The sequence below is a fragment of the Hesperophylax consimilis genome, chromosome 12, assembly GCF_061612785.1.
Source record: "Hesperophylax consimilis isolate HC1 chromosome 12, BYU_Hcon_1.0, whole genome shotgun sequence".
NCBI classification, from domain to species: domain Eukaryota; kingdom Metazoa; phylum Arthropoda; class Insecta; order Trichoptera; family Limnephilidae; genus Hesperophylax; species Hesperophylax consimilis.
Genome location: NC_142847.1, coordinates 17,943,006 through 18,064,901, shown reverse-complemented (window position 1 = coordinate 18,064,901; position 121,896 = coordinate 17,943,006). Strand labels below are relative to the sequence as shown.

At 33.5% G+C, this 121,896-nt stretch overlaps 4 protein-coding genes across 5 annotated transcripts; 3 read left to right on the top strand and 1 right to left on the bottom strand.

Annotated features, from left to right (window-relative positions):
• The first annotated feature begins 3,465 nt into the window (after positions 1-3,465).
• On the top strand, positions 3,466-64,104 carry LOC149419263 (uncharacterized). The gene is made up of 13 exons (XM_089637759.1): positions 3,466-3,824; positions 3,990-4,115; positions 4,515-4,773; positions 5,436-5,618; positions 5,993-6,077; positions 7,321-7,632; positions 9,890-10,092; positions 11,487-11,624; positions 12,890-13,046; positions 26,747-26,903; positions 51,793-51,927; positions 60,817-60,947; positions 63,917-64,104. Exons 1-13 carry the CDS (start codon positions 3,558-3,560, stop codon positions 64,083-64,085), a joined length of 2,322 nt encoding a protein of 773 aa, XP_089493885.1. The 5' UTR covers positions 3,466-3,557; the 3' UTR covers positions 64,086-64,104.
• A 9,723-nt stretch (positions 64,105-73,827) lies between these two features.
• On the top strand, positions 73,828-84,233 carry LOC149419262 (mitochondrial glycine transporter-like). Of its 2 annotated transcripts, XM_089638178.1 has the most exons (7): positions 73,828-73,966; positions 74,109-74,209; positions 79,391-79,521; positions 79,876-79,963; positions 81,461-81,642; positions 81,831-82,006; positions 82,356-84,233. In XM_089638178.1, the coding sequence occupies exons 2-7, from the start codon at positions 74,123-74,125 to the stop codon at positions 82,643-82,645; spliced, it is 954 nt and encodes a 317-aa protein (XP_089494304.1). In that variant the 5' UTR covers positions 73,828-73,966; positions 74,109-74,122; the 3' UTR covers positions 82,646-84,233. The 2 variants fall into 2 exon arrangements, with proteins under 2 accessions (XP_089494304.1, XP_089494305.1); XM_089638179.1 differs by lacking the exons at positions 73,828-73,966; positions 74,109-74,209 and adding an exon at positions 78,570-79,302 and having other exon boundaries at positions 82,356-84,231.
• A 9,520-nt stretch (positions 84,234-93,753) lies between these two features.
• LOC149419261 (integrator complex assembly factor Brat1) lies at positions 93,754-112,419 on the bottom strand. Its single transcript, XM_089638177.1, has 5 exons — positions 112,063-112,419; positions 110,135-111,564; positions 101,908-102,112; positions 98,919-99,091; positions 93,754-96,923 (listed from the first exon to the last, which is right to left on the bottom strand). Exons 1-5 carry the CDS (start codon positions 112,190-112,192, stop codon positions 95,964-95,966), a joined length of 2,898 nt encoding a protein of 965 aa, XP_089494303.1. The 5' UTR covers positions 112,193-112,419; the 3' UTR covers positions 93,754-95,963.
• Positions 112,420-116,663: 4,244 nt separating this feature from the next.
• LOC149419260 (SUN domain-containing protein 2-like) lies at positions 116,664-119,531 on the top strand. The gene is made up of 4 exons (XM_089637758.1): positions 116,664-116,851; positions 117,376-117,506; positions 118,115-118,282; positions 118,878-119,531. The coding sequence occupies exons 1-4, from the start codon at positions 116,701-116,703 to the stop codon at positions 119,109-119,111; spliced, it is 684 nt and encodes a 227-aa protein (XP_089493884.1). The 5' UTR covers positions 116,664-116,700; the 3' UTR covers positions 119,112-119,531.
• Positions 119,532-121,896: the final 2,365 nt, after the last annotated feature.

The window sequence follows — 121,896 nt, the reverse complement described above, 5'->3', positions numbered from 1 at the left end:
ATTTATTTTTTATTGTGACGATCACTTATTTCGCTATGGAAAAATAATAATATACCCAGTAAAATGTTATTTATTTATTTTTATTATATATATATTTATATAAATTACAAACAATACAAAACAAAATGAACCTTTGTTTGTCCAACTGGGAAGGATTCCCGTTTCAGGACAGCCAAATTGTGTATTTAGTAAATAATATTCTTACAATGGAATGGCGATGCTATCAAAACAAATTTTGAGAACATTGTTGATTGCATTCGAAGTGACAGGATAGTTTCTTTATCCTTGAAAGAATCGCAAAGATGTAATTTATTACCAGGGTTAATTTGGATAACATGAGTAATTGCATTCAGAACAGATGAATGGTTTCTTTCGGGACATCACAAGTCTGAGATTCTTTCCAGGGCATTTTGGAGAACATTTACAATTGTATAGTTAGAATTTCAACATTTATAAATCAGTATAAGACATATGAATCCTATAGTACTATATTTTTAGAATTTCTTAGGTGATAGAAATTACACATTACTAGACCAGAATATATGCCGTATGACATATGGATTTCCAATTTAAAAATTTTGAATCTTTATTTATTAAATGGCTGGTCTTTATTATACAGTAATCGAAATAAAACCGCGCAAAAGATTCGCAAATTTAAATAATAACAACAATGAAGATCAAGTATTAGGAACAAAAATAACCATTTTTAAACTTGAAATAAAAACTGACTTTAGATCCTTATCTCTATTAAGTATAAAATAGCCTTTTGGGGGATAAAAAATAAAATTTAACATAATATTATCAACGCTATTATATATATTTTTTCTATCTAAGTACCTACTTAAAACGGTACTGAAAAAAAAAATTATTCGTAGTTATGCTTTACATCTTTTTTATCACATTAAAGAAAATAAAAACAATTCTTTGAATGCAAGTAACTATCCTGGGGAAAATAGGACAAATAAATTATACATTTTTTTAATATACTAGAGGACCCCGCAACGTTTCGTAATTGCTAATATTTTTTTCGAGTGTCTCTGATTTCTCCCACCATTCACTACTATATACTACAATGTAACTGTTTAAAAAAAACATTACATTGAATTTAATTCGTCTCTGTATCTCATTCCAGTGCAGATATATTGCGTTAAGTATTCCTCAGGCGTCCTCAACTTCTTCTACCATTCAAACCTTTATACACTCCTGGCACTAATAAGAACAAACTCTGAAATTTTTAGCGATATCGGTCGACTACTTTTCGAGTTTTGCAAGCACAAACATACGCAGGCTGAATTTTTAAATACTAAAATGAAAAAATTATCTGGCAAGACAAAACAATTTACAAAAACATAATTTTGCAAAAAACAAGTAAGTTGTTAAGAAAATAGTGTCAGCCAAAGTTGATAACCACCTCCAGAAGGTTCGTGCCTGTGGTAAGGCTAAACTGGTCAGTTTCAACATCTAAAAAACCCGAGCTTGCCTGATTTTGCAAAGGGGGAGTTCAATAACTGTCTGGTGCAATTTGAGGGAGGCACTCTCCCCATTAAATACTCCATTGAAATGCTTGTGGTAAATATATCAGACCGGCTCCAGTATCGGGGCCCCACAGAAACCAGAGTTACTTCCAAGAAACTGGGCGTCTTGTACAGGGCGCCCAGATTCTTCAATAGTGACCAGCTGCTAACTCTGGACAAATCTCCTACCTACGCCCAAAACGCCTAAAGTACCTACGCCCAAACATTGAATTTGGGATCCACCTCTGGGGAGCCCCACAATACTTCGAAAGTATATTTTATTTAGTTTAGAAATTTACATTGTATATCTAATATATTCTTTTCTAGGACTAATATAATATTATTTACTACTTACATAACTTCACAACATTGAGACATAATCCACGAAAAACTGGAAAAAATTAGCTTGTTACTTGTTGGTCAAAGTCTTTCGGGTATTTGCTGATTGATACACACTGTATGCTCTCCCGACTTTTCTTTCTCCGTCGACCCGCTATACATGTCCATACCATGTAGTCGTCCCTTTCTAATTATGATTATTACTATGTTACTCTTGCATATTATCACGTCAAATAAAATTATGTCAAAAATAAATTATATTCGAAACTTGGATAAATAATCTTCACGGTAGTTGTATGAAACGGCCACAGCACCGCCATCTTATTAATAAAAGCCGTGCTACAGAAAATGAACTGACAGTTAAAGAGACTTGTATTCGGACTTTTGCAGTTTAGCAGGGTTTGGTACTAATCTCGGCTACTAACCTGTACAAACTATACTACTATATATACCTATACTAATCCAGTGCGAAAGTCCAAAAATCGGTCTCTAACTGTCAGCTTATTTTCTACGCAGCGCGGGCCTGTACTTAAAATATGGCGGTGGCCACAGCGATTCCATGTTTTAAAATCGTCTGAAAAAAGTGATTGACGAAACTGACGGTGTAATATTTCCATAACTTAAAGCAATAAGGATTATGGATGGTGTGGAATAAAGTTTTGAGTTCAATACTAGGGTGTTTTAAGGTGGAAATAAAACTATTTAAAATAATTAGGCCTTTAGGTGATTTTGCACAAAAACGGCGCGATACAAATCAGCCAAATATTATTATTAATATACGTTGTTCTGAGAAAATGGGTATAACATTTGTCTCGTTAAAATCGTCTGAAAAAAAAATTATGAATGCTGAACTGCGACTGCTATCTCTAATGTACAGACATAATGTAGGTATGCTGAGTTTGTTTTATATGCATTTTATTGGAGCCTGCTCTAAGGCACTAGCATCATTGATCTCCTGTGTACCGGTGCACATGCGTGAAATTCAACTGGAACCAGCGCAAAACCCATTCACAGTAGACATTGGCTTTATGAGAATGTGTTATTTTTCGACTCGTATGAATGTGGAACGAACTAGCGAACGAACGAACGAACGAACTAGGCATTTGTTTTTCCTCCTTCTCCTGCCCAACTGTATCGCAACATAGTTTCACTGTCTTTACACTAGGCGCAGGGACAGAGACGCTCTTGTGAAGTATCTCATAAAAAAATATGAAAAAAAAGACAGCGCACAGCGGGCGATTGGTATTTCACCTCTAGCCCCCCTAGCCTAGCACGTTAAAATAATTCAAAGTCACAGGAGGTCGGCATTCTAAGGGAAAGTTGGAAATTATTAAAGTATTTAAATTTAAAAGTAATTTGCATTTGCATTTTTTTAGCCAAATAAAAATAACACTCTCCGAAGTTTTGGGTGTTTTAGTGGGCTAGAAAAATAATCTAGCTAGAATCTGAGATAGGTACTTTTTGTCGCTTTTGCCCATGGACCTTTTGCCTTGGCCTCCCCGTACAAACGTGCCATAAAATGGTTCGAAACCACAGATGCACAGATAGATAAACCATAGATATGCCATAGATTGAAAATGGATTGAAACAAAACAATTAAACGTCAGACGTCAGGTGGTTTAATTATGAGCAGAGCAATCTCGTAAAATATTATTGATAAAACAACCGAAAATTTGAATACAAAATATATTTTTTACAATTAAAATGGATGCAATAGAAAAAGACAACAATGATGGTAGCTTTCTCGGTAACTTCAATGGAGAATGTAAAGTTGGTAATCGGATAAACACAACTTTAGAGGTTAAGGTCCCTAGGAAAACATCGGAAATAAGAATGTCGTTGAATTGCAAAGAAATTTGTCGTTTCTGCTTGTTGGAAGATTCCAACATGTCACAGTTATCGACAATAGAAGAGATAGAAGGCCAATCAAGGACTATTAGTGAGATTCTGATGTCAATTTCGAATGTCCAGGTAGATTGTTTTTAATACAATTGTGCTAAATACCTAAGAGCCAGTGGAACTATGGCATCTCCAGTTGCCACTGGCTCTTGGCAAGACTATTGTGCAAAATTCACATTTAAAAAATAAATAATTATTTTACTCTTCCAAGATACTTGATTTCTAATTTTATTCCAGATAGCAGAGGATGACGGACTCTCTAATTTTATTTGTGCCGACTGTCTCAAGAGCGCCAGATTCGCAAACTGTTTCAAAGTCCAGTGTGAACAAGCGGAGATTGTTTTCAAGAAATTCTTCGGAATGGTAAACTTGTATTCATATTGATTTACCCTATACAAACTATTAGGTCTCCGTTTTTCTTGAATCGTGTTGCAAATTTATTATTCATAATATGAGGAAATTGAGTGACTCGTCATTCTGCATCGCAGTGTGGTCATCTCCACAAATGCTCTCCGCTGGCTGCGGTCCCTCACCATTCACCGCCAGTCCTCCGTCCTTTACACCCTACACCAATCCTCTTCTTCCGTACAGTCAATCCACCTCTTCCTCGGTCTGCCCCTGTCTGCACTAGCTTCACTTTATCATACTTTTTTGTGTCCTGTCATCTGGAATTATTTCTACTTGTCTCACCCATCGGTCTTTAGGTCCCACAGGAACTACAGCAGTAAAGTATAAAGTAGTATACTCTTTTTTTCTTTACAGATTGATGACAAAAAAATAATGGTTGAGCCAAAAGTTGAAAAAGAAAAAATTGAATTTATACTTTCTGATGTCGATGATGATATTACATTAGCGTATTACAACGATATGAAGCTGGATGAACTCCCAACATCTGCAAATAAAGGCGAAAACAGTATAGATTTTGAAAAAACTGGATGTCAATTCCAAGAAGAGAGTAAAATTCTTAGAGAAGAGAATGAAAATATAATTGGACTACAAAGTTTGGTCTCTGAAATGACACGTAATAAAATTTTTTTTACCTGGTACTATTTACTTATTTATTGTATTAACTAATTGACCATTTCACTGCAGGGGTAGGCGGAGAGGATGAACCGCCACAAGACCATATTGGCACATACTCCTTGTTTTATTCACATTCATACATACTCTTCTTTTATTCTGACTCTTGACATGACTTAACTCAAGTATTTGTTCCGGTAATAATTACCCTATATCCTCCTTGGGCTTCCCCGACTTCTACCATTCACTTTAGTATTGTAATAATAATATATTCTCATAACACTCCTTTCTCTGATGGTTCATCCACTTTACATATCCAAACCATCAAGTCTAGCATTCTTTCCGAATCTCCCCATTTGTAATACGGTCATACATTTACAAACTTACTACACGTACATACTTGTAATGCCACACGGCATTTCTACAGCATTCTGTCTACTTTCCTCCCTCTGCCAGTTCCATATCTCACTGCCGTACACCAGGGTTGGTTTCATCACTCCATTGTGGACTGCAAGCCTCTCTTCTATTAACAGCTTTTAATTATTAACTGTAATGTTATGTATGTACCATGCTCTGTAATTTCTACAAAAACTCCTATTTTACCAATTTAATAAGAACCAATGTATGAAATGTAAGTATTACAAAACAATTTTTTTTGTTCAGGTGGCGAGTGTGCAATATGTGGTAAGACCGTCCGAAACATGAAACAACACCTGAAGCGTCACACTGGTCGTCACTTCACCTGTGACATGTGCGGCAAATCGTACGCAAGCCACTACGATCTCAATAACCATCTCAAAACACACTCCAAAGAGAGGCCCTTCAAATGCAAGGTTTGCTTCAAAGGTTGGTTGAAATTACTTTAGCCATGTTTCGTGACCAGATCTTAATAGTCAGGTACTTCCCCACCTTTCTCTTACCCCTTCCTCAATTCCTTCAGTCTCACAACTGAAAGCTGTAGTTCCACTGGCTGCTTCGAACATTCGGGAACTGGTGGAATTCTTGTTCACTATTCGCATAAAAAAAGATTACTTACCTACACATATTTATGTATTTGTATTTCCAAAAACACTTTAAAAAAAAAATTTCTCCCTCAATTTTTACCTTTAATTTGTTGTGATTGATACGCCACTTATATGATGGCAGGTGTTACCTAAGTTCCTGAGTAAGATGTCCACTCCTTGCAGACATAATAATATGTAAAGTGTTTAAATTCACAGGTTTCTGCCATGTCTACAGGCTAAAGGAACACATGCTGGGCCATGCTAATAAGAGAGAATATATATGTGAACTTTGCGGAAAGAGGTAAGCTACCTTTTTCTTTAAATAACAATGTACAATAACCATTTAACAAAAAAAAAAAAATTTAAAATCCCAACTTACACTTATATAAGAAAATTTAACCAATACACATAAATACATGTATGTACCATTTAATCGTAACCACGTAAACACCTCAGCACAGGTTCTCCCAGTGAGGTGTTCACGAAACATATAACATTATCCACCACAGTGTCACCTACTCAAACCTACCTCACACCCAGCATAAAACATCATATTAACAACAGTTCTAAATTTATGTATTATATACAAAAAATGTAAATATTTGGTAGACACTGTAATGTATGTATAGAAATAAATAAATAAACTAGTAACATTGTGTTGTTGTTTTTGAGAATACCGGTATATCGACTATGGACCATCAAACGGCATTTCAGGATGTGAAGGGGTGTTAAATTCGCCGCCACATTGGTATCTGCAATATTCTACAATATAATTTATCCATTGTAAATTATATTATTTCAGCTTGAATTTGATTTCACCAAAGGTCTCATTAAAAACTCTATTTTATTTGTATCTATTAAAACAATATTCTCATAAAACAACCAATACCCTTCAACATACATATAGACATGATAACCAGAGGTATTTTAACTCAAATAAAATGTTACTCTGAAGTGTTTTCTAGCTGAAAAAAGAGAAAGAATCTTCTATCTAGTAAATGTAAAACTGTGTAATCGGTAACAAAGTTTTAGATAATGGATGACACCTGTTCATGAAATTGGAAACTATAAATCTGATATAAATTACATTAATGTGAGTAAGAATTGGTTTGAAACTTGACTGTTTTACTCTGACATTTTTAACAATCTTGTAAGTTATTTTTTGGAGAGGATGCTTCCATTAAAGTGTCATTGATCTTCATTTTTGTCAAGATCGGACATGCTTGAGTTTTTGAGAAGTTGAAGTTGACCAGCTGGTGTTCAACTTTTTTTCTCATCATTTAACCTTTATAACGCTGTGATTTTCAATGCAATCTCTTCCATAATGTAACACATTTTGAGAAAATGTATGGATCACAAATGCTACATTCGCAGAAAGGGATAGCCGCTGATGGATCACATATGATATAGCAATGTAGATCAGATTAAAGCCCATAAGTCGTTGAAAACTTGTAAATTGGAGGCTTCGAAATCTAATCAAAATGAGATGTGAGTAAATCAGTTTAAAACATGGCTGTTTTACAATGGACTTTTTTCTATTTCAGGTTTAACGTGTCCAAACGCCTGATAGTCCACATGCGCGTCCATTCGGGCTGCAAGCCCTATGCCTGCTCCGTGTGTCCGAAGGTCTACTCCAGCTCCGAGAAGCTGAAGATTCACATCCTTGGACACACGGGCGAGAAGAGGTTTGTGTGCGACTACTGCTCTAAGGCTTTTGTGTCCAAGGAGCTGCTGAAGACACATCTCAGGATCCACACGGGGGAGCGACCCTACTCGTGCGACGTGGCCGGCTGTGACAGGAGATTCTCCACGCAGCATGGGTTGCTGATGCATAAGCCGGTGCACAGTGATGAAAGGTGAACGCTTTATAGGGATTTGTAGTATAGACTTATACCATGTCGTATGAGGAATGTTTTTAATAATAACTTAATTATTCGGAAGTTGGTTTATTATACGTATATATGTATACATATACATATGTATTACATTTAACAATTAACCTGATCCATGTGGCTGTCGTACATGTGATCCGTGTGCGACAGCCAGTGTGAAGTTCAACTAAAACACAACACATGCATTATGACAAAATATGCTGCATAGTGGGATGGATTGTGTTGAAAAGGTCAGCATTGAAAAGGTTAAGATCAAGATATTGGTTAAACGATGCAGAGGCAAGTAAATGAGGTGAAGAGATTTGGCACATCTATGTTGAGTTGTATAAAGCATCTGGGACGTTTTCCGCTAGTGTATTGTAAGTTGTTAAATGTTTTTGTTTGTATGGCCAGTAGCTTGTGGCAACAACTTCATTTAACACGAACACCTCTCAACAAATCAGGTCAGAAATCACACACATAATAATAATAATAATAACATGGAATTTATATAGCGCAGTTTAGTGTCATTTCACTTCAAGTGCGCTTAACTACTCGTATAACAAACTTTAAAAAAATGGTAATTCAGTGTTAATAGTTCTTAAAATTATTCCTACAGTGTGCCTTACCCAATACAGATCTAATATTATAACACTAAATACACTGTTTATACAACATGTGACTGACATTCAGGTCTTGGCTTTCCAAATCACATATGTGAGCGTCAAACACAGTTAAACGATTAAGAACGGCAGAAAAGTTTTCTTATATCATAAAGGAAACCAGACAAACATTGAAATTTACAAACTCTTTGTCATTATTTGAAGACTTTACACGTGGCCAGAGAGTTAGTTTTGAGATATGCACTGTAAATATTTTTAATCCATTATCATTTCAGACAAACTCAATGCGTAGTTTGTGTACTGATAACTCGGTAATTAGAGGTCAAAATGGTACAAATTGGATTTCGAATAGGAAAATATTTTGTACATTATATATTTTTGAATGATTTAAATGATTTGATTCTAACTGCAGTTAGAAATCGAAATAGTGAAATTTCTTAGAATTTCAGAATGCATCAAAGGTATTTTTAAGTTGCTATATATTTCTTATTTTTGAAGTTGTCCTATAAAGAAATACCGTTTTAGAATGTAAAATTATATTTTAGTTCAAACATTTAGAAACGCATTCCTTTTCTGTAATGAATCAATAAGAAAGTTGAAATATTTTTTTGTCTTTCAACTCTCCATGAAAAAATCTCGCCATAATAAAATCATACTCTTGTATTGTTTTTTGGATATCCATGGAATTAAGTATAAATGTTTGAGAAAAAGTGAGAAGAATAACTATTTCTCTTTCTAACTATGAAAAATCACATTACATCTCCGCATTATAGAAAAAAGATAAAAAATACTCTTATAATTGATGGACGCCCTGGTCAGATCTGTCCTTCAGAGGTTATAATGGAATATGATGTTTGTGGCTAGTAATGTCCTTCCGTGGCTTGAGGGGTTAATGATTCAATAATTGACTTAATTAAGGGTCAACTTATGAATATGTAACTTAATGGCTCAACTTAACTTACTTACACATAAACATTTGGTAAATGATAGCCCAGAGGGTAAGACACTGACTAGTAACTGGACGTTAGTTCAACGAGTATGTACAATACTCACAGTAAGTAAGCAACTTATTCCCTTTTCAGCATTTATGCTTGTGAAAAGTTCTGCACTCAAGGTTTTATAAAACAAAACAAACAAAAAGAGTCTGCTTAAAACCAATTATTTGAAGTGCCTTCAAAGTGTTAATTTATATTATTATGTATTTCAAGGAACAGAGTTGAAATCGTGTTTGGGTCCCACCCAGGAATAGTGTGTTCAATTCCTCGGCTGGCTAAGTCCTCCATCACAACATAAGCAACATTCTCCGCTTACTGTGGTGGTGGTAGGAGATTTTCAAATATTCTCAGGTTATTCGTAACCCGGAGATGTTTGTCTTTCTTTTAAATTTTTTTTTAAAAAAGTGCTAAAATCTTACGGATATAACAGAAAAATGACAAAATGGATATGATAAAACAATAGGTTAGTTTAGGTTAGGTGACAAGAGTTCTAATAATAGAAGAATATGTATTAATGTAAAAAAACCGCTTCGGTTAGGTTTGTTGTTGTTTATGTGTTATTTTTCTTAGCCTCTTCAGCTTTCCTACAATATTGTATTTTGTTTTGTCATGGAACCATTTCAGACCATTCCCTTGTCTGACATGCGGTAAGAGATTTGCGCGGGCGTCAGACTGGCGCAAGCACGAGGCCATCCACCTCTCCTCCGAGGCCAGCAGGCTGCCGTGCCCTCAGCCGGGCTGCCAGCGCACCTACACCAACTCCTGCCGCCTCAAGGAGCACCTCACCTGGCACCTGGCAGACAAGAGAGCGCTGTGCACATCTTGTGGTGAGATATATTTTATCTTCTGATAGATTTTGACCTTCTAGTAATTTATTTTATCCTCACAATTTGTGATCTAACTAACATCACGCCGTTTCTATGCAAGGGTAGGCAGAATTTAAACTGCCACACAACTCCGTATCTTGGATATCTTGCACACACCCCTTGCTTCGTTCACATTCGTACTGTTATTCTGACTCTTGCCATCATTAGCATACAACAGGCGACCTACTTTCAGATTGTTTATTTCGCACTCTAACCCACATTTGTGATCTCCTGAAAATTTGTGTTGTCCTGTTAATTTTATTGTCCTTTGATGTTTTCCGCTCTGTTTGTATTGTATATCGGAGATCTTGTTGATTCTGTATATACAGGGTGTATCGGCAAGTACCCGACAAACTTTAACCAGCTATTCCTCAGCACATTTGGAGTAAAAAATGTTATCGGCGCTTTGCTGTCCGGTAACATTTTTTTTCCATTAAAAACAAAAAATAAATAAAAAATCCACACTCCGTCACTGTCATTTGCATTGTATCTCGTGTTCAGCAGCTGTTATTAGCAAGTGTGTCATAAAGTGTCCTCGCTCTTTCGTACACACTAAATAATAATAGTTAAAAATGAGACGAATGGTGCCGTGCCATTTCGTTGTGATTGTAAAAGCGCGCCAACGTAGGTACGTACGTACATTATTCAACAAAACTCGAACAAAATATTGCCAGACGGGTTTTCAAACTTTGACAAAGGATAAAACATTGGTGACATGTGGTGAAAATATGAATAATAAATTTTTTATTAAAAAAAAATGTTACCGGACAGCAAAGTGCCCATAACATTTTTTACTCCAAATGTGCAAAGGAATAGCTGGTTAAAGTTTGTCGGGTACGTGCCGATACACCCAGTATTCGCTTTTACGAGGATGACAGAACTATCCATGAGAAATATATATTTTTTATGTTTCCCCCTTCTAGGTTATACATTTACAGTTTAAGAATCTCCCTGAGAAGGTTCTCCCCGGAATTGGGTCAACCTTGTCCACTTCAACGTCTCAAAATCTCAAGCATGTCTAATAATAGTCAAAAGGCCGATCAATAACTGTCTAGTATACTTTCGTGGGAATCAATAACTGTCTAGTGTACTTTCTCTATAGAAGTGTGTATCGCAAGTACCGGGACTCCATCCAAGCCCTAGTAAATCTAGTTACTATAAAGCTATAGGTATCGGTACAATCTATTACAGGACTCATAGATTCTTCAATCTTTGGAATGGAGCCACTAAGTACTTGATTAACCTGGTTGACTGTGCAGAGGAAGGAGATTTATCTGATTAACAATCTTAACAGGTCAGCAAAAATCTTTCTAAAAAGATAATGATGTTGAGTTTTTTTGTTTTTTGGTTTTCAGGTAAGTCTTTCACAAGGAAATCAGATCTGACACGTCACGCACGCACCCACACCCAGGAGCGCCCTTTCAAGTGCGTGGAATGTGGCTTGGGATTCAACCAGCAGTTTGGGCTCACACAGCATCTTAGAAAGCACACAGGTAAGCAACTAAAAATGTACTTAAAATGCCATGCAAAACTTTATACTCATCTGTCAGTTCAATACAGTGAGTTATAACTCGAAAATCGAAATTGGAACTGAAATATTGTGACGTCATATGATTGCCTAACTATATACCATAAATAAACCACTCTCTAGATCGATATCATAAATCAATCTATAGATTGATAACTCGATCCTCTTTCCATACGATTGGTTTGGTCAAGTTTTAACGTTAGATCTGGCAAATTTTAAGACACCACGCTTCGGTGACGTCACACCACACCATCGACAAAGGATAGAGGAAATTTAAAAAAAGGCGCAACAATAGACAATATAATTCTGCTTCGGAACCTACCGAAAACCCAATTCAGTAGCCTAAATCATAAGTAAAATGTCACCCAAGACCACAAGGTCCCATCTGACATAGCGCTTTCCTAAGGAAGAAAATGAGCTTTAAAGTATCTTTCTTAACAGCTTATTTTCTCAGGACAGCGTTTTGTCAGAAGCTGAAAAACAAACTCGTAATTACGTCTACAATAATTTTATTTTTAAATATAAACATGAAATACAATAATATAAGCACAAAACACATTTAGAAGGTGAACCAAGAAGTACTGTATCAATATATAACTAGCTGTTGGAAATAATAGTTATATTCTTTCAACATCCAACGCTATTGAAAAAATAGTGTCAATAATGCAAACAACGATTCAACCTACTGTTTTAGCTGTATTGGCGTCTAATTACTTTATTATTTTACCGAAATGAGACCCACAAACTGATGGATATTGAGTTATGATTGGAAAATCAATGAATTCAAATTTTCCTAATATCTCCCGCCATTCCCGAAATCGATTCTCAGAGGTTATGGTTGGAAACTCGTATCGAATAGAGTCTCTGTCAGTATATCCTTTTAAACAACACGTTTTAAGAACTTTATCAGTAGGCATTGTTAGTTTCTCTAGTTGCTAGACTTTTTGTATGAAAAAAAATTGGTCCTAAAAAACCATAGACAAATACCATAAAAAACCATAGACCAATATATAGACAGTACAATTCTCATTCGGAGCCTACTTTAATCAATATAAATACAAGTATGAATTTTGAAATAGTTTCCAACTGTTGTCGGGACTAATCTCGCTCTTCTGCGGGTGCCCTTAGATTATGAAAAATTTCACAGAAAAGAGATTTTAGATTGTGTGTATTTTTAAAATTCATTATGCTGTTTTGTTTTCGTATATTTATTTAGATAATTATTTTCAGGAGAATGCCATTTTGTATGTGATCTTTGTGGTAAGGGCTTCAACCGAAAATGCTCTCTGGAGAAGCATAAGATGGTCCATTCCGGTATCAAAAACTACAAGTGCGGAGAGTGCGAAAAGAAATTCACAGATAGCTCTCAACTGTTGCGCCATAAAAGGTTAGTCTACAATTCCTGTTTTCCTGCTGCAACAAAATTTTTAATAGTTTTACAGGTAAGATGTATTGTTTTATCATTTGGTTAGGTCAGAGATTTCCAATTATGTAGTGGGTCAAATGTCGATAATTGGTGCATCACAGAAAGTTTCTGAATTTAATTGTTTTAACACGTTTTGTCATTGAAATTTTGGCCAATAAATGATGTTGAAAATTCTTAAGCCATAGTATTAGATTCCTGGTTTACGAATCCACTTCTCGACAACATGATATTTTTTCTTCAGCACATGCCTTATTCATAAATCTTACACAAAATGGGCACTAACCCTTACCACTCCATTATTTTTTGCCAGCCAACTCTAATTTAAATAATGGCAAAATATTTATTTATTGATAGGCAGTTACAAAAAAAATCGTTAAAAATTCATTCGTTATGATTTATTCTTCAAATAAAAAACAGTTTACAGAAAACATTATGGACTACTTATATTTTTGCATAGAATAGTACTTTTTAAAACATTCTCCAGGATGGAACCAGGTTTTCTGGAACAGGTCTCACAAAACCACACTGTTTCGCGTCTTCCCCCTGGAATCTTTCTGTTACTGCACACAGTACAGTCTTTAGAACCTTTGTACAGTTTTTCAATAAAGTGTTGCTTGTTTTCTAATCGCTCCTCTGCATCTAGCGTACTTAAGTGTCCCCTTTTTCTGGATTCCCGACCAACCCTTTTATCTCCTACTAATTGAGTAATAAGCTCCTTTCGTCACAATTTGATACATCAAATCTTCTATAAAAAATAATTGGAAGAATCCTAAAGCAGTGTTTGTTCTAAGATTGTCTGGAATTCTAATTCCGGAAGTCGTAGGAGAATATGGAAACTCGGGATCACAAAAGTTTCATTTCGTTCCAATTATTTGGCTCACTATGACTTTCGACATTTGTTGTACTGTCATCATTATAATTGTTATTTTCTGTACTGTTATTAACACTATCATCATCAAGATCTTCAAAATCACAAGCAACAGGCTCGTACTCACTGTCACTTTCATAAGATTCATCTTCCGAAAACATTTGGTATTCAGATGCCATATCACGCCAAGTTCCCGCCATTTTAGGTTATGTGAATTTGCAAAGGTTATTTTACAGTAAAATAAAAACGTAAAACAGTTAAAATCTTATGAAAACGTGAATTTAATTGTTTTTTTATCGAAGAAACAACGTCACGTGTCAAGTTTTGCGCACGAAAATACACCGCACGCGCACATCTTATCTTGTCGGCCGCCAGCCGACAACTGAGTTGTAGCGTACAAATAGTGATGTCGGCTGGTACCCGACAAATGAGTGGTAAGGGTTAAGATGTTTCTAGATATGGCTTTAGTTTTTTTAGTGACAAGATTTGAATATTTTTCGATCACCCTACTCTCTTAAATTCCTTGAAATCCATGAAACAGAATATTACCTCAAACAAACTTCTATTTCTTAAGGCGATGCACTACGTCATGTAATATTTCAAATTGAGTCGCTATCAATAACAACCCTTACGTAGATGGCGATAAGGTTTCAATTCCCGCTTAACATCATCCGCCTGTTTTGATTTATGCAAGAAAAAAACATGGCCAAAAAGTGCCTTTTATTTTATTTTGTGGATGTTCAGGCATAAATATTTAATTTTTTTCCAATCATTTTATAAATAATTTAATTTGCCACATTATACAATAAAATCATAACCAAAAATATGTTCGCAAGTAGGAGATTTTGAACTTTAAAGCAGTTTTCATAGGCCTATACATTATTTTTTCTGGGCTTATAAAAAGACTCATACAAAAAATACTTGATTATTTCAAAGGTCAAGATGTATTCTACTCGCAGTATTTAAATAAAGCATCTGAAAAATTTCTAGGCGACCAAATTTTCAAACCAAAAACACATGATTTTAAATTACTACGTATGGCATCGCCTTAAATAAATAATTTGTTTACCTGATTATACTTACTCCAATTAAATATTTGGCAAACATGATCATTAAAAGTTAGGTGGGTCGCTAAAGGTTGTAATTTTAAAAATGTGGGTCAAATTACTACGCAGCTTGTAGCTTAGACTACACTGTTTATTATTTAATCGTCAGACTTCCACATTTTGACAATTTATAATGCAACAAAGGAGCTTGTTTGATAACATCAAATTAATTATTCTGACAGGCGCTTACTTAATCTTTTTAGGCTAACTAATAAATTATGTTTGTGAAACACGTACTCTTATCGATATAAACATTAATTTCCTTGATACCCTACTTTAAGATAATTCTATATTTATTGTTCAAGTCATATGTGCAATTTTTGTCTGATACATATTTTGTAGGTACTTAATCAAAATTCAATGACTTGCATTTTGTATTTTGGGTTTGAGATATCTGTCCGTTCTACAGTAATTTACTTGCCTGATTATACATATTACCTATTTTCTGCTACATAATTGATTCCATCCGCTCAAGTTTTAACACTGAACATTATGGTGAACAATTCAACTCTTTATAAACCAATAGTAAATTTATCTTTTAACGATTTACATATATATAACGATTTACCAGATACAATAAAAAGTGAGAAAAATTATTTTAAATTTAAAAAAAAACTTTTGTTGTATTTTTACAGAGAAGATTGACTTACTTTTATCGATGATTTTCAAATATATTCTGTTGCTTATTTCTGTTGCTTATATTGTTGCTTATATTTTTGTTGATTTTTCGTTGATTTTTGTTGATATTCTGTTTCTATAATTATATGTAATTTTCTTATTGTACAATATTTTGTAGTATTTTACAGTATTTTTGAAAATATTATTTTTCCATTTTTGTAAATATACATATTATTATCTATTTATATAAGCACATAGACTAGCTCTTCAGTTTGACCCGAGAATATTTCTCTACAAATTGGGTAAACAAAAAAAAGTGATGTCTGATATGAAATGTAATATATTTTTATCTCTTGTGAATATTTACTTTTTTCTAAATAAATAATAAAAAAAATATAAAAATCTTATTGGCAGTTGAATGGATGTTTCAATAGCTCATGAGGGAATTGAAGTTATGAGATCAAAATAGTTTTCGTTTAGAAATTTTTAAATGGAAAATTGTGTGCAAATTGCATGATGCCAGAATCACCATTTGAGAGTTTTTGCAGTTTCAGTCAGATTTCTGCTTAAACATTTGACTAATCTTCATTTTGAAAAATGTAAACTGTAAAGCTGAAGCAGATGAACACAGATATATATAAATATGGATAATTATGTCATCGTTTGATACGATTTAAGAAAACATGAATAATAATAATAATCAATCTTGCTTCAAAGGTTGAACACTATTTTATCACCAATGCACCTACGTTTGTCTCGGTTTTTTGGTGATTAGTTCAGGGTTGTAAAAAAATGTTTTATGATTTGAACTTTAACCTAAAAAAAGAATTATCAACATATGTATCATTATCAACACTGGAAAAAGAAGTTGGTGACGTCACAGGAAAACATTAACATGAAACGAACAAGTGATCAGAATATGACTTCAAAGTCTGAATGATAGATGAGTATGTATGAATGTGGATGAATAAAAGAGTATGTATTAACTCTTTGCACGCGGCCGTATCAACTGTTGTTACGGCAAAAAGTCTATACTCACACGCGGCTGTATCAACAGTTGATACGGCAACTTTGACGGCCGATATTCCTGCTCTCTTTCGTCATAAATGTATTTCTTGCTCACTTGGACATTTGTAGAACTATCACGATGCTGACATCTACAAGAATTTCTCAAAAATAAAATTTTATTTCATAAAAAAAGATCGATAACCAAGTGCGCCTCTTCGCGCCTTTTAGTCCTTAAGTTTACATTTTTGTCAACGGATGGCGTTAGTACTAGTTTTTCATTCACAACTTTTCATAACTAAGAATGATAAGTGATCATGGTGTCCCACTTGTGTCTATAAACACAGTGGCCTAAGTACACACACACCGAGAGTGGTTTATTTATGACGCCGAGTGAATGGCGGGACCACATTCAAAAGATACGGTACGTCTTTGTATGAAATTTTATGTTTTTGTTTTTATAAACATCTAAGAGTGTTGACACACGAGGATTTGTTTTCATATTTTTTTTTTAAACGTCAAAAACATATCCTCCTACTATAAATTCAAACATACGAAAAAAAATATTTTTGAATCGACCCATAATACAAGATATTCCAACAAATCGAATTATACTATTCCCCCAATAAAAACCTCAATGGCACAAAGACAATTTAACTTTCTTGCTCCAAAAATATTCAATAATTTAACGTTAGAAATAAAATCAATAGCCAAATACGACAGTTTCAGGAAAGCGCTCGGGGATTTTTTGATGTGTGATTGTTATAGTGTTAGTAGCCTATTCCAAGTACTCAGATAGAGGTGTATATATTGTTTATATGCGTGAGGATGCGTCATATGGGTGTATGTATACATGTGCTGTTATATGTATATAGGTATGTCTGCTGCTATATACACATGTGTGCTTGCATGCACACATATTAAAAATTATATATATAATTATGTACATTTTTACAATCTAATGCTAATTTACTTCTTTCTCCTTTCTAATTTCTATCTTCTACTTTTTATTACAATTTTTCAAAAATTTTAGCTTCATCTATAGTTACTAATTTCATATGTTTACACTAGATTTCATATTTCATACAAATTAATTACACTCAATTGGTCACCAAGAAACAGGCAGCCGCCTAGTATGGTGATTCATTATATCTACTTTATGTAAATTTCATAATAATGTAACATGTATTAAATAAATAAAAAATAAATAAATAATGTGGAGAATAATCTGTTCTGTCTATATAGTCCAATAAATCATGCCAGAATGCTATAATTTGACATTTAATTGCATGCATAGGTATTTGAAAATATGTACCGCGTACGGGTATAGATAAAACGGAGCATATTAACGCGTTCAAAAGGTTAATGCGGATGATTAATGGAGTATGTATGAATGTGGGTAAATAAAGGAATATGCACGAATGTAGATGAAGAGATTAGGCTGTATGAATGTGGATGAATAAATGATTATGTATGAATGTGAATTAATAAAGGAGTATGTATGAATGTGGATGAATAAAGGAGTATGTATGAATGTCGATGAATAAAGGAGTAGGCATGAATGTCCAGAGATATAAAAATGTATGCATGAATGTGGATGAATAAAGGCTTATGTACGAATGTGGTTGAATAAATAATAATAAATGGTAGTTAGTTTCATAATGATAACCCTCCATACTTTGGACCACTAACTAACTAACTAACTAACCATCAAGCCGTTTCTCCGCAGGGGTAGGTAGAGAGGACGGACCGCCAAACAACTCGGTCTTGGCACACACTCCTTGCCTCATTCACATTCATACATCGTCTCATACATACTCTTCTATTATTCTGACTCTTGACATGGCCCGACTCGAGTATCTGATTCACTTGATCGTGCCATGTCTTCCTCGGGCGTCCCCGACTTCTGGCACAATTCTCATTCGCATCATATATTTTCCTTACTCTCCTTTCTTCGCTCATTCGCTCTACATGCCCAAACCATCTAAGCGTCCCTTTCTTAATCTTACTCATTACGCTTACATCAGCCTTGCACTCTTTGCGGATCTCCACATTCCTCACACGATAATACATGGTTTTACCACACATACAATACTTTCAAACATTTTCGGGGTGGTAGACAGTATGCAAATTGGTCTATAATTTAAAACACAATTTTTATCACCTGATTTAAATACAGGTGTCAAGTGATTAAGTTTCCAAGGATCAGGATATATTCCAGTTTGAAGTGACAGATTGAATATGTGTTGAAGTGGAGCTGCTATAAACTGAGCGCATTCCTTTATGAATACCGGTGGAATTTTGTCAGAACCTGACCCCTTCTTACAATCTAGAGATCTGATCTTGTATTAACATCATCCAGAGATATGTGGCATGTTGATATGTCAGTTACATTGGTGTATTTAAATTCAGGTATAGTTACATTATCATTTTTCTGTTCATAAACACTTGAGAAATGATCAGCAAAGAGGTCAACTATTTCTTGATCACTGTCAGCATGTTTTCGCCCTGAATACATTGTTCTAGGACAGCCGTTGTTGTCTTTAAGAGAATTCACATAATTCCAAAAATACCTACGTACTTATTAGAAATTAATTTGTGTAATCTAAGGACGGGTTGTTTCGGAGAATTTGAACAATTCATCAAATTTCAACGTTCATTTACGGGTTCTGTGAAAGTCCTATTCAAATTCTGTTATTATATCATTATAGGCTAGTTGCTTGACAGAACTGAAATAAAAACCGAACTTAAAAATATCTTTCACAGAACTTGAAAATTAACTTTGAAATTTGAAGAATTGTTCAAGTTCTCCGAAACAACCCGTCCTAAGTGACTGAGACTAAACACTCTCAAACACAATTATACTATAACTTTCCACAGCACAATACAGGGTATCCGGGGGTTAAGTGCACACACTTCGGAATGTGATTCTACAAGATGGTAGAAGCAAAAAAGACAAATTCCATTACAAATTACATTTTTTAAATCTTCTATCTATCTTTTCTACCTTAAAATGTTGGAATTTTGAAAAAAAAACTCACCTTTTTTACTTATATTATCATATTATAGAATCACCTACTTGGACACCTTATATACTACAAATAAAAAAACTTAATTTGAAATTATCTGATTCTGGAATTTTTTTTCCTTTATCTAATTATTTTTTATCTTTCGGCTAACTTTCTGATTCTCAAATTGTCGTACATACACAATTTAATCAATTCGTCATTTGAATAAATGATAAATAATTGTGAATGGATATGTCAAAATAATTCAATAGGCTGAAACGTTTGAAAAAAATCTTTTGTCTAATTTTTTAGTTCATAATCTCTTTTGCGAAAACTTTTCAAATGATATCAAATCTGAAATCATTTGATGAGATATAAATGCAGGCGTCACTCAATGTGTTTAAGATATTTATTATCCGTTCTAAATAAATATGACATTATCTTTTGAGATAAAGTAGGCATTATGCATTGTGAAAATTATTTTCTGCTACATATTAAAAGAGAGAGTACGAAAACAGTGTGCAATATAGTTGTGAATGAGGAATTCTTGGAGCATGTGGATGAGTTTGTATTTAGGAAGTATGTTTACGAGAGATGGGAAGGCTGACAGAGATATTGAAAGAAGGGTAAATGCAGGCAACTCCATTGATGGAGGACTGAACGCAGCTGGCGCTAACAAAAAATTGTCCAAAGAAGCGATGTTAGCCATCCACAATGGAGTGCTTGTACCTACCCTGATGTATGGAAGTGAGGCATGGAACTGGCAAAGAAAGGATGAAAGTAGACTGAATGCTGTTGAAATGAGATCCCTGAAGAGTATGTGTCATAAAACCATGTATGATCCTGTGAGGAATTTGTAGATCCGCAAAGAGTGCAAGGCTGATGTAAGCGTAATGAGTAAGATTAAAAAAGGGTCACTTAGATGATTTGGGCATGTAAAGCGAATGAGCGAAGAAAGAAGTGTAAGGAGAATATATTACGCAAATGCGAATGGTAGCAGAAGTCGGGGACACCCGAGGAAGACATGGCACGATCAAGTGAATCAGAATAATACAAGAGTATGTGCCAAGACCGAGTTGTTTTGCGGTCCATCCTCTTTGCCTACCCCTGCGGAGAAACGGCGTGATGGTTAGTTAGTTAGTTTATTGAAAATCACCTGATCTATTTGGGGTTATCAGAATATAAGCTACGCTATTTATGATTTGGAAAGTAATTTCATACATTATGCATTCATTATGCTTATATTTATCAGATGTTGCACAAAGATAGACAGTTATAGGCAAATATAAAGAGGACATGTTTGAATTGTTTGTATACACCGATAGTATCGAAATAAACTATATAGTTTAGAACACTCTACAAAATGTATTCTAAATAAATTTATTCAGAATAAATTCATTCTAGGCTTTCAATAAATTCATTCCATATAAGTTTATTCAGTTTTTTTTTGTTTTTTTTTAATGAGTTTTATTAATCACAATGTACATTTGTTACTTATAAATTTTATTAATTAGCGACCGGTTTCGACACGTTCGTGTCATTAACTAGCTATTTTAAAACTAAATTTTTAAGTGCAGAAATATGGGGTTTTATTTAGTTTGATTCTTTGATAGGAGGGGATTTGAGGGACAGTAAATTAGTGTCCTTTGACGTTGTTAATCTCTTCCCAAGCATTCCCACTAATTAATGTAAAAACCTAATTGTAAACATTTTAAATAATTCCCATTTAGATCGAACCATTGTGAAGAAAATGTCCACTTTCTTAGAAATTTGTACCAATCAAAACTATTTCACCTTTAATGATAAATTATATAAACAGCATAATGGTCTCCCAATAGGAAATCCCGCTTCTCCTTTGTTTGCTGAAATATTTATGGATTCCTTTGAAAACAAACTTTTCGAATGTGGACTCTCCCTTTTAGCTAATTTATTTGTTTGGTATAGATATGTTGATGACATTTTTGTTATTTGGACAGGTAGCAACAGACAATTAGACAATTTTCTCACTTTTATTAATAACATTCACCAAAATATAAAATTTACGCTGGAACATAACGATAATAACAATTTAAATTTTTTATACTTAAAAATCAGTTTAGATAATAATAAGTGTGTTTTTAACATCTATAGAAAACCTACACACACTGACTGTGTTATACCTTCTACTTCACTTCATCCTTTGTCCCATAAACTCGCCTCCTTCAACTCAATGATACATCGAGCCATTAATGTCCCTTTGAATATTGAATTTTCAATAATGAAATTAACATTATAAAACAGATAGCTCTAAACAACAGATACAAACCTAACATAATTAACCGTTTAGTTAATAAGAAACAAACCAAAATATTTTCTAAAAAGTACATTTATAGTGGAGATAATAACAATCAATCTAGTAAAAATCTAATATATAAAAAACTTCTTTATACAGGCGACTTATCCTTAAAAATATCCCGCGTGTTACCAATTAATATTTCGACAGCTTTTTACACTAACTCTAAAATAAAAAACTTAATTAATAACAAGGATGTTTCAAATAAATTAGATAAAAATGGGATATACACTTTAGAGTGTAATGATTGTAACTCACAGTATGTAGGTATGACTACTAGAAATTTCAAAACCAGAATTAGGGAACACGAACTATGTTTAAAAAATAATAATTTCTCCGAGTTCGCTAATCATTTGATAGAGACAAGCCATAGCTTCAACCGGGATAAAACTAAGTTTAAACATTCTAACATTAATAAATATTTTAATTTGTGCGCATTAGAAACATTAGAAATCAACAAAAAAATTAATTCAAACATTAATATAGTTAATAAAATAATCGCACCTTGCAAATCACCTCTATTGACAATGTTCCCCGTTATGTTGACTCCTCCCTCCGTTTCCTTCTCAACCCCCTCCCCCTCCCTCAAATCCCCTACCACCAAAGAATCAAACTAAATAAAACCCCATATTTCTGCACTTAAAAATTTAGTTTTAAAATAGCTAGTTAATGACACGAACGTGTCGAAACCGGTCGCTAATTAATAAAATTTATAAGTAACAAATGTACATTGTGATTAATAAAACTCATTAAAAAAAAAACAAAAAATGTCTAGAAATTGTTACATAGTGAATGCCAAAGAAATACAAAAAAAAGTTTATTCAGAATAAATTCATTCTACTCTTTCAATAAATTCATTCCAAATAAATTTATTCAGAATAAATTCATTCTAGGCTTTCAATAAATTCATTCCAAAGTGAAATTCAAAAGTCGAAAGGGGCAACGCTTGAGACCCTAGAACAGAGGTTCCCAAACTTTATTGCCCCGTAGACCACTTGCCAAATATATTTTTTTCCGTAGACCCCCTGCCTGCCGAATATTGAATTTTCCTAAAACTATTACCGTCCCATGTGATAATCATTTATTTTTTAAGTAAAAATATTCCCTTCCCTTGCCTGCCCAACAACCGGGTGGCGGTATAGTTGCTCTGTCTTTACATTGTGCAGTCAGGGGCGCCCTTGTGAGGTATTACACCAAATGAAAATGAAGCAGGATAAGCAACGGGAATTTATTTCTGTAGCTAGCCCTACAGAACTGCCCCTTAAGTTCTTTGTCAGTGCTTATTCCGGTCAGTTCTTCTTGTCACCTGATATCTGATTCTTCAACGTTGCATTTCCATAGTCCAAATGTCCTCAAACTTAGTTTTGAAGTCTGTGTGAAGTGCATTTAAATGTTGAACGTCATTACATATTACCCTGGACGTTTTTCAAAAACAAGTTGGGGAACTAGGAAAATTCGCGGCTTCCAATGTGCAATGTTTTGCTTGAATATATTAATTCTGACGAGAAAAGGAACGTAGACTCTATTTATATACCTCAATTAACAACTTTACGAAATATAAAAATACAAATATCAAATAAAGTAATATCAAAAGATTAAAACATCTGTAACGGATCATTTTGCATGTATATTTAAATATGACTACAAACATCAAAACCTCTCATTACCAACCACAACGGCCGTTAATAATACTGATAAATACAACTATAGTATTAATATAAATTCTCTCACTAAAATATTAAGTAACGAAAAAGAATGGCAAGAAATATATCAATGTAACGATGTAGAAGAATGCTGCAAAATATTTGATAAAAAACTGAGTTTTCACATAAATGCTTGTAGAAATATTAAATCTAACAAAACATCTTCAAAACTAAAGCCAATCAAACCATGGATAACTCACGGATTAATCATCTCAATTAGACACAAAGAAACACTCTACAAACAATATACAAAACAACCGGAAAATATAACATTACAAAAACATTTCAAAGCTTATAAACAAAAACTTACATATCTAATAAAAAACACAAAGGATGACTACTACAAACAAAAACTTGAATTATCTGGAAATGACAGTAAAAGGATTTGGTCCATCATAAATGAAATTGTCGATAAAAAACATTTAAAAAATAAAACAATCAACAATGTAAATCATAATGATTCAAAAATCTGCTGTAAAGATAAACCTCTAGAAGCCGCAAATGTATTTAACAATTTTTTTGCTAATGTAGGAAAAAACCTCGCTAAAAAAATCCAACAAGGCCTTACCCCAAATGACCCAAATACTACAGTAAATAATGAGCATAAATTTGAATTATTTCAACCAACAACACCAGAAGAAATTGAACAAATTATTACAGGTATGAAAGGAGGTTCTGCCCCTGGTTTTGATGGGGTCACAATACAAACACTGAAATGTATAAAATCACAAGTATCAAAACCATTAACTCATATAATCAATACAAGTTTTCAAAGCGGAGTTTTTCCATCCATGTACAAACAATCTGTAATTATACCAATATTTAAAACCGGCAATCCGGAAGAACCAACCAATTACCGCCCTATTTCTTTACTATCAAACATTGCAAAAATATTTGAAAAAATTGCCAAAAAAAGAATAACTCAGTTCATAAAGATTAATAATATAATTCACGAAAATCAGTTTGGATTCATGGAAAACAAAAGCACAAAAGACGCCATTGCTAAATTATCTAGTACCATACAAGACGCTTTAGACAAATCATTAAAATGTGTTGGTATTTTTGTTGATCTCCAAAAAGCCTTCGACAGCATATCTCATGTCAAACTAATACAAAAATTAAAGATCGTAGGTTTTAATGACACAGCATTAAGTTGGCTAAAAAGTTATCTTCACCAAAGAACACAAGTTGTAAAAATTAATCACGCATCTAGTCTACCACTCACAAGTGATTTTGGGATACCACAAGGTACTGTTTTGGGTCCTTTACTTTTTATCATGTACGTAAACGATATTTTCAAACAAAACCTCAGTGGAACAGTTATATCTTACACAGATGATACAATTATCATAATTAAGGGTAATGACTGGAAAATTGTAAATGAAAATGCAAATAATGACATCCAAATCCTAAAAAACTGGTTCGATACAAATCTACTTACAATTAACGCAAAAAAAACAGTTTATATACCATTCACAATAAATAAATTCAAAACTAACCCCAACATTCATATAATAATACACAACAAAAAATGTAACAAAGATGTTTGTAATGAATCATGTACCATACTAAACCAAACAACTGAAATAAAATACCTCGGTGTAATTGTAGACCAACATATGAAATGGAACAGACACATATGTGAACTTGTTAAACGCATTAGAAAATGTATCTATATATTCATTAGATTAAGAAATGTTCTCAAGATAAACAACCTGAAAAAAGTCTATTACGCACTAGTCCAATCATTACTTCAGTATGGAATCATTGGGTGGGGAGGTGCATATGAAAAATTTTTAAGCTCTGTTAAAGTGGTACAAAAACTAATTATCAAAGTAATTTTGAAAAAAAAACCAACTTTCTCTTCAGCATCATTGTTCAAAATTTTCGAAGTACCAAAAATTGAAGACCTCTATAAAAAAGATGCAATATTACAAATATATAAAGAAACTGTAGTAAAAAAACTTAAATTTAACTCATCCTTAAGGCATAATTTTAACATCCAAATTCCTCTATTTTCAACACAACAAATGCACAATAACTACATTTACAAAGGCATAATATATTTTAATAGTCTTCCCGAAGAAGTGAAAAAAATACCAGATTTTATTTTATTCAAAAAGAAGGTCAAATTTATCTTTAAAAAAAATTAATATCACCTATCAAATGTTATAACTTCAATTCATGTTTCAACCAAAATTAACGTCACAATCCTCTTTTAAGTTTATATTTATTGTACTGTAATAATGTTAATTACTGATATAAACATGAAATAATTGTCAAATAACTCCTACGCCAAGCTCAAGAGCTAGCACTCTTCATTGGAGTAGAAATTCAACAACATATATTTTTTACACTATTACTTATTTTTAACTTATTTTATGTACAATGTAACAATGTTATAAGTTAAACAATAAAAAAAAATAAAAAAATAAAAAAAATTTCTCAGTCTATTATATTTGTGTTAGGTCTATTGTGTCATTTACGGAACTCCTAAATGTTGACTTGAGGTAAATGGGAGTCCGCTCGTATGTACCCCCATTTGAATCTCGTGGACCCCCAAATTTTTTTCTAGCTGACATTTATTTATTTATTTATATTTTAAATGCATATTTACAGAATAAAAAAATCCAATAACAAAGATACATTATACAAATACACAATCATAATTGCCTAATTAGCGATTTAAATTTATTAATGATCAGGTGGAAAATGTCGATGTCAGAGGCTAGTGAGTTTAGAAGGACTATCATTCTTCCGAGAGGCATTGCTAATGGTAAGTTAGTCCTACATCTCGGAAGAATGAATGGTTTGTGTCTACGCGCTGTTGCGAAGTTATCAGGGACGTAAAATAAAATTTTATTCAAATTTTAGACATAGACCCCAGCATGCCGATATGGACCCCTGGGGGTCCATATAGACCACTTTGGGAACCTCTGCCCTAGAACAAGCCAATCATAATATAAAAGAAGATATTATATCCATCAACATTTATTAAAATGTCAATTATCTGATTGCCAGGAGCCACTCTGGCGAGCGCCCCTACAAATGCGAGCTGTGTGACAAGGCCTTCTCCACGCGCTCCGGCTACGTGGTGCACCTGCGGGCTCACACGGGCGAGAAACCCTACCAGTGCCACTTCTGCGATAAGGCCTGCGCTACTTCCACAGCACTCAAGGTATAAAGTCAATTTCAAAAATTGTTTTCATTAATCAAACATATTTTTATTAACTGGCGGTTACTCTAAATTGCTAAGCTTTAAACAATCTATTGGCTGTATTAATGCTTGTAGAGATGTAACATTACGGAAATGTCATCTGACCTTACCACCAAAGAAAAAAATGCCTTCAAAAACTTCCCATCTGCTCTGTCTGGAGCTTGTGTACTATGGCTGCTCCACTTGGGCTATGTTATAAGAAAAAGATAAAGAAGTGGAAGGTTGGGAATTACGTGACTAGTCAGATATGGTCACCAAACAAGACTAAAGCCATTTCAATCAAGTTTATTTATTCGTTTTTGGGAAATCGACAGTTTACATTTAATCAGTTTGTACATAAGTATTATGTAGTAAAATAAAACCAATTATGGATTTCCTCCTTGTGACTTTACCTCTACTGAGACAGCATAATATGGAATAAGTAAATTAAATTTGTGAAAAGGAATATGAATTAAAAAAATTATACAAAACAAAAGATTATATAAAACGAAAAATTTACAAAACAATACATTTATAGCCATGGAGAGAGGTTGTAGATATAAATCAAATCATACTAGAGATATAAACAATAGAGACATAAACATCATTCACAAACCATCGGAGAAATATTCTTTTATGGACCTCTTGTATTTGGTAAGTGTGCAACTGAAAATATCAACCTTGGATAATACGCTATTGTAATTATTGCACAGTCTGTTCAGGCAAGAATTCTGTTTAGATTGTAAATGGTGGTCTTTCACCAGGGCGATAATTAAACCTTTTTAAATACGAGGCGTATCCAGAAAGTAAGTGTACTGAGGCTCTCACGACCGAATGAATTTTATTTTCGATATGTTAGCTACACTTACATGTAGCCTGACTCTTCCCCTCCGCAACGAGACCGGTTCAAGGTCAGTACGTTGAGAAGTGTCGACGCGACAACACGTTTCGTGAAAAATGTCAATACAATCTCCCGCCAAGTGCGAAATACGCGGCATCATCCGTTATCACGTTTGGAAGGGAAAACCTCCGTTTGAGGTTTATAATTTGGTGAAAACTGCATATGGTGATAAAGCTATGAATCGTACGAGTATGTGCAAGTGGTATCGTGAGTTTAAAAATGGTTCTCACCTCTTCACCCTCCGCCAAAAAGTTCAAAACCACAATTTCAGCCAAGAAAATTATGGCATCCGTGTTTTGGGACTGTCAAGGCATAATTTTGATTGAATATCTGCCTCAAGGGGAGACCATCAACTCTGCAAGATACTGTGAGACCCTAAAAAAGTTGCGGAAGGCGATTCAAAACAAGAGGAGAGGCATACTGACAAAGGGAGTCAGCATGCTGCACGACAATGCCAGACCACACACGGCCAACGCAACGAAGGAACTGCTTGCTTCGTTTAAATGGGATGTCCTAAACCACCCCGCGCATTCCCCTGACCTAGCACCTTCAGATTTTTATCTATTTACCTCCCTGAAGCTGTACATGGGTGGAAAAAGGTTTTCAACAGACGAGGAGGTAAAGGGGGAGGTGGAGAAGTGGACGAAGGGGTTGGCGGGAAACTACTTCGAGGAAGGCATCAAAAATTTGATACCCCGCTTCACCACCTGCATTGAGAGGAATGGCGACTATGTCGAAAAATAGCTTACATATGTACTTCGGTAACCATGTAATTTTTATGTTTCAATAAAGAAAATTGTAACCTACAAAAATTCAGTACACTTACTTTCTGGATATGCCTCGTACATCTATTTGAATTTCGATTTTGTTTTCAATGAATAAATAAATTAATGAAATGGAATCAACCCACTTCCCGACATCCAATCAAGTTGAAACTTTGCAAATAGACTTGTTGTCGATGACAATGCATTCTATCAACTTTTGATGGCACTCACACACACAAATTTCTCTGAAATTGAATGACATTATAAAAATTTACAGCAGTTAAAATACAAACTAAATCTCGGTACCATCCAATTAGGATTTAGAATTAAACTGATAGCACGGTTTTTAGTCACTCCTTGGGGAGGAAGGTTTAATCCTCAGTCAAACCAAAACCACAATTAAATATTTTTTTATCCATCTATTACTAAAAATACAGTCAAACTTGGTTATAACGATCACGGAAATAGCGAGGTCATGGTTATAATGAGCAATTATAAAATGATATTTTAATTCGTGCTTGTTTTCATACAATCGTATGCTGTTATAACGAGGTTTCATAATTGATGTAACGTCCAAATATTTTTGTCAACACGATTTCTAAATAGGTAAATACATTATTTGCGTTTGAAAAAAAAACCCGATTCTCGAAACCAGTCATAAACAAGACAAAAGGATGCCGCCCGGCGGCTCGGACTTCCCTTAAAATACCATTAGGGACGGATTATCCCAAGCTTTTATGACATTTAGCCTGAGTTGCCGCTCTACGAAACATTTCTATTCGGTACATTTCTATTTTAAATGTAATAACGGTTGGCTTGATCGTTTTAAAAATCGGCATAACATTGTTTATGCAAAAATTAACGGTGAAGCTTATTTTATTTATTTATTTATTTATTGTTTGTTTGTAAATATTACATAATACAATTAATGAACTTAAAATGTCCAACTAGGCGATTGCCCGTTTTAGGACATTCCAATATGATAAGTTTTTACATGTAATATATGGTACATTATAGTGTTGACTATTCTGTTGTTAAAAAAAAAAAATACATATGTATATTCGTATTCTAGAATGCTTCCAGTTATATCACGACATATTTTACTATTATTTAGCTGACATAATAACTGAATTAACATAACATAAGCTGAATTAATAGATAAAAACAAGAAAATGAATTTGAAAATGAAACTGAATTGAAGAAATTCTGTTGGTAAGGTAATACAAATGTATATTCATTTTTTTTTTTTTTTTTACTATTGTTTAGCTGATATATTAAACTAAAGAAATATTAATATATAAAACAAGGAAATGAAAAATAACAAAAAATAAAAAATGAAAGTAAAGAAGGAACTTTTCCTTTAAGGAAAAATATCACGAAGAATTGAACAATTTTCGAACTTTCTTTATGTAAAAATACAGTTCCTGTAATGCTAATATAATACCAATATAAGTTAAAATGTAAAGAAGAATGTAAAGAAAACAAAATTTACAATTTAATTACTGTTTTTTAGCATATTCTCGCATTCAACTCTCCCCAAGTCCAGAAGCCAATTGTTTACCTGCATACGCAGAATATTAGTACTCTTTGCCTTCCATGCATCAGGTATGAGATTGAGCAGTTTAGGGCCTAAGTAAGAGAATTGTCTCTGTGCTAAAGATGAGGAAGTGGTGGGCGGAACTGTTGGGTTTTTTTTTGCATGTCTTGTATTATGACAGTGGTTTACGGAAGCTAAGTAGTGCCTCTGTTTTTGAGTATGTAAAATGATTTTCCTTATGTATAATTGTCTTACATCAAGAACACGAAACTCTGCGAATAATGAATCGCTGGGGTACCTGAAAGGTTTTTTCAGTATGACTCTTATAAGCGATTTCTGGGATTTAGCTAAGGGATCGAGTATGGTTTTGGCACAACCTCCCCAACCTAATGAAGCATAGTCTAGTATGGAATTGCACATTGCAAAGTAAATTCGTTTCAAATCATTTAGACATAGAATATTTCTTATTGCTATAAACAGATGTGTAAGTTTCCTGACCTTTGTGGAAGTAAAGGCTATGTGTTTGTCCCATCTCAGAAATTTATCAATGATAATTCCTAGGTATCTTATATTGTCCACACATTCTAAGGTATTGCATTTACATGTAATAGTGTCGTAACAATGGTGTATTCTAATGTTAATAATTTCTTGTGGTTGACCCGCTTGAGTTGAACTGAAGCAGATGAATTTCGTTTTATCCGAGTTTAGAGTGAGGAGATTACTATCTAGCCACTGTTTAACTTTGTTTATGCCAAATTCAGCTTTAATGCAAGACTCATTCCAGGTTTTGCCTTCGAATAAAAGTACTGTATCGTCAGCAAATGTAATAATGTGGTCTGCAAATGAAGTATTACATAAGTCATTTATATAAACATTAAACAATAAGGGACCTAGTGTACTTCCTTGCGGTACGCCATAATTAATATTGGCTGGATCACTTAGAGTACCGTTAATATCCACTCTTTGGCTCCTGTTTTCTAGGTAACTAACAAACCACTTGAAAATTTGACCCTGTATCCCAATTCGCTGTAGTTTATTCAGCAGAATTTTGTGCGAGATAGTGTCGAACGCTTTAGCTAGATCTAAAAAAAGTGCAATGCATTTACTACCTTTATCTAGATTATTAGAGATGATTTTTGTCAAATTAGCGATGGCGTTTTCAGTGCTTAAACCTTTGCGAAAGCCGAATTGTCTACTAGAAAGGATGTTGTTATTTTCGAGATAAAGGATGAGACGGTTCTTTACAATTTTCTCCATAATTTTAGAGACAGAGTTGAGCAAGGAAACAGGCCGGTAATTATGTATCAGTGATTTGTCCCCACTTTTATGCAGTAAAATGACGATTGACTGTTTTAAATGGTTAGGGAATTTCCCTGAATTAAAGCTTAGATTCGCAATGAACGCAATCGGTATGGCTATGTATACTTTAATGATTTTTAGAAGATTTGATGAAATCTTATCGGGACCACATGCTTTTGATGATTTAAGGTCGTCAATTATCTTCATGACTTCGTTAGTTGAAGTTGTGATTGAGTCTATTTTGTGACCGATCCTAGGGATAGTTAAATTGGCGAGAGCGGTTTCTGATTTCTTACACTTATCGAGATTTTTTTTCGCAAGTGTGTCACCCACAGATGAAAAGTAACTGTTTGCAAAGTTTGCCATATCTTTGGGGACTTCAGAGTTTGATGTGTTAATGTATAGCGATTTTATTTCCGAAGATTTATTGATTTTGGATTTGGTTATGTTGCGAAAGGTATCCCAAAAACGTTTTGGATTGCAGTTGTTTTCGTAAATGAGTTTTTTATAATAGTTTTCTTTCGCCGATGTAATTAATTTCTTACACAAATTCCTATATTTTTTATAATAACATTGTAAAACCAAATTCTCAGGATATATTTTTGCCTTTTCATGAAGATGATTTCTTCTGTGAATCGATTTAACTAGCCCCAGGGTGATCCATGGTGTGAATTTAATTTGTTTATTAGAAACGGTTATATTACTTGTGTGTTTTGATATATACTCGTGTAGTTTGATAATAAATTCTTTCATTGCTAAGTCAGTATCTGATTTATCTAGAACATTTAGCCAGTTTTCTGCGCTCAAGTCCTCAATTAACTTGTTGAAATTAGTTTTAGCAACGTATTTAATTTTCGAAGAAGTGGGAGGCTTGTTTTTAAGACAAAGAGATGTTGTATAGTGGTCTGAAATAGTTGAGTGTATAACAAAAGTGTCAATAAAGTTAATATTTTTTACATTGATGTGATCAAGACAGGATTTACTCGAGCCCTGTTCACGAGTAAAGCTGTTAATAGTCTGTGTGAAACCATTTTCCGCGAGTAGACATAGATAATCGATTGATTGACGGTGGTAGTCAGGGATAGTGTTAATGTTTAAATCTCCCATTATAATTTGCTGTTCAAATTTTTTCGCATTGTTTAAAATTTCTTGCAATGAAGAAAGGAAGGGGTCAATATTGATGAAGGAAGGAGATCTGTAAATGGCAAATATGCATATGTTATTATTCAATACTATTTTCATACAGTTTGATTGTGCTAAAGTAATTTCCTCTACATGAGCTTTAATTCCGTCCTTGATGTAGATAACAATTCCACTGGATTTGTTGAGGTTGTTTGTGGTGTGATATTCAGAGTAATTGTGGATTGATTTTACGGTGTAGTATTTATTTAACCAGCATTCGGTTAATATTATAACATCGAAAGATGAATTAAATTGATCAAGAAAAATTGTAAAGTCATCTAGATTTGATATGCTTCTAATATTCTGGTGTATGATTTTTAGACTATATGAGTCCCAGTTATAGTTGTTTAAATTCTCCAGATCTCGAATTATATTCATATTAATGCTAATTACAGAATCATTGTAATTATCCGAAGGTAACTGAAACATAATTATGATTAAATTTACTATGATGTGTTGTGGTGACCCCGTAGTTCTTTTGCGAAAAGTCTGCAAACAAAAAGTTAAAAACGAAAGTGTAAATGACTGTGTTGTTAATCGGTGTTTTATTAATATATTGTATAGTAGAATGTGAGTTCTGATTATTCGAGTATGATGCGTATTTTACTTCGAGCTGAAAGTTGAATCCACTAATTATATTAGATGTAAAAGATGTTATAAAAGATGCTGGTGTTGGTATGTTTCGTATAGAGCAATCTAAGCAGTTGATGATTATGTAGATATCTGTCATGAAGGCTGCAAATACAAAAAATATGAAAACAATAAAATCAATAAAATGGCCAAATGCAAAGTATGTGCTGATTCTGTAGAGGAGTTGATGCGAAAAAAAATGCCAAAAAACAATAATTAAATACCATAACATGCGAAAAATGCAAAGAAGAACCAATACTAGGACATATTTATGTAAATTAAGATTTTTTCCAGATTTACACAGATTTGTTGGGAACATAATCTTACAAAGACTCTCGCTGCTTGTGATACGTACATATGGGTTTGCTTGAAGAACAGAGAGAGGGAATAGAGAAAGTGCATTATTATGAGATAATGAGAGAACATTATATAACATGAATGATAATGTTGATACATAGTATTCCCACTTAAAATATATTTTAACTGTAAAGTGCATACTATAGTGTATAATGCTTCTGATTGTAATTGTTAGGTGTGATAAAGGACAATAATTAAATTTAGTAACATGAGAAAAATGCAAAAGTATGATTAAAAATGTGCGAATAAAATATGTAAATAAAACAGTAGTAAAGGTTTTTGAGAAATACAAAAACATTATTTTGACAGAGCTCGAGCATTTGTAGTTAATGTAAATTCTGTAAATACAAGTGAATATAATAAAAGTTAGCCAAAATAAAAAGATTATTGAAGAAAATAAGAGCATCATATAGTGAGTAAATAAGATATTACTACTCTGATTCCCACGAGAACATGAAGGAAGAATAATATTTACCCAGTAAACAGATATTTTAAAGAATACTAAAACAGCGTGGTTTTTGTTGCTTAGAGGAAGAGTATGGTTAGAATTTTTAATAGTAAGATTCGCAATTTTTATAGTAATTTTGATGTTACTAGGGAAAGCTACTAATGAAAGTAAGAATGAATTATTTTGATAAAAATTGGGTATTATGCTTAGGGTGTGTGAAAAGTATATAGCGGTAATATTCAAATAAAAACTTGTAGTGAAAGTATTATTTATGGAGATATATAATTTTTTTTTAGAGAGAGCTAACGAAACGTGAGATACAGTCAAAGGAGGTAAAGTATAATAAAAATAGTGAATACTGATATAAACAATTTTCACACTGATAATGTTGCTACATGAAAGAGCTCCTAAAAAGAGTAGGAATGCATTATTTTCAATTAAAACATTATTATTTATAAAGACAAAGAAATAACTCATGAGAAAACTTGCGATGAATATGATATTATCCGGATTATTTTTGTTTAGCAGTGCAGTAAATGTTGAGGTACTTTTTATCATCTGTCATAGTTGTTGGCGTTTTTCTCGATCAAGATCAGTGATGTTTTTAATCGTAATAATTTTAGATGTATCCGTATGTCTTAGCAGAATGCGCCCCAAAGATGACCAAGAGTATTTATAGTTATTTTCTCTGGCGAATTTTTTAGTTTGGGAGAGTAAGAATTTTCCTTTTTGAGTTAGATGATCTGACACGTAAATCCGTTTTGATTCTTGAGATAGCCCTAGATCTGCTGTATTGAGTTTGCTTGAACTGGAGGTAGAGGATTTTTTATAGTCTTTGATTTTGAGTAGGAAGTCATCTCGAGATTTAATACTATTGAACGACACTATTACAGATCTGGGATTTTTATCGGACAGTTTTGGTCCTAGTCTGTACATTTTATTGATTTCAGATTGTAAAGGTATCGAGGTATCTCCGTAATTTATGATTTTTGATATCTTTTTAAGAGTTTCCATAATATTTTCATTGTTTGCTTCAGGGATGCCTCTGATGTCGATATTGCACATCTGTGTAATGTACTCCAGCCGGTCAATTTTGTCGTCCTGATGAGAAGTAGTATTTTCTAATACAGCGTTTTGTTTTTTTAATTCTAGCATATCAGTAATGAACCTTTCTTGCGAGGATTCAATGACAGTTAAACGTTTTTTTAGAAGGTCTTGCTGATCCGCTAAAAATTTAAATGAATCGAGAATTTCTTTGTTTTGTGCGATAATCGAATCATATTTTTGTTCCACAAAATCCATTATTGTTTTTTTGAAATTGTTTAATTCCAAAATAAACTTTTCTGACGTAAGAATGCCGCTTGCGCCATCTATGGTTGATGAAGGAAATTTCTCTGCGTCTGTTGACTGTTGATTTAGATGTTTGGTAGGTTTGCCGGTAGATGGTTCTTGATCGATTTTTTCATCATAATAATTCATATTTCTGGTCTTTTTTTTAGAAAAAGCTTTAGAGCATTTTTTACATTTCCACTGAGAATTACGAGCACCACGTATGTTTTCGCCAATCTCTGCACAAACAAGATGATAGCCATTATCACAAACAACACAAGATATGAATTCGGATGGACTGTCAATATTTTTGACAGTCCATCCGAAGCAAGTTAGTCAAGCTGCATCTGTGGATCCTGTAATATCAAGTGCGTGGGTTCAGAGTGTTTGGCCAGAGTTGAGAAAGGATTTCCGTGACCAGGACATTTATAATGCGGATGAGACAGGATTTTTTATAACTTAACACCCACTAACACCTTTAAATTTAAAGGTGATAAATGCATTGGCGGGAAAAAGTGATAATATGAGTACAGAACCGGAACAAATTACAATAGGGGAAGCTAGTGATATGATGGACAAATTAGTGAGTTTTTTCGGTAGCAGTGAACCAGATGATGAAACTTTTAATGCGTTAAGTGTTTTGAGGGGGAAAATAAGAAACATTAAAGTGAAAACATTAAAACAATCCTCTATAGTGAATTTTTTTAGTACAAATGATTTAGAGTAAAATAAAAACTTTTGTTTAATGTTAAGTGTTTGTACAATTTATTACATATAATAATTAGTGTAGTTGTAAGTTTAATCGTTGTATATTAGGTTAAGTACCTATATTACATATATTTAAAAAAAATTAACGTGTTTGATTTATAATGCATATGTATGTTTTGTGAGAGCTTTATACTATGTAGGTTTAGGTATATAAATTCTTATAAACCTATTTTGGATATAACGAGTAATGGCTATAAGGAGCAAATTTAGTCGGTCCCCTCGTGCTCGTTATAACCAAGTTTGACTGTAGATGTATTATAGTAAAAAAATGTTGATTTTTTTATGTCAATTCACTCAGTTGTCCAGTTCATTTTCAAAATTTTTGGTAAGTTCTTAAATTCTAATGTTATGTTGTTACATTTTTGGCAGTTATAGCAGTATCATTTTCCTGTTAAGAAATGTTGTAAGAAAGTTTGACTCTATAAAAATTAAATACAAAGATTATCCTTCTGAATCATTTCCCACTAAAACATAGTTAGCAAAGTAATACTTAGAACAGGTTGTTTTGCAGGATTAGAAAAATTCATCAAATTTCACGGTTAAAATTCAAGTTTTGTGAATGTTCTATTCAAGTGTAAAATGGCAGACCGAACGCCCTCGATTTAACAGGCCACGATAACCAGTCAAACGCTCTATATTTTGTTAACAATACCGCCAATAATTATTTCGTTAACTTTCTAATTCAAAGGCCTTATACACTATGTGTCTTATGATATCATGTTACTGCCACTACCTAGTATGTACATATAAACTTCACATTTTTTTTTAACTGATTTACGTTTGTATACCTTAGGAGTAGGCATATTCTTATTTTTGTACAACAGGTTTATACCTACAAATAATTTTTTTTTTTTTAACTTCCGATTTAGTTGTCCGCGTTAAATCTTCCCCAAAGGAAAAACTTAACCCTTCCACTCACTTTTCCACAAATGATCATCTAGTCAATCAACATTATGTAAGTGCATTATATAAGCAAAATAAATACAAAACAATACAAGAACAACACATCAACTCACCAGAGATCAAATGGGAAAATAATAGATCAAATGGGTAGAAGCACTCAGGATGCAATTGCAAAATTAACTAGTCTTGTTCATAATTCATTAGATAAATCATTAAAATGCATTGGAATCTTCATAGATCTTAAAAAAGCTTTTGATAGCATATCACACGACAAACTTATAAGTAAATTAAGAAACATTGGATTAAGTGGTACAGCTATAGAATGGATAAAAAGCTACCTTTTCAAACGCCCTCAAGTCGTAAAAATCAACGATGTACTTAGTCAACAAAAAACAAGTCACTTCGGCATACCTCAAGGTACAGTCCTGGGACCGTTACTGTTTATTATTTATGTAAATGACATATTCAATCAAAGATTAAATGGAAAAATAATATCTTATGCTGATGACACTGTCATAATAATTGAAGGTACTGATTGGAATAATGTTAATAACTTAGCAAATACTGATATTAATATACTGAAAAATTGGTTCGATAAAAACCTCCTCTCATTAAATACTGAAAAAACAAAATGTATCCCATTCTCTATCAACAAATTTAAATCAATACCAGAATTAAAAATTATAATACATCAACTTAAATGTAACAGAACTAATTGCAATCAAGAACGTTCTATACTTAGTCTAACTTCTGAAATTAAATATCTTGGTATATATATAGATCAACATTTTAAATGGAAAAAACAAATTTGTGAACTTGTAAAAAGAATTAGAAAATGTATTTATATATTTATAAGACTTAGAAATATTCTTAGACTAGAAAACCTAAAAAGAGTGTACTATGCAATTGTACAATCTATATTACAATATGGTATTATTGGCTGGGGAGGAACTTATAACAATATATTAAATCCACTTAAAATAGTTCAAAGATTGATAATTAAAGTAATATTGAAAAAACCATCCAAATTTTCTACTGAGATTCTCTTTTCAATATTCAATGTTCCCACAATAGACAATATATATAAAAAATATTCAATTCTACAAATTTATAAAGAAATACAGTTAAATAACTTACAATTCAATTCATCAGCAAGATATCAAAAAACTATCAAAATCCCAAAACTTAATACAAAACACACACAAAATACCTATCTCTATCTAGGTATAACATATTTTAACATCCTTCCATTATATCTAAAAAATATTGAAGATATTCAGGAATTTAAAATAAAATTAAAAAATTACCTAAAACTACTATAAAAGTCCATATCTTACTCTTATTATTATTTCCTTCAAATCTTGAAACTGTATGATTGATAAATCTTGCCTATTTCTTACTTATCCCTTTGGTTTTGCAAATATATTATTTACTTACTTACATGATTCCATATAATTGAGCTAGGATTCACTCACCAAACACAAGAGCCTCGTCTCTTTATGGTGAGGAAAAGCTATTATTATTTACCTTGATAACACTGTATAATATGTATAATTGTATATTTATTGTAAAAAACATACAAATATTAAATAAAAAAAAAAAATTAAAAAAAAATAAAAAATAAATAAAAAATTCACCGACTCCAGATATTTTCATATCAGAGGGTTCGGCTCGGTAGAACTTCTAACAGGGCCTATAAATCCTACTGATCCCTCAACATAAATATTTAAAAAATCTTTTGTTATCCTACATGTATTCAAAATGACCGACTTTTGCATCTTTATATATAATTTTTTTGATAGATCTAATACGCCTAAATTTTTAATTAGAGAGCTAGGTATAATGCCAGTAGCCGAAATAACGAATGGTAATATTTTTATAGTCTGAAAATGCCAAATTCTTTTTATTTCATTTCCTAAATCTGTGTATTTTCTTATTTTTTCACTAACAGATTTTTGAATATTACAGGAATTTGGAATAGCGACATCAATGATATAAGTTATTTTTTTAATTTTGTCATGTAAAACTATATCGGGTCTATTATGACTAATCGCTCGGTCTGTTAGTATAGTTTTATCATAATATATTTTATAAAATTCGTTTTCTAAAAATGAATTTGGTTCGTATTCATAATATGGTACTACATTACGGCAGTCAATCAAGTTATGTTTAATTACCAAATTTTGGTGAATTATTTTTAAAACTTGATTGTGCCTAAATGTATACTCGGACGGTGCTAATATAGAACATCCCGATATAATATGTTCTATAGTTTCCGGAAAAGCCAAACATTTTCTACACAAATCATCAATTTGATTTGTATCTTTGATTATATGCTTTCTATAATTTTTAGTATTAATGACTCTATCCTGAATGGCAAGCATAAATCTTTCTATTTCTGCGCTCAACTCTCCAATACTCAACCATTTGTTTGACGAAATTTTGTCAACATACGTTTGGTTGAGATAATTGAAGTGTTTTGCGTGTAAAATTTTATTTGACCAGGAATCTAATAATTTCTGGTTGGGATTAATAAAAATGTTGGCATTCTCATCGTATAAATTTAAAGGTGTAATATTTATATCTGCCTTGCAAATTATTTTGTGCATTTCTGAGCTATGAGCTTTCCTATGGAAAAAAGTTCTTAACATTTCTACCTGATTATGTTTCAAAGAAGTTATTTTGACTATACCTCTACCTCCTAAATTTCTAGGTAAATTAACTCGTTCTATAGCTGAATTTGGATGATGGCAATTAAACTTTGTTAGCATAGTTCTAATTAATCTTTCTAAGTTATCTAAATCTGTATTAGACCATTTAATTATGCCAAATGAGTACGTTAATAGAGGTATTGCCCAAGTATTTATTGCTTTTACTAAATCTTTAGCAGATAGATTGCATTTTAAAATTTTCCTGATCCTAGTTTGAAATTTAATCCTAATATCATTTTTAATACTACTATGGTCTAATCTATTTGATTGTGGGTATCCTAAATACTTATAAACCTCATCCCTTTTCATACTAGTAATTTGGAAATTTCTAAATATACTCTCGTCCCCATCTACAATTTTGCCTTTCTCTATATGGATCGTTCTACATTTATCTAAACCAAAAGTCATTTTGATATCATCTGAAAAGTTTTTAACTACCTCGATCATTTTCTCTAAATTTTGTTCAGAATTCGAAAATAATTTTATGTCATCCATATATAATAAATGCGAAATTATACTACTCTCCCTTGTATTACCCTTAACTTTTATTCCAAACTTGCTTTTAATTAACATTTTAGATAGAGGATTCAATGCTAAACAAAACCAAAGAGGACTCAATGAGTCTCCTTGAAAAATTCCTCTTTTAATTGAAATGCCCGGTATTACTATTTTCTTACCTTTTAAATTGATAAGTAAATTGGTATTCCAAAAGGACATAATATTTTCCAAAAAGCTAATAATAATGGGGTTAATTTTATATATCGTCACCTTAAAGCAATAGTGGGATATCTTGAAAAATGCTGTTCTGAGATAATAGGACTTTTAGGTTTGCGTGAGCTCTAGCAGCATCAAATTAACTAATCTTGCAGATTAATGATATAGTATAAGAGAGGTAAATTATTTAACATCAACACAAAATTGTAATAATAGAAAAATAATTAATTTTTTCATACTAATTTTGACAAAGTATACGTAAATCTGGAAATATCTCACTGTTGCGTGGAGTGTTTGGTAATCATCTCAAATTATCTCAGTGTAGCATAGTAATAATATTACGAGCTTAGATGGATAAATGAATTAATAATTGTTCCTCGGGAGATTTTTTCAATGTGTACGACTGTTTCAGGCTAATAATTGCTTTAAATAATTAATAATTGCTTAAAATAATTAATAATTCTTATTGCTGCATGTTTTTCCATGATGTTTATAATCATAAATACATTTTCAACAGTACACACCCACTCACTCCTATAGTTTGTCAATACGACAATTGACGATAGTAAGGTGGAATAAAAATGAAAAACATATATATTTGTGCTTATAAATTTATTTATGAGAAGCGTGATATAATGTATGTAACAAAAATAACAGAAAAACAAGAATAAAAAGTAGGTATGTATCAAAAATAACAGAAAACTTTTAGAATAAAAAGTATGTAATTTTTTTTTACAGAAAACTATAAGAACAAAAAAATAAAACAAATATGTGTTGATTCCCTGGAAACCTACAATGAACCTTCATCGTTATTTTCTTCTTGTACATCGCAGTCTGTATTAGCAGTATTAATTAATTCAAAACAAATTATGAGGTTTTTTTGGTATAACACCACTTTGGCAAACAAATAAGAAATCACGATTTTTATTCGGTGGAATTGTAGGTGGAACTGTATAGTGTATAAGCTGGTCCTAGAATTATACTATTCTCATTCCGAACATTCTTTAGTCGCTCTCACATTAATGCTCTGATTAAATGGATCCTCGGTGTAGGTGCTTTTGTATTTGATAACTAACGATTCGTCTTTAGTGATCTGTAAAATCTTAACTTTATTCCAAATACATTTATTTTTGTCCATGTTTATTGAGAAATTTTTTCCAGTCTTCTCACATACCTTCTTCCAGTCAATGAAGTCCGTTGTTTCCATTTCCGTTAACTTATAACGAGGTTCATTCTTCTTGGAACACTTTATGATCATCGCTTACTCCGTTGGAATAAATATTAGGCCTTGTTTTAAAACCCTGACCTTTTCTCTGTCGATGCAATAATGAATGGAGTCTCCTTTGTTCTCTGAGTGCCCAACAATTAGGTATATATGGGTAATGATTTGAATATCAAGTGTTCATAGTGCATGTATGTACATAGAAAATAAATAAAATTGTTTTTATTCTGTGCCACACAGTTATCAGAATAAAAGATCACTTCCCGTTTCCCTTGGCAAAGGTCTTTTAAAAATGTGTACACGCAGGTAGATATTTAATTGCGCATATTTTAGCTACACCCCCATGCCGCATGTAACAATGGCCCTGTCGTGTTTGGTATTGTAAATACAGAAGTTATAACGTTTAACTTGCTCTTATAAAAAAATCGATATATTGCCATTTGGCAACGGCATAACAGTTTGAAAGTCATAAATGGCAACTACAGTATCATCAGTGGTCTTGGTAATTTTTTATCTTTTTCTTGTCGAGATAGCTTTACATTCTGAATGTGTTCAGAATATTATTATTTTTTCTCATATCTCATTTGCAGTACTATAGTTGTATTATACACAAAATCCACAAAGGTTCTTTTTTGGTTAAAAAAAATATATATTGAATTTGGTATTGAATTGTATGCAGAGTGTGTAACATAGAGATTACCTACCGAGACACACTTCTATTTGTACAAATTGTACATGACAATATATATGACAATAATACTGCACGACAATAGTGCGATTCCACTCTACTAAAGCTGTTGATGTGATTCATAACACCATCAACTAAATCATCCTTTTGCAGGAAGCTGTCTGTTTTCTTTTTTAATGCAGTGCTTATGGTATTATTGCTTATATCTAAGGTTGCCATAAAAAAATCTTACACATACGTATGTTATGTCCATCTCTCTCAAAATAATAACCACTATTAGCTAGCATTCATGGAATCATAAATTTTAAAATATTTTAATCGATCAACTTCCAAAACAGATTCAGAACATTTGTATTTACAATTAGTACATAGTACAGGCTTAATTTGTTTTGCTCTGCGTATTTTTCCTGATTTTGCTACATACTCCTGACCAGTATTCACCTTCAGTTTCTTTATGTTTCTCTTCCAAGATCACCCAACTTGTTGAAAACTATAGAGCTACAATGAGACAATAAATTTATTTCAGTATTTTAAACGACCCTTTGAAAGCAACAGTGGGACAACATCAATATCTCAGTGTTGCTCTGAGTGACCGGACATTTCAAAACTGAGATTTTACTTGTAACACTGGCAATTTTTTTTTTACAAAATATCCCAGTAATGCATCATGTAGAGCTCAAAATTTTACATCGAACTGCATACTTATCTCAAAAGTGTATTTTTCGAAGATATCCCACTATTGCTTTAAGGTGACGATATATTTAATACTTTGATCAGCCACGAGTGCGGGACACTATCGAAAGCCTTTTGGTAGTCTATATAGCAAGTATGTAAATTACGTTTTCGAGTTTGAATCTGTTTTAGAATTACAGAATCAATAACTAATTGTTCTTTACATCCCATATGTTTTCTGCGACAACCTTTTTGTTGTTCAGATAAAATATTTTTTTCATCTAAATGAGTATATATTAAATCTGTCAAGCAAGAGGTTAATATTTTGTATATTGTCGGTAAACATGTAATGGGTCTGTACTGAGAAGGATTATTAATATTTTCGCTTTTGGGCAACATATAAGTAATGCCCTTAGTTAGAAAATTTGGAAAATTTTGTGGTTGACTGACAAATTTTGAAAGATTTTTTGCCAAAAGAGGATGTAAAGTAGTTAGATGTTTGTACCAAAAATTATGTATCCAATCGCAACCCGTGGCTTTCCAATTATGAGTATTTTTAATCATTTTGGTTAACAATTCAACCGATATATTAGAAAAACTCATTTGTTCAATGCCTGAAAAATTGAGTTCTTCATTTTCTATCCAGGGACTTGACTCGTTATGTTTTATATCTTTACTCCAAATTTTAGTCCAAAAATCGCGCATATCTGATTCAGATGGCAACGGAATATTATTATTCGAAATAATATTTTGTTTATCGTCAAGTTTGGAATAAAATATTTTTTCATTTTTATGGAATAATCTGTTATTATTTTTTTTATTATACGTATAATTATATCTTTTTAATCTACTAGCTTTTACGCCTAATTTTTGTTTTAATAAATCCAATAAATCATTGATTATATTTTCATTACTATGACTATCTATATTATAACTAAATTTTCTCCCAATTTCATCTACATGTCTCAAAATTTTCCTACTTCTATTCCCATTTTTATATTCTATTATTCTAGCTATGTTACTTCTTAAAAATACTACATCATTTTCTAATCTGATCTGCCATTCTGGTTTATTATGACTATATGATCTATCATCAGAGGATGATAATTTGATTCCTAACTTATTACAAACAGTAATAGCAGTAGCATATACTATTGTATGAAGATCTAAAAAACTAATTTCGTCAAATATGATTTTTGGTAAAATTATGTTATTTAATTCAAAAATTAATTTAGATAATTTCTTTGACGTATGTAATTTTGGTAATTTTGGTCTAACTGTTGGCTCTACATCTATATATCTGTTTATATTATTATGAAGTAAGTTAGCTAATTCTACTACATTATCATCAACAAAGTTTAAATTTGCAATGTTGATTTCCCTAAGATTATAAATAAGGTCTAAGTTATTTGAATCTACTGTAATATCATTGGACATTTCGACTAGAATATTATCCAAACTATCTATATTCAATGCATCTGATATGACATTACTTGTGTTAATTTGTTCTAAATTATTTACCATTTGCAATCTATCTGCTACTTCTCTTTTAATCTGTTCTAATGTGACTACAGGAATTAAATTATTTTTGAAAATTGCTCGCTTTTGGTCTGCTAATCTTTGTTCGTTTACCTGGGCAATCGGATAATTTTGTGAGAAAAGTGAATGTAATTTTTTCCTATATAACAACATATCTGTTTCTAGTTTGGTTACATAAAAATATGAACGAACAATGAACATATTGACATCGTTCGTCCATTTCATACGTTGTCTAGGAATACCTGCTTGGTTTTTTGGGGTCTTAGACTATCCATGTTCATCTGTACAGATGACATAATAATCCCCTGTTCACCTACGTTGGTTGCAAATGACATTGTTGTCATTTTGCAAAACAACTAGGAGATGATTGTATCGTTACTGCTACATTCCAGTAACCAAATCAACAAATGATTTTCAATATGACCAAATTAAATATTCTAATCAAACTACCTTTCGACATAACAAATCTATAATTTCCAATTCAACTACCTTTCAACATTACAAATCTATGAAATATTATGTTCCAGAAAAAACGATAGCATAAAAATATACCTATAATTTTTTTTTTTTCAAATGAATGTCAAATATTGTTGTTTACCTTGGTTACTGGGGTCCTCAAATAAAATATTTTTTTAAAATCCTATTTTTTTACCTAAATATCCTATGGCTTACTGGGAGTTTATTTATTGCGCTATCTGATATACTCTTCTTTAAATATTTATATGTTTTGGGATCAAAGCTAATTCTTTTCTATATGATATTACAAAAAATAATCAGAGAGCAAATGCAAAGCATATGCCTTAACTAGCGTTGCTAAGCAATTTGTATGCATTTACTATTTACTTGCTTTTATTATTTTTATAGTCTTTTCCGATTTTATGTCCGGGTTAAATCTTCCCCATAGGAAAAACTAAACCCTTCCACACACTTTTCCACAAATGATCATCTAGTCAATCAACATTATGCAAGTGCATTATATAACCAAAATAAATACAAAACAATACAAGAACAGCACGTCAACTCACCAGAGATCAAATGGGAAAATAATTCACCGACTCCAGATATTTTCATATCAGAGGGTTAGGCTCGGTAGAACTCCTAACAGGGCCTATAAATTCTACTGATCCCTCAACATAAATATTTTAAAAATCTTTTTTTTGTTTTTTTTTTGTTTTTGGGGTGTTATGCCGTGTTGCGCTAACTCCTTTAGCCGACGTTTCGGACAGCGTTGCAGTGTCCATCATCAGGGCAGATCCGGTAGATCCGAAGATGTGTAAATTTTGGTTGTCGAGTTTGTGCTTATTTATTTGTGGCCTGGGCCCGTCCAAGTGCGAAATGCCAACGGAAGTGGCGACATCTTGTGGCGAATTCTTAAAGCACAGTATTTTATGATAGCCTGGGGCCCATCCAAGTGCGACATGCCAACGGAAGTGGCGCCATCTTGTGGTGAATTTTAGACATGTTATTTGCGTTTAGCTTTGGTGTAGCCGTCAATTACCGGATACCAAGAGCTGTTGAGCTTAGCTCCGTCGTCTCTATTGATATTAAATGGATTTTTGTAGATTTCAATTGCCTCCATAATCAGGCGTGATCTATAAGTTTTGGGTCTTCCCAGGACCTCGGGAGCAAATCCAAAGTAATGGCCGGTTTCAATTAAGTGTTCGGCGATTGCCGATTTATCAGGGTGGCCAAGTTTACAAGCACGAAAATGTTCTGCTATCCTTTTGGAAATCGTCCGCTCTGTCTGGCCTATATAAACTTTGTCACAACCAGAGCAGCTGAGTTTGTACACTCCATCTGCTTCCAGAGGAAACTTAGTCTTTGCAGACCTCAGTAGGTCTTGGATTTTGGTGGTGGTTCCGAAGACAGTTTTGATGTTTTATCATAAAATACTGTGCTTTCAGAATTCGCCACAAGATGTCGCCACTTCCGTTGGCATTTCGCACTTGGACGGGCCCAGGCCACAAATAAATAAGCACAAACTCGACAACCAAAATTTACACATCTTCGGATCTACCGGATCTGCCCTGATGATGGACACTGCAACGCTGTCCGAAACGTCGGCTAAAGGAGTTAGCGCAACACGGCATAACACCCCAAAAACAAACAACAAAAATGCTTTTGGCCGTGAGAATCTAAAAACTTACCATTTTAAAAATCTTTCGTTATCCTGCATGTATTTAAAATGACTGATTTTTTAATTTTTACATATAAATTTTTGATAGATCTAATACGCCTAAATTTTTAATGAGAGAGCTAGGTATAATGCCAGTAGCCGAAATAACGAATGGTAATATTTTTATAGTCTGAGAATGCCAAATTCTTTTTATCTCATTTAAATTAACTATACTTATTATTATACTTGCATTTACTATTATTACTGTTACTATTGTGAACTTACAATCTTCAGAATATTTTTTTTTTATGAACTATTTACGTAAAAGCCCAATGGGCATATAAATAAATAAGTTCCGTTATTATTTCATCACGGGCCGGTTGTTTCACATTACCAATATTTAAGCCCTAAACCAATGGAGAAAACGCTTATACACGAGCATATAACCAAAACTTTTTGAATTATGTATTCCTCACAATGATATTTTCCATTTTCAAACTTGTAAGTAGTGTCAACAGATGGCAGCAATATAGTTTTTTTTCTAATAATTTTATGCAAAAGCTTTGCCATGAAAATGTGGCCTCGACTAGTTATATTGTTTGTATTTTAAATATAGAAGTTGAATGATATCGACATAATGTTTAATATTTATCTCTCCTTTCAAGATGTGATAATTATGTTAGATTTTCTAGGCCATTTGAATATTTTTATCACCCAATCAATAATAAAATTACTTTTTGGCGCTAACTGCAATCTTTATTAACCAATCTAATAAGATTTTTACAAGGTTATTGATGATATCCGATACAAGATTACATAAGGCAATTAGATTTGTATCGCCCACAAAATAATTATTTATTTTGGCACGATTCAAGATACTTCTATCTTACAAAAATATTACTTCAGGTGTCAATCTATCAAAAATATCTTTCAATAAACAACAATTAAAAGGTATCATTTTTATTACTTTCTTCAACAAAATAACTTTTTACGCAATATGTAAATATTTTTTTGTAAGAGGAGATAAGAAAATGATTGTCACTGCGAATATTAGATAGCAACGAAATACATGATATTTACTGCAATAATTTTTGGTTATTCAATTAAAATGAAGATCAATGATTAGGTATTTATTAAATCCATTGTACTTATGCGATTATTTTCACGCATTGTTCATAGTTAATTGCATTTTTATATTGAAACCTGCAAAGATACGTAGTAAGATTGTGTGCTAAGATTAATAATAATATTTGGCTAATTTATATAGCGCCATTTTCTTGAAAAATCACCTCAAGGGCGCTGTATAAATATATTTTTGGGGTAGTAAATTGCAATTAAATCGAGGCCACTCGCTCGGTCTGGCCCTTTCCCAAAGTTTCGGCGGCACGGCAATTATGCCTAGGCGGTAGACTCGAACCTTCCGGCGAGTTCTCGTAATGTGAAAGACGGACTTGCGATATTATTGACGTCGATAGGCAAGTAGGTGCTTGTAGTACGTAGGTTGCTCTGTTTTGATTTCGACTGCGAGTACGTACCTAAGTAGGTCGAGTGGTTTATTATTAATTATTCAATGGATTATTCTCGACGCCACATATTTATTGAATAATAAATACAGCAGACTTATAACTAGGATTCATAATAACTAGTGACTTGCACCTAAGACTTATATCTTGTGATTTACCACTAAGGACTATATCTATGTACTGTCTTAATGACATATTTATTTACATATTTAGAAACCTATAACTAACGTACTTGCATTTAAAAATACATTGATTGAATGCTAAGATATGTAATTTAAAACATTGTCTGGTTCTGTCTAGGAACAAGCAGTATTGGTAAAACCCAGGGTATAAAGTTTCTCAACTGGCTCTTAATAATAATAATAATAATAATAATTGGATAATTTGTAGAGCGCCGTTTTTGTGAAAAATCACCTCAAGGGCGCTGTACAATTTATTTCCTAGGATCTACATTTGTTATTTAGAAATGATACCAAAACATACTTACCTGGCAAGTCACTTCCAACAAACACACTTATATTAAAAAGTTTATGCTTATAAAAGATAGAACTGCACGCAGAGGACACTATATCAAAAAACACTGGTCGTCGCATGATCTTAAGTCTGCTATAGTTTTTATTTTAATTTAAATGTATTTTAACTGTCTTAAAAGCCTACAAATTGTTAGTTGTTATCATTTTTATTTATTTATTTTTAATTATTATTTTTATTTATTTTATTTTATTTTTAGTATTTTTTACATTTTGTTAATTTAAATTTAAATTTAAATTGCCGTCAACTGTGAAAGTGGAGGTTTCTGAAATTATGGATACGACTGTCTGAAAAGGTGCGTTTTAAGTTTAGACCTAAATTCTGTCGAGTCTGCGATCATTCTCAAATCATGTGGCAGTCCATTCCAGGCTTTAGGTCCTGACACGGCAAAAGCACGCTCACCGAACTTAGTATCTGGTGTGCGCTTTGGTTCCTTCAACCTTCCGATAGCTGATGACGTTGCTGACCTAAGGGTTGACTGTCGGGAGTTGGAATCTTCTGGAATACACAATTCTGATAAATAAGCCGGAGCCATTCCGTTAAGTGACTTAAATACCATCCAGCATACCTTGAACTGGATTCTTTCAGGACATTTGAGCCAGTGCAGATTTTTGAGATGCTCTGAAATGTGGGAGTATTTAGATACTCCGGTGATAAGCCTTGCTGCGGCGTTGAAAACGGATTGTAATTTGTTGATTTGACATTTAGGGAGACTTGCATATATTCCGTTGCAATAATCTAGACGTGAAACAACATAGGAATTGACTAGCAATTTAGTCGCCTCTGTTGGCAGGTTTCTCCGCACTGCTTTAATTTGCCTTAATTGAAAGAACCCCGTGCTTACAGTTCTGTTCACCTGAGTTTTAAGGGAAAAATTAGCATCCAGATTGACACCCAGTAATTTGATGCACGTTTTTGGAGTGATGTCACTTCCGGAAATGGTTATTGGGGAGTTTTCAATGTTATGCTGACGTCTGCTTGTAGCAGTCCACAGAAACTCAGTCTTTGTGGGATTCAGTTTCAATCTATTTGAGGTCATCCAGCGAGTAATTGCTTCTATACACTCAGTTATACGAATTTTTAGACTGTTTATTTCTTCTGGTAAGCAGTAAAAATAAACTTGCTGGTCATCAGCGTAGCAGTGAGATAGAAGGCCGAATGATTCTATTATTTTAGCGACATCATTTGTGAAGAGGATGAAGAGTAGTGGACCCAGAACGGACCCTTGGGGTACTCCAGATGAAAGGGTTGCATAATTTGATTGGTTTTTTCCTACTTTTACGGCTTGTAAACGGTTGGCCAGGTACGATGTCAGCCAGGTCTTAACATCACAGTTTAAACCAAATGATTCATCTAATCGTTTAATAAGAAAGTCATGGTCAATCGTGTCAAATGCAGCACTCATGTCCAAGACTGAAAGAAGTGCCAGTTTACCCGACTCAATGGCAGTAGTTATGTCCGACAAAACACGTAGTAACCCGGTTTCTGTGGAGTGGAACCGTCTGTATGCAGATTGGTATTTAGTTAATAATTCATTTGAATTTAAGTGACATATGACCTGTGAGGCAGCGATTTTTTCTAATATTTTTGATATAAAAGGCAGATTTGAAACGGGTCGGTAATTTGAAAGATCTTCAGCGTCCAGTTGTGGTTTTTTTAATAATGGAGTTACGATAGCTGATTTAAGGGATTTTGGAAAGTCACCCGTGCTAAGTGACTTATTGAAAAGATGAACTAAAAAGGGAGCAATTTCATTGCAACACTTTTTCTTAATTTCCTTTCAATCATTATTATCAGTTGTTATCTTGCTGTTAAAGCTGGCAATCAGCAATTCTTTCTTTTCATTGGTGACACGCTTCAGTCACTCAATTTGCTTGTTTGTATCATCCTTGATATCATAGTTATGTATCCAAAAATTTTCTTCAAAGAAGTCGACAAATACTCCTTCAGTATCTTGATTTATCATAGTAGGGGACAGATACAAGATTTATCAGGAATTGTATTCATATTCCACCTTTTGTAGGGTGTCTTAAAAAGCTGTACATCATCGTAATGAAAGCTTTATACAGGGTTTTAAGGTCCCGCATTCCGAATTTCTACCGATTTATAACATATTTCACTTGAACAGTTGTTAAGTTTTTAAGCTTTTAAAAATATGTTATTTTTAAGATAATCTCTACATTTGCAGAGTCGAAAAAGTAATTACATGAAATTCCCTGGAAAGATGGAATATCAGAAAGTGTGTTCTGAAAATTATAAAAAACACATATGGTTCTGTTATTTAACATGTTTTAGGTATGAAATAAATTCACAGTGTTTCTTTAAATGCTACATAAGACTTCTGTCTAAAGATTTTTGCTCTGTTTTAAATAAGTCACGCTTTATTAAATATTTTCGCTTAGGCCTATTAATTTTAATCGTTTTTACTTTTTATACTAAGCACACTCTCTCTAACATTCGTATTTACATATCTCCCTTTAAAATCATCTTCTTCTTCTTTTTGATACCTTAACTTGATTGCCGATGCCAAATTTCTATTTTCATATAAAATTACTCTTTTTTGCTAAATCATGTTTTTGTATCTAATATGTGTTTACAAAGTTTTTTATTTAAAATATATACAAAAAAAATGTCACAGGAGGCCAAAATTTCATTTACATATTTAACTCCAAATAATGTCTATTTTCATATAAAATTACTCTTTTTTGCTAAATCATGTTTTTGTATCTAATATGTATTTACAATTTTTTTTATTTAAAATATATACAAAAAAAATGTCACAGGAGGCCAAAATTTCATTTACATATTTAACTCCAAATAATGTCAGGAATCACTGGTTAAAGTAAGTCAAGTACGTCCCCTAACACCCTGTATAGTCATACCACTGATAGCTCTGTTGGGATCTCTCCCTCTCCCTCATAAACAATGCAAGTAACAGAAAGAAAGATTAGAACAGTGCTCTCAGCGGCAGGGCCATATTTAATATTCAACTAAAATAAATAAAATCATTTTCATTAAAAATTATTTGTTATTCCAGATCCACATGAGATACCATACCGGTGAGAAGCCATACTTGTGCCCTCAATGCGGAACTTCCTTCACCAGATCTGATCTGCGCAATATCCACATGAAGGTATGCTGTCCTGATACTGTGGCAGAACCTATAAATCAGGTTAGTGCAATTATTATTATTAACAACATAATTACCTTTATAAGTACCTCTGTCCGTCCGTCCGTAAAGTTCGAAAAATTCAAGCTCGTAGGAGCGTGAACTTTTCGAAATTGGAACAAGTGTCTTGAAAAAATTACATTCAATTTAAAAATATTATTTTTATAATCCAGACCAGTGATTAAGTAGGTACCTACCTATAATACATCATATTTTAGCAAACAATTATTATTATTTTAATTCTATATTTGAAAGTGTGTACTTTCAAAGGCGAACTTTTGCTTGCCATCTTTTAAGGCGATGCACTACGTCGTGTAATATTTTAAATTGAGCCGCTATCAATAACAACCCTTACGTAGATGGCGATAAGGTTTAAATTCCCGCTTAACACCATCCGCCCGTTTTGATTTATGCCAGAAAAAAACATGACCAAAAGTGCCTTTTATTTTATTTTGTGTATGTTCAGGCATAAATATTTAATTTTTTTCCGATCATTTTATAAATAACTTAATTTGCCACATTATACAATAAAATCATAACCGAAAATGGGTTCGTAAGTAGGAGATTTTGAACTTTAAAGCAGTTTTCATAGGCCTTTACATTATTTTTTTCTGGGCTTGTAAAAAGACTTATCTAAAAAATACTCGATTATTTCAAAGGCCAAGATGTATTCTACTCGCAGTATTTAATTAAAGCATCTGAAACATTTCTATGCGACCAAATTTTCAAACCAAAAACACATGATTTTGCATTACTACGTATGGCATCGCCTTAAAGTGGAACTATGCAATTCGGGTTACATTCTATTTGTAAATTTTGCATTAGAATTTGATGATCAGAAATCAATCATCCCCCTGTGTATTTTTGGATTTTGAAAATGAGAGTTTGTTCTTCCTTCAACCTAATTATGTTCTTAATCAACTGCTGTGTACGTGTTAAGAAAAAGAGGTGCCTGCCTTTAGTATCTTGTGTAAGTATGTATTTACTAATGGCAAACATTGTGCTGTTTGTGGAAAATAGGATTGAATTTCGATTTAGTGTCATGGTGATTATATTGTTTAAAAAGTAAAATATTTTTTTTATTTAAAACTAGCTGTAACCCGCCACGCGTTGCTGTACCTCAGTCTGTCTGTGCAGATAGAGAAACAATAGCGCGTGTTGCTTTTACGTCCAAATAATATAAGTATATTAGAATGCAAAATTGTCTCAAAATTAGATTTTATTTTAAAAACATACACAAATAGAGAGTGCAGTGCTTCACAGTATCACCTTGGTGAAAGGTCATTATTCAGAATCAAAAAGTTGCTTGAAATGACGTCTGTATAGCCAGTTACTTCCCAACCTTCCTCGTCCCTTACTCACTTTCTTCGACACCACAACATAAAATGCCATAGTCCCACTGGCTCTGCACTATTGGAAGTTGTCCAGAGGTCACATAATACTTATTTTTAAATCCATGAGTGGTCCAGAGAATCAGGTTCACATACAGGCATTTTGAGTTCAATCCGCAAACTAGTTCCTTCATCATTGTGCAAGCAATTTTTTTTACACTAACCGTACACAGGAGGCCTTGAGGATAATAATTTCCCTCAGTGTCATCATACCATAATGTCATCTTTGTGGATGCTGTGTGGAGGACTTTTGTAAGGAAAGGAAGGAGAAGAAGTTCTGGGAAGGAAAAACGTATGAGATGTGGGTAGGAATCTAGGGAATATATGCCTCCCGCTTAGGGTGTCCCAAAAAAATTAAAGTTGTTATTTTTTAACGCATACCCTCTAATTTTGTTTTAATAATGACAAAACACTTATAAAAAAAAATCGTTTTTTTTGAACAACTGCAACCCGTGCCGACTTGCATCGAAAGATTTCAGTACTTGTACATTAAGACGCCAGCGAGCAAACGTGTTGATGTGCTTGTAGTAACTTGCTATTTTGTTAGTAAACGAAAATCACTCGTTCAGGCAAGATGTTGTTAGATTTAAGCACTTCTAAAAAGAGTATATTTTTAATAGGAGTCGTAAAACACCAAATATCGGGTTCTAAACTGCTATCTAATGGGCAAGTTCTTGAAGTTTTGTTCTACAATATCCGGAAAGTGAATTTAACTGTCAATATATACCAAATATAGCCATAGTTGGTATTAAAAGCTGTGTTTTAAGTAAAAATCAGTCAAGTGACTACAAGCTCTGACATACCACTCTTCAAAAAGTTTCTAGATAACTGTAAAAATGTTGATCCCGATAAAATTCAGTGCTACAGAGAAAATCTCACATTGCACCTAACCGCTTCCGAAATCGATGATTTCCTTGACTTTTACCGTACTGCACTGACAACAAAAATACTTGGAGATGACTATTGAGAGTTTTTAGAGCTCTGTGTGATAGTTTTGGGAGGAGTTACAGCGAGAAAATTTAAGATTCGGCCTCCAGGTGCTCGATGGATGACAAAGGCGCTTTATTCTTTGAAAATATCATTAATTTGTGCGCAATATAAAATTACCGGTAAGGATAAGGCGGCACTTTTAGACGTTTGCCTGTTCATAGTAACATCCTATGTCAAGCCAAGCCATGGTTACAATATATTATAGCAGTTAAAGCACCTTACCAGGACTTGTGCTTTTTGAAATCGATGAAGGCTTAAGAAAAAATTGATGAAAACATCTCAATGGCAGCTTTATTTCTGTTCAGTAAGCAGTTATGGTATTTGACCGATGAAGGATCTATTTTATCGCTGTTTGACGACGCTGTGGATCAAAAAACTAAAATAAAAATGCTCGAAATATCAAAAAAAAATAATTTATCAACCCATGATAAACGTTACATCCCTTCGAAGGAAGATCTTGATGGTAAATTGTATGGTAAGTTTATTAAGTAGTTTAAATTATGTTTTGTATTGAGGTTTTTGTTCATATCATAATTTAGTGACTTTTGTTTCAGAGAAAAATATTTACGACTTCATTTCAGTCAAGAGCAAGTATTTGTTTGATCGTCTGAGAACAGATGCCAGTTTTCTTAACGAATTCCCTACGATGTGGTCAAATAATGCTTCGTATCAAGAAATCAGAAAGAAGGTGTCGCCGCTGAGGGTAGTGAATGATACAGCTGAAATAACTGTTAAGTTAATGCAAGATTTTCATGGCTTAATCTCGCGGTCAAAGAGGAAACAAAAATAATTTTTGTTTCCTCGTTTTCAGGAACACCGGAAGATTTATCCTGACTTTAAAAAACGAACTATGAAGAAATAATTTAATAAAGCACCCATTTTTAAATATAAAATACTACATAATTGAACATTTGTGCATTTTAAAATTTTATTTATCCGACAAAAATGAAAGTTGAAAATCCATCCATATTAACTCTGTACCATATGTTTGGTATCAAGTCGGCACGGGTTGCCGGTGTTTAATCAAAATAATATTTATTATATGAGTTATTGGGATCAAATGGAATAAAATAAGAGGGTATGCATATTTAAATTCATGAAAAAAAAATTCTTCCTTATGTCCTGGGACACCCTACTCCCGCTACAGCGCAAGGCGATGGGTCAAGAGACCAGTTGGAGATGTCAAAGGATCACCCCAAACTAGCCTCTCCCGATCTGGTATGCCACGCAGCTGAACAAACCTCGTGAACCCGGGCACCCCTACTAAATCACCAAATGTAGCGAACCACTTGGGGTGACCTATGGCGGAGATGTTGGTTATCCAATTAATGGTACCCAAACCCGCCTCCCATTCAATAATTTCAGCATTTTATGACTATAGGAAGAGTTACAATATTGTCTGGTTAGGTTAGGTTAGGTTAGGCATTGCCTTTAAAAACATATTATATTATGTAGATTAAATTTTGAAGGCACTGATTTTTCTCTGATCGTAATATTATGATATTGTTAGCGGCAAATTGGCTAGATCTTCAGATTTGAATCCCTTTCTTTTAAAATCTCAAAATAGATGATAAATTCAACAAATATTTGTAGTATGATAAAAATTCTCTTTCCAAGAAAGAAGAGATATCAACTACCTTATCATTTTTATTGATAAGATTTTATAAATTCCTTTTTCCTCTGTGAAAAACATCTTTTGATAAATAATTTCCACGGAGGTGTGTCCATTTTTTACTGATAAACAAGTTTGCAGTTATCTTATCATTTTTATTTATCGGAGCACACAATCTTAATACTGTCATATTTATTAGACTATTTGTGTGACTCCGCATTGCAGAGGATAATAAATGATTTTTCTTCAGCCTGATGTAACCCAACCATTATTTTCAATTTCGTCATCAATTTCATCATCGACAATAACAGTAATTAAAAATCAGGTGTTTTTTAATGACTTGATAAATATCACAACTGCAATTAGCCATGTTATTTTTTAACAAATTATTATCTATGTATAAAAATATTAGTTTTAGACTCAAAAATTACTGGACCGATTGGACAAATTTTATTATTATTGCCAACAGTGTTTAGAGAGTGATTTTAATGGTAGAAAAAGCCAGGGACCCCCGGGGAAGACTTCTCATTATCTCTGCACTGGAATGAGACAGGAGTCAAATAAAACTCGATATATTGTAGTTTTTTAATAGTAAAAATGTGATGTACAGTAGTCAATGGTGGAAGTCGGGCACGTCCGAGGAAGACTCGGCATGATCAAGTGAAACAAAAACTTATGAAAGTAAGTTTTTTCAATTCTTTAGAACAAGGCTGCCCAACCCCAGGCCCGAATTATAAGTGGCCCGCGTGAAACATTTTCAAAAAACCCGCCAATCCGCCAATTTGAAAAAGTGTCGCGGGCCCGCGGTAAAACAAACAATGCAGCTTGCGCGCGGTCACCAGTGTTGCCAACGACGGCGATTTATCGCTATTTAGGCTACTCAGGACGAGAATCAGCGACGAAAAAATCTAACCTGTTGAACTTACTTTTGAAACAAAAATACACCGGTTTTCGACATAATATTTTTTGCGTCGAAATGGAATCCTGTAGCCACCCCCCCCCCCATGGAATTCGAAAAATTGCTGTGGGGTATCACATATGATGTTCGGGTGTGCGGAATTTTTTCTCAGCGAAGTTCCGTAACAACCCACCCCCTATGGATTTCAAATACTTTGTGGGGAGCACTCATTTAGATTTTTTTTTTGTGGGGAATTATCTTTCATAGAAATTCTCTAACAACCCCCCCCCCCCATGGAAATAGGAACCGTCAGGTATTCAGTGGCCCGCCAGTGATTCAAAATCGTCAATTTTGCCCAACTGCTAAAAAGGTTGGGCAGCCTTGCTTTAGAACAATATTATCTCCACCTTAAAAATAACGACAGTTTTCAAGTACACTAAAATTCATAACCTCAAAACTTTACTCCAAACCATTCATAACCCCGAGCAAAGCCGAGAACACGTCATCTAGTAAGTAATAATTATTATCTAAAACACCCATACAAATTGTAAAAATCTCCCGAGAAAAAATAAATGCCGCCAACGGGAATTGAAGCTGTAGCCTTCTGATAGCTGGTCAGCTGCATTTCGGCTGCGTCAGTTGCGATCGGCGGCATTTTTTTATCTCGGGGGGGGGGTTTTTTCAATTAGTGTGCGTGTTTCAGAATAATAATTATTGCTTATAATAATTTGTTAGCCTTTGTGCTATGCATTAAAACCAAGTCTTAAAAACATTAGTTTATCATTAAAGATAATTTTTTTGTTTTATAATATTACTAGTGGGCCCGGGCAGACGTTGTCCTGGCCCAGACTGCCTTCTATATAGGGAAGTTAAAATTTGTGTTTGTATTAATTTTTGGATGAGAGATTTATTTATTTATTTATTTATTCATTTATTCATTTTTTGGAAATCAACAGTTTACATTTTTACAGATTGTACATAAGTAAAATAGCCAAAATAAAACCAATTACGGATTTCCTCCTTGTGACTTTACGTAAGACAGCATTAGAAGAAATAATTAAATTTATGAGAAATGTGAAGTTATAATTATATAAAATAAAAGAATTGTATAAAATAATAGAACAAAATAATACAACAAAAATATAAAAAATAAAGGAGAAAAAAAAACTAAAATTTATATAAAATAAAAGATTATCGATACATTGGTAACCATAAGAATACAAACAATATTGTGCATATAAATCATATCATAACCATAACCATAAGAAGACAATTGTGCATGTAAATCATACCATAACAGGATTATAAATATATAAATACTAGAAATATAAACATCAGAAACATCAATTCAAGAAACATCAGTGAAATACTCTTTTAAGGTCATTTTATATTTACTAAATAAATATGGTACCGTGGATCATTAAAGATTGAATTGTTAAGCCATGTTTCACTGAGACATATAATGTCATAGTTGTTTAATAATACATTTTGAAGAAAAATATGTGTCTTGGTTCTGAGACCTCTTAAGTTTTGATAGTATAATTCTAAAGATTCCATTGTATTAAGTATATAGTGCAGTTAATATAAAGTTGCTGGAAAGTTAGTTGATGGAAATATTGTATGTTTTTAGTTTTTCTAGATCATTATAATTATTTATGCAATGGTGATTTGTGTTTTCATTAAGTCTTACATAAATTTTACAATTTTTGATCCAACAGAATTTGAATTTATTAATTTTGGTAAACTCTCTGACCTTTTTGTAGAGTACTTTGTTTTTATGAGTTAAATGTTCATTTATATAGATCCGTTGTTTTCCATTAAAGTTAATATCCTCTGCTGTTAGGCCCCTTCTTGTCCGGATTGCTGCTATGATTTCGTCTTTCTGTTTCCTGCCCTTTAGTTTTACTATAATATTCCGCGGTCTTCCTTCAATCTTCTCCTTGGGGGTGACTCGGGTGGCGTATTCAATGTCGTCGCTTACTATATTTAATTCTGAATAGATCCTTTTGATAATCTCCGTCAGGTTCTCTTGTTTTTTTTCTGGTATCCCAATGATCTCTATGTTATTAATGCGTGCGTGTTGTTCGTTAGCATCTAATTGTTTTTGTAATTCTTTAAATTCACTTTGTATTACGGCGTTTTGTTCCAGAGTTTTTTCAAGGTTGTTGTTTTTTTTCGTATCAATTTTTTTTTCTAGAGTTAATATTTTATTTTTTAATTCCTCGATTTCTTCTTTATACTCGTTTCTGATGATTTCCAGAAATTGTACCTTAAATTCTTCAAACTTTTTGTCAAGAAGTTGGAGGAGTTGGGTGTCCGTAGTATTTAGTGTTTTTGCAGTTGCTCGTGTAGTCATTTTGGCACGAAATATTAATTAGTATAACTTCACTTCACTATTAAAGCTATTAAAATATAGATATTTAGATTTTAGCTAGAATTTTTATTTTATTTTGAGATATTTCAAGAGTGAAATAAAAACACGACAGCTGTCATTGAATGTTATTGTTGTATTTATCTGAATTTTTTTTAAATTTTTCATCTCAACAACAATGCCACCTATCGGGTTCAAAACTATCCTATATTTTAAGCTGGAACCAACCATACATATTCACAAAATTTCATTGAAATCGGTTGGGCGGTTTAGGAGATTAGCGTGTACAACACAGTGACACGTGAATTTATATAATGTTTTTTAGCTTACTAGATATGTATCAGTAAATTATTATTTTGTCAGCTTGCTTTTGTAATTTAAAAAGTCCGAGACAACTAAAAATGTGTACTTTTTAGATCGACATTTAAGATTTTAGCAATGAAGAATCGGAATTGTGTAATTAATATATTTGATTATTGGTTATTTTTATAATGTTTAAAATGATTTGTAATTATTTTGGTAGCTTTGGTGAAAACAATACCAGATAATATACCTACATGGTTGAGGGTTTCTCGACTAGCAACCTGGATGTCGCGTATTCAAATCCCGTTGTGCGCATATAAATTTTGTATTATTTCACAATTAAAATATAAAATAATACTATGCATTATATTTGTAATACTTTCCAGAGTGGAAGATTCTTTCAGTACCACTCTGGTGAAAGACCACATTCAAAATAGAAACGTTGCTTGAAATGGCTTTGGCCGTGTCTGGTGACCAGATCTCCTTCCTCTCCTCATTACCTTCAACCTCGCAACATAACCCAATTGGGGATTCCATAGTCTCATTGGCTCCAAATGGTTGGGAGCAATTGGGACTCTTGTGCGCTCCCATAAAAATAAAAATAAATTGTTTTAGCCAGCCATAGAATAAAGAACAAGAAATGCCATATGGACGTGTTTCGTGATCAAAACATTTATCCAATCAGGTCTTAAATTTCCAATACAAAACTGTGTCACCGTGATTGCGAAAATCAAATTGGATAGAGATCTACAATTTCAGGCGAGTGTAAGTGAGACAGAGCGCGTGCTAAATGGAATAAATGGTACATTTTTTTCCATTCAAATTTGTATGGAAGGCACTTCTAGTTTTCTTCTTTATTGTATGTCGCAAGCACACTCCCTATGATTTCAAATTATACAAATTATTTCTATTAAAAAAAACAGCGGGAGCAGTTAGCAATCAAAACACATTTAATTTAACTGATATTTTAATTTACATCCCTGACATGTTTTGAAACCTGCATTCACCTGGTTATGATACGTAATAATATCTAGTTTACCAATATCTCCGTGATAAGATATATAGATATCTCTGCCAAACCTTTTTTTTTATCAACATATTTTTTTATTTACATAAGACGTTATTATACGTACATCAGATATTACGCAGTTGTCTTTATTGTTATGAACTTGAGACAATTCTCACATGTCACATTATTTATGTGTGTGGGAATTTTTATGTCATCATATTATAATTACATAATACATACATGTACATGTTGTAAGTCCTCGTTGTTATAATTATGAAATGTAAGTCATGTTATCTCGTACTATTTTATAACTTTCAGGCCCCCCTGAAGTATTTGTTGCACCAGAAAAACAGCGGAGCTAACTTTCTTCAAGTGATCCCACAGATGTCCTTGGAGAATGATACGCACGGTGAAGTTGATCTTCACCACTTGCAAGCTTCTAATATGAGGTTTGTATTGCATTACGTATTTGTACAAAATGGTGACTGTGTGGGTGCCGCAGTGGATGTGACTGTTGAACAGACTGCGTGGAAGAGGATTGAAGCAGAAAGGGAAGGATTGAATACTGAAGGTGAATAGAATTTATGAAGGAAGCCAAATCCCCACCTTCGGGCGTAACACAGTGATGATGATTTTATTACATATATATATATATATATTCTTATTGCATTGTTCTCCCAAGAGTTAATAAATTTGTATAATACTAGTTGACCTTTACCTGGGGGTTATTCTTATATTCCATCGCAGACTTTCTGTAGGCCTTTTTAAGGTATACAATTCCGTAGTACATTATTTTGATGTATCACTTTTTTACGACTTACTTACATAACATCGACTTTTCTCTGCTTTGTATAAATATAATATGCATGTACTATATATTTATATATATAAACCTTCCGGGAGAAATTCTCTAAATGATAGTGAAAACCCTATCAAAATTTATTGCGTAGTTTAGAAGACGTAAGCGCACAAACAGACAGACGCTTTTATAACGACTTTATTTTATAATCTTTTGAGATATTGTTTACCTCTTCAAAAATTGAACATCTTCAGAGGTCAAAGATATAAATAACAACAATATTGTCCTCAAATAATAAGGAAAACTATCTATTTATAAATTTTTCATAATATTTTTTTATTTATTTTTATTTGCTTTTGCTTAGTAATGATGTTGGATTGTAAGAAAGCAGATTAAATGAGAATTTAAATACTTGCCGTGTTAAACCGAGTCAACAAGAAAATAATTTTAAACCTATAATGAAATCCTGTCATAAAGATACTTAAGATTGCTTGATGAATAAGCGTGTGTTGTTGAGTCGGTTTCTCATAACTGACGATTGTGACCCTGGCTCCAGTTTCCCTGGTGAACAAGATTTCTCCACTCCTCACAGTCTTGCGCTGCGTGGAGAAGTTAAAATTATTAAACAAACGCATTATTATTGAATTCTAATCAATTTTTTAGTAAACACATTGAATTCTTTCTAATTATTTACCAATTTGTGTTTTTTTCATAGCATTCATGTATATCTTTCCATAAAGATAAAATAACATTAAAACAATTTCATAATTTTCAAATCATATTAGAAAAATACATAAGACCAGGATTTTAACTCGTAACTTTCTATTCTCCTGTTGCCTGCTCTAACCACTGAGCTACTCAATAGATTTTTATTGCTAATTAGTGGATATTCACAGATTAAAATCCTTAACGCCACAATAATTTTTCTATTTTAATACTGATAATTCTTGTAAATTCCATTATATTGATATATTAAAACAATTTTACCCCATCGACATACCCGCTGCCAAGATTGGGTGGCTGCACTTCTTTCGCATCGGCCTATTGGGGCCCCCATTGGGGCGACTAAAACTTTTCCCACATACTTGGGTAGTTTACAATAAAATTATAATCTATATAAAAGGTAATATGGGGTCCAATATTGCACAGTAAGAATCCTCCTCAAGTATGCACAAATGATGCCACAAATAAAAATTAGTACGCTGATGGGTTAACCTTTTCCAACGTATTTTGCATTGAACATAAGTGTAAAAAAGTTTTAAATTATTTCAATATGTATAATAAACATATGACGTTATTACCAGTTCCAGCTCGTGAATTTTGGGTGTACTAGAATATTAATATTACAAAAAACATTATTGATGTAGCAAAATGACTTTTTTTTTCGAAAATTCGGTTTTTTACATACAGATTTTCGAAATGAAAAACTGAAATTTCCTGAAAACCTTAAAAAAAATAATAATCGTTTTGGACTAAACCACATCAAAAGTGTCGAATTTTTAAAAATTTTATCAAACTCAAAAGTCACGAGCCGCCACTGGTTATTACTTGTATATGTTTTCTAATCCATATTATGTAGTTATTTAACATTGATAAATTATTGTTGATTGTTGGTGCATTGGCACCTTTTGACATCAGAGACAAAAATACCATTCAATATGCGTTGCTGTTTATTTATAAGTACATCGCTTGATACATAGCTTTATTAGTATATTCCCAACAAAAAATACTCTGATAAAGTCATTAAATGTTGCTATCAGTTACGAACGTTTTTAGTTGACGAGCTGTGTATTGTTTGCTTGAGTATTCCGTAGTTACGGGCCAAGGACTGCTGGGGGTCTCCGATACAAGCAAACAAGCAGTTATTTCATTATTGATACCAACCTTATCGATAAACTATTGTGCGACTAATTAAAAATGTCATGACTCGTAATATTATTAGGTGTTATTATGCACGCGTTATCATAGAGAGTGTGTTTTTCTACGTGGGAAATCCTTATCTTATTGCCTATATTGATTGATGGTGATGAAATTTCGATATAAATTTTCAGTTAATCATTAGGTAATTAATTATTTCTACTTATTGTTGAAGAAGTTGTCTATCAGATAGGGTTAAACCAACTTATAATACACAAGAAGATTAAGTTTTCTTTTTTCAGTTCCTAGAACACCCTCAACAAAAGTTTTGTTTTCTAAATTTTATAAACAGTTGAACGATGGCTACCCTTAGGTCTCAAATTGAATATTTTCAAATATTCAATGCACAATAATATTCATATCTGAACTTAAAAAAACTACACACCTTACCTTTGGTCGTAGAGCAATACATGTCACTAATTATATACATAGATAGTCAATTACTAGATTTTATTTAAGAATACGTTGTTATTATAAGGACAGGTTGTTTTGGAGAATTTGAACAATTCTTCAAATTTCAAAGTTAATTTTCAAGTTATGTGAAAGATTTTTTACTATTAAAGTTCTGTTATTATTTCAGTTCTGTCAAGCAACTAGCCTATAATGATATAATAACAGAAATTGGATGAATTGTTCAAATTCTGCGAAACAACCCATCCTGAATGTTGTTTATTTTAATATAATTTTCATATTTTATTTCAGCCTTGAATGCTCACTCAACAGAGATGTATTGGAACCGAACCTCCTGCCTTCCCATAACAATTCCTTGATGGTTTCTCAACATCCCTCCATAAACCATAATAACATGATGAATCTTGTACAATCATCTTGTGAACAGGGTATCATGTCAATGGAATATGGCAAACAATAAATGCAGCATTTCTCTGAAGATTCCTCTTATTATTGTAATAAGATACATATTTATAATAAAAGTATTAACTTACGTCTCCATTTATTACTTCTGTTACTGGCGAAGGAAAAGTATTTACATATTGAAATAAATGTTGGAGAAAAATAAGAGGATCTAAAAAAATTTTTGAGCATCGGCACAAAAATATATATATGTACTCACTCATAATGATGCAGACTCAGATATCAGCAAACCAGATATGAATTATTAACAGAAAATTTTTGACTGCGTATTCTAAAGGCAATTTGGAAAGCTCGAAGCAAATGGCGCTAGTATGGTCGGCGGTCATTTACATGACATGACAGCTATGTGATACGGTTGTTGCCAATTGGCTTGTGCGTCGATATAACTTTCAATGCTCAATGTAAATCTGGCAACTGTCGCGACATGTTGTTTTATTGCAGGCCCAATGAATCAAAAATTGTTGTCTCCGCCCAGTTTTTGATTACTTAATCTAATTTAAAAGTTATAGCGTGTTGAATATTGGTGACATGGCTCTACATATCGGAGTCTTCCAAGCCTTCACTGTCCATAGTTGGCAGTGAACCTGTTAAACAGTGTTGTTTTAAGAATTTTAGGATATTTTTTTTAAATGGTTGATAAATATGGTGGTTGGAGTGTCAAAGAGTTAAAAAATAATCGATAAATAGAAATGCAAAAGTATTTGCGAAAAAAGAAGATATAGTTAGATGTTTATAACCTCAACTTATTTCAGATTATTTTCCTATTAAGGGTGAACGTAACTTACTTTATAATCTAACTATTCCTAGATGGCGTTAATTTAATTATTTTATGAAAATACACTTTTTGTAAGTTATACTTTAAAATATTAAAATTATTTTTTTATTTGCGCCCGTACATACGTAAGATGAATATGCATGAATAAATAGTTTTGTCTGTATAAAAACTCATTTTTTTCAAGAAAGGCATACAATATAATATTGTTTCGGTGATCCAATCCAATATTGTATTTGTATGCCTTCCTTGAAAGAATAGAGTTTTATACGAACAAAACTATTTATTCTTATTCATATTGTGCATATATGTGTAGTGTATTTCCATAGAATAATTAAATTAACGCCATCTATGAATGCGTAGATTATAACGTATGTTAAAGAATGTATCTTCACATCCTTCAAACCGATAAGATGAGAATAATTTCAGATTGGCAGCAAAGAACAGAAACAACAATTTTCAGAAGATCTTCTCGTTGGCAAAAAGTTGTCATCACTTGAAACATATGTCCAGACTTTCACAAAAAGCACAGAGGGGACATTTATCCCCTCCCAACTAAAAGAATCCTAAAAACCTTCATACAAAAGGTAATTTAAAAAAATCATCTTCAGCTACAACCAGTAAAATTGTATTTTTCAATCTTAGCACTCTAGCCACGAGCCACCACTGCATGATAGTCACTCCAGGACAAGACTTCTGACTGGGAGATAAAACTGGTTTGTATCTTATCATCTTATCATGAATATTATCACCTGTTAAAATGATTAAAGCTTATCCATATCGTGTACAATTTTGGGTAATTCCAAGTGACATAATATTTTTTTTAGATATTAACTGACAAAATATTTCCAATTTTTGCATCAAAGATTTGGGTGTTTCAATCATACTATCATTAACGCCTGGATGCGCCCTGTCGAAGCGTCCCCACCTGAAAATAACAAGGGGAATAAGCACTTCGCAGCTATGCCTTAAGTGTTAAGAGTCTTGCATATCTTCAAACTAGCTGAATTCCCTGGTGTTGCCCAGGCTTCACGCAGATTTTTAGCAAATTTGTAGATAGTGACCCTCCTCTTGTTTTGAAAATCAAGTGAGCAAAATTTCATCAGTTTCGAAATCAAACTGTAGATTTGTATACAAATCAAATAAATGCAGTCCGCTATGGTATCCGTTATCATGGAGCCGCCCACCTGCTCGTTAATTAGATGTTACATTTATTTCGCTGTTTGATTCTTGATCTGATATTTCTGAGAAATCAAGACGCACGCAGTTATTGAAAAATAACATTAGTCAGATGAAATCATAACATTCCTATTGAATGTTTTATTAAGGTCACACAGATGATACTACGTATATAAATAATTAGTTATGATTCAGTTGCCGGGTGGTTAAAATAATACGACGAAAGGAAAGTAGATAAAAAATATTGTTTAAGAACTATCTTGGGCACAAAATAGTTTATCCTTGTGGAAAAAATAAACTATTTTTTAAACATTATACGTAATTGTTTTTCTTAATGACAACTTTATGCAATGTCCTCCAACAAGAAAAGAATTAATTGGATTAAATTTTGTTAAAGGAGCTTTGTTTCTTTCTTGAATTGATTTAACTTTAAAAATGATTTTTTGACCTGAAATACAGGGTTTTCCAATAAGAGGTGTTATTTTGAATAGCCCGCTATTTTGGTAGATGTTACTTTCGAAGCTGTCATTTTTTGACATTTGACAAGTAGAAACTACGCCATTAATAAAAATGGAACGATACACGCTTCAACAACGCATTGAAATTATTAAAATTCACTTGAGTGAATCAAATGCAAATCATCTTGAGTGATGAGGCCCATTTCCACCTCGGTGGCTTCGTCAACAAGCAAAATTGTCGCATCTGGGGCTCCGAAAACCCAAGAGTTATTGTTGAAAAGCCTCTCTATCCTCAACATGTGACTGTTTGGTGCGGTTTATGGTCCGGCGGAGTCATTGGACCTTAATTTTTCGAAAATGAGGCTTGAGCAACAGTTACGGTGAGTGGATTGCGCTATCGAGAGATGATTAATGACTTTTTATGGCCGGAATTGGATGGTATTGATCTGGACAACGTTTACTTTCAACAAGACGGCGCTACGTGCCACACAAGCAACGAAACCATTGATCTTTTACGATTGAATATCAAAATAACACCTCTTATTGGAAAACCCTGTACATACTTGAATTCACCTGTTTCTTTATAAACCAAAGATAGTGATTGTGCAATGATAGAGGACATGACTATCAGAAGATTTAACCCTCGACGCCTCGGTGGGAATCTAACATATTGTGACCACTCATCTGCAAAACAGTATTTTATTATTTAATTTCTGTAACACACAAAATCATCCACCTAATCTGTAAGCCATGGGGAATTTATAATTCGAAGCAATTTAATTTTCTTATGGACGGTAACACTGGAGGTTATTTCTGACACATTTTATAAGTTATGTATGTAATACCAAGGTTTCAGTGTATTTATTTTATTCAAATCCTTATCATTATGTACAAAGCACTTCATTTTCGTTCCTTCTGGACTTTCACATTGCTTGCTAATTATTAATAATAGAGAGACAGACATGTCTTTGACTGACTTATCTTTTCTCTTTGGTTCACTAGTTTTCTCAGTACTTCCGCTAGCCTCGAATGTTATTAGATTTATTGTTTTTTTTAAACTTATTCACTATCTACCATAATAAAGTACACAGCAGAAACATTTGCTTCTATTAATAATTTTAATTTTTTATTTTAGTTATATGTACCTACACCTAAATTTACATATGACTAATTTATTATAAATTATGTATATCCATAGATTATTAAATTTTTCATTATTTATTACATTTTCTGAACATTAATGTGGCTCCCATCTTGAATCTACCAATTGGTGCGACTTTGCAGTTTCCGGCATCGCATTATAATATTTCATTAACTGAGATTCTCTTTTCAATATTCAATGTACCCACAATAGACAATATATATAAAAAATATTCAATTCTACAAATTTATAAAGAAATACAGTTAAATAACTTACAATTCAATTCATCAGTAAGATATCAAAAAACTATCAAAATCCCAAAACTTAATACAAAGCACACACAAAATACCTATCTCTATCTAGGTATAACATATTTTAACATCCTTCCATTATATCTAAAAAATATTGAAGATATTCAGGAATTTAAAATAAAATTAAAAAATTACCTAAAACTACTATAAAAGTCCATATCTTACTCTTATTATTATTTCCTTCAAATCTTGAAACTGTATTATTGATAAATCTTGCCTATTCCTTACTTATCCCTTTGGTTTTGCAAATATGTTATTTACTTACTTACATGATTCCATATAATTGAGCTAGGATTCACTCACCAAACACAAGAGCCTTGTCTCTTTATGGTGAGGAAAAGCTATTATTATTTACCTTGATAACACTGTATAATATGTATAATTGTATATTTATTGTAAAAAACATACAAATATTAAATTTAAAAAAAATCTCTTTGTAGAGCAAACTGTTTTTCCTATTGGCTTTTTCCTTTTTTGGTTTTATGCATAAAATGTATGACTTTTATTTGCCTTTTACAGGTAATTCAAATATATGAACAGTACCTGCTTAAAATGATAATCTGTAAATAGTAAAAAACAAAGTCACTATCTGCGTCTGTATGTTTGTGCGCTTCGTTCTTCTGAACCATGCAACGGTGTTTTATAGGGTTTTCACTATCGTTTAGAGAATTTCTTCCAGAAGGATTATATATATAAATAATACTTGGATATTATATTTATTGAAAGTAGAGAATAGTTTAGCAACGCCCGGTACACGTCAGCTAGTAATATATAAAAATTAAGCCTGCGTAGGTTTGTGCTCGCAAAACTCAAAAAGTAGTCTACCAATATCGTTGACAATAATTAATAATTAATTAAATAAAGTAGACTCTTAAAATTAAGGACTTACTTAAAATGATGTAAGAAAACATAACCTGAAAATCAAAACAACCCGGAAGTATCAAGTAATTTAGTAAAACTGTAATTTAGGAAATACATAATTGCTCAAAAATTACAGTTTTCCTATATTTCCTTAAAAAAATTGAATTGAGAAAAAAAAAGGTGACACTTGCAGAATAACAACATTTAGCAAATTTTTTGACCATGTTTTAAAAGAGAATCTCATAGGAAATAAATAGGTTATTTAATAAATATTTTGATGCAAAAAAATTCCACCAGTTATCCTTTGTCATTCAGATAAGAGCGCCTGCAGACGATATACTTCAGTTGCGGCGACAGTTGGAGAACAACCTAACTGTCTCCACAATTAAAGTCTCTCGTCTACGGGCGCCCTAAATCAATTTTTGAAATATTATTCTTTAATTCTAAAAAAGACTAGATGTCAGATTGACTTACAAACTGAGAACATTTACATGCCCATCATGATTATACAGAGATTAGAAACAAATAATATTAATAAATAAAAAATCAAGTACCTACCCTTTATTTAAAGTTACCATAGTAAATTGATTAGTACTTAATTAATATTTTCACTTCACTTCTTGCAAAATATTATCTCTTATTACACGACTCTTGGACTCAAGTTGTTGTCTCAAAATATAAAAGTACTGGGCCTTATCATGTGCACACAAAGCGTTGACCCAAAAAGATGAAAAGTCATATTGAATTAACCTTGCCACGACGTTTGGCGTTGAATTATTAAATTCATAAAAATATTATGGTTAAATTTATTGGTATGCTAAATAAATTACACATTTTTAACTCATTAAATTTAATATTCATCCTTGTATGTGAATAATAATAAATTATTAATAAAGAAATTTTTGTTTATTTCGATTTGATTCAACAAGGAAATGCTATCAACTTTAAAAAAGTTAAATATATTAATAAAGTAAATAAGATTGCATTTATCTCAAACTTTTACATAAATACATATTGATAAAACAAGATTGGTTTACATTTCCTATTTCGATAATTAATCAATAATATTTATTATTTAATCTTATTTTCAGTTTCAAAGGAAAAAGTTCTTATCTTATTTGCACGCACTTATCCGTCACTGGGTATTTTGCAGTAACCTGTTTTTGTGTGAAGATGTCTTTACCAATCTAAAATAATATATTACAAATTGAATGGATATGATTATATGTTTTTCATAGATAAAATTTACCAAGTAGATTTATCAAATAAACCATGTTTTCCTATATATTGATATAAGTACTAAACTTATTAGAAATGATTCCCATTATTTTCCCAATTTTATGTACTTATGTTAAGAGGAAGGGCTGCACGGCCTTTTTCATACAAAACTCAAATTTGAATTTGAGGCTAAAGTAGTTGACCAAACTAAATAATTCCCTTTTAAATCAAAAGGTCTAGCAAATATCTAGTACGGATATGTGCTGCTTTATTTTTTTAAATTATAAAATGTAGGCCATTAAAATTTGTTATCTTTTATGATTCTAGAGGCAGCTTTTGCCCAACCTACAATGTAAATATAATGAAACATACAATAAATAAAAAATACATTGAAAAAAAAGCATTTTTGGCTTGATATTTTTAATTTATACATGACAAATTTGTGTTCCACGATAAATCAATTTCTTTAGTGGCCTATATTTTATAATTTGAAACAAAAAATGAAGTAGAGCATATCAATACTAGATATTTGCTACACCTTTTAATTCAAAAAATAATTATTCAGTTTGATTAGATATTCTAGCCTCGCATCCAAATTTAAGTTTTGTATGAGAGAGGCCGTTCCTCTTAACATAAAGTTTTTTCTTCCGTGTTATGAAAATGCATTTTACAAGAGTTAATTAATGAGAGTTTTCACATCAACAAGCAGGCAGCCAACATATCTAATTATTCAAGAAGCTGAACTATAAAAATTACAAAAGTAAAATTTTTTTTGGTTACCGCTGTCTGCCTGCTCTGCCGCACTTATAAAAGACGGTCATTGTTTTATCCATCACCTTGGAAAGTCCTCGTTGCCCTTAAGAAAAGTCGTCATTGCTGATCTCTTGCTATGTCCTTCTAGTTCCTTTTATGCTCAAGAAAGAATGAAAACTATCCACAGTAGGAACATAGTTATAATATAAAATTGAAAGGTTGACAGCAGTTGTCATTGATGGGTCCAAAGGGTCGGGTTCCTACCCAGGCTTTGCAGGTTTAATCATCTGCTAGTTAACTCCTCCATCATTGCACAAGCATAATTTTCCACTTATAATGATAGTAGTCGAAGGAATTAGTAGTAGAAGCTTATAAATATAGCCTGCCTTTCTTCTAATTTTCCTCACATTATGATGGTAAGATTGAGTGACCCTGCCCTGCAATCCCAAACCCTGCATCTATAGAAATATTACCTCCCCCCCTCCCGTGTTGTTGATTTTTTATAAATGAATGATTACTAGTCACTTATCGTGAACTAAAAAATTATGCATATAATACACGAGTATTTATTTAAAAAAAACAACTTGATAGTGCATACAGTAAAAATTATCAAATATTCTGTTCGTTATTAACATGATTATTTTCATATTATTAGAAAAAAGTAAAAATGATAGTACAGTTGCCAACGAAAAATTGCAAGGTTTGGTTAACAACAAAACGCTATCATAATTTGTCATTATTTAAAAATCACAGTTATTGTAGGAATATTATTTATTGCGCATCAATAAAATGTACCCCTGTCGGGTTTATCAAAGGTCTTAAGTCACATGTCAAATTGGAAATAGATAAAGATGTTTGCTGGGGGTCTCTTATCATAATAATATATATTTTATATTATTAAGGTTTTCTGAGTTGGCAATACATAGTACTTGAAGTACTGAAGTACGTCAGTGACCTCTGACTTTATTTGTACATTCAATCTCATTGACAAACAAAAATACTTAACTAAATAACGATCTGTTTGAGAAATTGTGAGAAAATTTCTGAATTATTGTAAATAGGTTTAAACGTCGATAATAATATTTTAATAAATAACAGTAAGTAGTGGTAGATACCACCCGGTATTAAAAAATATGAAACAGATTCTTCATCTGGAATAAACAATAATGCGCTGGCTTTTTGATCTGAAAACAATTTCATTGGCCTATAATTTAAATACAGAAAAAGCTGTATATGACGCCAGAGCTCACCATTTGAGAGATTTTACAAAATCAGATTTATAAAAATAAAAGAAATTATCTTAAAACTGTCAACAAAAGGTGAAACCTGCCATTTTGAAAAAAAAGGTAAAAGTAAATTGCTTTTAAAAATACACTTTGATGTGTATATAAAGACTACTATTTTTGTGAATATGCTAAAAATGTATTTTTTTAAAATATGACAAGCTACCTACTTACATTATAGTACGTTACACAGTAAACTTTCCTAAATCGCAAGCCGGAAATTAATCCTAAAAGATTTTTATATTCAAATCTAGACTGCATTATAACAGCTGAACAAATGACGTTTATGAAGTTTATAAGAAATAAAGAGAATTACCGTCCAAAATTTATCAAAAAATATAAAAGAACTTTGGAATATGTACTATAAAAAGAGAAGAACTACAACGTTTCTTGGACCTCAAAAAGGCCTTCGACAGAGTTTCTCACCCTTTATTACAAGCTGAACTCAAGAAAAGGGGGATTCCGTCAAAGGTCACACAGCTTCTAGACACTTGGCACAGGCAGTAATAAAATGGAAAGACGAACTGTCTGAACCATTCTACTTAAAAAGTGGTGTCAGATAGGGAGGAAGAATGTCTCCAGTACTATTCAACGTGTACATGGATGAACTCACCCACAGACTAAACAGTGCTGAGGTAGGCTGCTATATCAGAGGACAGTGTGCAAACAATGTAAGTTAGGCAGACAAATTGGTTTTGATGACGCCAATGATAAGGAAGCTATTTATTTATTTATTCAAAAAGTAGTTTTTAACATAAAAAAAATATAATCTACACATCTCACTAGGGCATTTCTGTGTCAAGGTGTGCTATGAATTCTGTTAAAAATTTGTGAAGTTTTTGCACTAGTAACCAACATGTTGTACAACGATAAAAAGCAGCACTCTTGGTCAGCTTTCCTGAACGGAAAGCTTCTGAGGATAGTAGAGGAAACAAAGTATCTAGGGCACATCATTGACAGTAAGCTGATGGATGACAATGATATCGGGGGCAAAAACGAACGCACGGCTTTGCAGACCAAAAAGAATGCTATTCCTTACGTTTTCACATGTGAGCTTTGGGCCAACTTTAAGAGCAGCATGGAAGGCTACGCGTGCAGTATAACAACACCTACCGGATGATGTTTGGCCTTCCCAGATACTGCAGTGCTTCCAACATGCTCACCAGGTTTTGCAGTCTGAGTAGCAGTTTTAAGGGAGAGGACAAACAACTCCAAAAATGTTCTTATCGTGGAATCCCTCCAGGCTTAAGTATTGCAGCACACTGAGGAAATATGTGATTTTAATCTTATGATTAACATCCTTAAAAAAAATCTTGTTTTTATTATGGTATATTATTGTAATATTTTTGTATATTTAATTTATTTGTTTTATGGGATGTGTGGTATTGCATAAACCTCCCCACATTCCATATAAATTCGTTATTATTGTTATTATAAATTCTGCACAAGATCGCTGTTCAAATTATAAAATGCATAGTTTTAAGACCAGCTACATTTTAGAATCGCTGTACAGTAGCAATAATATTTTTTCTTGCCTTTGTACTTATACCAAATAATTTTAATGGTATTTACTTATACTATCCTTTTTAGTTATTATGTATTTAAAACTTTATAATTGTGTTAATGATACATTTTGTGCAGGAGCAGATCATGGGCAAATCTAAGATTCAATTAATCACCCACGGTTTTATAAACTACCCATTTAAAAAGCGCCGGACGACACTGGAAAACTAACCTCAGATACCTGACCTGCCGACCATCGACAATCTATGGTTGAAACCTGTCACCTGTCAAAATTTAATTTACGATTGTGCAATGTTTGGTTCTGTTATTGCAAATTTTACAGTGAAACTTTTCAAGTGTGATGTCAACCGCGTCCGATGCGGTGATTCAATTCACATAGGTAACCCCTTGCAATTTACCTACGATTCGTGCTAATACGATAAAATGTAGTCTGTAAATCCAGTGATAAGTTTTGGCTTAGTGAATTTTCGTGCAACATGCCGCGCGAATGTGATTGAGATGAGTTTTTTTGATTTATTCAGGCCAAGTATAGAGTATGCCGACGACCGTAGAAGGCCTTCCTCTTGACTTATCGCCGGACCCGACAAGCAGTGACCCCAAGTCGAAGATAACGGATAATGACGTAAGTAAATAGTTTTTTGTGCGTCTACTGCGCCAGACATCTCCCCCCCGGGGCGCTGGGTTATAGCCCAAACAATGTTTGCTGTAACTAAACAATTATAATATTCGTTATACTTATTTATTTGAGTTTAATATTAATATGTAATATTATGCAAACAAATGCGCTTATTTCTCTAAATTATCAGCCTTTGACAACATAACTTGTGTATTATCACTGCAAATGCTAATAATTATAAGTACCTACCTATCTTCCTATTGTGCTATTATTAATTATGTGTGAAAAGCATAGTGTATTTACTCCCAACTGATATACATAATTAGTCGTCTACTTGCAAAACCCGCTCTGGAATTTTTATAAAATCTATATATGTCAAGAAAAACTGTTTGAAACACTTTGAATATACCTTTTATGCTAAATGTCAGCGTAATTATACATTATTCTTTTAATAGAATTTATTTTCCAAACCAGCAAAAAATTCTAGAGCAGGTTTTGCAAGTTGACTACTCAGTTTTATAATGGAAAAGTCTGAAATACGATATTATCAATAATATTTACAATTTAACAGTGTAGGTACTTAAGTTTAAATTAACCAAATACTCATCAATGTTTGTCTCTTACTACAGCCATTAAGAATGCGCAATAATTTAATTACTAATGGACCTATAAACCATTTAAATTACCCAAATATGGTAAACATACAAATATCAGGGTTAACAGTCAGTGAAGGCATAAATAAAATCAAATAAATGTTATTTTATGAGCAAGGCTAATTAATAATTACCAAACATAATAAAAAAATATTTAAAAACATTTCTTGAAATATATTTTTCTATCCACCCATGCTTTTTAAACTAGGTAGGTTAGTTGCACAGACATATGAATATTAATAGACTAGAAATTAAGGATGAGGGGTAAAATCAACTGTTGAAGAACGAAGAGGGTAAAGCTGACTGTGATTCGTCAATAAATCAATCTGATAGTATATAGGCATCTCGCCTTATAATATCACCATTTAGTTCTTAAAAGTAAAATCTGCTTTTGAATGAATAGACATTTTTACATGGGAGCGCAAATTACTCGCCACGTTATGAACAAATTTGCGAAGTCCAAATTCGGCAAAATAAATTTCTTCTATTTTCAGAGTCGAATATTTCGTTTATGTATTTAGTTAAGACACTTTTATAAATGTTTATAATTTACTTCCCAGCAACCAACCAGCTTTGTGTTTCACGTCCAGACGTGTCTCGATGTGATAGTATAATTATGTTTCTACAACTGATCCATATTATACGATGTGAATATGCTTAAAATAAAGTAAAATAATGCTTATATATGGAATGTAATACGACAATTGGGTTTATTCTCTTTTTCACATCTATTTTTACAAGTTTTCATAGTACAAGTCACCATTTTGCCGTGTTATTTCGTAAAATGAACCGATGATGCCTCGACCATAGTTCGCACAAGAATGATGACGTCACGTTTTCTAAATTCACTTGAGGCCATACGCGAGCACAGCCAGCTCCAATGGAACCGGTATGGGGAGTGGGGAATAATACGCTTTTAATCACTTATGGCAGGTCTACTAGTATTCATATGTCTATGGTTAGTTGTTATTTTTGTTAAAGATAAACTTATGTTTACAAGACAAGGTTTTTATGCAAAGCACAAAGGATAACAAATTATTATAAGCAATAATTATTAACCTGAAACACAAATATTAACAATGCCATTCCTACAACATAATTTTGGTTGTTTTTAGGTGAAAAAATCAATAAGCAATAATTGTTGAATAAAATACAAGTGTTTATTGATTTATTTAGTGGCTAAAAATAAGCCAATGTAGCATAGTGGCTTAGTGCACCTGACCGACAATCAAAAGGGTACGAGTTCAATTCCTGTCGGCGGCATTTATTTTTTAGAATTTGTTCTCTCTTTGTGCTTTCCAGTTTTTATGTAATTTACGTTCAAATTATGCTCTGCAAGTATGTTGAAAATGAACGTTGAAATTTGATGAATTGTTCAAATTCTCCGAAACAACCCGTCCTTAGTGTTTTGGAATTTCATCCGTGTTCTTCATGGGTACAGAATTATTCTCAACACTTTCCCTGTCATGTCATGATAGTTTGCTAAATGAGACATTCAATTTGAAAATTTAAATGTCTCCAAAGGCAATAATATGTACAAGGCACTAATAAATAACGTCGATTCGATAATGCATGAGTCAAACTGCAAAAGTTCCTTTTTATTCCGAACATTAGTTTTAGCATATTAATTAGTTTAATAATTATATTACCAACGCACTATAAATAAGTCATTGCAAATGCATTCTAAGCCTAAATTCAAATCTCCCGAGTGTAAAATGATTTTCTAGCTATGTCACAACTTTCTAGCCAATCACCGCTCTACCCCCTGAATGAGCTAACTTTGTTAATTACGTTTTCTACGAACCTTGACATATACCATAGGTAAAGGTTAGGTGACAATGCGTAGTAAACAAGTAAAAATAATTTTAGCCAATTAATTTATCACACAAGGTAGTCATGTAAAAAAAGTCACAAGTAAAAAAATAAAATTGATAAGCCTTAGCAATAAAATAAGTTTACTGATATCATTGTCATTTAATTATTAGGTATATTTGCATGACTTTGAATAAATCTAAAAGCATTATATTTTGCACCCTGTAAAAAAATTTATCATCATTAAATAATATAGTAATTTGTGTACAATTATTAAAAAAATATTTTTATTAATATTCTTTGTTTATCTTCTGTAAATAGTATAAAAAAAAGTCACTTTCATAATTTAATATTTAAAATTTAGTTTACTTTTAAGTGATGTAACTAATGTGGATATTAGTAACCTATTAAAATTATCTAGGAAACAATCACAGCTTTTTGTTTCTTAAACGATTTTTAATCTATTGCTATGCTATGTCTGTAATGCTATTAAAATATATATATTTTTTTTTTTTCAATATTACAATTTATTTGAGTTCGAGTGATATTTATTTGAATTTATCGAGTGATACATAATAGGTAGTTTGTATAAGCAAACTTTGATTATGAACTACAAAAATACCTAGAAAGTAGACCTCGTACAATAACTGAATTGTGTGCTCACTTGATAAGTTTTATAACTGTGTCACTATCACACAATGTGTTGTGCCCTTGATAATGACGCATTTCCCAGCAAAACATCACACATGTTTGTAGTAAACATTAAAAAAAATACAAATATATGAAATTAAACAACGAGCCATGTACAGCGGCTTACGTAAAACATTCTATTGATACTAATAGAATGTATTTGTTAAATAATACACGGTAAATAATAGTAATTCTACCGGTCATTATTATTGCCATTGAAACCATGCTAATAAGTTATCTCTTCACCTACTAGATAACATATAAGGCAAACTCGTTACTTTGTAGCGTATTATTGTATGAACCTTCGAAGAGGATAGACAACCACACTTAAATACTCCATCTACCTAGTTGTTACTATACATTGTGCATGTTTTGGGAAAGTGATTTAATAACCTTTGAGTCCAGCATTATTAAGTGATTTTTAATTAGCTATTACATTCAGTTTTTCACGGCCGTTTCATAACGAGTGTGTGCTACCTTTGAAGTGATTTGCGAGTTGATAAGACTGCTTGTCTATCTGCTTACTAGAAAGTGTTTAGAAATTGTATATTAGAAATGCCTCTAATTTTGGTTCCTGCTGATGTGGCTGTATCAACATGGCAGGTGGGTTATATATATATATATATATATGTATTTTTTTTATTATTATTATAACAACAACAAAAAGTTATATTGTTTCTTTCAGCTTATTTATTACACTTCTTATTTTTCTTTAATATTGCACACCCTACTCAACCATGAAACCTCATTGTTATAAAATCTCACTTATCTTTATGTAAATATTTGCCATGAAGTATGTTAGATCGATACATGTTTACTTTATTTCTTTATCACTAAATAATGTTCACACTGAAACGTTTTTAAAGAATTACAAATTATTTTTTGTAATATGTAAAAAGAACAGAAAAATTCTTGTTTGTTTATTCATGAAGTGAATTTCCATTGTTAAAACGCATATACTATATTATTTTCTCAACGGAAAATTCATGAAGCAATGCTATTATGAGCATAAATTAAAATTATGTAAATGATTCGACCTCTTTTATTCCAAGCCGTCGGGTAACTTTTTGCGTTTACTTATTTAATATAAAAACGGGGCGATCACGGTTCAGTGACAAGAGTGATCTCTGACCGCCCCCCTCACTTGGCTGTCTCCATCCTGCGTGGAGAGATAACACTATCTGCTTTATATAAGGTCGTCACAGCCAAATCACTATCAGTTTGCTTCCACTCGCAGTCCAACTAACAAGTTTGAGTTCTCGCCTCTTGAAAATCCTACGTCGCGATTCTTCAATAATTCGTCCAATCTGCCGCCGAAGATTGTCAACCAGGATATAACCGTATGCTTCTCAATGAAGGATCTAAATTATTAGTGTGTTGACCACACAAGAGTGCACAAAGCTATTTTCCATTGCAATAAAGCTATAGAATTTTCTGTTGGATTGTGGAGAATAGCGAACCAGTGAACACTTCGAGCCTGTGACCATTTCTCCTGTGGTTTTTAAAATCAGGCGTGACGCCGAGAGCACACAACTTTCATGTTTCTAATTTGGGAACCTTTGATGGACAAAATGCTGACCAGTCTCTTCCGCGTGAACCCCATCTACTACTCCGACTACTCGGATACGACTATTGTCTCTCGCTGTTATATTTAAGGCCTGCGTCTAAAGACCAATGCCCGCTAATATTAACAGCATTTCTGCAGTTCCTGCACACCAAATATAAAGAGCCCTTTGGGGTTGTGTTTACTCCCGATTGAGCCAGTTCTGACCGACTGCTAATCCACACCTCTTCATTCGATTTGTACTCTAATTGGAGCGATTTAAATCTCCTTGGAAATTATCCGAAATTTGATATTACCAATTGAATCAAAAGCCCTGTGAACCTATTTTGAGACATTTGAGAGGTTCACAAACTCTACTACTCCATAAAATGGACATAACTGTAAGTTCAATCTCCAACATACAATAATTTCATTAGTTGAATTCGTGTCCTAGTTTCAGAGACTCATAGATCATGTTTATTCTTTCAGTATCACCCCGTCCTCAAGGCATTCTTGGCAGGATCTTTCTCCGGAACGTTCAGCACCATCTTGTTCCAGCCCCTGGATCTTGTAAAGACTAGGCTTCAGAGTTCTGTACTTCCCGTGCAGGCAGCTGTAGCGTAAGTACATACCACATTATTTCATCATTACATTCAAAGAACTACTTGACTATCAAATTTCACAAATCTATTCTGGTCATACTACTATATTCGAATATTTTTCTATTTCTGAGACTTCAGAATCACATAATATTGTCATTTTTATAATATTCTTTAAAATGAACCTATTCCTCTAAGTAAGAATTCGCATTAATTAACAAATTTCACATTTATTTATATGGCATATAACTCAGTTGAAGCTATTAAATTCTGGACTTGCGTGGGTTTGAGATTATCAATATTGTCACTGTTTGTTATTTATATGTTGAAATCTCTTGGGGAAGGAGTTTTTCTAATAAGCTTTTATTTCAACAGGGGTCGCAGTCAGAATGGCATGATCAATGTGTTTGCCAACATTGTGAGACAGGACCAATTCATCGGATTATGGCGTGGAATGATACCGGTGAGTTAATTATCTGTCTTACCCAAAATTGAACTTACCTGTCACTTTTACAATTTACCACTTTACACTTTACATTTAACAAGCACATTCACCATGTTCCCAATGTACGTAGAATATCCATTTGATAGTCATAAACATTCTTTAAAACAAACACATGCATGCGTTTATATGCAAATTAGTTGCACGTCATATTATACACAATAATATTAGTGTCAATATTTCGGTAACACAATAAATGCTTATATATTTTATGTAAATGGTAATGAAAAAAAAAGCAGAATATTTTACATAATTGTATTTAAAGTGAATGCACTAAAGGTTGAAGTACAATAAATAATTGTATTTGAAGTTACAGTAAATCATTTATTAATCAAACTTCTACATCCTAACAAATAATTCGTTATCTTCAATTTAAATGAGGCATTTACAGTTTGAGCTCCAGGTTTTATTTTTCACTTAATTGATAAGGCCAAAACTGTTTCAATTTGCCCGTTTAGAGAGCCGTATCTATTTTGCAAAGCTGATAAGATATTGTTTTCCGCGTGAATTCGTTGAGAAATAATCAACTGCTCCTTATTCACATAGAAACTCAATTTTTGCACAAAATCTAACACACATATTTACTAGTCTGGCTTTTATCAGATTGTGATAAAAAATAACTGGCAGACTTCAACATAATCATTTTACGAGACATCGACCACATTTTTTATTCATTTAATATCTTACCTTGGTAATGCTCATAAATTTACAATAAACATCACAAAATGAAAAGAAATAGCACCCATAAAAAATGTAGGCCTGATTTTTTCTAATTCTCTAAATATAATTTCTAAATGCATATTTTTTTATGATCCTCCTCTTTTACATCTCCAAAAATATGTTCTATGAAAGCAAATTTGAAAAAATCACTAATATCTATAGTACAATATAGTACAAGTAGTTTTTTAAGTCCCCTTTGATACCCTTTATTGAAAACATAATATTATTATGACAGCGATTTAATTGCTATGTATTAATTATGCATTGCCGCATCGAACTTAATCTTTAACCCCCTTTGTTGCCGGTCATTCCTTCCTCAACTGCATTAAATATATTTTGATATCTTCTAAATGCAAATATTAGTATTATTTGACGGACTTAAATTATTGCTACATACATATTTCATAATGCTTTGATTCAACTAAATGCATTCATAAACATATCATAAAAATTATTGTCTATGGTTGATACAACTTCTTATTCGTTATTATTTCTAAATTTTACTTATATGTTAGATGCACAAATGAGCACAATGCTCCCAAAGTATCTCTAAATGCAATTTCATAAGAACTAGGCTCATTTCTCATTGACTTGGGTGGGAAAAATCTAGGATTTTAATGAGAATGGATATTCTCATAATGCTTTGTTGACCGTGTTATGTAAAAACATGTTAAAAAAGTTTAGTATGCATCTATTTACATAGTTTAGACAATATAATAATGACTTTTTTTGTTCCAGTCCATCACCCGTTGTGTGCCCGGAGTGGGGCTCTACTTCAGCTCCCTGCACTGGCTCAAGGGGGCGGTGGTGGAGGCTCAGGAAGGGCGGGAGCTCGGGGCGCTGCAGGCCGTGGGGCTCGGCGTGGTGGCTAGGACCATGACTGGCATCACGCTCAATCCGTTCACCGTCGTGAAGACTCGGTAATTTCAATTTTTTTTAATTGATTTATCTATGTGGTAGTTCGGTTGAGTTATCTATATGTTATGAACATGTAGGTAATTATTTTATTACTGTACTTTATTAGTTCTTACCTGAAACTCGTACTAAATGGTATTGATTTTTTGTTACAGCTTAATGTAATACTAATGTGTGTATTTTATTTTTACAGATTCGAGTCTGGCATGTTTGGCTACCAGAGCGTGTTGGGGGCCCTGCGCACCATCAGGGCTACCGAAGGAGTGAGGGGGCTGTACTGCGGGCTGGGAGCAACCCTAGCTAGGGACGCCCCCTTCTCAGGGCTCTACCTCATGTTCTACACCAAGGGAAAGCAGGCTATACCAAAAGGTTGGCATTATTGCATTATTTCAATGTTCAATTATACACTATCATATTTTTAACCAAATATCGCCGCAAAATATAAGTTTGCCTATGTTTTGTGACGATTTATTGTTTCCCTTAAAGACAGCCATTTTGCTATGGTCTTGCCGCCGACAACTCCGATGTAATCTCTCTTTCTCTTACAAGCGTGGTTTTTCAGAAAGAATGGTAGGTTTCCATGAATTTATCAGCTGTATAACTTTAGTTTCCATTATTTTCTGTACGTCCCAATGTTTTAATCATGAAAAATAGCTTCCACATCAATTCTAATGCATTATTCTTGGAACGGCTATTTAATTTGCTATTTTTCTTATAGAATGGCTGCAGTCTCCAACCCAAGCCAGCATCCTGCACTTCTCCTGCGGGATAGTTGCCGGAGTCTTGTCTTCGGTTGCCACCAACCCGGCTGATGTTATCAAGACCAGGATGCAGCTATATCCCGATAAGTTCCCCACCATCCTGAGTGCCATTCTCTACATCCAACAGAACCACGGAGCAGCCGGCTATCTGCAGGGAATTGTTCCTCGAATGCTGCGTCGTACCCTCATGACTGCCATGGCTTGGACTCTGTATGAGCAGATTACTCGGACTATAGGTCTTAAATAAACCAATATCAAGGTAAGCCTTGTCTTAAAAAAGGTTACTCTGAAGTGAAATGTTGCCAGATGTCTTTAATCTCTAATAAAGATGAAAATCATTCAGCTCTACAGGTAACACCGTCTGTGTTATGTTTTTTCAAGATCTGCTGTATGTACAGGCAGTAACAACGTGTTACATAAATCGAATCTCAATTTTATTTGAGTACCTAGTTATTGGAATCATATTGCATCCAATGTAATGAGCATTGGAGTGCAGTGGTGATGCGATAATTATGTATGAAACTCTGACAGCTTAATTATTATTAATACTTTGTTGAAAAGATTTTACAATAATCTGTGTTGAACAGTTTTAACTCGCTCCAAATCGAATTAATGAAGAAATATTGTTCCAAAATTTATTTTCAATTTCGTGTGCATCATTATGTTGGATTGCAGCTTATTCATTTATAATATCTTATCTTTTTAAAGTCATTTCAATTTATGTGAAAATCTCCGTTTGAATCTAATTTTAAAACTAACATGTGTTTTATTACGAATCAATGATTTGTTGATAAATGATAGCCTCTCTTTTAGTTTTTATATATATTTTACTGTCAAAAAGTTACTTTTAACCACCCTAGTAAACTAATATTGTTATAGACCTTTTAATGTAATAAACCTTGAGTTTATGAAGTGTTTACATGACCAATGATTACCAAACCTTTATTTTCAAATATTCTTTATAACAATTAAGAGTTGTTAAATAATTATACTTTGTTTTTATGCTATTATAGTGACAAAGACAATAAGTTCTTGAATATTACAATGCCCTTAAAATCCATCAACGTTGGTAAAAGATCTACTGTTATTAGGGCGTTGGATATTAAAATTTACATCTTGTCTTTGGAAGTAATTTTAATAGGTGCTATATTTAGGAAATAAAATAACCTAGTATAGTTAATTATCCTGTGTTATAAAGAGTTAAGAAATGTATGATTGATGTTGAATGAAGTAATATGCTAAAGTCTTTGATTTCTGACGGAATCATTACTTAAACAGAGATAAATACTTCAGCACGATAGCTCTATGACCCTCTTCCAAGTTTTATGATGAGTAAAACATATTTTATCTTGAAGTTTGCTGATTAGAGAAAAACGGTTGCGCAGTTTATATAAGTGATCATTATTTTTACCCATGTTAACTTGTCAAAGACGTTCAGAAAACTCCATTAAAAATATTTTAAATTGATTTAAAAATGCAATGTTGCCACATCGCTTTGCAAAATTGACTTTTTTTAACAGTTACATATATATTATTTGTGCATAAAATTTAACCACAACGAAATTTACAGAAACTATCGATAATAATATGTATTTGACTTTTAATGATCTTTGTCCTGATGTTGTCTTTTAAAATTGTTACGTATCTCTCGGCTGTAAGAAGAAAAAATAAACCTTGGCTGTACATGAATATTTTTTGACATTATTTTTAAGTGAAAAGAATTTTGAAAGAAAACAGCTGTGCCTAATATATTTTTAAGTAAAAAAAAAAACCTCTTAATGTTGTATTTTGTTTTAACGCTTGTAATATTTATTGTTTAATAAAATGTTTATAAAGCGAAATATTTTTTATTTTTTTATGTGTGTATCAGTCTGGAATTTGAAAATATTTTCTATTTTGTTTAGAATAATAATTTTGTTTAGGATAATAGATGTGGGCGTTACTCTTTTCAAATGAATATATACAAACATTCACATATCGCTAGTGACACGCGTTAAAAAAACATATTCATGACAAAAATAAAGTTGTAATAATGATAAATTTGTAATATTTATGATCAAACCCTCGCTAGAAGTATTATGACATGATAATATACAACGGCAAAACACAACAAAACAAATTATTCACTTCTGTTAAAAAACATTAAATTAATGCACTAATTGTGTTTGACAAGGTTATCACATTATATTTGTGAAACGCAACCTTTAACCTTTTTAATGCCAGTAGGTAGAAGTGTAGATGTGCACAGCAGGCCGTGAATTTTTAATCAAAATAAATCATTTTTAAATCTTATTTTTATAAATTAAAAACATTACACCTTGAAAGGATATTTAAATGACTTACCAAATTTTTTCAATATTCGACGTTTTTGCTTCCCTTCACTTAGATAAATATATTTAAAAAAAAAACGGGACATATGTATGATACAGAGGATCAAAGAAGAGCGAGTAAACTCGCTATTTTTCTATGGCTGGCCTGCTGGGCACGGCCAAGAATGCGAGTAAACTCGCTCTTGGCACAGAAGCGGTTAATAACAGACATATATTATTTACTATCAACGGTGCTTGTTTAGTCAAGCACTACCGCAAACAAGTGTTGCAATTATGTAAATAAATACACAAAGCTCTATGACCGCCGCAACTCGATAAAATTGTCTATTGGTACTCGCATTATGTGAATATACTATATTATGTACTGTTAAAAATTATGGTTGGCTTGCATGGTTCCACTTTTAAAAATTGCCTGCAAAATCCATATACAGTGGTACCTCGACATACGAGTGCCCCAACATACGAGTTTTTTGAGATACGAGCCGGCGAGCGAGTGATTTTTTGCTTTGAGTTATGAGCGAAATTCGAGATACGAGTTCGGTTTAGCAGGTCGGCCGGTAGCGCGCGTGCGCGGCCACGCCCACCACGGCCAGTGAATCAGTTAGCAGCGTGCTCCCAGGAACTGACGACTGAGGAAATACAAGAGTTACAGTCACAGCAGCATACGGATGTTATGCAAGAAATTGGTTTCGAGGAGTCAGAGGAGAGGAGGAGGTTATTTCTACAAGTGAGATAAAGGAGATCTTAGGAATGTGGGAGAGTTTCACAGTTCGTGGAAAATAAACACCCAGAAAAATTTGCAACAGGTCGTGCATCTGATCTTTTTAATGACACTTGCCTAACTCATTTCCGGAACATTCTGAGAGGGAGGAAGAAACAAACCTCCTTGGACATGTTTTTTTCTAAACTGCCTACAGGTGAAAGCGAGAAAAATGTAGCGAAAAAGGTAAAGACCAGTAAGGATATCTAATTTATTTTGGGGGTTGGAAAGGATTATTGGTAGTCTAATTGTTTTGTATGGGGAAATCTTCATCGATATACGAGTAATTCAAGATACGAGCAAGGTTGCGGAACGAATTAAACTCGTATGTCGAGGTACCACTGTAAATTACAATATGGGTAGGTACTATAATATTTTACGTCTTCTCTTTGGGTTTAAAAAGATTCTCTTTAATTTGATAAGGTTCCAATTTTAAATATTAAACATTGGAGATAGGTTCCACAAATAACCTAGAACATTAATAATATGACCAACTCCAGTAAAATTATTTTAGAAAGAAAAACATTCCTCTATTTAAATCACGGACTTAACCGCATAATATGTGTATTTTTTTAATTTACATTTTATTTCATTGGGATGACTTTAACGAAACAAACTGTAATACATATATTATTATTTTCTATAAAGGAAATTACATCTTACGTGGTTGAAAAAGATTCATGGTTAAGGAAAAACATAAAGTGGAATTGATAGAAAAAGAAAAACTTTAAAAAAATGCAGATAAAAGAAGGTTTCGGTCTTAACCGAATATGCCTTAGCATTCGGAATTGCTGGTCACGGATTATACGAAATATTTTTAAATAAAACCTTCTGATTTACCTTAATTACTATAAAAGGAAACTGACTGCATTTGGGAAATTTTTCATTTTAACTTTTAATTACGTAAAATGAAAATTCGCTTTCGTTGTATGTGGTGACAGCCATTTCAAATAATTTCTGGCAATTGGTATTACTGATTCTACATAAGTGGCCGACTTCATGCGGATAAGGAAAACAATGACGCGTAATTTTATTTACAATATTTGCGACATGAAACAATGATTTTTTACTCTACTAGCCAGTATAAAGAACACAATTGAAACGAAAAATGTGAAATAATTAATAATATAATGTAAACAAACCATTAATCAGAATTACTTGAGAGACGCACTGGTATCCTAATTTTACGTCTGTGACCGGCACTCACTATTTCAGTTTTTTGACATCTATATAAAAGGTTGGTAAAACTATAAAAATTTCCACATTTTAAACTTTTTTTTTCCCGCCAGATTACGTCGTGACTCCTCAACCATTCGAATAAAACCCCCTCCTTTCTAATAACTTCCAAAAACCCAATATACCAAATACAACAACAATTACACGACATAATAATATATCTTCGCACATCCCGCTGATAAGTTTACTATTTTGGATGATTAATTTGTAAACGAAAACACAATGAACAGCTAGAGACAATTGAATAGTGTAAATTTAAAAAAAAAATAATGCGATACAATATTCCGGCAAAATAGTGCCTACTTAAAAAGCATAAATTATTATTATTATTTTATTTAACCTAGCCTTTAATAACCCAACCTAACCTAACCATATAAACTATAATTATCCAACCTAACCTATAATAACTTAACCTAACCTGTAACCCAACCTACCAGTTAAAAACATAAATTTAACACTTATTTTTACACATCAGATTATATCGCCACTATGTATATATGTAGAGGTAAAACTCATTAACCAGCATTTTATTATATTGATAATATCATTTCCCCCACCCATATACCCTCTTACCACGTCTTTACGATTTCAATAAGACTACCAGCGATAAGCTCAGCACAGAGGACTGACTTGACTCGCCTGGTAATAGCGGGGGATTCAATTTCTTTATGTTTTTTTTTCTCAATGAAATTTTTTGTTTTCTAAAAGTATGAGGAATTCATTATTTAATTTAAGCAGATTACTTTATTATTTACTACCAGCGAATGGAGAAAATTGTTGGCATCAGTAGATTCCGCAATCTTGTGAATCTTTTCATTCTGCCAATGAAAAAAATGATGTAGGTACCAAAAAAGGGTGTACTTTGTGTAAAAAGCCTCTGCGCAATGAACTTGTCAACGAAATATACTCGATATGTTTCGATAGTCACAAAAAAAATAAAAATGATATTTAAATTTTTTATATGAGAACTGTTTTAAGAAAAAAATTATTTATTTTTTGGTTATTATGCCATGTTAAGTTTCCTTCTTTATCAAATATTACGCACAGCGTTACAGTGTCCATTATCAGGGCAGATGTGTAGATTGAGATGTGTCTATGTATGTAGAAACAATCCGTGTTGCGCGCTCCAATCCTCTCTCTTAGGGCCAGCATTTTAGTAAAATTTGTGAAAATTAATTTGTTTTTTGGCATTTATGGTGTAGCCATTAAGTGCCGGATACCAAGTGTATCAGACGGGTTGCCAGTACAAGACTGCAGAGTTTGGTGCCGGTCTCAAACAGTGTTTTCAACCGATGAGAATGCTGATGATAGTGAGCAATGGACTGCCTCCCGCACCCAGTGCACGGTAGACAATGGGCACTGAATGTGCTTCGCCCCTGCTTGTTTCTGGCACCTGTCGGTCGCCTAACAGGGCCAGCTGAATCTTGAGGAGGCAGGTCACCAGAAAGGAGAAACTTGTACATAGGTTAGTAAAAAGACTTGTTGATGGTTAAAGTTGAACTGATTTATTTCTTAAATATGCGATGTTTATATTCAATTAGGCAGACTCGGGAGCGACATTTTGCGTCCCAACCGAAAGGGGTGGGGAATATGCCCACCCCCTGCCTGGAAACACTTTAAAAGCCGTACAAAACTGTTGCTTTGTCATTTCGCCAAAGTACTACGCGAAAGCAGTTGCTTCAAATGGGTTGCTTCTAATTTTTTTTAATTAATTCTACCTAATACCTGTATAATATTTACATTGATTATTACATATGAGCCAAGGAGAAAGGCTTACCAAATAGATTTTTAGTTGTAAAAAATTACACGAAATTTGATCCTCAAATGATCCTCTGTGCAATTCATATTTTTCCTCAGTCCACGTAACGAAGTGTTCTGAAATCATTTTGTTTGGTTTACTCAACGCGTTTCCAGGATTTTTGTACAGGCCAAATGATAAATTATAATATTATCAAAAATAAACAACATGAAAAATAGATTATTGAAATTTTAGCTAGTTTATCACCTCCCCAGCGACAGTTTATCTCAAATAGTTTTATTGCACTGCACTGAAGATATTTACATGTATAAAGAAAAGGTATGATTGAAATCGATTTTCTCGTTTTTAGAGAGAAAGGAAAGAGTAGTCTGTCAGCGGCACGTTGTTCAAGTATTTCGGACTCAGAAATTTCGGTGTTTTCCGACAGGATTCTTGAGAAATCGAGCAGTGGTGTGGAGTGATAATTTCGCCAGTGGCGCGGAGTGGAATTATTTTTAGCAAAAATACGATTTTTTTTTAAGGTTTAAAATATTCCAAAACACGTCTGTTACACCAAGAACTATTAAGCTTAGCCCCGTCGTTTATGTTAATATTGAGAGGTTTTTATTTAGGGTTTCAATTGTGCCGTAATTAGGCATCCTCGATGCATTTATGATGAAGTGGTACTCTACACAGCTACGGTTGTTTCTAAAGTATGGTGACGCTGCGTCGATGATGTTTTCGCCATTTGGCCTCAAGGAACGGAGAAATTTAATGAATTACTGGACCACCTTAATCCACTCCACAGCAAAATTATTTTCACAATGGAGCTGAAAAACCAAGATAAAATCGTGACTTTTCTGTACATGGGTGATGCAAAAGATGTGGTTCTGGGGGACTTCAATGTTCATAACGAACCATGGTTGAAGTTCTCTAGATCAACAGACTCGGCTGGACGACAGGTGGAATCCTTTGCCCTTTGCCACGGATTGGAGCAAATGGTTCAGGCCTTCAGAGCCTACAAGGCGTTCCTGATATCCAGACTCACTGCTCCAATCTGTTTCTACCTATTTCTAACCACTGTGCACACGGATACAGGATTGAGGTCACAATGTCTTTAGGATCGTCCAAACACTGCCTGGTGACGACATCAATCCCCGTTAACAGACCACCAAACGAGAGTCTGAAGAGAAAAGTGACACTATATTGGTTTGGTCTGCGGGCACATTTTAATGCTTTTGGGTTTGGTAAGGAGACGAATGAAAAAGGTTGTGAAGTCACAGCATTTATTGAGTCAGTGTAGTAGCGAGAGATGACTCCGGACCGATGCTCATGCAGTTGGTGGATATAGTCGACTGTGAATTCCCAGGGCTGGAGATCGACACTGCATCGGTGGATGTAGTCAGCGGCAAATTCCGCAGGTCGAAGATCAACACCAGATGTTAGCGGAGATGATGGTGGTGGTGGAGTGATCGAGAAAATGAAGTTGATGGCTCGACACTGCGTTGGTGGAGATCGGACTTGTAGATGGTGTTCAGCACTGGGGATGACGTTGAGTCTTTCTGGTACTCCAGTGTGAAGTAAGAGAGCCGATGGTAGGTTTAACCTGGTCTTCAGATGATGCAAGCGCGGATGAGCGGGAGATGCAGGCCAGCAATGATGGCGCGTGGGGGTTGAAGGCTAGGGATGATATCACAAGGCCAAGGCGCTGTTGTAATAATAATTTATAGCCTCTCGTTTAAGGCCGTACAAAGCCGGGCGTAGTTGATCCTTGGCCCATGGCGGCGCGGTGAGGTAGGTGGAACGCGACGCGGGGGCCAGTGCGCCGGATAGCCGCCCGTCTCAGTTGTCGCTTGCCGCTCTTGTAACCTTGTAAGTACCTTGATGTGGCCGCTTATATAGGCGCAAATGCGTTCGAGAACAAACCAGCAAATCGCGAGTAGGTAGATGCGCCGTAAATACAATGTTTCACTAGTATGTTCTGAGGCGATGCGGGTTGCACGTGTGAACGTTCCCTAACCTCCTAGTAGCTACCGCTACAATGCTTTCCCGTGGTCAGCTGTCTCTTTTCAGACTTCAAATTCTTCCAGATGTGCCCAGGAAATTGGTTTAGCCATCATCCGCGATGGATGGCTTCATACAATCTTCTGTCAAAGAAACTGGTGTAGGCTCAAAGCCGTGGTTCAGTCGACAATGCTCCGAAGCAGTTTAATGAAAAAAGACGGCTTACCGAGCGTTCAAAACATCTCGAACGTCGGAAAACAGATCAGCATATAAAAAAATGGCAAAGCAAAGCAAGGGGATCATAAATGGATCAAAATTTGATCACAACCGGCAGATCAGCAAAAAGCTGGCTGCCTGCCCACATGGCCGTTCTGGTCGCTTGCGGGCTCAATAGGTCGTGAACAGACTGCGCATGTCTGATTACATCTAAAAGGGATTGAAAGGACAAGCTAGTCATCTTCAATGGAAGCAATCTTCCAAACATGCCTTCCATTAATAGGCATGGTGTAACTCTACGAACAGGTTGTTTCAGAGAATTTGAACAATTCTTTAAATTTCACAAGTTCTGTGAAAGGTCTTTTGGAGTTGATATTCTTTTCATGCTATTATTCCAGTTTTATCAAGTAACTGGCTTATAATGATATAATAACAGAACTTGAAAACCCGAAAATGAATGTTGAAATTTGATGAATTGTTCAAATTCTGTGAAACAACACATCTCTTTCGGCACAGGTGCATAATCGGGAAACATGCCAAACGCATGCCCAACATATGTACACGGTTGACATTTGTCACATGACGGGTCGCTTCTACAACTCGTTCTTGAGTTCAAAAGCTCGGCTGTGGAACGATTTGCCGGCCTCTGTATTCCCTCCCTCCTACAACAAAGATGGTAGCCTAGGTGTATAGAAAATCAACCTATACGAATCGGTATCTACTAATCGGATGAAAGTATGGATACAATTGTTTCTTTACATTGTATCATTTTTTACATTTGAATTTATAACCTCACTAGGACAAGCCTCTGTTGAGGTTAATAATTTTATACATAAATAAAATAATACAAAATAGTATATTACCTTTTCACCTATACTTACTTACTGTTATACCAAAAACCATATAAAACAGAATTGACTGTACTAGAATCTTTTTCAATTTATCATGCTAGTGACATCTTCAGAATTTTATCAATAACATTTACTTTGTTTACTAAAACATTGTAGTCCTGGCCATGTGATTTCATATTTATTAGCATAGAAAACATATATATTTTTATTTTATGTGAAACTGCACAAGAGACCCAACTGCTCCCAACCGTCTGGAGCCTATGTTGTGAGGCTGAAGGTAATGTGAGGGGAAGGAGATGGGAAGAGGAAGGTGGGGAAGTACCTGGCTATTCAGATCTGGTCACCAAACAAGGCCAAAGCCATTTACTCTTCTATAGAACACAAAGCACCCCGGAGACGGTCTATATAAATTATTAAGAAAGTGTTATTCAAAATTCTCATTATTTGACATCAATTCAAAAGTATATTAACCCCTCCAGCATTTGAGGGTCATATATGACCGGGCGTCCATATTTTATAGTATTTTTATCTTTTTTTTATCATGCTGAAATACTTAATGTTTATAAAATTAGAAAGCGAAATAATAATTCTTTCCGGTTTGCCTCAAATGGAATACTGGAATCCATTAATAAAATCCTAAAAATAACCAAAATGAATAATTCATATTTTGCGAAGCTATCGTAACAATCGGTTTAACTTTAAAAATTAGTTCTTATTTTTTATTATATTAAAGTGAAGGTACAGTTTTCTTATAAATTACCCAAACAAAACTAATGTGTTTTCGAAATATCGAGTTCTCTCAATTTTTCCATGATTGAAGTAAAAATGTGGTTAACATTTTTGACAACATTTCACGTTTGATATTAAAATTTTATTATTTAGAAATGGTAATGTTTATTTTAAATGCATACAATGGAAAGATAATTTTATCTAGTTTCTAAAACAGTATTTTTTTTATGGAAAATTAAAAAATGAGATGTATATAGCGCATTTGAAATACACAGAAAACATTGTAAACTGTACGAAAGTGATGAAAGTACTGAAGGGTTAATTTGTTTTCGCGTTAAATTCTTAGAACTCCATTTATTTTATTTTTAAAATGAATGTAAATCAAATTTAATATTATTATTATTAAGTTCTGCAAGTATTGGCCTTGAACGCCGAAACAGCTGTTACAATAATAAAATTTAAAAAATTTAAATACTTGCAGAGCTTAATAATATAATATGTAGTACATTAAAGAAATAAAAATAAAATCAATGAAAAGTCTCAAACGGTAATTGCTTCAATTGCATCTCGTAAACGATTTTTTGGTAACATTAATGAGCATCATTAACATCAATGACTTTATTAACCTTTCCCTTACTGTGCTAAAAAAATCCACGCGTTCCGGTGCTGTGTAGTCAATACACATCTCAAAATAAGCAATTTAATATCTGAAAAATATGAATATTCATAGCTAATCGATTATGTTTATTTAATTTACATCAAATGTGATAATAATTGTAATTTAATTGCTGAAAACATGAAAAAAACCACATCTAACGACGGTTTGCGGGCGACTGGCTATAGGCTGGCGGCTGGCACAAACACAGCTGTGCGGTCGTAGGTATCGATGGTCTAAATCAAAATACAACTGCAGATGTGTGGATGTCTCATGTTCCCGCATAGCGAATTAAAGCGGGACATCAATAGCGTGTCATTTCCTCGCACACTCTTCGCGTATTAGTATCACACGGTTGATTGTATTGGTGTATTTGTTCCCGATTTTTAACAAAAATCTCTGATTTTTAATTGAATTTGAAAACTATGTAAAATATTATTTTTTAATTCAGTGCATAAATGTATAACGGAGGAATACCTAAAATCTGAACCCAGAATTTATTATATTTAGAGTTATTAAAGTTATTAGAAGCAATGTGTAGTAAATACACACCACAGATAAGGAAAGGTTAAAACCTATTTAAAAGTATGTATTTATACGGTACAACGCTGATTGTCTTTTTTTTTATGTAATATGTATTGTGTTATTTTAATTTTTGTTGTTAACTGCGCCTGCTCTCATCCCAGCAGTTTCTAGTGAGACAGATGTAATTAATAAAGATGAATCATTTACGTTTTCTAAATATTGATTGCTTTATTGATCTTTATATGATATTTATTAATCATCTCCGGGGACTACTGGCGTTAATGCCTTTTAATAATTAATAGGTGATGGACAGGTGGCAACGTATTTTCATAACAAGAAGGTATTTAAAAAATTTATTTTAACATATAATAAGATTTACAAGGGTTTTTTTGGTGCCCTATGTTCCAAGCGGATTTGAGTGCAATTAGAGAAAAAATATATATTTCTCGTGATATATTATCAACATTTGAACAAATGAACAAATATTAAACAGACCAAAATGAGACTAATCTCAACATATTTACTTAAAACTAAGATAACTTAGCAAACATGTTACTTTTTCGTACATTGCTATGAAAAATCTTTACAAGAATAATACATGTTGCTAAAAAAACATTTGAGTGGATATTTATTTCAAAACTTTTCTCAGCAATGGTAACATCAGGCTGTATGCATAATACTTATTTAGCATTTAAACTTATTTACTGGAATTAGCATTTGTTCCCTGCATATGTCGACTGTGTTTTGGTAAAACCCTTCTAGCCACGTGGTTTGGGAATGTTACTTTTCAGTGGTTTTAATAGTCTTCAAAGTACAACATGGTAAAGTATTTTTTGCTGATTAACCTGTTAACCGGGGAATTCCGTTTTGAATTACGCAGCATAAAACGGGCGCGAACTCCTTCACTAGGACGTATCAGTGCGTCACGCCCAGAGGACGTAATTTCAAAATATTTTTTTTTTTTCATTTATGCATTATAAAAATGAAAACATCGAATTAAAAAAATAGAAACTTTACAAACAATTATAAAGATTACAAAAAATATAAAAAAGGTTATAATTACAGAAAAATAAACAAAAGCACACAGATAAAAGAGAAACATTGAGTTTAAAAAATTAAAATATTTAAAAATTAAAAACTCAATTTCCGAGTGATATGCTCGGAAATATACGTCCCGCTCTTTCCAGGGCGCAACATATATTTCAAGGACGTATTCATATGTTCTACCCGTACCCGATACTGTTTACGTTTGACGTATTTATACGTCCCGCCCGGTTAACAGGTTAAGATGTCTCTAACACTTCAGGCACCTTGTTCAGTTTTACGAACAAACAGCTATTATCCATAGATTCAATTTGTTTGTGAAATCATTGTCATATTAGAAATATGATCTAAAAGGTGTTGATGAGAAATCACCATGCATTATATTCAAATCTAGAAATTAACCACAGAAGAATTAAAACATACGCCTCTATGAAACCAACAGTTCCGACCGCAATTTGAGATAATTTATGAAGCTTTGTGATTTTTAATTAATTATTTTTATATGAAACGGCAAAAAAGTGAGGTGGCAAAATAATGTTTAAAATAACATTTATCTAATAAAATTTGTATTTTTTTCCACTATCCGTAATTTTAGTTTAGTGTTCAGACAAAAAACGTAAAGTGAGCCATTTTTAAAACCTTGTTATGTTTGATTCTAAAATTTGAACATTTCAAAAGTATGTATATTTCTTATAATGAAATTTAAATGCGAATAAAAATTTCATCACCTTTTTAAAAACGATTTTTAGTTTTCAGATACATTCAGAAAAATCCCAATTATTTAGATTTTATTGCCAAGCGAAAATACACACAAATTCCCCGACATTCTGACAGCGTATTTAAGAAATATAACGGTCAATATGCCAGAGACCTGAGGGGCGCTTATTAAAAACTAAATTAAAGCGTACAATTCTTTTAGTTTATTTTGAGAAAACTATAAACGAAATACTCAATCCTCAAATCCTTCATAATTAATTATACATGAAATTTTTTTTTAATATATAACCATTTTCATATAAACTTCAAGATTTTTAACAAGTTTTACGAATTTGTAAACATTCGTTTTTATCATCTCCTGTAAAATTTTCATTTTGTGGCTTGAAGGATTTTACCAAACCAGCAAATCGTATAACTTATGCAAAATATTAACTAGGCCATTTTTGTACTTTTAAAGCCTTAGGTTTTCCTGATCACAAATCAATGCTAAAGCATTCACCATTTCTAATCACTAATCATGTATTGTATTTCTAACAATTAGAATCTTTCGTTCTATTGAATGCATCCCGTTTCATAATTAGGCACTTCTGAACAATAACATTTACTGATCTAAATAATCACAGGGTGAAATAATATTACACGCAGAATATGTGCAAACCATGTGCTTTAAAAATTGTAACAATTATTTCACTATACATAGAACTGGCCACAGATATTGATATTGGTTATAAAACGAGTTAACAATCACATTAATTTACAGTTAATAACAATCCATGCTGTTAACATCTGAGGACTTGTACACAGCGAGGATGTCTTCAATTAATGAGTGGATATTTGTAGATATTCCGGACCTCCAAGCTTTCTTATCCTCGATTACTTTCCTGAAATCGGTGCCCTTGATAGTCTTCATGAAGAGTTCAGGTTCCACAAACATATTACCGATGTCTTTGACTCCATTTGTCTTTGCAAAGTCATAAATATTATTCTTTTCTTGTTGGTTCACCTTCAACTGGTTGTTGTAGACATTAGCTAGGAGATTCACGTCATTTGCGCTGACGATAGATTCAATAATTGTGTCTGAAGTGGTTTCATTGTTTACAGAGATACATATTTCTGCACCGGCTGCGTCGTTTCTTACATCGGCTTTATTTCTATATTTACTGATCTTAGCGATTTCATCGTCATTCTTTTCAAACTTCTCATCCAAAACCGGTCTTTGAATTGTGATGGTACTGTCCATAACAGAGCCAATGTCCGTGCAGTTGTACTTCTCCAAGAGCTTCATCAAGTCGCTGATGATATCCAAAGCCTTTTCCATGACTTCTATTTCTGATTCATCATCCATACAGCACAGCAACGCCCCGAGGCCTCCTCTGAGTGCGAGCTCATTTAAAATCTTTTTTAATCGTTTCTTAATTTCCACCTCATTGAGCTGAACTATTTTCTTGCTCTCTTTAGAAAAGGTAACAGATGGGAAGACCCCGTCAATCATTCCCTGGTGGCACATCTGACTGGCGATGACTTTCTTCCAGAACTCGAGGGCCATGAGTTGGACTTCCCAGTGGAGATCTTTGACTGCTGAGTGAAACATCGTGACAAAAATATCGTCAAGCATGTTTGCTGCAAACATTTTGCCCTCGTACATGTTGGTCACCACTTTAGCGGCTTCTATTCGCACCAGACCCTCAGATTCCTCATACAGAATTTTCATCATTTTGGCCTGAAAACAAATCAAAATGAATGGAAAAAATTTTGATGACATAGTTAAAATCCTGAACCACTCGGGAAGAGGAAAATTATATAATTATATTATTAATAGTGATGCTGCCGGGTCTCATTTTCGGGAACCGAGTACCCGTTTGAGGAACCGGGCGGGTACCCAGGTTTTTAAACATTCAAAAACCCCGCCGATTTTCTTCGCCGTGACCGCCAAGTACCCATCATTGGCACATGACGTCCAAGCGTCGGTAGTAAGCGTCACGGCGTTTACAGCCCCTAGCTCCTTGGCTATGTCATTTTTCATTTCCGCACCCTTCTTTTTTATGTGGGTTTTAATGGTGTCTACAGCAGTCAGCAGTCTAGTCACAACAAATGACAGTGACTCACAGCGCCGGATGCATAGTGTGGGATAACATATCGTGTTATTATACCGAGACACAACTGTTTCGACGAAATAAATACAAGACAGCTCGTTATACCATTGTTTTATTGTGTCTACAGTTAAAATAAATATCAAGAGGTCGTAAATAAATAGAACAGCATTCATCACGTAAACAATTCAAAAAAATTACACATCTTGAAATTAGAGCCGGTTCTTGTTGTCAGATCCGGGTCTCCTGCGGAGAACCGGGTCCTGTGGGAACCGGGTCGGAACCGGGTATCCGGGTACCCGGCGGCATCACTAATTATTAACCAATGTTTATAGAATCCTTTATGGGTTACTGCACCACTTTGTCTGCATTTGCCGAAGGTAACGCCCAGAGAAACGTCTCCCTCACGAGGCAACGGGTCGCTAATTTTAAGGAAAGACTTAGCAAGTGCAACAATTTCACTTTTTAGAGTGAAAGAATCTACATATATGTATTGTATTAAAAGCGAATGGGGAATATGCACAGTAGTTAAGACAACAGAACATGAAAGCAACCAATACTTCATACATAATATTTTTATAAAATGCTTAGGCTGTCCAACTAGAAAGAATTTCCTGTTTAACCTCTGGAAAACCGTTCGTGCACCAGTGACAAGAATTTTTTCCCACCGACAAACCGTTCATGCGCTGTTGAGATTGTAATTTCGCCCTAGCTGGAATTTTTTGATATGCAATTCAAACCTGTATAACAACCTGTGCATAATTTTTTTTTAAAGTATCGCTTGAACTTGAAATACTTTAGAGTTCATTTTAGATTTCCCTCAAAAAGGGTCTGATGTTATAGAGGTTAAGTTTAAATGTTCATGCAATATTATAAATTGAATCCTAAATGGTTACCATTAATGAAATGATACCAATATTGGCATTATATAAATGATAAATTAATCTGTTAGACAAGCTGCTATCTAGCAGTTTAACGGGAATTCATTGTAATTATGTAAATTTATCTTTTGCCATCCATGTAGCTGGGAATTAAACTTTTACTATTACTTAATTTTAATGCACTAATGTGATTCATTAAGACTTGTTTTATGTAAAAATCCTAAGGGCGTAAAAAAAAAAGTCATACAATAAGGACAAATAAATGAAAATCAAGATAAAAATAACATATTTATGAAAAATTACATAGATATAAAAGAATCAATGAAACAATCACTTGTGTATTGTTATTGTGCAATTTAATATTCACCTTAAATTGATTTGTTCAATTTTTTGTGTGTCGTTCAGGAAGCGGATTTCTGTTCTTTATCCTTAGCTAAGGAATGTACCCAAATATACAGGATATACATAAACTATTATGCCACAGCTAAAATGAGGGGGATAGGTATCAGTGGTGGTCCGTGACCTATCAGTGAGCTAGAATGGTAAGAATTAAAAATACCACATTTACAGAAAATTAAAATATTAAAAAATATATATATTTTCAGCCACTTACCACTCAACTCACTGAAAACTCACGGACCATCACTGGTAGGTTTATACCACGGCTAAGGATATAGAACGGGAATCTGCCTCGAGATCATTTTAAAATACCTCTCTCTAACTGTGATTTAGATGAAAACTTACAGGCAGGTCCAGAAACTTGAGGTGGTGCTCCCAGACCACTTTGATTTGCACCATGGTGGAGATACACTGCAGGGCCGTAGCACGCACATAGGGCTCTGAGTCCTCGATGGCCAGGGTCATCACCAGCTCCGGCAGCTCATTCTCAGTTATTTGCTGTTGGAACGGAGGGAATTCTGCAAATAAATATAATACATTTACTTATTACAACTAACCAACCATCACGCTGTTTCTCCTCAAGGGAAGGCAGAGGGGATTGACCGCCACACACTCCTTGCTTCATTCACATTTATGCATCGTCTCAAACATACTATTCTGTTATTCCGACTTTGGGAAGCAACAGCGGGGTGCGACGCGTCAGGTGGTCGGCTGCTTCAGTATCCAGCGAACAGTAGCAGCGCTCGTATGTTGGTCACTCGTAAAACTACTAATTAAAGACTGACTGAGTACATCTCGATACGCCTCATTATATAGCAGCCCGGGTGCATCGAGAACATTTCAGACCTGTAGATAGGAACGCTGAATGCTCGCATTGCGTCTAGAGAGTTCCCGCTACAATGCGTTATTTCTACACCAATGAAGAGAACTAACTTTGGTGTAGGAGTAAAAAGTATTATCATAGTAGTGTATGATAGTACAGGATGTGGTAACATTATAAAATATAAATATGGTTCAAAATGAAGTTACTGCATTTTGTTAATGATGTTACGAGTGTTCACTTATTTTTTTAAATAATTTGGTTTTTTCTTGAATAATACCAATTGTGTTATTTTTTTTAATTCTTCAGGAAGACTTTGGATTGATGAATTATGTTTTAATTGTTTCAATGTATTATCTTAGAATACTTGTAATATTGAGTCTTTTTGAGAGTTTTGGAAAAAGATGGCACAAAGATGACGATGACGTTGAAAATTTTGAACAAACTTGCTGAAAGGAATGTATGTTGTTTTTCTAAATTACTTTAATAATTATATTTGTACCGCCTTTACAGGATTTACAATTTTTTTATACACATTTCCCCATCCAATAATTCCACACTAAATTAATGACTGGACTAGTGTGTAATATACTTTTTTAAATTATCTAACTTAAGAATATTTCTTAATCTAATAAATATATTCATACATTTCCTAGTGTGCTCGTAATAAGTTTACAAATTGTTTGTTCAATTTCAAAAGTTGATCTATAATTACACGAGGTACTTTATTTCAGGTGTTTGGTTTAAAATGGTACACAAGCTATTACAGAGAGTTTTGTTACATTTTTTATGTTTATGTTTATGTTTATTTTTTGAGTTTACTTATTGAGAATGGAATATAAAGAGTTTTTTTGGCATTAATTGAGAGAAGGTTTGATGAAGGTTTTAAGGGTAGAAAAACACACAGACTAGAAAAAAATATATTTAGGTTCACTTGAACCCGGATCTACAGTTTGCCAGGCGGTGGTGTTCCAAGTTACCTAGGTTCACTTGAACCCGGATCTACAGTTTGCCAGGCGGTGGTGTTCCAAGTTACCTAGGTTCACTTGAACCTGGATCTACTGTTTGCCAGGCGGTGGTGTTCCAAGTTACCTAGGTTCACTTGAACCCGGATCTACTGTTTGCCAGGCGGTGGTGTTCCAAGTTACCTAGGTTCACTTGAACCCGGATCTACTGTTTGCCAGGCGGTGGTGTTCCAAGTTACCTAGGTTCACTTGAACCCGGATCTACTGTTTGCCAGGCGGTGGTGTTCCAAGTTACCTAGGTTCACTTGAACCCGGATCTACTGTTTGCCAGGCGGTGGTGTTCCAAGTTACCTAGGTTCACTTGAACCCGGATCTACTGTTTGCCAGGCGGTGGTGTTCCAAGTTACCTAGGTTCACTTGAACCCGGATCTACTGTTTGCCAGGCGGTGGTGTTCCAAGTTACCTAGGTTCACTTGAACCCGGATCTACTGTTTGCCAGGCGGTGGTGTTCCAAGTTACCTAGGTTCACTTGAACCCGGATCTACTGTTTGCCAGGCGGTGGTGTTCCAAGTTACCTAGGTTCACTTGAACCCGGATCTACTGTTTGCCAGGCGGTGGTGTTCCAAGTTACCTAGGTTCACTTGAACCCTGGTCTACTGTTTGCCAGGCGATGGTGTTCCAAGTTACCTAGGTTCACTTGAACCCGGATCTACAGTTTGCCAGGCGGTGGTGTTCCAAGTTACCTAGTTCACTTGAACCCGGATCTACTGTTTGCCAGGCGGTGGTGTTCCAAGTTACCTAGGTTCACTTGAACCCGGATCTACTGTTTGCCAGGCGGTGGTGTTCCAAGTTACCTAGGTTCACTTGAACCCGGATCTACTGTTTGCCAGGCGGTGGTGTTGCAAGTTACCTAGGTTCACTTGAACCCGGATCTAATGTTTGCCAGGCGGTGGTGTTCCAAGTTACCTAGGTTCACTTGAACCCTGGTCTACTGTTTGCCAGGCGGTGGTGTTCCAAGTTACCTAGGTTCACTTGAACCCTGGTCTACTGTTTGCCAGGCGGTGGTGTTCCAAGTTACCTAGGTTCACTTGAACCCGGATCTACTGTTTGCCAGGCGGTGGTGTTCCAAGTTACCTAGGTTTACTTGAAACCGGATCTACCGTTTGCCAGGCGGTGGTGTTCCAAGTTACTTAGGTTCACTTGAACCCGGATCTACTGTTTGCCAGGCGGTGGTGTTCCAAGTTACCTAGGTTCACTTGAACCCGGATCTACTGTTTGCCAGGCGGTGGTGTTCCAAGTTACCTAGGTTCACTTGAACCCGGATCTACTGTTTGCCGGGCGGTTGTGTTCCAATTTTCACGATGCCACCTCATTTCAAGATTATTTCTCTATTATGTATTTATTTTTTGAAAGTTATAATTGAAACTGTTTCTTTTTTTTCTGATAAAGACATCCATATTTTTTTGTTAATAGGTTTTATCACTAGATGGCATCAATTGCAGTCTGAAAACTTTGTCACTTTGCCGGTAAACAAAATAGAATAACTTACTCAAGTCTGCAATGTCAGCCACAACACAAAGCAGCTCCATGGCCGAATCTCTAATTCCCCAGTTGACATCGTGAAGCTTAGTGTAAATATTCTTGCCAATTTCCTCAATTATACTGCCCTGCGCTGAGTTGACCAGCAAAGCCAGGTTTGGCGACAGGAACTTCTTTATCGTCAACTGAGCCAATTTGAACGCCAGAATGCTAAGCTGGAATACAATAAAATAATTAATACATTCTATGTAGATTTGTAAGTTATTATGTAATCATAGTTGAATCATGAAATGTCCAACTAATATCAACATCAGTGCTGGGTACAACAACAGTAAGTATATTTCTTCATTTCAAGGACCAATACTTTATGAGAATCAAATCAAGTTCATAATTCTTAACCCCTTCAGTAATCATTTAAAAATTAAAAATGGAAAAAAAAACACCTTTTTTTTATCAATGAATTTTATTTACTCAAAATATATACATATCCTCCATAGACATATGAATATTAGTAGACCTGCCCTAAGTGATTAAAAGCGTATTATCCCCACTCCCCATACCGGTTCCATTGGAGCCGGCTGTGCTCGCGTATGGCCTCAAGTGAAATTTGAAAACGTGACGTCATCATTCTTGTGCGAACTATGGTCGAGGCATCATCGGTTCATTTTACGAAATAACACGGCAAAATGTTGACTTGTACTATGAAAACTTGTAAAAATAGATTTGAAAAAGAAAATAAACCCAATTGTCGTATTACATTCCATATATAAGCATTATTTTACTTTATTTTAAGGGTCAATCCGCACCAAATCATCCAGGCCATGTCACCCACCATCTCAGATTTTGATGAAACTTTAAATTTTTAATCCTTCCATATAGATAAGAAAATATACCAAATTTTACCTTCCTACCTCAACTCGTTTTTTTTTTATGGGCAGTTGAAGTTTGGGCAAAATAAGCGTTTTTACATATTCCGAGCACTCCGGAAGAGCTTGTACCTTCAATGAAAAAAAATTGTATCTTTGTCATTTATAGTGCAAATGCAATGAAAATTTTCAATATTATCAAGAAAACTATGCTGATTGCAGAAAAAAATAAATAAACCCTTTACATTTATCTAATTGACTTTAAAAAATTACCAAAAGTAATTTTTTAAGTAATTTTTGGGACGGAAAAGGTACTTTACAAAAAAGCAATATCTCGGGAAGGTACAGTGTTAATGAAGTAATTTTTTTTTTATTCATATCTACAAATAGCATAGAATCACATACAAAAATAAAATTCATGGCATTTTACTTGCTTCAATAAATAAAATCCATTTTAAACTTTTTTCAAACTTTTTGTAATTTTTTTTTATTCTTATCTACAATAAACATAGTACAACCTAAAAAAATAAAACTCCTGGTATTTTGTGTGCTTCACAGTGTAGAAACGTTTTTAAAATAAGAAATCTTTATCATACAGAATTGTTCTAGGTTTTTTTAAATCTAGATACAAAAATAAATAAAATCCATTTTAAACTTTTTTCAAACTTTTTGTGATTTTTTTTATATCTATTTTTAGTTTGTAATTGGGCAAGTTATAGTTTAGGTATATAGCTAGTAATATAGGTTGAATGAATGGACTAATATCAAAGAAACAGTCCTAGAGACAAGTCACTACATGGAAATGATGTATCTGCAACAAGAACAAGACAGAACATGAAAATTACTATCTGCCTCATCACTAAGTTTGCAGGATACTACATGCTTTGTTTCCTCTGACATGCTTAGTTCTGAGTCAGCTTCAAAGCAGTGATCATCTATATAAATACAGTAGTTGTTTCATGTTATGGTGTACGTTGTTAAAATGTCTCTAATCGAAACAAGTTTAGTTAAATGTAGTGTGGGACAACATAATGGTACTGAATGTCACAAAAAAAGTTATACTAAGTCAGAGAAATTAACGAGTGTGGATTTGTTAAGTGAATTTGAAAAAAAGCTTATTCAACAAAGAAGTTTTGTATCTACAGACTTGGTTTTCAACATTTGTGAGCACCACAGAATATTTAACTTAAATAAATATGAAACATTTCAAAAAGCTTGTTTTGACCCGTTCCAAAGCCACAAAAGGAAAATTACAAAAACTTTAAGAACAGTATCCTTGGAATTTTCAGAGAACATTAATACCATTCTAAAAGTAACTAATAAAGCAATCCCTGGACAAAAAATTTGTAATGCATGCAGAGCAAAAATTAGTAAGAGCCAAAACCTTAACAATGAAATTGAAGAGCTTAACACTTTTCAAGAAGACATAAGTGAAGTTGAAAATGTTTTAAATAAAGAAATTTTTTTACAAGAAATCAACACTTCTTTAACTGACATTGGAGAATCTCCATTTAAACTACATGCAATACCATCCCACAGTAAGTCTAGTTACGCTAAACGGAAGTTAGATTCTGCTTGTTCAACCTTAAAGAAAAAAGTAAGTAAAGTTTTAGAAAAAGAATTTTCCCCAGTAAAATGTGATGCAAAAATACCAAGATGTATTCAAGAAAAAGCTAATGACATGGACAGGCTTGTTGAGTTGGTTAAAAAAAAATTGGAAACACAAGTTACACGCCGTGAGAGAATTCAGCTTCTAACTCTCGCTCCAACTTCGTGGAGTAGAAAAAAGGTTGCTGAAGAATTCAGTGTTGGTGAATACTCAGTTCGTAAAGCACGAGAGCTACTAAATGAAAATGGTATCATTGCTTTACCTGATCCAAAAAAAGGAAAACCATTAGACCAAGGAACAGTTACTTTGGTTAAAAATTTCTACCAAAACGATGAATTTTCTCGTGTTATGCCAGGGAAAAAAGATAAAGTTAGCATAACCAAAAATGTTTATGAACAAAAAAGACTATTGCTTTGTAACCTGAATGAACTTTATGCTACCTTCAAGTTTGAATACCCTGCTTCAAAAATTGGGATTTCGAAATTTTGTTGGTTGCGTCCCAAATGGTGTGTGCCAGTAGGTTCTCCAGGCTCTCATTCTGTCTGCGTTTGTGCAATTCATCAAAATGTAGTGTTGCTTCTTAATGCTTGTGACAGTGAAGAAACGTACAATGATTTAATGGACTACTTAGTGTGCTCAAAGAACAATAGAGACTGTATGCTTCGACATTGCGATAAGTGTTCAACATCTAGTGAAAATCTTAAGAAACATTTGTTAGAAAAATTTGAAGAATGGGACCAAGAAGATGAAATTACATACAGTGCATGGGTAACTACTGATAGAACACAGCAGGTTTCAGTTACAGTTCCCTTTCATGAATATGTAGAACATCTTGTGAAGAGTCTTGTAAAACTTCTTCCTCATTCTTTTATAACAAAGTCTCAATCAAAATATCTCAAAGAGTCCCTAAAAGCACAGCTTCAGATAAATGAAGCTGTTGTGTTATTAGACTTCAGTGAAAACTTCTCCTATGTTATCCAGAATGAAGTCCAGGGTTACCACTGGACGCGAGACAGTTGTTCACTCCACCCAGTGGTAATTTACACTTGTGAAGAGCCTGGCAAAGATCTCACAGTGTCAAGCTTGTGTGTAATTTCAGATGACTTGGAACATGATGTAAGTTTCGTTTACGAAACTCAAAAAATTGTTGCTCAATTTTTAAATCAAAAATTTCCCCAAATTCAAAGTGTTCATTATTTTACTGATGGTTGCGCAGCGCAATATAAAAACTGCAAAAACTTTTTAAATCTGTGTCACCATCAAAAAGACTTCAACTTGAAAGCATGTTGGTCGTTTTTTGCTACGAGTCATGGGAAATCTCCCTGTGATGGAATAGGTGGAACAGTAAAACGTCTTCTAACTAGAGAAAGTTTGCAACTTGGCCCTGGCAACACTATCACAACTGTAGACAAAACTTTTAAGTTTTGTCAGTCGAGAGTAGAAAATATATATTTTTACTTGCTGAGAAAAGAAAGCTTATTCACTTGCAGGCAACAATTACAGCAGCGTTTTTCACAAGCTAAAACAATACCAGGCACTCGAGGTTTCCACTGCTTTGTTCCTCTGTCTGAAAATGAAGTTGGCACAAAAAGGATAAGTTCAGATTCAGATTATGCTTTGATTTTTAACTTCAGTGGGGAACGAAATCGCTCTGAGCAACTAAGTATGGTACAAATTTGTACAAACTCTTATGTAGCTTGCGTATATGACAACCATTGGTTTTTTGGACTTGTGGTTTCCAAAGATGAAGACGAGTGTGATGTATCAATCAAGTTTATGCATCCTTTTGGCCCAGCTCCATCCTTTTACTGGCCACATCAAAAAGAAGATATTTGTTTTGTTCCACTACAAAATATTTTTAATATCGTTGACCCTCCCACAACAAAAGGTTCAGGAAGAGCTTACTACTTTCTTGAAAAAGACGTTCATCATGCTGATCAAAAGTTCAACCATCTTATGGGTCAGATCAAGAATAAAAGTAAAAAATGAACTTGAACATTTATTTGTAAACAATATTATTGTAATGTACTTTCATTTAACCTAATCCTACATTGCCTGTTTTATTTTTATTGTATTTGTTTTTTAAAGAGTTAACTTTGTATTGAAAAGAGTTAAAAAGTTGATCTTGTTATAAAATATTGCTATGGTGTATGCATTCAGGGTAAGGAACAAGGTACATTATTTTGTTGGTGCCTTAAGCTTACATTGCAAGCTTACCAGCATGTTGTAAAGGACCGAATAAGTTTGACTTTTTTTATTTGCAAATACAGTATCTAGATTTTAAAAAACTTGGAACAATTCTGTATGATTAAGATTTCTCATTTTAAAAACGTTTCTACACTGTGAAGCACACAAAATACCAGGAGTTTTATTTTTTTAGGTTGTACTATGTTTATTGTAGATAAGAAAAAAAAAAAAATTACAAAAAGTTTGAAAAAAGTTTAAAATGGATTTTATTTATTGAAGCAAGTAAAATGCCATGAATTTTATTTTTGTATGTGATTCTATGCTATTTGTAGATATGAATAAAAAAAAAAATTACTTCATTAACACTGTACCTTCCCGAGATATTGCTTTTTTGTAAAGTACCTTTTCCGTCCCAAAAATTACTTAAAAAATTACTTTTGGTAATTTTTTAAAGTCAAGTAGATAAATGTAAAGGGTTTATTTATTTTTTTCTGCAATCAGCATAGTTTTCTTGATAATATTGAAAATTTTCATTGCATTTGCACTATAAATGACAAAGATACAATTTTTTTTCATTGAAGGTACAAGCTCTTCCGGAGTGCTCGGAATATGTAAAAACGCTTATTTTGCCCAAACTTCAACTGCCCATAAAAAAAAACGAGTTGAGGTAGGAAGGTAAAATTTGGTATATTTTCTTATCTATATGGAAGGATTAAAAATTTAAAGTTTCATCAAAATCTGAGATGGTGGGTGACAAATCCAAAATTTTCTGGATGATTTGGTGCGGATTGACCCTTAAGCATATTCACATCGTATAATATAGATCAGTTTTAGAAACATATACTATCACATCGAGAAACGTCTGGATGCGAAACACAAAACTGGTTGGTTGCTGGGAAGTAAATTATGAACATTTATAAAAGTGTCTTAACTAAATACTTAAACGAAATATTCGACTCTGAAAATAGAACCGAATTTTTTTGCCGAATTTGGACTTCGCAAATTTGTTCATAACGTGGCGAGTAATTTGCGCTCCCATGTAAAAATGTCTATTCATTCAAAAGCAGATTTTACTTTTAAGAAGTAAATGGTGATATTATAATGCGAGATGCCTATTTACTGTCAGATTGATTTATTGACGAATCACAGTCAGCCTTACTCCCTTCGTTCTTCAACAGTTGATTTTACCCCTCGCCATTATCTTCTCGTCTATTAATTCCTATGTCTGTGATATCCTCATATAAAAGCCATTTCGTTCCCAAAATGGGACTGAATATTGATGTTGTGGTGCAGTGTGAAAAAATAATTAAAATTTTTCTTTAGTATGAATTCCGAATTCTGGCCGCCCGAGTATACTCGGGCGTGATCCTTGAGGTTAATATCACAAAAATTTCACTTGTAATATTTACGAGGAAAAAAAAACAAAATTTTGAAAGTGTGACCACACAAAAATTCGCTAAACTGTGGCATTTAATTATGCCACAGTTCAATGTTTTGTGCGGCGGAAAGAATTTGCCGAGGGTGAGAAGATGAGGAGGGTTGTAAAGTATCTGGGTATTCACATCTAGTCACTAATGAATGGTGTTCACTCACCAGGACAATATACATACAGTAGAACCCCGTTAATTCGAACCCCGATAATTCGAAAAAACGCGTAATTCGAAATTTTCGCCAAAAAAATTTCGGCAGAAAATTTTTTTCATACAAAATGGTTTTTAATTCGAAATTCGTTAATTCGTAATTCGAAATTTATTTTTGTCCGCGCACGAAAATTTGTTTGTGTAATTCGAAAAAATTTGATTTTTGCGAAAATAAATCATAATATTTCGTAAATCTGAATCTAAAAGTCAGCCGTGGCGGTAAAACGCCGAAAAATGTATTTTTACGTGGTTATACATCGTCCTAATTAGTATTATTATTTTGTAAATCTGAATCGATTTACACTGGAATGTCGTATTTTTTCAAATTTATTTCGAATATCCGAGTTAGAAGGGCCGAGAAAATAAGTTTTACGCGGATATACCTATGTCGTAGTTTTACGGGTTTACACCAAATATCTGAATTTAAAGGGTCGGCCGCGACGAAACTCGGCCGCGAAATTTCGATTTACGCGTAAATGTATCATTTATTTACGAATTTATTTCGAATATTTGAATTTCAAATGGCCCGCCACAACGGAAATCTGCCGCGAAATCTTGATTTACGCGTAAATATTTCGTATTTTTACGAATTTATTTCGAATATCCGAATTTTAAAGGGCCCGCCGCGACGGAAATCGGACGTGAAATTTCAATTTACGCGAAAATATATCGTATTTTTACTAACTTTACTTCGAATATCCGAGTTAAACATACGGCGCGACGGAAATCGGCCGAAAAATTTCGATTCACGCCGAAATATGACATATTTTATGATATATTATTATAATTATCTGAACTTAAAAGGCCGGCCGCGACGAAAAACTGCCGATAAAATTCGATTTACGCGGAAATATATCATATTTTTACGAATTTACTTCAAATATCTGAATTTGAAGAGCCGGCCGCGACGGAATACTGCCGCGAATTCTCGATTTACGCGGAAATATATCGTACTTTAACGAATTTAAATTCAGATACTCGAAATAAAGGGCCGGCCGCGACGGAAATCTACCGCGAAATCTCGATTTACGCGGAAATATATCGTATTTTTACGAATATCTCAATTTAAAAGGTAGGCTGCGACCGAAATCGGCCGCGAAATCTCGATTTACGCGTAAATATATAGCATTTTACGAATTTATTGCGATTATCTGAATTTAAAGGGGCGGCCGCTACGGTAATCGACCTCGAAATGAAGAAATAATTGGTATTAATACGAATTTACTCCTAAAATACCACCCGGATTTGAAGAGGCGGCCGAGAAAATCGATTTTCGGCGTATTTTTTTTTTTTTTTTTTTAAATTTCGAATTACGTGGGAATTCGTTAATTCGAAATTTGATTTTTGATGTCCCATGGATTTCGAATTAACGAGGTTCTACTGTATTAGTATCAGGGGGGTATAACTCCGAGAAAAAAGTGGGTCAGAAAAAAAGACACGGTAATCTCTATGGGTGACTTGTGACGTATATTTTCCACAAACCAATACGAACTTCATGCATGTTTATAGGCCGCTGTCATTGGCCGATTTTAGGCTAGCCCATTGGCTAGCATTCGGAGCCAACCCATTGGTTGGCTCCGAATGAGTATTATATTGTCTATGGTTACGCCTTTTTTATAGTTTCTATCCTAGTCGATGGTGAGTATGTGTAGTAGTGACGTATATTTTTCAGTTACAGACTTTTATCTATGGCAAACATTAGGACCCATGGGCTCAGTACTAAAAACCCGAAGATATTGATCTAGTGAGTGGTTCATTTATGGGCTCAGTACTAAAAACCCGAAGATATTGATCTAGTGAGTGGTTCATTTATGATTAGTATTCCACTCTGGAAAAGGGTTCATTTATTAAGAAATAAAATCTTTGAGTAATTTTGTGGGTGTAGTTTGATTCCACAATATGATAAATTTTTACATCAAATTAAAATCTACTGACCTTAGGATCCATGTTGCTGGTTTTGATAATCCTTGTACAGAAGTTATGCACACACAGAACTTCCACCGACTCCTGCCAATGGATTCCAAAGTCGTCTATGTAAATATAAATAGCATCCAACAAGGTGTAGATCAGATTAACAGTTTCCTTATTGTTGACTCCAACCACCACGTAATTAGAGGAATCTTCGCTCTTCTCCTCGTATGAGGGAACATAGTCTTGCAGACTGTAGAAGAAAGACTGGAAAATCAGGACGGCTTGAGACTTGTCCAGATACTTCCGGAAAATGACTGCATATTGTACTGCCTTAACCAGGACAGTGGGGTCGTTTTTCTCCTTGATCAAATCCCGGAAAGAATACAGAAGGCGGGTTGTGTGCTCACATACAATAGATACCACCTTGTCGATGTAGGTGTGAACAAACTCTGTCTGGCAGTGTCGGAGGGAAACCATCATGGGCAAGAGGCACATCACTATTATCTGATTAGTAAACTCCAGCACTTTGCCTTCCTTCTCTATCACCAGAACTAAATGGTTGTGGTCGCGCACTTTGGACACAAAGATAAAAGCAAAGCTACTCGTATCCAATACACATTCTACATTTCTCTTCGATAGCAGTGTCGTCATAGAGTTGCATTGTATTATACCGAATTCCTGCAAATGTTTGCGACTTATTTCCGTTTCTTGTTCATCATTCACAAACACCTTGGATAGTTGGTAGAGATACAACAGTTTGGCTATAGATCCGAGCAATGCGGTGTTTCTACATAACTGAATGAGATTGCTGAGATGCCAGTCCACATTGAAGTTATTGGCCATTACTCTGATGATGATGTTTGACCTTCCGAAGTGTTCCACGTTGTACAGTATTTCTGTCAAAATATTAATTGAGGGAAATAAGGCATTGTGCATGGAAGTGTTCTCATCATCGTCGATAAGTGTACTAGACTTCCATTTGTTATCGAGGATGGGAGTCGCTATGGCCTTGAGGATCTTCTGGCAAGCTGCTTCATTGGACTGATCGCTGAGTCGCCAGAGCAGAGTTGAGAAGAAAGTACATCCTCTCCTGGAAAAGTAGATGGTCTGATTTCTCTGACAGAGCTCGATGCAGTCCAGCCATTTCTCATTCTCGCAAAGCCAATGAATTCCAGGGTCATGCGCTGTCATAGCCGTCAATACATCTAACAGAGCCAGTTTGATGGATGGATTCACTTCGGTGAGGAGATTGAAAGAATCAAATGTGTTCTTGTAAACATTGTTCTGCAAGAGCTTGAGGAATAGAGTGCTATTTTCAGTGGCTTTAGCAGTAAGACGGAGAATAAAAGATTTCACTATTTTGTTTGCATCTTTTAGTTTGCCATCCCATTCTGATGAATAGGAAGTTATACATTCTGTTACAGACGGTAGATTTATTAAAAAATCACTGCTCCCTAAAATAGATGAATAAAGTTTAGATTAAAATGTTGAAATGTTAAATGCAAATATGAATGAATAAACTATCACATTATTACTCTTTTTCATTAATGTAGTTAATATTATTAATTATTACAAGAAACAACTATATACGTGAGGGTAGATTCCATTTGAATTTAAAGTTCAAGATTTCTCTTATAAAACAATCCTTTGCCACGATTTTGTTTTTTTTTAGTATGGATTAACGTTTGTGTAAATTTAATTTCAATCTAAATACGCATCAACTACTTAATTAACCCAAAGTAAGAATCTAATAACCTATTTTGTGCATGTAAATAGTTGTTTCAGTATAATTTTTAAATAATCTGTGCCTGGAAGTGCTGGGGTTAGGTAAATAATTACCCCATTTGTGTTAGAATAGTTCAAAGGAGCTACAAAGATACAGCGCATAACTACATTCAGTTACTACTGAAGAGAATACAATTATAATAGCAGCCTAAAAATGTTTTTGTTACCTGCTAGTTTATCTGTTGATAAATGAGTCAACAGAGTTTCAAAGCAAAAGTTGCTGCTAGGATTGTATCCAGGCTCGGATATTTTTGTGAAAACATCCTTTAGTTTGTCGTTAAGAACAAAGTTCTCCATGTTGAGCGTACCCGATTTGGGCAATGTTTATTTTGCAACAATTTCCCGGGTTAGTTGGAGTCGCAAATTCAAGACATCGACAGCTTTCTGTTGCACATATTTAAAAATATTATTCGCAACTACTATACTTGTCGATTTTCAGCATACAGCTCTAATGTTTGTTTAAATCCTGATTTAAAATAAAACATGACATGCTCGCTGGATGAGGATATGTCAAAACATCCAAAACTGTCCAAAACACACACACACAGTGTTGCCAACTCGATTTTAAAGCAAGCTCCGGAAGAAGAGCTAAAAAAGAGCTAAATTTCAATACAAAAATAGCCGGAAAGAAAGCCCAAGAAATAACTTTTTAATTATAATTTTATATGAACGAGTTCTCTATTAAAAAGGCTCTGTTAATATACAGAAAAAAGCTAACAAGCTAAACCATTTATTTTGGAGCTGATGATTGATAATCTCGATTGAGAGCTACATCAAAGTCCGTCGTCCCACGGTTCGGTATGCAATCGACGTAAACTGAATTTATAGAATGCTGCAAGACCCTGTACAGAAAATCAAGTTGCTTCGGTCCCCAAAAAGTGGATCTACGCGGAAAACCCTTAAATCAGCATGGTCCACTTTTTTGGACTTGCGATGTCGCGCAAAAACCGCCATGAGTTACTCTTCTATTTATTTTTTAGCATTTTACGTGTCATAGCTATAGAAATAAAACTTCTTTCTCCCTGTAATCACTGAATTGGACTACAATCTACTAAAGATTTTAGAATGAAAAACCTGATAGGTATTTATGGAGTTCTTTATGTCAAAGTTTGGTGACGTTTTACTGTAATTTTTTTGTGTCTTACAATTTATCAGTATAAATATCAATATATTTCTTTATGTAAGCATTACATGTTACATTGTTACTTTTTTTTCGATTCTAGTACAAAAAATATTTATATTATAAATATCAACGAATATATTCAGACGTAAATGAATCTTGTTTCATCGCGGTCAATTGTTTGTATACATATATAAAACAACAATAAGTTTAATTATTTACATTATAGTAAGATGGTAACGTAGGAAAAGATGGTAACGTAGTCTCTTTATTAATTGGACACCTAAAACATAAGAATTTTGAGGTAACACTAGTGAAGATTACAATTTTCGTTCGCAATTATTTGCGCGCTCTCAGTCATTATAAAATTCTTATACAGAATATTTTATATGAACAGTTCACAAAAAAAGTTTTTTTTTACATTTCTGCAAATGTTTAACGAAATATTATTCTCATAGATACTGTCATTTTGCAAATGACGTCCTTTTTTACCCGCATGGTAAGAAAGCTTGTTAAACTTTTAACATTTTTGGAAGACTATAACTGTTTTTGGCATCAATTGAAAGAAAAAGAATGAATCTGCCATACAAAAAATTGAATTCATATTTCACATGAAATAATTTTTTTTTTCATGTTTTTAAAAGAATAATAAAAAACAGATTACGTTAAAAAAGTTTTTTTCATATTGTTTGTTTATTTATCTACAAAAAACAAATATTAACATACGTAGAGCATAATGTAATAACGGTAAATTCTTCGTAATGCGTTTAGCGTTGCGTGGCTTCCCGTTTGTTTCGGGGCAATCCTGACCGTTTTTGTCAAAATATGGGATAAGCGAGTGAATAGTAAGGGAACAGTCTGCAGCCCAGTTTAGTCTTGCAGCATTCGGTACATATCGTCGCTGTGAAATCAAACCGGCATTTCTGCAAAATGCTTGTTTTTCACCAGAGCGCTTTAAAGATTTCGCATATGATATTTTCCTTTTAACGTCCGTTTGGTTCACCTCAATGCCACCTTATGAATGAATAAAATTTAGACGAATACTGCTTATTGAAGTAGTAGTTGCAAATAAATCGAAAATTGCTTAAATTAAGAGTAAAATGCAGATATGCCAGTATGGCTTTAAAATCAGTGTAATATTTGCATTTGTGTCACAGTGGCTTCTTCTTTTGGAACCTGTTTAAGGTATAAAAAATGGACAATGTTGTCAATGAAAAAATAATTTATTGCTTCACAATTTTTTTTATAAACAATTAACATAATACTGCTCTTTCCTTTGCTGGTAACTTCAAAGTTTCCCAATCGTTTATGGAAATCTGAATAAATTGACGGTATTATCCCGGCGGTAACTAACTTTAGGATACCATTTTTCTTCTTCTCATCAATGGTCTCTTGGAATAAGCGTGCATCAGAACAGGATTCACGCTCCCAATGCCCCGTTTATTCCTTTTCTTCGCCTCCTCCCAGGCATGTGATCCGTAGGAGGTTTTGAAGTAAAATTTGCCGTCGTAAATGAGACAAACATCACACTGATCTTTCTTCGGTGTGAAAGTTTGTATGACTTGAAAAAACCTCTGTACTGGTAGTAGCTGATTCCTGCAAGGTTTGACTCCTTTCTTTCTGTAAGATAATCTCTGTGATCGGCGATAGATTTTCCACCATCGATATACTCCCGAGAACTTTGAGATCTGTAGTAATGACTAGGAACACTTGCGTTTACAGTTGTGGCAAGGAGGCTTCATGCTTCGTTGATTCACTCTTCCACGGGTTTTAGACTCGTATTCCTCACCGCAGTTTCGCATCTTTCAGTTTGCTAAAGTTTTTTTTATTAAATTTGCCTATTTTAATTTATTTTTTTAACCGGGAGAAATTTTACCCGGGTCAGACATTTTGGCATATATGCCGGTTTGTTTTAGTTGAGGCTGCTATAAACGCTTTAGTTAAGTGCAAACCGGATTATCTGCCAATAAGTCATACAATAAGTCATATTTGGTAGTAATAAAAATGTACTATTGTGAGATAATCCAGTTTTACTTACATGATGGACGCATTTCCCCCTTGAAAGTTTTGAAGCAACTGGCGTATTGCGGAATAGGTCTGTCTTCTGCTAAAAAAAATGGCGATTCACGCGTAAATGCATACCGGCCCAACGCCATCTGACAGATTTTTATTCAACTATACGACATGCCGGTTCGACATAAAAATAGAAGGGAAAAAAAGAAATTTTTTGACACCAATAACTCAAAATCTCCATTTTTGCATATATGCCGGTTTGATTTAACAGCGACGATATGTAGATTTCTTACCGACTCGTGGGACGACAGGCTAAAAGAGCTGAATTGGCTATAGACTATAAAATGTCGATGCATAGATATAATGCAGATATAACGGCTTATATTTTTTGGGGTTTTCGATGTACAGGAAATGAGATTACGTCATTAAAAAATTAAGTAGGTTTTGGCATTTTTCATACATCTTCCCCCTCACCCCGCGGCTTCAATTTTTTTCTCGAATAGTTTCGTCCAGGGTTTATTAGGTCCACGATTATTGATTATGAAATGTCAATGCACCGTTATACTTCCACGCCGTGAGTAAGTAGGTATCTTTTAATTGTGATTATACGAGGCTGGCAACTATATGTTTAGCGGGTTTGAATAAAGAATTCAAAACGAATATTTGGAAAAAATAAATTGACTTTAATTTTGCTGCTGAAATTCTTGGGATAATGTTTTGCACAACGTTTAAATAATGAGAACGTATGCAGGCAATTCACCAGAAAGGTTTTTTCCTCCGATACAAGAGGCCAAAAAAGGTATTATTTTAAAACATATTAAGAAACATCAATAAATTAAATCATTTAAGATATTTGATAAGCGAATTTCACAAATTATAATTGAATTCTGTAGATATCCGGACATCTGAAGGCATTACACGCCGCCAAACCTATCAAAGAACAAGGCTGACCAGACTTAATTCTGAAAACCAAGAATCAGAATTTGTCAGAAAAGTTTCATCCTGTTTGACAGTAAAAAATGAGTTTTTTGGTTCCGACAGTCAGGATTTACTACCTAATGATACTAGCTTCAATGGAAAAGTACACGGAGATGTAACGTGTGATGCTATGCCTCAGCATAGTCGATACTGCTGCTTTTATCACCGGTATCCTTTCCCGTGGTGGGTTTATTTCATCAAACCTGTTGTGCAAGTTTCCTTAGTAATTATCTGTGGATTTGGTATATTAACTGTTTATCACCATCAAAAAAATAGTACGAGGTCTCTCGATATACTCTCGGTAACTATACATGGAATCAAAATGGATATTGAAGCTTTTGCTGTAAGTAATACAATTGGTTTGTTTAAAAAAAGAGAAACAATCATATATAATAATCCAATAATATTTAAATTCCTCCTATTATCATCACAGTTAGTAAGTGGGAAAAGTTGCTTGTGTAATGTTGGAGGACTTAGCTAATAAAGGAATAAATTGGGTGGGATCCCAATGCTTCGAACCGCTCAACCAAACGTTGTTACGGTAATGAGAATAAGAATTGAATAGTTATTTTCTGTTTAATTCTTTCAGTATAATTTAAAATATACAAATGACGCTCAGCGTAAAAGCGACGAACAAATACAAGACATTGCAATAATCCTTGCAAAGTTGACGCACTTTACAAAAAATCAAACGATGCAGTACAGAAGTGAAATGGAATTGGAAAATTCTGATTTGGTCGCATTGTTAAAGTCGGCAGAGAACATCAAAGATGTTGTGAAAAGAGAGATTGGAGAATATGATGCAGACAAAACAGCTAGAAGCGATTATGCATTGGAATCAGCAGGTTTGCGAATTATTGATTTCTGACAATTTCTATTACTTTCTGTATATTCTATGTGTACAGTGTTGTAGCAGCCATGCCCAATGCCGAGCATATTGCTTGTGTCAGAGGCAAGTGACTGGTTTCAGTGATTTAACAGAATAGCAATGCATTGTGTATGTGTGTATTTATTGAGCCCCGATGCAGCTCGGATTTCCTCGCTAAATATTGTCATCTTATTAAATGTATTTTATTTTTATATGTTTATACTATTTTATGTGTGTGATATAATATGCATGCTGTAGACTCACACCCACTACGGTTGCTCAAACTTAAAAAATGCTATCCTGAACAAATCATCTCCAGTGACTTTCTTTGACATCTTTATGCTCCAAAGGATCGGTATGCCTAGGAGCATTTATATAAATTATTAACATCTATGCACTGTATTCATAGAACGCTTTTAATTGATCTATTTGTGTCTTAAAGAAATTACACGGTTATGGTCTTCCAATGCTCAATCAAATGTTTAGTTATTATGTTCACAGGGGGGCAGATATTGAGTATTTTGGATACCAAACCATACATTATACAAACAGGATCAATAGTCTCAAGAAGCTGGAGCTATTTAATGCGGACATTTTGTAACCCGACAGATTCTGCTCGGGCAATTTTGCAGGTTAGTCCGACAAGATAGCGGTATTTTCATATTTGGATTCTTTCTTTGAAATTATGGTCATTTTTTTAAAGCAAATTAGTCTCAGAACTTAACATATCAAATTTTTTAAATTCTGGCAGCAAAATGGTGTTAGTTGAGTCTCAATTTATTGTACAACTGAATTTTAAATATGCACACTGGCGAATTATAGAGCTTGATTTTGTGCTTTCAACTAGAAAAAAAAAATGGCAGATCAAAGTAGTTGTTGCATAATCAAGCGGCAGATGGCTAAGAGAGTACTGTATATTTTACAGTGTACAATTAATTAATTAGATAAGTTTATAATTTAGATACTAGATGCACATATAATCAAAGGATGCACAATACGCAAGTGAGCAAACACGGTGAAGAGATGGAGCTCGTCTAAGTTCGAGAGTTACGAATGCCTTTGTTTTTGTGCTAGTGTTAACGAACATTGTTAGTGTTTTTGTCTTTGGTCAGTAGTGTAGTGACTACACTTCATACAAATACATAACAGATCTACTGATTTGTAGTTGAGATCAATGTGATCAGCTTCCTACAAACAGATTTCTGCTTTTTAATGAAGATGTTTGAATATGTATTTACAGCCGTCGGTAAATCCAGGCCAGTGTTGGGCATTTGAGGGTACGCGAGGAGTGGTGCTAATCAAGCTGCTGGCCAAGATCTACATCTCCGGCATCACACTGGAGCACATCCCCGCAAGTATCTCGCCCACACAGGAGATCTCGTCGGCTCCCAAGACCTTCAGCATATGGGTGAGAACCATTTGCATTTAAAACATTTGGGGCCAGTATTTCAGTTGCTTTTTAAGCTTGACTTAAAAGATATTTATGTTTGTCAAGTTGCTCTCTGGCAGAAAACAAAACTGGCCCTTGAAAATGAATTCCTAAACCTGATATTATATGTATTCATTGAAGCAAAAAGATTTTCTTTTCTTCATATGGTGGAGGCAGGGCCGGCCCTGAGCCAAATAGCGCCTAACACTAGAAAGAACCTCAAGGGCTATGTGTTAGATGTTACGCGCCTTGGCAAGTCAGCACCCAGAGTGAACTGTCCCAATTGCGCCTTCACAGGGCCAGTCCTGTATAAAGGAGAGTCTATGGAAGTCATGATGGAATAGTGAGGTTATTAAGCCATTCGGAATCGTTGCTTGAAATGGCTTCAGGCGTACTTGGTGACGAAGCAAGAACAGCCAGGTACTTTCCCACCTACTCCGCATCTCCTTCCCTTCCACTTTTCCTTCAAGCTCACAACATGCCATAGCCCTACTGGCTCCGGTCAGTTGGGAGAACTTGGAACTTTTGTGCAGAATTCACATAAAAAATCAAATAAAATAATGTTATTCCCCAGGGTTTTGACGAAGTCACCGAAGTGGATGGCTATTTCTTTGGTGAGTTTGTATACGACAAGGAGGGTCCTTCAGTCCAGTATTTCGACGTCCAATATCACACGCAGAGGGCGTACAGAATCGTCCAACTCAAGATACACTCCAACTGGGGCAACTCTGATTACACGTGCGTCTACAGATTACGTGTACACGGAATGCTCAACAAAATGTACATCAAACATTCTAATAAAGTGTAACGTAAAGGAGAATGTAGTTTCGGGACCACCCTTATAGAATTATTATATCCACCAATATGTTTCTTTAACTCTCAGGCTGCGAGAGGCATCTGAAGGCATTTCAACGCGCTTACCTCTCACATAGGAGCTGACTTAAATCATTTCTAGGTTTGAGTCCTTATGAAAATTCATTTGTGAAAATTCCCCATTCATATCTCTAGAAATATGTTCAGTAAATTTATTAGTTTATCTTGAATAAGGTTTTAAAGCGACCGAGAGTGATTATATCCCGGAGCGGTCTACTCTCATTGCGCCTGCACAGTTCCGGCCCTGGATTAAAGATCACTTCCAAGACAATATAACTCCGAAAGAACAGACATTTAACCTTAGCTGTAATAGTACCTGGCTAATGTTTTTTTAAAAAACTATTCAGTGGTATATCAACTATTACTGTTGATTCTGTAGTATTGAGGGATGTGTTAAGGTCCTATAAAGTTTTGTACATTCTACTTTAGTTCATACTATCAGGAATTTATGTTGGATAAAAACAACTACATATTTATTTAGGTAGGTACTGCTAAACACCACAGTGTTATTTTATTTCAATTCAATAAATTTGAGGTGTACAGTATTTAATTATTATTATAAAAATAGTGCAAAATAAATGTCAGATTCATATTATATATCATATTAAGTCACCAAGGCTTAATTGCCAATATTTTTTCTATCAATAAAAATATTCTGGAATTTTTGGACACTACATGATTTCAGGATAAATGGATTGTTTCACAGTACATTTTATATAAAATTAATATTTCATTATTATTAATTTGGTGTGTTAACAATTTTACATTACACAATGACAATGTTGTATCTCATTGCGTTGGTGGAAATACATTTCATTACAAGGTATTCTATGTTATAAACATGCACTGTGTATATTTTCTGTAAAAATAAAGTGTAATTTTAATTCTTAACTATTTTATTTAACCTATTTTACTTTGGAATGGCGGACAAATGGATTTGCAATGTTGCTTCAACTCGTTGAAGAATTTCCGTAAAATAAAACGATTTAAAATAAAATCCATCGACAAGCAAAAATATTTAGAAATTTTTATTTGATGTAGATATAATATTATCATAAGCATGAAACATTTATACTAATATATATAAATTTGTTTTAATAATTTACTTTTATAATCTCTCGAGTAACCATTGAAGACATTTCTACTTAAAAAGGATTTAAATTTTTTTTTTTTTTTTTTTTTTTATAGTGAATAAATTAATAATAACATTCCATATCTTTTCTACTCATAGATAATAGAAATAAAGGTATGGCATGGAAGCACGCCATGTCACTTAGCTACGACTAAATTTACACGGACTATCCAACCTTGGGAGCCTATGGAAGTTATGTGTTGGTGTGTAGGCAGAAACAAAGGCGGGGTTGTGATCATGCTAATACGATTTGCAGTAGTGTGGGTGAACAATATTGGCTACATTTTTTAGTGTGCGGTTTCATTCTAATATCCCATTTTCCTTGTTTCTATTATCTATGGTTCTACTGGTGCTTTGAAGAACTAACATCATTGATCCCTTCGGCCATAGAACAACCAGAAGATATGCCAAATACGTGCCCAACATTTGAACGCAGTTCATATTATGGGAATGGATAGTTTTAACGACTCATTTTCATGCTCAACGTTTTCGTGTTTCATCTTTCCTGCACCATGGGTCTCTACAAGACCTAGGTTCAATCCTTCCTTTCCTTAAAAAAAAACCCTCAACACAGCATCTCCAAAGGGCCTAAACTCAGGGCCTAATGTGCGGAGTCAAAAAAATTAAAATATAACTTACAACCTTAACTCTTGAGTACATTATGAGATCACATTTATTATTGTTATTTATGGAATAAAAGGTTTTTGGTACCCACATCCCACATGGAAGAAAAAGCGTTTGAATGAAAATTTCAGACTCTTCACAAGTAATATTTTTAGTCCAATAAAATCAATAAAGGTTATATTTTTCTAAATACTTTTCTGAATCAATTTATCAAATATTTAAAAAACCAATCATAATAATTTTTTTTCTTAGGTATTTGAGTATTAGATATTTGAGATTTTCACGGCCAAAAGTATTATAGTGATTTGTTTTTGGGGTATTGTGCCGTGTTGCTCTACCTCCTTCTTTAGCCAATGTTTCGGACAGCATTGCAGTGTCCATCATCAGGGCAGATGTGTCAGGATATTTTTTTTCTTTTTGGAAAATTTTAAGTTATCTAATAAAGCTTTTTTAAATACTACTAGCAGCAAATTATATTGCTTTACACTACATAATAAGGTAGGTATTACAATATGGTGTGGGTATACATAGATATTTGAGAAATACTTAGATAAAAAATTATTTGCTGTACAAGTTATTTCAAAACTATTGTCTTGGTTTAGAACTATATTTTTATAATAATTGATAGATAAACATCTCTAATACGTAGTATAACATACAGGTTTGTATACATAGATACAAATTATATGTAATGTAAATAATTTAACATCTCTGGTTATAATAAAATCAAAAATGAATATACATAATTAATGCAGTTTGGTATAGTATGGTATAACTCTTCAAGCCACAAAATAACAATTTTACAGGAGACGATGGAAATTAATATTTACAAATTCGTAACCTTAAGGTTAAACGCAACGCTCGTTGTATTCTACGTGTTCACAGATGGCGTTAATTAATTAATTTTGTTTAAATACGCTTTTGCAAGGTATTGCTTTACAATATTAAGACAAATCATTAGTTT

Coding starts and splice junctions, on each gene's coding strand:
- LOC149419260 (XM_089637758.1), top strand. CDS start 116,701: ATGCAGTACAGAAGTGAAATGGAATTGGAAAATTCTGATTTGGTCGCA. Junction 117,507..118,114: donor CTGCTCGGGCAATTTTGCAG/GTTAGTCCGACA, acceptor ATGTATTTACAG/CCGTCGGTAAATCCAGGCCA. Junction 118,283..118,877: donor CCAAGACCTTCAGCATATGG/GTGAGAACCATT, acceptor GTTATTCCCCAG/GGTTTTGACGAAGTCACCGA.
- LOC149419261 (XM_089638177.1), bottom strand. CDS start 112,192: ATGGAGAACTTTGTTCTTAACGACAAACTAAAGGATGTTTTCACAAAA. Junction 111,565..112,062: donor ATCAACAGATAAACTAGCAG/GTAACAAAAACA, acceptor CATCTATTTTAG/GGAGCAGTGATTTTTTAATA. Junction 102,113..110,134: donor CCAGCAACATGGATCCTAAG/GTCAGTAGATTT, acceptor ATTGTATTCCAG/CTTAGCATTCTGGCGTTCAA.
- LOC149419263 (XM_089637759.1), top strand. CDS start 3,558: ATGGATGCAATAGAAAAAGACAACAATGATGGTAGCTTTCTCGGTAAC. Junction 3,825..3,989: donor TGTCAATTTCGAATGTCCAG/GTAGATTGTTTT, acceptor ATTTTATTCCAG/ATAGCAGAGGATGACGGACT. Junction 5,619..5,992: donor ATGCAAGGTTTGCTTCAAAG/GTTGGTTGAAAT, acceptor TTAAATTCACAG/GTTTCTGCCATGTCTACAGG.
- LOC149419262 (XM_089638178.1), top strand. CDS start 74,123: ATGCCGACGACCGTAGAAGGCCTTCCTCTTGACTTATCGCCGGACCCG. Junction 74,210..79,390: donor CGAAGATAACGGATAATGAC/GTAAGTAAATAG, acceptor TTATTCTTTCAG/TATCACCCCGTCCTCAAGGC. Junction 79,964..81,460: donor TATGGCGTGGAATGATACCG/GTGAGTTAATTA, acceptor TTTTTGTTCCAG/TCCATCACCCGTTGTGTGCC.